We start from the raw sequence: 144,179 nt of genomic DNA, 5'->3' as shown, positions 1-144,179 counted from the left end.
AAAATGTTTGGAAAAATTATAATTTTTGGTTATAAACTATTTGGGTTATTTTTTTTTTTTACCAAAAAAATAACGGAGTAAATGTTGGCCAAGATTTATGATGAAATATTATTTATTTGCAAAATTTTAGAAGAAAAACACTTTTTTTCAAAATTTGTGGACTTTTTCATATACGTAGCAAAAAAAATAAAAATCCCAGCGGTGAATAAATACCACCAAAATAAAGCTTTATCTGTCTCAAAAAAATGCTAAAAAATTATATGGGTACAGTGTTGCATGACCGCGCAATTGTCATTCAAAGTGTGATAGCACTGGAAGCTGAAAATTGGCCTGGACAGGAAGGGGGTGAAAGTGTCCGGACTGGAAGTGGTTAACAACCCATTTCATTTGTATTCTGTCAGGTAGGTTCTCTATATCATTGGTGGTAGATCTGTAGAAGATTGTACAATTAGATTGCAAGGTGTATGGCCAGCTTAACCAATTGCCGCCCCTCCGGGTGGATGCCATATGCCGTCCTTTCCGGAATGCGCATTGTGCATGCCCGCAGGGCTGCACTGTTGCGAGATCTGTCACTGGCTGTGTACCTTAGAGACGGCCGATGACAGATCTGTGTAACGGCCCCATTGCTAGTACCATGTGACCTGCTGTGTCCAATCACAGCAGGTCACATGACAGTTGTATACAATGGATGGCTTCCTTTCATGCCATCCATTGTATACAAGTGTGTCTAGCTATGAATGGTCCCAGCGATCACATGCACAAGCTGGGCCAATCACAGCCCAGCTGTTTCATGTGATTAGCCGTGGCCAAATCACAGATAATCACGGAAAAAAACTCTGAATTAATCGATGTCATTCAGATAAATGCTTGCTTATAGCAAAGTAATTCTTTGCTATAAGAAAATTGTGTTTAAAAAAAAAAAATAAAATACTGATCACTTCCCCAAAGTAGTACAACGTTACTATGGTGACATTATACTACTTTGGTCATAGTGCAATATGAAAAAAAAAATCTGAAAAAAGAGAAAAAAGTAATAAAAAATAACAAAAAAATTTAAAAAAAATTATAATTTTTTTTTTTGCGTACTGTCACCAGTCAGTGTCCCTGATCACCACCATGCCAGTTATATGATGATGCTGTACTGCACTGGTGAAAGTATGTAAAAAAAAAATTAGTGAAAATAATTTGTTTTATTTCTTCATTTCCCGAAAAATTATGACAAAAAAAATAACAATTTAAAAAAACTCGCCATGCCTCTTATGAAATACGTCAGACTGTCTACTTTGCAAAAATGGGTCATTTGGGGATATCTGTACTATTCTGACATTTGGGGATATCTGTACTGTTTTGACATTTGGGGGATATCGGTACTGTTCTGACATTTGGGGATATCTGTACTGTTCTGACATTTGGGGATATCTGTACTGTTCTGACATTTGGGGGATATCTGTACTGTTCTGACATTTGGGGGATATCTGTACTGTTCTGACATTTGGGGATATCTGTACTGTTCTGACATTTGGAGGATATCTGTACTGTTCTGACATTTGGGGGATATCTGTACTGTTCTGACATTTGGGGGATATCTGTACTGCTCTGACATTTGGGGGATATCTGTACTGCTCTGACATTTGGGGATATCTGTACTGTTCTGACATTTGGGGATATCTGTACTGTTCTGACATTTGGGGGATATCTGTACTGTCCTGACATTTGGGGGATATCTGTACTGTTCTGACATTTGGGGATATCTGTCCCGTTCTGACATTTGGGGGATATCTGTCCCGTTCTGACATTTGGGGGATATCTGTACTGTTCTGACATTTGGGGATATCTGTACTGTTCTGACATTTGGGGATATCTGTCCCGTTCTGACATTTGGGGGATATCTGTACTGTTCTGACATTTGGGGGATATCTGTACTGTTCTGACATTTGGGGATATCTATCCCGTTCTGACATTTGGGGGATATCTGTCCTATCCTGACATTTGGGGGATATCTGTACTGTTCTGACATTTTTGGACCTCAAGAAATTAGATCGGCTGTCAGTACTTCAGGATTGATCAATTTTCAGATATATCCCAAAGTTTGTGAACTCTAGAACTTTCCTACAAACTAAATAATAAATACTGATTTGGGTTATTTTCACCAAAGAAATGTACATCTTAGCCTTTTTTTGTTAATTTAGCAAAAAATAAAAACTCCAGTAGTGATTAACAACCACCAAAAGAAAGCTCTAGTTGTGTGAAGAAAATGATAAAATTTTAGTTTTCATTGTCATTCAAAGTGTGACAGCGCTGAAACCTGGAAATTGGCCATACAATCAATGTATGATGCATACAGAAAACACAATGAATAACAAGGCTGCAGATGGCATTAAGTCCATGCTCACCAGCGATGCTGCCTGTAGGGGAATGTAAGTTCAGTCCATGACATGTGAATTATGGCTGGTTCCTTTCCCTCAGTTCTTAAGATGGAGTCTGAGCTCTGAGGATGCACCTCTTTCCTTTTCTTAGAATGGAGGATAATGGGAGCTTTTGTTACCTAGATAGATTCTGGTTTCTGCAAAACAGTACATTTATTCTTTGGCTCTATCTAGTGGCCAAACGTAATATTGCAGGCTGAATTTCCCTGCTGGAGGCAGAACAAAGGATCTTATAACCATGCCGTAGGCCTGCGTGTCCTCTTCTTTTGTTCTTATTCTTTACCTTCTCGCTGATAAATGGTCAAAGTGTATGTAAATGTCAGCACTGAACTTCTCTTATTTGCTCACTTTTGGTCTGTTTAAACATACAGTTGGAAGCATTATGTTATATCTGGTAATAATACCTGAAATTCAGAGCTGTCCCATGTCCTCTGCACACTTCCTGTGCACTCTTAAAGAGCCCTCCTAGTTCTTAAAGTGGTTGTAAAGGTAGACGGTACTTTACATTAATGCATTCTCTGCATTAAGATAAAAAAAAACTTCTGTGACCAGTTCCCCCCCAGCTCCCCTGTACACATATCTGAGCTCGATCTAGCGCTGTGCCCGAGAGCATCAGCACTGCTCTCTCTCTCCCTCCTCACAGGAATCAGATGCAGCAGCAGGAGCCATTGCCAATGAGGAGAGAGCAGGTAGCCGGGCCAAGCAACACTATGTGTGTCAATAGACACACACAGTAACAGCATGGCTCGGGATCAAGCTCGCACAAGTGCCCCCATAACAAGTAGCTTGTTATGGGGGCACTCGGAAGGCAGGAGCACCAGCGGGTGACCCCAGAAGAGGAAGATTGGGGCTGCTCTGTGCAAAACCATTGCACAGAGAAGGTAAGTATGACATGTTTGTTATTTTGAAAAAATATGATCATTTACAATCACTTTAAAGTGCTATTCAAGCCATTTTTTGGGGGTAAAATGAGACCTTTTTTATTATTATTATTATACAGGATTTATATAGCGCCAAAAGTTTGCCCAGCGCTTTACAATATAACGGGAGACAATACAGCAACAATACAGTTCAATACAAGAGGGATGGGAGGGCCCTGCTCCTTGGGGCTTACAATCTAGGAGATCTTGATAGATACTCCAGCAGGACTCTGTAGGTCCTGGCAGGCACACGGGAGCACCAACATACTTGAAGTCAGACAACGCAGCTTCCATATTATCTATTTTAGCGTATGATCTGAGGTCCCTAACTCACATTCATACATAAACAAAAAACATAATAGGGCCATTTTTGACAGGAGCCAATTAACCTATCAGCTACCAATCTGAAGTAATGATCAGGAGCCAGCGGGAGCAGCTCCTGATTATGTGAGTACTGTGACAGCCAATCACAGTGGTTACAAGATCGGGCAGACCTTCCCACTTCCAGGCATAAAACAGACACTGGGGCTCAGTGGGAAGGGTTTTAGCAGCAGTTCTTTGTAAGTCTAAGGGACCTGGTGGAGACAAGATGGCAGCGCTGGAGCACAGCAACAAAGGACATTGGGCTGGACTCCATGGCCTAGTAGGTACAGTTGTGTTCAAAATAATAGCAATGTGTTGAAAAAAGTGAATAAAGCTCAAAATCCTTCGAATAGCTTTTATTTCCATCCACACAAATGCATTGGGAACATGACACATTCTATTCCAAATCAAAACATGAAGAAAAATAGATCAAATTTGTGTTGTTCCAATAAAAAAATTGAAGAAAAGTGAATATTAGACGGTTCAAAAAAATAGCAGTGTTTGTATTCTTCTTTACAAACTCAAACATTCACTATATAAACTGAAAAATGTTTGAAGATTTTGCTTTCCTTTGAATCACTTAATGAATATTTGGTTGTAGTCGCACTGTTTCTGAGAACTGCTGTACATCTGTGTTGCATGGAGTCACCCAACTTCTGGCCCCTGTGATCAGGTATTCCAGCCCAGGATGATTTAACTACATTCCACAGTTCTTCTCTATTTCTTGGTTTTGCCTCAGAAACTGCATTTTTGATGCCACCCAAGTTTTCTATTGGATTAAGATCCGGGGATTGGGCTGGCCACTCCATAACGTCCATCTTGTTGGTCTGGAACCAAGATGTTGCACATTTACTGGTGTGTTTGGGGTCGTTGTCTTGTTGGAACACCCATTTCAAGGGCAGTTCCTCTTCAGCATAAGGCAGCATGACCTCTTCAAGTATTCTGATGTATTCAAACTGATCCATGATCCCTGGTATGCGATAAATAGACCCAACACCGTAGTATGAGAAACATCCCCATATCATGATGCTTGCACCACCATGCTTCACTGTCTTCACAGTGTCCTGTGGCTTGAATTCAGTGTTTGGGGGTCGTCTGACAAACTGTCTCCGGCCACTAGACCCAAAAAGAACAATCTTACTTTCATCAGTCCACAAAATGTTGCGCCATTTCTCTTTAGGCCAGTCAATGTGCTCTTTGGCAGATTGTAACCTCTTCAGCATGTCTTTTTTCAACAGTGGGACTTTGCGGGGGCTTCTTGCAGATAGCTTGGCTTCACATAGGCGTCTTCTAATTGTAACAGTCCTCACAGGGAACGTCACACCTTCTTTCATCTTCCTGGAGCTGATTGTTGGCTGAGTCCGCGCCATTTTGGCTATTCTTCTATCCATTCAAATGGTAGTTTTCCGCTTTCTTCCACGTCTTTCAGGTTTTGGTTGCCATTTTAAAGCATTTGCGATCATTTTAGCTGAGCAGCCTATCATTTTCTGCACTTCTTTATATGTTTTCCCCTCTCCAATCAACTTTTTAATCAAGGTACGCTGTTCTTCTAAACAATGTCTGGAACGACCCATTTTCCTCAGAATTTCAGAGAGAAGTGCACTGTAACCAGCATGTACAACATTTGCTGCCTTCCTTCCTTAAATAAGGGCAATAATTGCCACATGTTTTTCAAAGAATGAATGACCTCACTAATAGAACTCCACACTGCTATTATTTTGAACATGCCCCTTTCAATGAGTGATTCAATGACACAGAATCAGCAGCATGCATGTCATGACTGTTGGGTCTGTTGGATTTCTATTACTCTACTACACCTGCTAGGAAATTATTTGCCATGTAGAAATATCATTTCTACCAAAAACAGTGATTGATCCGGTTAGTGATGTCTGAGTGCTATTATTTTGAACACAACTGTATGTATTTCTTTTCATTTCAATACTGATAGAGCCAGACTCCAAAGAGTCTGAAACCATAGCAGTTTGTTCAAAATGTGACCATTGTTTCAGAGTATTATTCCATCTTCCTGTTTTGTTTTAGGATAGTTTACTTTAAAAAACTGGAACAATGTCCTCGGATGCACACGCATCGTTCTCCACACACATTACTATGCAGCTGAACTTTATTAATCAGTCTTTCATTAGCCACACCGCCGGTGACACAGATTTCTTTGTTTGGTATAATGTCAGGAGGCAGAAGATAACATCGTACAGACGCAGATAGTTGCCTCGCATCGCTCCTCATTGCCCTAACATTTTAATAACAAAGGCCTCGGCTGTCACCTCCAGGATCTGATCTATGATTCCCGAAGCCTCTTGTGGAGGCAGACATGTTGCACTGAATGCAAAGCAGTGTTCCTATTTTAAACTGGATTTATGAATAGATTTATCCAATTTGTTCCTTGTAGGTTAGTTCACTTAAAAGTTATATTTTATTTACTGGAAGTTTGGTAGGGGAGTTAGTCACTGGCCTCTTATATCTGTAAAGTAAATGAAACCCAAACCAAGAAAGCTAATGGGGTTCTTAAGGTACCAAACTATATATAACAAAATCTATACAAAAATAAGAAAAAAAGAGTTGAAGAAAAGTTTACGCCTTTTATTCGTTAAAAAACCCACCATATTGGTGGGGCATGACAATAGGACACATACAGTTGCAAGAAAAAGTATGTGAACCCCTTGGGATTACGTGGAGTTTTGCATGAATTGGGCATAAAATGTACTCTGAACGTCATCTAAGTCACAACAATAGAAGAACACAGTCTGCTGAACATAATACTACACAGACATTAGATGTTGCCATGGTTTAATTGCACATAACATGTAAACATTCACAGTGCAGGGAGGAAAAAGTATGTGAGGCCCTAGCTTAATGACTTCTACCAGAGCTAATTGGACAGACAGTACTACAAAATGTAGCCTTCTGACAATGAATCACAGATTGAAATAATGATACTCTTAAGATGATTCCTTGACATCTTTGGTGCTGATAAAATACTCTGGTAATTGCTCCAGCATTTAAGTACAAGTGGATACTTTGTTCGTTACTCCAACGCATTTCACGGGACAAAGCCCGCTTCTTCAGGGAGACAAAGTATACATTTCTAAAACAGAGCAAAAATAGCCCCAGAACACATTATGGATATATGACCATTATAGTATGTAGAATTAAAAAAGAAAACAATGAAATAGAAGTCTGACAGCATTTACCGGTTGGTGATATTGATGACCTCCCATAAGACCAGTGCATAACATATAGGGCATATGGTGCCTTTTGTGTACAGCTGCTGTAATCTGGGAATTGATAGACTGGAAGGCGCTCACTTACTTTATATGGTTTTAAGATTAGTAAATTACTACACGTGCTCCTCCACCTTCCAGCATACACGCTCACCTTACAGCGGTAGTAAACTGTTGTTTTTTTTTCATTTTACCTACAGGTAAGCTTGTAATAAAGCTTACTGTAGGTAAAATTAATATCTCCTAAACATTCACTGTTTAGGAGATATTCTCTCTTTTTTTTTTTTAAGCCTGAACATGCTCTCTGAAGGAACGGCATATCCGTGCCGTTCCTTCAGAGCTGTGTGCCGTGGCACCCCTAGACTGTCCATAATTTTAAAAGGGCACATTCTAAAATGTAAAAAATTATTCTAATAGTTTTATATAAACGCAGCAACATCCACACATGTAGGACACCCAACATTGGAGGTGATTTATTCTTCCAAAGCAAATACACTTTTGCACACTGGTACTGACTAGTATTCCAGTGTTTCTCTTCTCCCTCAGTTTTTTTCCATCACTGAGCTAATGTGACCCCAGCACTGAATGAAAGGGGCAGGGGAGGGTCAAACTAGGATCCTGTGCAAGCAATCGACATACTTCATATCAATTGATGTCATTGGTTGTCAGGACGCCGGCAGCTAGAAGACTGTAATGGTGCACAATGAAAATCTGTACCTTTGTGTAACTAAAAGGCAGGCTTGTTCCACCCGCTGGCTTTTATACAAGTTTTGGGCAATTTTTAGACATTTCGCCAAGGCACCCCTGAAGAAACCTCAATGCACCCCAGGGTGCCTGGGCACCCTGGTTGAGTAAGGCTGATCTGGATGGACTTTGCCTGTGACTAGTGGTCTTTATGTCTAAGGGTATCTTTGTACTATGTTGTACTGCTTAGTTGTATCCAAGTGGTTATAGATGTGGGGGGTATGAGATTATGCTTGGTCTTTTCTCCCTCTGCTATTGGTGATTCCCCCCTCTTTGCAGGAATAGTTTGTGGAATAGGGGTGTAGGCCAATTTTCAGCTTTCAGCGCTGTCACACTTTGAATCACAATTGCGCGGTCATGCAACACTCTACCCAGATGAATTTTTTTGAGACAGATAAAACTTTATTTTGGTGGTATTTATTCACCACTGGACTTTTAATTTGTTTTTGCTATATTAATGAAAAAGTCCAAAATTTTTGAAAAAAAGTGTTTTTCTTATAAAAATTTGCAAATAAATAATCTTTCTTCATAAATCTTGGCCAAAATTTATTCAGTTATCTTTTTAGTAAAAAAAAAAATAACCCAAATCAGTTTAAAACCAAAAATTATAATTAAAAAAAAATATTTTTTACATTTTTATTTTTTATTTTATATTATTATCTGTTTTTTTTTAACACACTGTCACCCTAGCGGTACAGTGACACTGTACTGCTTCTGGGGGGTGATGATTTTTTTTTTTTTACACTGATTGCTTTTACACCCATAAAGGCTGTAAAAGCAATCATTTCTCCTTCTCTCTGGCTGCATTCTTGCAGCCATTGAGAAATATTGTATGAGCTGTGATTGGTCACTGCTTGTCACATGGTACAAGGCTGTTGTGAATAGCCTTGTATCATGTGATCTCTGTGATCATTCACAGATTTCACATGTAGTAAGCAATGATGTCAGAAGTGACTTCTTGCTTACTACTATTCATGTGATCAATGTTTGGCCAATCAGTTATCACATGATCGGGACCTTGCACAGAGGTCCCAAACAGCGATCGGAGGACACAGCGGGCACCGGATCGCGATGCCGTGTGCAGGGGCGGACTGACAACTCAATGGGGCCCGTGTTCTCTCCCACACTCAAAAAAGCATATGAAAAGTGCCAGGGGCATCTCATGGGGCCCCCTACTGACCCCGGGCCCTTGGGCAGTGCCCGAGTGCCTAAATGGTCAGTTCGCCCCTGGCCGCACGCTCCCAGTCCAAAATGCCAGGAGCCGTTTATGAACTGCAACCTGCTCCTGCACTGCTCCCGTCCGGCCGTTTATATACATGGGCCGGACGGGAAGTGGTTAAATCACTTGTTCTCTGTGCTCCTGAGTTAGTGGGTCTCTATACCTGCTATGCCTATTATGAGGGACGTCCACCATCCCTGCTTATATTTATATTAAATGAAAGAGAGTGTAAAGGGAGTGGTAGAACACACAAAGGTGTTAGAGGATAACTAACATAGGAATAGCAAAAAAAATGATCAAGTGGTCACACCTCAATTATGAATGCCATCATTTCTGAATCTTTAAAAATACCTTTAATGTGTTTAGACGAGACTTTTCAGACATTCTGCTTATACACACACATGTAAATCTCATGTAAAATGTAATTTATTAGAAACATACTAAAATTATTTAGATAAAAACAAAAACATTAAATCAGGCCATGATAATGCTCAGAGCATGTTGGGTCCAATTCTCTTCACTCTCCGTGTGTTTCGAACAGATATGTATTCCTACCTGTATTGTAGGTAACATAGAAATAGTACAAGAACAGATTCAGGGAGATATTGGTGCCACAGTATCCAAGATATATAAAAAGTCAGGGGTTGGCCCAGGACACCAGGCTCTAACTGTAATATGAATATCAATTTTGAGGGGACTGATCCTTTAAAAAGTCTGGATTCCCTATGCCAGTGGTCGGCAAGCCGCGGCTCGCGAGCCACATGTGGCTCTTTACAAGCTTAAATGCGGCTCTTCTGTGTGCCGGGCGCCCGCTCCCCTCCCTCCTCTCCCTCCTCTCCCTCCTCTCCCTCCTCTCGGACGGGCGTGTGCCGGGCGGCCGCCCCCTCACCTCCCCTCACCTCCCCTCCCCTCCCCTCCCACCTCTCGGACGGCCGCCCGCTCCCCTCCCTCCTCTCGGGCGGCCGCCCCAAAAGTCAGGACTCTGCAGCTGTCAGGATGTAGGCGGGGCAGCCAGGATGTAGGCGGGGCAGCGTGACGAACTCCTCTCCTCTCACAGTCCGCCCTGAAGACCAGAACGGCGCGGGAAGCACGACGAGAGGAACGCGCGGAGCAAAGGTAAGTGAATTGACACAGGGGGGACTTACTATATGGGGGATGAATTACTATATGGGGGACTTACTATATGGAGGGGACTTACTATATAGGGGGGACTTACTATATGGGGGATGAATTACTATATGGGGGGGACTTACTATATGGGGGGGGGGGGCTTACTATATGGGGGATGAATTACTATATGGGGGATGAATTACTATATGGGAGATGAATTACTATATGGGGGATGAATTACTATAGGGGGGATGAATTACTATAGGGGGGATGAATTACTATATGGGGGATGAATTACTATGGGGGATGAATTACTATATGGGGGATGAATTACTATGGGGGATGAATTACTATGGGGGATGAATTACTATATGGGGGATGAATTACTATATGGGGGATGAATTACTATGGGGGATGAATTACTATATGGGGGATGAATTACTATATGGGGGATGAATTACTATGGGGGATGAATTACTATATGGGGGATGAATTACTATATGGGGGATGAATTACTATGGGGGATGAATTACTATATGGGGGATGAATTACTATGGGGGATGAATTACTATGGGGGGATGAATTACTATATGGGGGATGAATTACTATGGGGGATGAATTACTATGGGGGGATGAATTACTATGGGGGGATGAATTACTATGGGGGATGAATTACTATGGGGGATGAATTACTATATGGGGGATGAATTGCTATGGGGGATGAATTGCTATGGGGGATGAATTGCTATATGGGGGATGAATTGCTATATGGGGGATGAATTACTATGGGGGATGAATTACTATATGGGGGATGAATTACTCTATGGGGGATGAATTACTATATGGGGGATGAATTACTATGGGGGATGAATTACTATATGGGGGATGAATTACTATGGGGGATGAATTACTATATGGGGGATGAATTACTATATGGGGGATGAATTACTATGGGGGGGATGAATTACTATGGGGGGATGAATTACTATATGGGATGAATTACTATGGGGGGATGAATTACTATGGGGGGATGAATTACTATGGGGGGATGAATTACTATGGGGGGATGAATTACTATATGGGGGATGAATTGCTATGGGGGATGAATTGCTATATGGGGGATGAATTGCTATGGGGGATGAATTGCTATATGGGGGATGAATTGCTATATGGGGGATGAATTACAATGGGGGATGAATTACTATGGGGGATGAATTACTATATGGGGGATGAATTGCTATGGGGGATGAATTGCTATATGGGGGATGAATTGCTATATGGGGAATGAATTACTATGGGGGATGAATTACTATATGGGGGATGAATTACTATAGGGGGGATGAATTACTCTATGGGGGATGAATTACTATATGGGGGATGAATTACTATATGGGGGATGAATTACTATATGGGAGATGTATTTTCAGTTTTAAAAATGTGGCTCTCAAAATAAATTTCAATCGTGGTTTTGGCGAGATTTGGCTCAGTTGAAAAAAAAGGTTGCCCACCACTGCCTTATGCAATCATTAGCAATGGAATAAAGCAGCTGTTTGTAGCGGAAGGGATTGTTACGAGAAATAATTAGCTTGGAAGTCTCGGAGACCCATAAACATGATTAAACTTGGCTGTCAAATCACCCGCAGATAAAACATTCAGTTTCCTGTGAGTGGGAGAAAGCATAGAAAACAGAGAAGATCGCATTCCTTATCCCCTGCTTTCTGGAAGCTGCCATTCACTACAGTGTGGGACAATAGCACACTAGATAATGCTATCTACCATGTACCAGGGTCTGCGTTTATTGATTGACTTGGGTTTTTATTACAGTTTGTAACTAGGGATGTCTACTTTCAGGAGAAACAATTGGAAAAGCACACATTGGGAACGACATGCCAATTCCAACCAATCAGTGGAATACTGAAACACATATAGGGACAATGTAGATGTAGATTGGCATTGATTTCCGGCTTTCAGTGAGCCGAAGATATCTACCCTGGGTAGACTGTGTTGGATGGTCTCAAAGCTTACCTGGGTGAAAAACTTCACTTTCACTCTCCCACAGGGGCGGACTGACAACTCATGGGGCCCCCAGGCAATAGGGGATCATGGGGCCCCTGTGTCCTTGCCCAAACTCAAAAAAGCCTATGAAAAAGGTACCAGGGGCATCTCATGACCCCCTATTGACCCCGGGCCCTCGGGCAGTGCCCAAGTTTACAAATGGTCAGTCCGCCCCTGCTTTCCCACTGTCCCTCCTTTCTACGTGACAGTCTTCATGCCTGGCAGTTTCCAGCACAGGCTTGAGTAATGTCACATGGGGGGGTCGCATGCTTCCCCCAAACTCGGAAGCCCCGTTGTATTACAGAAAAGTAGCAAGCTCTGATGAAGTGGGGAACCTGCAAAGGAGTAGATGGGTGTAACGGAACCGACACAGACTGCGATTGGGTACTTCCGTTAGAATACCGCTTCCCTGTCCGAACACCGACCACAGACACCACATCCGACCAAACAAGACTAGACGACAACAGTCTGTCTGAACATGGAACTCTTTATTTGAAACTCAAACTGGCTTTTTATACACTCGGGACAGTCCCCCCTCCCTGCATAATGACACAGCGTGGGGCAATCTACACTTAGCAACAAGAGACACACAGGTATTCAAACTTCACAGCAGCAGACAGTCCCATCAGGAGGGAGGGCTGCTGGAGACACCACCTCACTAAGCTAATACAAATGAACGCATACATCCCATATTAGTTTGCTCCCAAGCAAGACACACAATAGAACAATGGGATGCAACCACATGGCATTAAACAATCAACAACCCCCCACCCCAATATTAGGACAGGTCACCCTGTACCCCTAACAGGCACAGGATGATTTACACATAAGTGGGATATGGAAGCTGAGACTGGGGTCTCCCCACTTCTCCAAAGTGAGCTGGGTTCCATGGGCCCCCCACCCAAAGTGACTCTCATCACAATGGGTGAGTATACATGGCTGGGAAGGGGGGGGTATTAGAAGACACTATCACTTTTCAGTGCAATTAAACTCTATTACTTTCATTAATAGAAACATTAACTCTGAACTCTAATGTCTTAATACAAGAGCCACATGTATTCTTACCTGGTGTGCCTTGTGCATTTGTTCAAGATACATGCAGTAGTCCAGTGTGAAACTTTACCTTCCCATATTATTAAGTCGCTGCTGCTCTCTCTCCTTGTGCAGTGTGACTGGTCTTCGGGCCTTCATTGACTAACAGTAAGACAATGTTGTCACCCTAGGAGCAAATGTTCACCAGAATCACCAGGTCCAAGAAGACGACAAAGAAGCAGGCTGTGAAAAAAGAAGACGCAGAAGAGGTAATGATAGGGCTTAAATTCACTGTAAGGCCTCATGCACACTGGACATTATAAAACCGCCAGAAGCGTTAGCTGTAGAATACTGCAATAAAAATTTAATTTTTTTTTTGTTTTTTTTGTCTTTTTTAGCTTTTTTGCATTTGCTTTTTTCAGATTTTTTTTTAGTGTTTTTCAGCATTTGTGTTTTTTAGTTATACTCTCACAAAATCTTCAGGCTCAAAAACACTCATAAAGCCACTTTTTTATCGTTTTTCAGCTTTTATCAGGATTAGAGCATTTTTATAGCAAAAAAACTCCTCTTGAAACCCACTAGTTTATTTATTTCAGGTACTTATATAGCTCCATCAATTTACGCAGCTCTTTACATATATTTTGTACATTCACATCAGTCCCTAACCCTCAAGGAGTGTACAATCTAAGGTCCCTAACTCACATTCATACATACACATACTAGGGACAATTTAGACAGGAGCCAATTCACCTACTAGCATGTCTTTGGAGTTCTGGGGGGTTTTTTCCAGCCAGGAAGCGTGTGCATGAACACATAGCATAACATGCTGGGGAGTTTACTGGCTGTAGAAAAAAATGCCAGAAGTCAAAAACAGCCGCTGTAAAAGATCCAGTGAGCATGAGGATGTTTTGATAACAGTGGTAATGTTAGCTGTGTAAAGTCGTGTTAAAAACTTGAGGTTTTTCAGCTTTTTTTAGCATTTTTGCATTAGCGTTTAGCGGCGTTTTTGTTTTTTAGCATTTTTTTTTTAATTTTTTTTTGCTCAAAGAAACATCAAAAGACGCCGGTTTGCGGTGTTTTACCACGTTTGTCAGCATTATAGCGGTTTTACAGCTAAAAAAACTCCTATAGAAACCCACTAGTTCTGGGTTCTTTCACAGCCAAAAAACATTGATTATAGTCTATGTGTGCATGGACATATAGGATAACATGCTGGGGGGTTTACTAGCTGTGGAAAAAAAACATCCGAAGCCAAAAACAGCCACTGTAAAAATGTCAAGTGTGCATGAGGACTTACAAGTAGTAAATGAGCTTTAAAACAAGCACTCACTGACCTCTGTAGCTGCAGGAACTTTGGAAAAATTCATCCTCATCATTAGTCTTGAAGTCATTGAAATCTCCCTGATGTGTTTACATTAGATTAGCCTTTGTAAAGGTTTTTTTTTTAATCTTAATGCATTATCCGCATTAAGGTAAAAATGCCACACAACCTATCCTATCTACCCCCATCCCTAAACACTTGCCAATCACTGCTACAGCACTGTCTCGGCTGTAGTACTGCTCTTCCACTTCACACAGGAGACACTGAGAGCAGCAGGAGCCTATGTCAGTCAAACTCCTGAAAGGAGGGAGTGGGGGCATGGTTTACTGACGCTGTGTCGCATTATATGACCTTTTTATACCCTTACCTCTCTTACACCCTGTTCACACTTCAGCTAGCAGGAATTAGCATTCCCGCTTGTGATTTTGTGAGGGGAATTTTTTACCCCATTTGAATGGGCTGCCCTATGCACGTTTGTTGCAACAAAGAAGCTCAAGGACCAAATTTTGGCCCTGAGCCAGGCGCGTTTTTATTTTTGCCACGATTCTCATGCGTTTTGTTGTATGACAACTGCGGCAACATCACACCAAGTGCAGATCACCACACAGAAATACAGACACTATAGGCCTTCAGTGTTGCGGCCTACCCCTGTTCATGCCTATTGATTTACTGCTCATAGGATATCTCCATTAACACTTCTCGGTTCTCTTCTCGGCCTTTTGGCTAAGATCAAGTGTAGTATCTGTTCTTATCAGTGTCCAGTAGGGGTGCTCCACAGTCATTCCTGCTTGCGGGGATGATTGGTTGTATAGTACCCCTGCAGGTAGGATGGGGGTCCTGATGGTTAATACAGGGCTGGAACAGAAACCGAGGCACCCACAGGCTGCTGGGGCCCGGGAGTAATTCCCCCTGGAAAACCGGAGGTGGCCCAGTTCCTCCTGATTTGAACGGATCTACCTTGTCTGGCCAGGGGCCGGGGAGGCAGAGAGTCCGCGAACCAGTGCCCCCTGAGAGTGGTCGCCTCAGGGGTGCTCTTAGTAACATTTGGGTGTGGGACCCCAACGTGTGAAAAGGCACATGGTCACTGTTTCAACACTTTTTCTGCACTGCGCCTTTTAGGGCTGGGCCTTTTGGCTAAGTCCTCGGCAATTTTTGCTACGGGCCTCAGGGCCTGGCCAGTGCACAATCTGCACGGCCACTTATTTATTTATTTATTTTATTTATTTTTTCTCCCACGTTTGTCACTTTTCACTCATGTGTGTGTTTTCTTTCTCACAGGATGGTAGGTTGTGGGTCCTCGGGCCTACCCTGAAGTCTAGGGGGAGGATGTGTGGCCTTTTGGTTCCTTCCTCCCCTGTCCCTAGGGGGTTTTCTCTTCGGGAGAGCCCCCTTACCAAGTACTTGGTGGCTGGCTTCAGCTGGCCACAAGGAACGGGGTCCGCCAGGCCTTTTGGCTAGGCGGACCACATGGGAACCTTGTCCCTATCAGGAGCTTCGTGCCCCGGGGGATCAGGGTAGAGGTCCATCCCCTTCAGGGGAAGGACAAAGCACACCCCTAAGTGCACTTTTTTGTGTGGTGTTTTGTACTTGCACGTTTTTTGTGAACACTTACGGGTTTTTCGTACGTTCGCGGACTTATAAAAAAAACTGTGTTACCGCTTTCTGTATCCCCAATAGGCTGAAATTCTGAATACATTCCACAACAAGCCTATTCTATCCCAAGAAGGAAAAAAAAGTTTTACAAATGTAGTTCTGCACTAAAGGGACATAATATTGGCAAATTCAGTTCCCTCACCTTCATCTGTTGTCATTAAAGTGACTGCACAAATTTGACACCATTTGTAACAAAGAAAAAAAAGGGGGGGGGGACTCTGCTTGCATTCCCACCACTTCTGGGGAAGTGCCACTTTCTATTCAAAGGGACCATACCTTTCATGTGTACCAACATAAGGAGCCCATCAAGCCAGCAGAAGAGTCATTCCCCTATCTTATGTTTAGTTTTCATGACATATTTCTCATCCTCTTCAGCAGAGAGTTAAAACCTGACTCTGGCTACTGGAAGCTCATCAGTGAGTTAGCTTAATGTTTCTTGCATTTCTTCTCTACTCACGTGGGAGAGAAACCTCTCAGTAAGAGAGCTAATGTCTAAGTCCTGCAGGACAGTTTGGGTCTACTTAAATATTGTATAGCGATGTATTGTTTATTCCTAATATATAGTTTGCCTTTGCGTACAACAGACATTTGCCTTTCTGTGATTATACTCTTGCTAATTTGATTCCAGTATGAACAAAATAATTGAATAGGCAAAGTGTGTGTATATTCGTTCAGGTGTGCATCTATTCACTGGTAATAGTCTACAGCCAGGATAAAGGTATTTTCCACTTGTGTCCTTATTTGTGTGTGTAGTGATTTCCATTCAGCCAGGTGTGTTAGATGGGCTGAGGTTGTTCTTGGAGTCGAGGAGCAGAACAGAGGACCCAAATCTTACTAAGCGGCTCACCTGTTCTACCAGCAAATCTCAAAGACAACGCCCTAGAAACCATGAAGATGGACCCTGCTGCTGCAATCTAGTGGCGTGGAGAGGAATAGAGCCGCCGAGGGTTTTATGTGGTAATCAACATTCCAAGGGAGGCCTGGATGGAGAGGCAAGTTGATCAGGCAGTGAAGACACTAGTTCCTGACCAAAAGAATAGTGTGATAGATGTCAAACCCAATCAAGTGAACTCCTGTGCTCACTCCCTGGCAGAGGGCCTATTTCCAAGGGACCACTTTACAGTTGACCAACGGTGTTGAAGCTCGGTTAATCCATTTCATTGTACCAGATGTGAGCCCAGAAAGTTCAAGCCAAGTAGCCTTGGCAGAAGAGACGACTGTACCAGCATCCTTAGCCATGATTGGGCTGAAATTCATTGCCACCTTGGAAGATTTTGTGGCGAAATGCCAGAAATACACCCCATCATACACTGGAACTGGGTATCTGTAACTGAGAGCTTTCCCAGGACAACAGCCAATACCTGCTGGAGAAGAAGAATATGAAACCTAGATGGAGCAAGCCATGAACGCTCTAGAAGAGTGTATACAAAAAAACCTTTTTGGTGATGCAATAAATCCCACATTGAATTCAAAATCCTACATATACCAAATGATCTAATATAATATAAATACACCAACTCAAAATAGTCCAATGTGAACTCCAAAATTATGCCCAAAAATTGTCCAAAAATTGTCCAAAATAAATCCAATATAGTGTCCTAATTCCAATCTTTTCCTTCCAATCTGTGAAAATTATTCCTCCAAACACGTACCTCGAGAAATAAAAATAAACAATCTAGTGCAATACAATTAATTAGAAAAAATCACCCCGTGAAACTCCACACTTCACTGCAAAAGTATATGTATTTGTGAAAAAATAAATAAATAAATAAATAAATAAATAAATAAATAAATTCAATTATACCAATCTTATTTTATAATAGTGCAAAAACCACATCAATCAAAAGTGTGCGCACTCTGTGATCACTGCTGCACAGTGAATTCCTTCAACCACCACACAATAGTACAAAATACTATTACCCTCTATGTGTGTAATTGAGGCTCTACCAACATTATGGATCAGTAATCTTCCAAAAATCTTCTTTTGGGATATTTCCAGGTCCTTCATGAAGCGACCACACAGGGTCAAACCGCTTTTTTCCCAATAAGCACAGCCAGCCACTCAATCCTCCACGTCAAATATCACAAACAGTTCATGATTTGTGATATTTGACGTGGAGGATTGAGTGGCTGGCTGTGCTTATTGGGAAAAAAGCGGTTTGACCCTGTGTGGTCGCTTCATGAAGGACCTGGAAATATCCCAAAAGAAGATTTTTGGAAGATTACTGATCCATAATGTTGGTAGAGCCTCAATTACACACATAGAGGGTAATAGTATTTTGTACTATTGTGTGGTGGTTGAAGGAATTCACTGTGCAGCAGTGATCACAGAGTGCGCACACTTTTGATTGATGTGGTTTTTGCACTATTATAAAATAAGATTGGTATAATTGAATTTATATATATATTTTTTTTTTTTCACAAATACATATACTTTTGCAGTGAAGTGTGGAGTTTCACGGGGTGATTTTTTCTAATTAATTGTATTGCACTAGATTGTTTATTTTTATTTCTCGAGGTACGTGTTTGGAGGAATAATTTTCACAGATTGGAAGGAAAAGATTGGAATTAGGACACTATATTGGATTTATTTTGGACAATTTTTGGGCATAATTTTGGAGTTCACATTGGACTATTTTGAGTTGGTGTATTTATATTATATTAGATCATTTGGTATATGTAGGATTTTGAATTCAATGTGGGATTTATTGCATCACCAAAAAGGTTTTTTTGTATATATTTAACACTTTCTAGGGTGGAAAGTATTGACTTTTTGAGGGTATAAGGAGGTCATATATGTAATTAGCTCTAGAAGAGTGGGATGTGCCAGAAGCCCAAAGGAAACAACGGATCAGTGAGACTTTGAGAGGAGCTGCTGTGGAAGTTATCAGAAATCTCAAATTAAGTCAATTGACCCGCACAGCCTATGATTACCTTGCTATGATACAGGAGGAGTTTGGAGGAACAAAGAAGGCCGCAGACTTGATTTATCAATTTGAGCACATTTTCCAACTTCAGGATGAGCACCTGTCTGAGTATATCCAGTGATTTAACAAAATTCTGAACCAGATTGTATTAAAGAATGGAATGGAAATTTCAACAATAGATCAAGCTAGAATGCAGCAGACTGAAATGTGCTCTACGCTTTGATCTATCCTGGATCCAGCTGAGAACTTCAACCGATGCCATGTCGCTAAAGTATTCTATACTCATTAAGGTAGTGAGGAAAGAAGAAGCCATATTTGAGAACAAGGAAACTGTAGCCAGGTCAGCATCAGCATTTCTAGCTGATGTTGGGTCAGTGGGTGTGGCACAGACCAATTCATAGATAGCCACCATGAAGTCACAGATGTCCCAAATGATGTAGATGAATCTGCTAGCAGACAGAATCGTCACCATATCTGGCAAAAGTATTCCAGGACCCAGTCAGTCAAACTTCAACCTCTACAGTTGCCCATACCAAGATGTCAGTGAGTCAAGTAGTCTGCTTTAACTGTGCAGAGGTGGGTCACTACTGGCGCAACTGCACGAGTCTGCCAAAAGATGAAAGTCAGCATTCGAAAGCTGGCGAAAAACCTCAGAGAACCCTGTCGCAAACGTGCGCACCAGAGACTGACGCAGTCTGCCATTTTGTAAGAGTAGCCATGTTATTCCCTCATTCTCCTTCCCCCTCCCTTTCTGAGAGGCACAGTGACAGATGTGTGTGTGTTAAAAGTGTCACAGGCCAGATCCCGGCAGGGAGCCACGTGGTGCCGCACTGTTCAAAGAACCTGTGTAATTTCACACCTCGTAAAAAGATAAGGGAGCCTTCCCAGTTGTTCAAGGCATTCCCAAGAAGCCCACATCAGATAACATTTTTAAAAGATCCGTTTTTCCCTTATGTCTCATATCTTGGAATATGAGAGACATACATAAAAGCCGGACATATCATTGGATGGACGATGAGCAGGTGAACAGTTTGATGGGTCACTCACCTTATCTCGGGCACACGAGAAAGCAGAGAAATAGATCTCGCAAACCGTGTAGCATACAACTTCATAATTCATATCTGGTCAATCCTCAGAATTGTCTGCATAATAATCTACCCTGGTGCAGATGGAAGGTTATGGACCAGAATATGAGTTATGAAAGATGTTGGCTCCAGTTTAGGGCTCCGCCTGACGATTCCTCCCTAAACAGGGGATTGGTCTTTTACTTCAGAACCACCCCCTGCTGTGAAACTTTAAAACAGGCGGCCAAGCCTAAGAGTAAGTTAAGTTGAAGAATTCTCCCATCTTTACCATCGTAACATAGGGAGATCAAAAAGCACCCTTCTGCTCAGAAACGTGATCTGCTTACACCCAAGGCTTAATGGCAAGTACCTTAACCCTTTAACCTCTCTCTGTTATCTCTTTGCTGTGCTGTTATGCTCTGTATATCTATCTATCTATCTATCTATCTATCTATCTATCTATCTATATATATATATATATATATATATATATATATATATATTTATCTTAGTTACATCTTCTCTATAAATATTTTTATTGCACCTGTTTGACCCTTTTAGTAATAAATCTTTTTTTCTGAAAGTGTTACTGTTTCTATAGCTCTTAATTGCAATTTACGAATCCCTGCCTTTAAAGAGACGCTACTGTTTGTTTTAACCCTCTGTATAACAGGCCTGTATTATGACCGGGTTATGCAGTCGATTATATCAACCATTATAGTGTTATAGCTGAAAGTCGAGTTTCCTCTTTCTCTGAATAAAAAGGAGGTGGTGGCAGTGTGAATGGTTAACCACTTGCCGCCCAGCCACTGTAGATATACGGCGGCAGGGCGGCACTTGCAGGCAAAACCACGTTTTAAAACGTGTGTTTTGTAAACAAATAGGGGGCGCGCGCGAGGCGCGCCGCCGCCCTATCTGTCCCGCCAATCACCGCCGCAGATGTGAGTCGCCGGGTCACAGCCGGCCCTTAGCGGCTGTTTCCCGGCGATCGGCGGCAAACAGTGACAGACAGCACAGCTGCAGTAGCTGTGCTGTCTGTCACTTCCCTGTCAGCTCGAGGATGAGCTGATCGAGAAAGAACAGTTTCTCTTTCTTGATCAGCCTTGTCCCGTCCAGTACACACCCCCGCCCCCTAGTAAAACACTCCCCTCACTCCTATAACCCTTCCCTGCAAAATAAAGTTAACCCGTTCCTCCCCATTGTCATTAGTACAGTGTCAGTGTTTTTTTTTTTGCACTGATCACTGTATTAGTGTTTTTGGGGATGTCAGTGACCCCAAGTCAGTACCCCCAATGTCAGAATGTCTGCCACAGTCCCCCAGTCCCGCCATAAGTCGCTGGTCGCTGCCATAAGTCCCTGATCGCCGCCATAATTCGCTGATCACCGCCATTATTAGTATAAAAAAAAAACTAAAAATCCCAGTATCTTTCCCGCCATTTGTAGATGCTATAACTTTCACGTAAACCAATTAATTTACACATATTGGGTTTTTTTTTTTAGCAAAGACATGTCGCAGAATGCATTTTGGCAGAAATTTATGACTAAATTTGATTTTTGCATTTTTTTTTTACTGGACATGTTTTATAGCAAAAAGTCCAAAATATTGGTTTTTTTTCCTTAAAATTGTCAGCCTTTTTTTTTATAGCGAAAAAAATAAAAACCGCACAGGCGATCAAATACCACCGAAAGAAAGCTCAATTTGTGGGGAAAAAAAGGATGTAAATTCATTTATGTACTGTATTGCATGACCGCGCAATTGTCTGTTAAACTAGCGCAGCGCTGTATAGCAGAAAAATGGCGTAAATTGCAATATTTATACCATAGTTTGTAGACGCTATAACTTCCACACAAAGCAATCAATATACACTTATTGGGATTTTTTTTACCAAAAATATGTAGCAGAATACATTTTGGCCTAAATTTATAACCAACTTTGAGTTTACTATATATTTTTTATAGCTGAATGTAAAAAATATTGTTTTTCTTCAAAATGTTTGTCCTTTTTTTGTTTATAGCATGAAAAATAAAAAGCGCACAGGTGATCAAATTACACCGAAAGAAAGCTCTATTTGTGTGAAAAAAAGGACAAATTTCGTTTGGGTGCAGCATTGCATGACCGCGCAATTATCAGTTGAATTAGTGCAGCGCCGAGTAGCAAAAAGAGTCCTGGTCATTAAGGGGGGTAAATCCTCTGGAGCTCAAGTGGTTAATTGCCTAATTAACCTGACCCAGTAACAATCGATCCAGGCTGCCAGCACGTCGGTCGGTATCCATTAGCTGGAAAATCGTTGTGCAGGGTGCAGCTGGGTGTGGCATTGTTACACACGTCACATTGCGGTTTTAGGTCGGCTAGCCCTTCGGTCATGAGTTTTGGTGAGAAGGTCTGGGATCTGACGCCGTGATCGTGACATAATAGACATCGCGATCGTGGGATCGTCGCATGTTGGTGGCGGCGATCTTGTGATCCGTGACAGACCCCAGTGAAGGCACAAACTGGGTGCCTATCTGCAAAAGTCAACTCCAAAATCAAAGATGCAAACGGGCCACTGTGGAAGCCCAAACCCTCACAGAGGGCCCACACTGCCATTTCAGAGTGACCAGACAACCCGCTCCCATCAACCTCAGGTGTCCTGCCTCAGAAAGTTAATGCACACCAGCCCTCCGGGGCCCAACTGAGACACAAATAAAACCAGAAGATCATCAAGAAAGGTTTATGAATAAAGAAGATGGGACGGACTAGCCCTACTACTCCATGCAAGTTCCCTGCCGAGCTAGTGGGACATTGTCCCATCGTGCCAATTTAGATGGAAGGCATCTACACAAAGCCTTGTCTGGATACAGAGGTGCAAGTGACCCTGCTATACTTTTAAGACAAGCAGCTAGACTTTTAAGACAAGCACCTCAAACACTTGCCCCTGCAGAAACTAGAGGAAATAGAATATATGTATGTAAAATGCAGCGCTATTAATATATCATAAGTGGTTGTGGTGGTATTAATAAATGAATAATAATAAATAATAATAAAACACAGTCCAGTAAAAGGTGCTCGTTGATTCCCAGTGCAGATGGTAGAAATGCGCACTAACCAGAAGCGTATAGGTAATACGCATGTGAGTAAATATCCAGAAGATTCCCCTCTCCTTTCTGGTCTGATCACGGGAAAAACTGGAAAGAATGAAGATCAAGCGCCCTCGTGTGGTGAAGATGTGGTCCAGCAGGTCAGAGAAATCTTTGCCAAGATGTAGTTCGCCCTCTCAGGAGCTGACACAGGAATCACTCAGGGCTGAAGTTAGACTTGCTTGTAGTCTTCTGTACTCTCCTTTTCTCATCAGCAGTTAGAGCAGTCTTGTGACTTCTATCAGTGTTCAGCATAGCACTGGTTACAGCTTGTAGGAGGAGTTTTCTTTCTGCTCTAGGAGGATATAGATCCCTGACCTCTGTCTGGACAGTGCAGATTGGGCCGTGCTGATCACATGCACTCGCTCTCACTGAGAGCGAGTACATGTGATCAGCGCAGCCCAATCTGCACTGTCCAGACAGAGGTCAGGGATCTATATAATCCTAGAGCAGAAAGAAAACTCCTCCTACAAGCTGTAACCAGTGCTATGCTGAACACTGATAGAAGTCACAAGACTGCTCTAACTGCTGATGAGAAAAGGAGAGTACAGAAGACTACAAGCAAGTCTAACTTCAGCCCTGAGTGATTCCTGTGTCAGCTCCTGGGAGGGGGGAACTACATCTTGGCAAAGATTTCTCTGACCTGCTGGACCACATCTTCACCACACGAGGGCGCTTGATCTTCATTCTTTCCAGTTTTTCCCGTGATCAGACCAGAAAGGAGAGGGGAATCTTCAGGATATTTACTCACATGCGTATTACCTATAAGCTTCTGGTTAGTGCACATTTCTACCATCTGCACCGGGAATCAACGAGCACCTTTTACTGGACTGTGTTTTATTATTATTTATTATTATTCATTTATTAATACCACCACAACCACTTATGATATATTAATAGCGCTGCATTTTACATATATATATTTCTTGGGACTTTTATGCGTTTTCCTTGAATGTTCAGCTGCTAATTATTGAGAGCGCTCACTGCAGTTTTATATTTTCCTTTAGAGGAATTAAAACTATGGGGCCTTTGAACCCAGAACTTCCCATATGATGGAAACTTACTGGTTACATTGACCTTTGACCCCCTCCGTGGTTGGGTATTCAGAGAAATTTGACACACTAGCCATTGTATGCCCTCAACCACCAGGAGGCAAAAAGAGTTCCCTAATAGTGGGGACCAACACTGACTTGTCAGGAGACTGCTCACTCCTCTTGTCTCGAAGCCTGACCAAGGGTATACACCCCATGCTGAGACAAGTATATCAGCACCTAGTTCAAGAACAGAAAGCTCCAGCTGAAGGAGTGGGGAAGATATGGCGATTAGACAGAAGTGAAAAGATACTGCAACCTGGAGGGGTGAGGTGTCTATGAGCCTCAGTCAAGCTCATTTGGGAGCAACTGGGCCCCTTTGTTTTTCTTGAAGCCAATTGTCGACAAGAGGACATGGGGGTAGAGGTGATCTCAGAAGTAATATCCACTAGGGCTTTGTAGTGAAACCATTAGAAGATTCCAGTCAAGGTCTGCAATGTTATGGCCGCACCAGTGAAATTGGAGGCCCTGAATACTACTAGGACAGGTGAATCCAGCCATCCCAGATCCACTATCTGATTTGAAGGGGGAAAGAAAGCACAGAATCCCTATAGAGAAGTTCTAGCCACAGAACTCCCCACTACCCCCTTAGTGGGAGGAAAGAGTCAAATCCCATCTCCTGAGATGGCAGGAGATGCTCTCGAAGAGTGAATTCGACGTGGGGTGTCCAAAGAGTGCCCAACGCTGGATTCGCATCCAGGAAGACAAGCCATTCATGGAGCGAGTTCAACTGATCCCTCTGGGTGACCTGGAAGATCTCCTTGAGTAACTAGTAGAGGTAAAGAGAGCATGCATTGTTTGCGAGTCATTGAAATTGTCTAGAAAAGTGTCAGTTTTATCAGCCTTCAGTGAATTGCCTTGGGCATGTTGTCTCCATTGAAGAAAAAGCTACTGACCCTCAGAAGCTGGAAAATATCACCTCCTGGCCAAGGCCTACCAACATAACTAAGCTTAGGTCATTCCTGGGGTTCACACTACAGAAGATATATTGAGGGATTCACTAAAAAAGCTCAGCCGCTTAATGATTTGTTGAAGAACGAGGATGATGATGATGGCAACCCAGGTCCACCAAAACAAGTCAAACAAACCGGAGGGCCCATGAAGCCCCGGGAGTCAATTGGGGACCATTGGACTGACCAGTGTGAGCAAGCTTTCCATCAGCTGAAGTGGAGCTTAATGACTGCTCCCTTTCTAGCCTATGCCAACCGAAACCAAACCGTATGAACTGCATGTTGATGCTATTCGATACTGGCTAGGTGGGGTATAGTATCGAGAGCACAATGGACACCTGCGGCCTGAAGCCTACGTGAACAGAAATCTTACACCCGCTCAGAATAACTACCCTACCCACAGGTTGAAGTTCTTGAGTGGCCAGTGGTAGACAAGCTGAAAGGCTACTTGTATGGTGGAGATTTTGTAGTCAAAACTGACAGCATATATAATTCTCAAAACCAAGCTAGATGTCACTATTTACATGTGGTTGGCAGCCATATCAAGATTTTATTTCAGCTGCCCTGTCGAGGAGATCCTAAGACTCAGGGCTTCCTCTGAAGAGTAGACCCAACTGACTTCAGAAGGGATACAAGCCTTGCGTCAAGGACCAGAATATTGGGCCAGAGGAACAACAGGGGCTGAAGCCATCGGAGTCTCAGTAGTAGGTGTTCCCAAATACTACTGTGACCTTTCCCAAGTCAAGGAGGAATGCCTACCACCTAAGCTTTTGAACAAAGGACCAGATAGAGGACCCCCTCTGTTTAACATTGAAAGCCTTGGAAGATCAATGTCCAGATTTACTGCTGACAGACTCTCCAAAAAAAGCATGCCTAGTACACAAAGAATGGGATTGTTTGTAGTTACCTGACAGGGGAAGCTATCTTCACCAATTGGTGTGTAATTGGTGTACACACCAATTGTTTGTTTTTATATATGTACTAACCTGCTTTGCCTCTACAGGTACTTTGAAAGCTATTACCAGGTAATGGACATTACACATTGATGGACTCCGTCCCTCCTTTGAGGACCAAATGTTCTTTGGTGGGGGGAGTGTGTAGCAGGTGTTAGCTGCCACCTCTGCCCCGCTGCTCTTTGCATCCTCCTCCCTGCACAGCAGAGCAGTGACAACGGGAGGAAAGAGCCACTTTAGAGGAAGAAATAGACTAGCACAGCTGCAGGCTTTTCAGTTCCCCCTCCTTTCCGCATGCTCACTGCCCACTCTGTTTCCCTCCCCACTGTCCACAGTGGAGGGATATTCAGAGGAGACTAGGACAACAGTGGGGTCACCAACATGGAAGGTTGGTGACTCCACTGGTGTCCACAAGGAGCAGACTACAGCCCCCAGCATGCCCTCTGCTCAGGGGGAAAGTACAGCCAGCAGCCCGGAAAAAGAGGCAGACAGTGATGCAAGGGAGAGAGAGGAGTGAGGGCTGTGCTGTGGGACACCATCCAAGGAAAATTCACGCAGCCTAGCACCATCCCAGAAAGAGAAAGAGAGAGAGAGACGGGTAGTGCAGATCCAGAAGGACCCAGGATGGGTCAGATCAAACCAGAGAGTAGAGCGGGAGAGTTCAGATCACTGAGCCCACTGAAGCTGCAGGGTAACCGGCCCTACAGGTCGGATTCACTCCAGTGACACAACTTCATTCGTGGGAGGACCAAGAGGCCGCTCAAGAATCTCACACTTCTCCCATACGACGGGGGAGGGGCGGAGCCCGAACATGGCGGCACAGGAGAGCGGAGTATAGGAACTCTCCGATAGCCTCCCCCACCTATCCTCCCTAATTTGTCCCGAGAGACTGACTAGCTGAGTCGGAGGGCGGCTGGAGACTGACCTGAGGAGAGGGGAGATCCCGGCGGCGATGCGGCTTTTGACCGGAGTGTAGAGAAGGAGCGTGTCCTTCCCCTATGAACTCTGCAAGCGGTGATCCTGGGGAGAGAGTGTGAGGTTGCCAGGAGACAAGGAGGAGTGGCGATACCACATGGGCTGCCGAGGTGTACAGCTGGGAGAGAAAGAGACCGGCCGGCGTCTTAGGAGGCAGGGGAAGAGCCGACATTCACAGCAGAGCTGTCTCCAGGGATATCTCGGGGTATATGCAGAGGAGGACAAAGAGACCCAAGGGAATTCCCTGGAGGACAAGGCAGCAGGAGAAAGGGCATCCCAGGACTGCAACTCGGAAGCTACTCCAGAAGGGTGAGTGAGAGCTGTGGGTCTCCCCCAAGTGTTAGTGTTAGTTTTTCAAGCTGTCCTACTGACCAACTGACATCCAACATAAAGAATAAGAAGGGAATTCCCAAAGAGGGTCTGAAGAAAGCAGTGACAGTTTTAAGTATATACCCCAGAATCTTGAAAAAGCTCTAATAATCTTATATGCGACATGAAAGGGAAAAATAGTAAAGGAAATATGCCTAAGAACTCCCAAACTGGAACAATAAAAAAATACACGTCTCAGGGAAAACTAACTCCAGTAAAAACCCAGGAAATAAGTGATAGAAGTGAACTGGAAATAAGCTTAGACAATAGCTTAAGATCTTCCCTGGGACCAGCTAACAATAGCCAACAAACACTGGAAAGTATGGAGTTGGGAGAAACTGAAAGAGAACTGCAAGTGCCAAATAAAAAGGAAATGGCGGAGATGTTTGGAAATTTAGAAAAATCTATAAAGCAAGAGATGGGGATAATTCGGAAAGAAATGGGACAGTTGCTATCTAGAGTGGAAGAAACGGAGGAAACAGTTAAATCCCATACCCAAATTATCCCAAAATTAGAAAAACTGATATTAGATACTCGGAAGGAACAAAAAAGACTGCTCTATATGATGGAGGATCAAGAAAATAGGGACAGGAGAAATAACATTAGAATAAGAGGAGTCCCAGAGCTGCAACAGGGGGAAGATCTAAAGGAGATCACAGGAAAAATTTTGAATGCCATAATGGACAGACCTGGTGCGGAAATGTATAAATTAGACGGTATATACAGGATAGGAAAGTTTCAACAAGAAAAAGGCCCAGAAAAATCAAGAGATATAATCGTTCGGTTCCATAATTATAGAGATAAGGATGAGATATGGAGGAAGATTAAAGGAAGAACGAATATCAATTATGGAGGGAAAAATATTCAAATTTTTGCAGACATAGCAGCCGAGACATTGAGAAGAAAGAGATCGTTGAAACCATTATTGGAACTGTTGAAGAATCAGAATGTGCAATATAGATGGGGTCGATCAGCATGCTTAATTGGATGGAAAGATGGAGTCACAGCTTTTTTGCGATCCTCTGAAGATATGAAGGACTTTTGTAATAAATTTGAACTGCAGAGAATAGAGATACCGGGATGGGAAGAGGAGGAGAGAGAGTTATTTATGTTGGGAAAAGAAGAATGGCAGCTAGTTAGAAGAGAAAACAGAGAACAAATAGATAGAGGGACAACGGGGAGGAGGGGGGGAAGGTGAGCGGCACATGGACGGAGCTGAGCCCCCAGATAGGAATCAAAAGTGGGACTCTTTCCACAGATGATTTATAGGCAAATAAAAAACCTATTAGGGGGGAGGGGGAAGGGGGGAGGGGTTCGTGGTGTTGGAGGGAAGGGGGGGAGAGGGAGGTGGGGGGGATGGAGGGGGGGGGAGAAGGGGAGGGAGAGAAGAGGGAGGGGATTGGGGATAGGGAGTTTCAAAACTGACATCTGGTACGAGAGAAGAGGTATAGGGAAGGGAAAGAGGAAAGGAAATGGTAAAATAGGAAGAAGGTAAATAAAATATGGAGGAAATACGCTTCGTGACCCATAATGTAAATGGATTAAACTGCCCAGGTAAAAGATTTCGACTATATAGAGAACTACAACATAGACAGGCCTCAGTTGTTTTTTTGCAGGAAACACATCTAGAGTTAAAAAAAAATATTAAGTTATACTCTAGACAACACCCGACATGGTATTATGCAGATTCCCCAGATAAGAGAACTAAGGGAGTAGCTATAGGATTTGCAAAAAACATCAGGTTTGAACTGGAAGAGAGAAAGACAGACCCGGAGGGGAGGTATTTGTTTTTGAAGGGTAAATTACATGACATAGAATGTACGCTTGTTAACATATATTGCCCTAATAAGAAGCCAGAGATGTTTTTGAAAGGGGTTATGAGAAGATTGATGGATTTTGGAAAGGGATATCTAATAGTGGCGGGTGACTTTAATATATGTATGGATCCACAAATAGATACAACATCTGGAGTACAGAGAGGGGGAAATAGGTCCATGGGACCATTGAAAAGGGTGATGAAAGAGTGCCAACTGGTGGATAGCTGGAGAATTGTCCACATGAGAGAGAGAGATTACACTTTCTTCTCTAATGTACATAGGACATACTCTAGATTGGACTATATTTTGCTGGACCATCGACTTGTTGAGGATTTGGTTAAAGCAGAAATAGAAGCAAAAACTATCTCGGACCATGCACCTGTAGTAATGGAATTAAAATGGGGAGGGAAAAGGTCAGGTGGCTTATCATGGAGGTTGAATGAGACACTCCTCACAGATCCAGATACTGACCGGAAGATCAGGGAGGAGATAGAGAGGTTCTTTGAGGAAAATGAAACAGAGGATGTATCACTAGCTACAGTGTGGGAGGCACATAAAGCATATGTAAGAGGAATCCTTATTGCGATTGGGGCAAAGAAAAAAAGGGAAAGACGCGAGAAGATCAGTGGGCTTTTGAAGGAAATAGCTGAGATGGAACTCCTACATAAAAATAACATAAGGGGAGAGATAGAGCAAAGAGTGATAAAAAAGAGAGAAGAACTAGAGAAAGTAATGGAGGAAGAAAAAATGAGAACTTTTAATAAGATCATTGGTGAAAGATATAGATGGGGAGACAGACCAGGAAAATATCTGATGAGAGCCTTGAGGAGAAAGAAGAATAGGAATTATATAGATAAAATAAAAAACTCCAAGGGAGAGTTAGTCCATTCAACTAAAGATATTGCAAAGGTATTTAAAAATTACTACAGTAAATTATATAATATTGCCCCTAAGGATGTTATAAATAAAGATAAAATGACAAATATTGATAAAAGAAGGGATTATTTAAGAAATGCAGGATTACCAAAATTGAGTGAAGAACTATTAAACTCCTTAGAATCCGAAATCACGCAGGAAGAACTAAAAATAGCATTAAAAAGCTTTAAGACGGGAAAAAGCCCAGGCCCAGATGGATATACTGTGAGGTATTATAAAAAATACAGTGATTTACTGCTACCTAAATTAAAGAGATATATAAAGGCGTTGGGGGGAGAGATGGAAATAAGAGAGGAATCCCTTCTGGCACAGGTGGTCCTAATACATAAGGAAGGTAAAGATATCACCCATTGTGCAAGTTATAGACCGATATCGCTATTGAACGTAGATACGAAGCTGTATGCAAAAGTATTGGCGAATAGGTTAAGGGATCTGATGCCAGATTGGATTCATGGAGACCAGGTAGGCTTTGTTAGAGGAAGAGAGGGTCGAGATAATGGGTTGAGGTCCCTGATGCTTATACAGAAGAGTAAAATGGAAAAAAATCCAGTAGTGCTGCTCTCGATAGATGCGGAGAAGGCGTTTGATAGGGTTAACTGGAGTTTTATGATGGATACACTGGAGGTCCTGGGACTGGGTAGTAGGATGAGAAAGTGGATTGGAAGATTGTATGAAGGACCGTCTGCGATGGTAATGGTAAACGGAGAGAGATCAGAGACCTTTCCAATGTCAAATGGAACCAGACAGGGATGCCCACTGTCCCCACTGTTGTTTGTTTTATCACTGGAACCCCTGTTATCAACAATTAGGAAAAATATAGATATAAAGGGAATAAATGTTGGAAAGATAGAACATAAGATAGCCGCATTTGCGGACGACTTATTATTCTATGTTGGAAACCCGAGGATAACACTTCCTAACTTAATGAAAACACTGAAGGAATATGGGGAAATGTCAAATTTAAAAATTAACCCGAGCAAAACAGAGATATTAAATATAAATCTTCCAAAAAGTGAAAAAGAAAATATACAGAGAGAATTTCCCTTTATATGGAAAAATAGAGAAATAAAGTACCTGGGAGTAAAACTCACTCCCTCACAGAAGAATCTCTATAAAGCTAATTATATCCCAATGTTAAATGAAATCAGAGAGGAATTGAGGAAAATGGGTGGAGGAAATCCCTCCTGGCTGGGCCGTATTAATCTGATAAAAATGGTAATTCTCCCTAAGATACTGTATAAATTCCAGATGATTCCCATTAATCTTCCAGGGGTGTATTTTAGGACAATCAAGCGAATGGTTACTAAATATATATGGAAAAATAAAAAACCTAGGATATCATATGAAGTGCTAAGCAGAAATAAAGAAAAAGGAGGGTTGGGAGTCCCGGATTTCAAAAGATACCACAGGGCAGCCATCCTAGCGAGAATTTTTGACTGGACACACAACTTAAAGAATAAACATTGGGTCACAATAGAAAATACACTTAGTAGAAAGGATTTGGGTAGGAGCGTATGGGTGCCACCACAATTTAGAGAATTAGAGGAGAGCACGAGTGTATACACGAGGATTGTAATAAGAGAATGGGATAAAATGCACAAACAGAGGAAATGGGATTTTAATTCATTATTAATGTCACTAAGAAATTCAGACTTTTTTCCCCCAGGTAAAGAGGAAATCTCAGGTAGATGGATTATGAAGGAAGACGCTCAGTTGAGAGATGTAATGGAGGGGGTAAACTTAAGAACACTGGAGGATCTGAAAAAGGAAGAGGGAAGGATTTTCACTGGGATAGATAAATGGAGATATAATCAATTAAAACAATTTGTGGAGAAATTAACGAAGCCCCTTAGAACTAGGAAAGAATGGAATGAACTCGAGAAATATTTAGAAGATAGAGGTGATGGGAAACACAGCACTGCCAAAGCATATAAAGCTCTCACGGATTTAGATAGTAAGTTTAAATTAAAGTATATAGAAAAATGGGAAAAGGATTTAGGAGTGGAGTGGGAAGAACACACACAGAGGAAAATATATAGAATGGTACATGAAAATATTAGTATGCGTGAAGTGGAAATGAATTTTAAATGTTTGACAAGGTGGTATGTCACACCGGTGATAGAGCACAAGATGAGTGAGGAGAAGCAACCCTGGTGTTGGCGAGGATGTGGAGGGTTGGGCACGATGTATCACATTTGGTGGGAATGTCCAAAAATACACACATACTGGGAAAAAGTTACAAACCAAATCAAAATTCTCACTGGAGTGGAGATAGGATTGGATCCTGAAATCTGTCTTTTCCATAACTCAATGATATCTGGAAATAAATATAAAGAACTGGGCATACTGGGCTACCTAAACACAGCAAAAAGTCTGATTCCTAGGTTTTGGCGTAAGGCTGAGGCACCAAGTGAAGAAGATTGGATGAATAGAGTAGATCAGATTGCTAGATTGGAGAAACTCTATTATCTACAGGAAGATAGGATGGTGATGTATCATGCGAAATGGGAGAAATGGGAGGAGTTCAAAGTAAAGGTAAAGAAAGGTACTGAGTAAGTAAGCATAAAGAAAAGGGAAAGAGAGGATAAGAAGAAACGAAGAGAAAAGAGGTGGGGAAAGGATTAGGAAAAGGGAGAGAATATAGTAATTAGCATCTCTTTCTCTCTTAGTCTTTCTCTTCGGTTCTCAAACCTAGGTTTCCAGAGAATATGAGATACAAGCCAATCAGTCAGATGTCAGGGGTATATAGTAGTGGGGTGGGAGGTGGGCGGGTAATGGGTTAAGGGAGCCAAGGGGAGAAAATGAAAATGATACGAAATGAAACCAATGATTTATGAGAAATTGTAATATTATATTTTCAATATATGGAAATGTGTATTGTTTTTTAAATGAAAAATGAATAAATATTTAAATTATAAAAAAAAAAAGAGGCCGCTCAACAGCAAGGTCATCGCTTCGCTCTCTAGGTCGGAAGCCATGTCTCCATGCTTTATTTTGTTGAGCAATTACTTTGAAAACCACTCCTCAGCATTTCTAGCTGTGGCCATCTTGAGTAAGGGCAGATTATTCATGTAGCATTTACTTCCTGGAATCCATTTTCCCTTCTGCAGGATGTCTGTGAAAATTCTCACTGATCCTGATTATGGCATATCTAGTAGTAGTTAGTAGTAGTTAGTCACATTCAACTGTACTTGTACTGGAATGTTGAAAATGCTTTGTAGCTTACCAAAGCACTTATTCAGTTCCTAGGGTGTCAGGAAAAGATCCCAGCATTTATTCACAACTTAGGACACCTTTATTCAATTAATGTAGAAATGCTGATTGTCCAAGAGGAGACAGGTGTACAGGGGCGGACTGACAACTCATGGGGCCCCCGGGCAATAGGGGACCATGGGGCCCCTGTGTCCTTGCCCAAACTCAAAAAATCCTATGAAAAAGGTACCAGGGCCATCTCATGGGGCCCCCTACTGACCCTGGGCCCACGGGCAGTGCCCGAGTTTCCAAATGGTCAGTCCACCCCTGCAGGTGTAACATCTATGCAAGCTTTCTGACCTTCCTGACACCAACAATTGGGTTATGTAACTAGGACAAGATGGAACCACAATTTTCTCACCTTCCATCCTGCTCTTGGGCAATCAACATTAACACATTCAATGGTGATTGGATTGTTGCAGTCATCCTCAATCTTTTTAATATGAAAGAACCCTTGAAATTACTTTTCAGTCCCTGGGAAACCCTGCCAAATATTACAATATGGTGTTGGACCACCTTTGGTATCCAAGACAGCCTGGTTTTTCCTGGGAATTGACAAATATAAGTCTTGGAAGGTGGATAATTGAATCTGATACCACTCTTAATGGAAAAATCTCACAGGTGGAAAAAGAGCAGAAAATCGGTTTCCAAAAATGACCATAGTGGCTTTATATTGAGGTCCAGTGACTGTGAGACTTTGTCTGCATGTTCGTCAAACCACGATTTGATAACACTAGCTGTGTAAATCGGAGCATAATCATCTTGGTAAATGGTGCTGTCTTCGGGAAACAATGTCTGCTCCATGGGGTGCACATGGTCGGTCAAAATTTGTACATAATTGCTGGATGTGACTCTACCTTTCAAGGTGATGATGGGACCTGCAGCATACCAAAATATGGCTGTCCAAACCATGATTTTGCCACCACCATGCTGTACCGTTGGCACCAGACAGTCCTGTCGTAAGCTTGGGACAGTGTTTGCCACACGTAAACATGTCTGGTGGTTGGGAATAGCGTGAAGCTCAATTTATCAGACCATAATACAGACTTCCATTGATCAATAGTCCATGATTTATGGGTGTTGCACCACTCTCTCCTCTTCTGAGGATTAAAATTGATCCCACATGACTCTGTATTACTAGCAGCACAGGCATAGAACGACGAAAGTGAGGCTTCCAACCACTCTCTCCTCTTCTGAGCATTAATATCATTCACGCATGACTCTGTATTACTAGCAGTGCACATAGTGAATTACTAAAGTGAGGCTTGCCACCCATTAGCTAGGTGTCTCATCACTCAGCGGAAACAAAAGAATGTGAGTTTCAAGCCCACCATTAATTGATTTTAATTGGCGTTTTTATGATATTTCAAAGAAGGTCAGCTGATTGGGAATGTTCTGGAAGTTCAGGGGGGTCCTCTAGGATAGGTTATTTAGGGTCACCCGACCCCCCAGAACATTCCAGAAATTCCCAGGACCCCTATTTAAGCAGGAGGCTGTGGGATATTATAGCCACTGATTTTGGCTGTTTTACAGTTTTTAAGTATTTATTGATTAAAAGAGTTATGGCGAATTGTTAATTGTTTATATTTGTGAAAACCAATAAACAAGGCTGTGGCCATTATTAATCCAGTTTGGTGTGTCTAGTGTTCTTTGTATATTTGGAGTTTATGCCCCCTACTGTCCCATGCTACATCACTTCCGCTTTCAACAAGAGACACACCTTCACTTTCACACCTGCTAACCATGTAATTTCATATTTTTGTCCAAGCCCTGTATTTCTGTTGGATTTATTTTTCATTCATAGGCACTTTAACCATTTCTTATTCTATCATATATATATATATATATATATATATATATATATATATATACATACATACACACACTATATGTCAAAAGTATTGGGACGCCTGCCTTTACACGCACATGAACATTAATGGCATCCCAGTCTTAGTCCATAGGGTTCAATATTGAGTTGGCCCCGCCCTTTGCAGCTATAACAGATTCAACTCTTCTGGGAAGGCCGTCCACAAGGTTTAGGAGGGTGTCTATGGGAAGGTTGGACCATTCTTCCAGAAGCACATTTGTGAGTTCAGGCACTGATGTCGGGGGAGAAGGCCTGGCTCACAGTATCCAATTCAGCCCAAACATGCTCTATCAGGTTAAGGTCAAGGCTCTGTGCAGGCCAGTCAAGTTCAAATACCCCAGACTCACTCATCCAAGTCTTTATGGACCTTGCTTTGTGCACTGGTGCTCAGTCATGTTGGAACAGGAAGAGGCCATCCCCAAACTCTTCCCACAAAAGTTGGGAGCATGAAATTGTCCAAAATGTCTTGGTATGCTGACGCCTTAAGAGTTCCCTTCACTGGAACTAGGGGGCCAAGCCCAACCACTCACCATAATCCCCCCTCCACCAAACTTTACACTTGGCACAATGCAGTCAGGCAAGTACCGTTCTCCTGGCAACCTCCAAACCCAGACACGTCCATCGGATTGCCAGACAGAGAAGTGTGATTTTTCACTCCAGAGAACACTTCTCTACTGCTCCAGAGTCCAGTGGCAGCATGCTTTACACCACAGCATCCAACGCTTTGCATTGCACTTGGTGATGTAAGGCTTGAATGCAGCTGTTCGATGATGATGAAGAAGAAGAGGAAGAAGAAGAGGAAGAAGAAGAGGATGAAGAAGAAGAGGAATTCCAGTCCGGCAAAAAGTGTCCCTGCAGAGAGCTCCGCTATTTCTTTGACAGTTCCTTGACATTTATAGCGGTTGCAACAATGTATCTATTTGTTTCCGAATAAAAACATCTGTATACTAAATGGATACAAATAGATACAATGTTGCAACCGCAATAAATGTCAAAGAACTGTCAAAGAAATAGCGGAGCTCTCTGCAGGGACACTTTTTGCCGGCTGTAGACAGGATGAAAATCGGCCGATTTTTTTTACCGTTCCTGGTAATGTCGGCCGCTTGAATGACCGATTTTTCGTTTTTTTAAAGAAAAATTGGCCGGTTTTCTCCCCATCTATGGCGTGCATAAATCTTGGACAAATGTATCTGCCATCCTGGATGCAACCAGGTGATTTTACATGCCTACCTTCAATATATATATATAAATTTGTTTTAGATATACTTCAAAGGTTCTTCATGTTTTAGAACCAAATACTCATCCAACAGCTAGGCTGCTAAAGGCAATAAATTACCAATTTAGGCTTTGTGGTATGATAGCTATGCATGTATCTCATGGCCAGCTGTCCACAGCCAACAATATGAGGTTGATTTACCACATGTACTCTGCCATCTGCCATGTACCTTCCAGCAAAGGAAACGGTTATGGTTTACTTGACAGGAAGAATGTTCAGCATGAAGACAGTTACAAACCACCATTCTACCACAGACTGTCACATCTATCGTCATTGCCTGCACAGTGGGGTACAAAAATAGAGCAAAAATGAGGCTCTTGCAAATTAAAAATAAAGTTAAAAAGATTTACTCATCGGGGTTGTGGCCATCGTGGAGATGTACTGCATATCTGGTGGTCATGCCCGAGACTGTTTCGTTTTTGGTCTCGTGTGTTTGGCCTCCTTTTCACCTTGTTCCATTTCTCCATACTCCGGGATGCTCGGTATGCTTTGCTTCATTGTCCCATACCGGGCCTCTTGGCTCACCAGCAGAAGTTGGCTTCCTATCTGTTTTTATTGGCCACTAGAACAATTGTTCAGGCCTGGAAGAGTCCGTTTGTCCCTCTTCAGGGGGTGCGGGATCGTATGACCACACAGATGTCGAGTATCCGCAACGACTCCCAATGTAAATTTTTGAAAATATGGGAACCGTGGTTGCAATATGCCTTTCCCTCACTTCCCCCGGCTAGTCTGGGGATGTAATGACGTTCGGTATTGGCGCTCTTGGACCCCTGCTCTTTGCCCCCTTTTTTTTTTCCTCTTTCTTCCTTTTTCTCTCTGTCTCTGTTTTTGGTGTGACTGGACAGCTGCATTTAGTTGTTATAGTCAGTTACATTAATGTTTTGTAACTTATGTGCCATTGATAGCCCCTGCGTGGGCTTACCTTTTGCCCTGTTGGCATTAGAGCACTGTTTTTCCTTTTTTCTATTTTGCATTTATTTTATCTGTGCAATTGATAGCCCCTGCGTGGGCGTGTTTTATCACCTCTGTTTTATACGGTTTAAAAAATTAATAAAAACCATTGAAATAGAAAAAGATTTACTCAGTTAGGTAATCCCTTCTTTTTTATTCGCTGATTTCCATGTGAATTGGCAAATTACATACCTGAATTCATGAACCCCAATACTTAATATGCAATAAACAGGTGAACAATATCCCCTTAAAATCAATAATAAATAACTAAGTCAAATAAAACATTGTTACATTATATTACAATATGTGTTATGTTTTATTTGACTTAGTTATTTATTGATTTTAAGGGGATATTGTTCACCTATTTATTGAATATTAAGTATTGGGGTTCACCTATAGTTTATTAGCGCAGCACCACAATTTACAATTTGGGTTGACCAATTTTTTTGGCATATGGTTAGGTGTTAGCAGCTTTAGTCACAGGTTCACCTAAGTGCAAGAGGACTTTGAATATTATACCTGAATTCATACTTTTGATTTGCCTAATCCGCGGCCGCTGAGATGGATATATAATAGTAGATTACCAATGTATTGTGATGTTAGCAACTTTTTCTGTTTCATTCTGATGGTGGTAACTCAGAAAACAGGAATTACACAAATGGTCACATGAGTAGGAATGACAGTTTACACTTTCGGGATCCATTGTTGTAACATCTGGATTGTCAAAAGTCATGTACTTTCACAAAGCCTGTGTCTACTGTTCAATCTAGGTATAACAATCTGTGCGATCACAAATAGTGAGTGATATAAAGTGCCAAAAAAATGATGAATCTAAAAGGATGCTCTGCTAAACACTAAAGGATTTTCAACAACACATAAATATATAACAAATAGACAAAATAGTGTAGTGCAACCATATGAAACAGGAATAAACATGAGAATAAATTGTCCTTCCGTTCTCCAAGTGATAAACAAATGTCCTGAAAATTCCAATCATGTGAATAAAGCTCTTCTACATCTTCGTGTGAACACACCATTAGTGCTTCAACCACCGACACACAAATTGGCCGCTCACCTCAGTTTAATGACTACTGCGCTAACAGTGAGTCATAAAAACTTTCCCTTTAAGGGCGAGGCATTGATCCATTAAATGTTTTCATCCACTCATGGCTTCTCCTATGATTTCTTGTGTAATACTCATGCAAAAATACAAGACAGACAGCCAGTAGTGTATACCGCAAATAAACTTCTTTACTGCTGAAAATGGGTAAAACATACAGGATATAGTACTCAGTAGTTTATACTGCAAATAAACTTCTTTACTGCTGAAAATAATTAAAATTTACAAGATATAGAACTCAGCATAGCACCTCAGTACTGAGGAAGTCCCGCCCAGGATGTAATCTGTGTGGGGGAGGAGCTACGCACATGACGTCATCCCGCAGCCATCTTTGAAAGCTGTGGTATACCTGTACATGTTCTTATCATGCACTTTTGGAGTGCTATATCTTGGAAGTGTTAACCATTTTTGGCAGTAAAGAAGTTTATTTGCAGTATACACCAGGGGCGGACTGACCATTTGGAAACTCGGGCACTGCCCGAGGGCCCGGGGTCAGTAGAGGGCCCCATGAGATGCCCCTGGTACCTTTTTCATAGGCTTTTTTGAGTTTGGGCAAGGACACAGGGGCCCCATGAGTTGTCAGTCCACCCCTGGTATACACTACTGGCTGTCTGTCTTGTATTTTTGCATGAGTATTACACAAGACATCATAGGAAAAGCCATGAGTGGATGAAAACATTTAATGGATCAATGTCTCGCCCCTAAAGGGAAAGTTTTTATGACTCACTGTTAGCGCAGTAGTCATTAAACTGAGGTGAGCGGTCAATTGTCTCACCCTTAACCACTTCCTGTCCGGACACTTTCACCCCCTTCCTGTCCAGGCCAATTTTCAGCTTTCAGCGCTGTCACACTTTGAATGACAATTGTGCGGTCATGCAACACTGTACCCATATCAATGTTTTAGCATTTTTTTGAGACAGATAAAACTTTATTTTGGTGGCATCTATTCACCGCTGGGATTTTTATTTTTTTGCTATATAAATGAAAAAGTCCAAACATTTTGAAAAAAAAAGTGTTTTTTCTTATAAAATTTTGCAAATAAATAATCTTTATTCCTAAATCTTGGCCAAAATGTATTCATCTATCTTTTTAGTTAAAAAAAATAATCCAATTAGATTATAACCAAAAATTATAATTTTTCAAAAATAATTTTACATTTTTTTAAAAATATTATTATTTATGTTTGGGGTTTTTTTTACCGTCACCCTAGCAGTACAGTGTCACCATAGTGACACTATACTACTTGTGGGGGGTGATGAAGATTTTATTTCTTTTTTTACACTGATTGCTTTTACACCCATAAAGGCTGTAAAATCAATAATTTCTCCTTCTCTCTGGCTGCATTCTTGCAGCCATTGAGAAATACTGTGAGAGCTGTGATTGGGCCAAAAAAAATTTTAAAAAGTGTTTTTCTTCTAAAATTTTGCAAATAAAAAATCTTTCTTCATAATCTTGGCCAAAATGTATTCAGTTATCTTTATATTTTAAACTTTATTAGTTTATAAACAAAAATTATAATTTTTCAAAAAACATTTTTTACATTTTTATTTTATTTTTTTATATTATTATTAATGTTTTTTTAACATACTGTCACCCTAGCAGTACAGTGTCACCATAGTGACACTGTACTACTTGCGGGGGGGGGGGGGTGATGAAGATTTTTTTTTCTTAACACTGATTGCTTTTACACCCATAAAGGCTGTACATGCAATCATTTCTCCTTCTCTCTGGCTGCATTTTTGCAGCCATTGAGAAATACTGTGTGAGCTGTGATTGGTCACAGCTTGTCACATGGTACAAGGCTGTTGTGAATAGCCTTGTACTATGTGATCTCTGTGATCATTCACAGATATCACACGTAGTAAGCGATGATGTCAGAAGTGACATCTTGCTTACTACTCTGCATGTGATCACCGATTGGCCAATCAGTGATCACATGATCGGGACATCACACAGAGGTCCCGTACAGCAATCGGTGTTCTGGAGGACACAGCGGGCACCGGATCGCAGTGCCCCGCGCTCCCAGGGAGCGTGCACAATCCAAAATGGCAGGTGCTGTTTATGAACGTTAACCCGCCCCTGGACTGCCACCGTCCGGCCATTTCTATACAGCGGCCGGACGGGAAGAGGTTAAAGTGAAAGCGTTCATAACTCACTGTTAGCGCAGTAGTCATTAAACTGAGGTGAGCGGCCAATTTGTGTTGTGGTGGTTGAAGCACTAATGGTGTGTTCACACGAAGGTGTAGAAGAGCTTTTTTCACATGATTTGAATTTTTGGGACATTTGGTAATCACTTGAAGAATGGAAGGACAATTTATTATCATGTTTATTCGTGTTTCATATGGTTGTGTCAGGGCTCCGGGAATAACCAGAGGTGTGTGGACCGACACAGGGAAACACAGACTTCAGGTATAGCGCGTAAACAAGATAATTTATTAAGGACAACACAAACATAAACACAGTGCAACAAACCAAACCCAAAACTAACACAAATACATACAACAATGTGAAACAAACCCAAACCTAAGCTGATATATATATATGGAGCACAACGTAGTCAGGCGGGCCAGGCCGGTAGCTAACGGGCAAACAGGGTACCAGGAGCGAGCAGAAGAGTGGTCAGGAATAGCCGAGGTCAGGACAGGCGGAGTTCATTCAGAGTCAGGTTCAGAATCAGGATCAAAGCAGGATCAGGCAGGAAGCAGACAGGATGCAGGTACAGGGGCTCATGGGAAACATACACCAAGGCATTGATCACAGGCCTGGTCCTGCTTAAATACACCTCCTGCAATCAGCCTCAGGTGATGGCCTGATTGCAGGAGTGAGATTCTGGCTGCTGAGAGCACCTGCTGGCCAGCCTTGGTACTGAAGCCCACAAGGCAGGTGAGTCCCATCACCATTGGCAAGTCCATTCCTGACAGGTTGCGCTACACTATTTTGTCTATCTGTGTCTACTGTTCTCTCAGCAACAGGATTTGGTAGATACCATATAAAATTTTTGGACTTGAATGAAAACATTCACAAGCTTTGAGGTCTATAATGAGGTGAATGCCTCGTTTGGGCCTGAGAATGGTGAACAGGTTGGAGTAAAATCCCTAGAACTGTGGCAACGATACCTTGATCCAAAAGAACCCAAAGGGCTTGATGGAGTTGCGCTAATCTGTGCATTGACACAGGAGGACTGGAAGTACAAAAAGTCTAGGAGGGGATAGGGATCTGAGAAGCAAGCTGTCAAGCATATGAAAAGGTTACCAAATGTCCCCTCATTCTGAAAAGTGGGACACACCTTCATACACTAGACGAAAAATTGTTTGAAAATCTGTCATTTGGACCGTTTGTTAGTTTTTCGTCATGTTAATGGGCACAAAACGAATATAGGTAGTGATGTCTTTGAGCCAGAAAAATTGAGGTAAAAGTTTGGAAAACGTCTGCTGAATGGATGTTGAAATGAAAGGTTAATGTGTATCTCACCTTATAAATATCGAACTGTTGGTACTGCGCATATGGGTTTGACAGACTGAGTGTCAGGACTCGTAGGAGGTCAGGGGTGCCAAGGTTGGGGGGGTCCTGTTGTGGAGGTTTAGAGAGTGTAAAAGCAAAAATAAATTTTCTTAACAAAGAGAAGACTTTGAAGTTAGCTTCTTAGGTTTCATCTACTTCTTAGGTAGCATCGCTGATGTTGTCAAGTGCTGGTCTGAACAGATGATGTCCCTCGGAGGCAATGCAGATTGATCGCTTTTTACACAAGGGTTCTGAAGTCCAGTACTTTACCCAAAGTGCCCTTTGCATATGTTCTGACCAGGGGCAGACTGACCATTCAGGCTCTCGGGCACTGCCTGAGGGCCTGGGGTCAGTAGAGGGCCCCATGAAATGCCCCTGGTAACTTTTATAGGCTTTTTTGGGTGTGCTTTGAGTGTGGGCAAGGACACAGGGGCCCCATGATTCCCTATTGCCCAGGGGCCCCATGAGTTGTCAGTCCGCCCCTGGTTCTGACACAACACACATGTGAGAGATGAGATGGGAACTTACATGCAAGCAATCATAGCTGAAATTTAATGTAAAAAGCAGGGGCGGACTGACAACTCATGGGGCCCCCGGGCAATAGGGGATCATGGGGCCCCTGTGTCCTTGCCCAAACTAAAAAAAGCCTATGAAAAAGGTACCAGGGGCATCTCATTGGGCCCCCTACTGACCCCGGCCCTCAATAGGGGATCATGGGGCCCCTGTGCCCTTGCCCAAACTTAAAAAAGCCTTTGAAAAAGGTACCAGGGGCATCTCATGGGGCCCCCTACTGACCCCGGGCCCTCGGGCAGTGCCTGAGTATCCAAATGGTCAGTCCGCCCCTGGTTAAAAGCATCTGCTCCATGTGCTTTATAAGCGAGGGATCAACCTCAGCAGAGGTAGGGTCTCTTTTAGGAGATTCTCACCAGTCAGACATGGTTTGACAAAGTAAGGTCACATCTAGGATCGGATAAAGGGCAGCGCTTGCCAGCAAGAACAAAGCTTTAGAAAATGCTTTTTGGTTTGGTTCCTTAACCACTTCCAGTCCGGACACTTTCACCCCCTTCCTGCCCAGGCCAATTATCGGCATTAAGTGCTATCACACTTTGAATGACAATTGTGCGGTCATGCAACACTGTACCCATATGAATTTGTTAGCATTTTGTTGAGACAGATAAAACTTTATTTTGTTGGTATTTATTCACCGCTGGGATTTTAATTTTTTTGCTATATACATGAAAAAGTCCAAACATTTTGAAAACAAAAGTGTTTTTTCTTATAAAATTTTGCAAATAAATAATCTTTATTCCTAAATCTTGGCCAAAATGTATTCATCTATCTTTTTATTAAAAAAAAAAAATCTATTAGTTTATAACCAAAAATTATAATTTTTCAAAAAATGTTTTACTTTTTTTAAAAAAATATTATTATTTGTTTGTTTGTTGTTTTTTTTTTACCATCACCCTAGCGGTACAGTGTCACCATAGTGACACTGTACTACTTGTGGGGGGTGATGAAGATTTTTTTCTTTTTTTTACACTGATTGCATTTACACCCATAAAGGCTGTAAAATCAATAATTTCTCCTTCTCTCTGGCTGCATTCTTGCAGCCATTGAGAAATACTGTGAGAGCTGTAATTGGTCACAGCTTGTCACATGGTACAGTGCTGTTGTGAATAGCCTTGTACCATGTGATCTCTGTGATCATTCACAGATTTCACACGTACTAAGCAAGGATGTCAGGAAGTGACATCTTGTTTACTACTGTTCCTGTGATCACTGATTGGCCAATCAGTGATCACATGAATTGGGACCTCGCACGGAGGTCCCGTACAGTGATCGCAGTTCCTCCGGACAGAGCGGACACCGGATTGCGGTGTCACGCGCTCCCAGGGAGTGTGCACAGGCAGTGAATGCCTAGGACGTTTATAAACGGCCTCCCATCCAACCGTTTATGTACATGGGCTTGACGGGAAGTGGTTAAGACAGGCCAATCCTCTACTGAATAGTAAGTGCCCTGTTAAGGCAACACACTGCTGCATCCATGGTGGGAATAGACCACTTGTGCACAAAATCCTAATCAAATACAAGGCTAATACGTATTTGGGGGGAGCAAACAGCTTATCAGGAAACTTCCAAAGTTCATAGAGAAATAGTTGAAAAATGGGTTCAAAGGGAAAGTATTTGCGGATTTAAGAGTTTTAAGTAGGGATGCACTAATACTGTTTTGTTTTTTTAAGGTGAGTATGAATACCGGTACTTTTTATTTGTATTCGCTGATACCAATTACCGATACCTGCCAGCAACTGTCTTGTTTACACTTCAACTGTCAGCAGGGGAACCCCGCTGACAGCTGAATTAGTGTTCGGTTAAGGGCGCGGCAGCCCCACTCCTTAACCAGTTCGGCTCTCACACCTGTTCACCCCCTACGGACCAGAAACATTTTTACATTTCTGCTATGGGCCTGTTTATTCGGCGATAACTTTGTCATTACTTAAGATAACAACATAATACATATATTGATTTTTTTAAGGAAAAACAAGGCTTTCTTTTCGTGATTTTTGTCTTGCAAGAAATTTTTTTTCACAATGCTTAGAAATTAAATATAACAAAACTAAAAAAAAATTCAGCAGTGTTATTTTGAAAATAAATAGCGTTACTGCACATAAAAAGTGTGCATTTTATTCTGTAATTTGTCCTACAATTATGATTCTAGTACAAAGCATTGAAAAGTTATTTACAAATTAAATGCATTTATTTTTTTCAATTTTGCACTTTTTTTCAAAGTGAAATGTGTAAATAACTGTTCAAGGTGTAAACATATTAAAGAACAAAGCAAACAAAAAAAAGTTTTAATTATGAATAGTTTAAATAGTTTCTAAAATAGAAATGAACAAAAAATTAAAATCAGTAGGAAAATAATAATTAAATGGAGAAGGGGAATAAGGAGTTACTTAGGGCCGATTAGAGTAAATTAAGGGTTAGTAAGGGGTTAAACCAGCAATGGGCAAACTACGGCCCGGCGGACCTTTTTTATCTGGCCCGCGGAGCGTGATACATTGGCTGTCAGGATGTTTGTAGGCGGGGCAGCGTGATGAACGTGAGGGGAGCTAGGCTCCTCTCACAGTCCGCCCTGAAGACCGGAACGGCGCGGGAACACGGCGAGAGGAACGCGCGGAGCAAAGGTAAGTGAATTGACACAGGGGGGACTTGGCTTACTACTTGGGGGGGAATAGTACTGTGGGGGATGAAATACTATATGAGGGATGAATTAATATGTGGGATGAATTACTATGGGGGATGAATTAATATGTGGGATGAATTACTATGGGGGATGAATTACTATAGGGGGGATGAATTACTATGGGGGATGAATTACTATATGGGGGATGAATTAATATATGGGGGATGAATTACTATAGGGGGGATGAATTACTATGGGGGATGAATTACTATATGGGGGATGAATTAATATATGGGGGATGAATTACTATATGGGGGATGAATTACTATAGGGGGGATGAATTACTATGGGGGATGAATTACTATAGGGGGGATGAATTACTATATGGGGGATGAATTACTATAGGGGGGATGAATTACTATATGGGGGATGAATTACTATATGGGCGATGAATTACTATGGGGGATGAATTACTATATGGGGATTAATTACTATGCTTACTATGGGGGAATATTACTATACTTACTATGGATGACACATACACATCATTCATCTACTCTTGGTCCGGCCCCCGGGTCCAATATATGAACCCATTGCGGCCCTCAAGTCAAAAAGTTTGCCCACCCCTGGGTTAAACAGAGGATCATTAAAAAATAAAATCTTTTTTATTACTTGACAGGTAGCTTTCAACTGACTTCATCCCTTTGATCTGTAGATGAATAAACAGAAAGATACAAAACGATAAAATGTTTCTTTTTGTCTTTCTGATTTAACCACTTCCTGTCCGGACACTTTTACCCCCTTCCTGTCCCGGCCAATTTTCAGCTTTCAGCGCTATCACACTTTGAATGAGAAAAGCGCGGTCATGCAACACTGTACCCATATGAATTTTTTACCATTTTTTTGAGACAGATAAAGCTTTATTTTGGTGGTATTTATTCACCGCTGGTATTTTTTTTTTTTTGCTATGTAAATGAAAACGTCCAAAAACTTTGAAAAAAAGTGTTTTTCTTATAAAGTTTTGCAAATAAATAATCTTTCATCATAAATCTTGGCCAAAATGTATTCCGTTATCTTTTTAGTAAGAAAAAAAAATAAGCCAAATTAGTTTATAACCAAAAACTATAATTTTTAAACATTTTTTTTACAATATAATTTTATTTTTTTAAATTATTATTTATGTTTTTTTTTACATACTGTCACCCTAGCAGTACAGTGTCACCATAGTGACACTGTACTACTTGTGGGGGGTGTTCTGTTTTTTTTACAGTGATTGCTTTTACACCCATATAGGATGTAAAAGCAATCATTTCTCTTTCTCTCTGTCTGCATTCTTGCAGCCATTGAGAACTATTGAGTGAGCTGTGATTGGTCACAGCTTGTCACATGGTACAAGGCTGTTGTGAATAGCCTTGTACCATGTGACCTCTGTGATCATTCACAGATTTCACACATAGCAAGCAATGATGTCACATGTGTCGTCTTGCTTACTACTTTGCATGTGATCACTGATTGGCCTGTCAGTTATCACATGATCGGGACCTCGTACAGAGGTCCCGTCCGATGTTCGGTGTTTCACTGTGTCCGGAGGACACAGCGGGCACCGGATCGCGGTGCTGCGCGCTCCCAGGGAACGCGCACAGCTAGAAATGGCGGGTGCCGTTTATGAACGGCAACCCGCCCCTGGAGTGCCACCGTCCTGCCGTTTATAAACAGCAGGTGGACGGCAAGAGGTTAAGGCTCGGTTCACACTGTCGCGATTTGGGATCTGACTTGTGAAATCCAATGTTAGCTAATGAGAGCTGCCTTAGTTAGTACTACTGATATCACTCCAACATTAAAGGGGTCCCCGTAGCGAAATATAGAAAGAGAAGAATAGCGCAGGGCAGACATGACTAGGTGAAGAGGGAGAAAAGACAGGAAATGGTTAAGTTAAAGGGGAAGGGTTAAAAAAGATAGTAAGGTTACCTGATTGGTGTTCGTAAGTTTGGGTGGGATCATCCTGAATCTTGGGGGGGTGCTGGTTAGCAGCTGAGTAGAGAAGTTCCCGCCCGCCCTCTCCTGGGGTGCTTGTTTAGTTTGGTGGCAGTTGTTGGTCTTGGTAGGTTGTTAATGGTTTGTGATGATAAGTGCATGGTTGGGACCAGGGGCGGACTGACCATTTGGAAACTCGGGCACTGCTCGAGAGCCTGGGGTTAGTAGGGGGCCCCATGAGATGCCCCTGGTACCTTTTTCATAGGCTTTTTTGAGTTTGGGCAAGCACACAGGGGCCCCATGATCCCCTATTGCCCGGGGGCCCCATGAGTTGTCAGTCCGCCTCTGGTTGGGACCTATCTGTGGAATGGTGTGCCCGGGTAAATTCCAGTTAACCGAGGTTTAACTGGAAGGTGGAGGTCTACCTGCGGAAGGTGTGTCCTTGTCTCCGAGTCGGTGCGTTGCGGCTGGAGGCCTAGTAGGAACATTAAGGTGAAGGTTCCGCAGGGGGAGATCAATATTGTTTGGGTGCCTGCCTAGACCAACAACTTATTTGTATTGTTACTGTGCTGTCTCGTGTATTGTCTCCCATTGTAATGTACAGCGCTCAGCAAACTGTTGGCGCTATATAAATACTGTATAATAATAATAATTCCGTAAGTTTATGGAGGTTTCTGTTTTAAGGAATGTTTTCTGTATATTTAAGTTAAATTGTTAATAAAAGGCCGTGAAGGCCATTTTACTCCAACAAAGTGTGGTCTCCTTTTATTGGTGGCGGGAGTGTTAGGAAATTGGGGGGTTTTCGGAAGTTGGGTAAGTTTTTGGGGGTGTTAGTATTTGACAACACATCTCTTCTACACTAGTCAAGGTTCCTGTCCTACTTCAATCCAACTTGTGCCCATAGACTTTAATGGAAGCTGCCACCAAGTCAGGTCCTCATCTATATTGCTGTGATTTGGATCCAACATTACAGGAAGATTACCTGCAGATGATGTTCTCATTGACCACAGGCATAGTTGCATGGCATAAAAGTTGCCTCAAAGTCGTACTGAAGTCGCCAGCAAATCGCCAGGAAGTTGCCTGGCAAAGTCACACCGTAAATCGCGCAACTTACACATTGCAATAGTGTGAACCAAGCCTTCGTCACTGAGCAATGTTGTTTATAAACATTGTCAGGCTGCTTTTTTTTTTTTGATAGTTCTAATTTCCAATTGCCAGGACTTGTTTACACTTCAGCTGGAACTGAGAAGAAGTTTGACCCCCCTCCTTTGCCTTGTAGTCTTCTGGGACACTTCACGGGTCCCAGAAGACTGCGGGACCAATCACAAGGCGCGACTTGCACATGTGCAGCAGGAAACTGGCTGTGAAGCTGCAAGGTTTCACTTCCGGTTTCCCTTACTTGCAATGATGACATCGGGAACCCGGAGGCTAGTGAAAAACTGGACTCGGGTGATTACGGCACTGGACAGGTAAGTGTGCCTATATTAAGAGGCAGCAGCTACAATATTTGTAACTGCTGACGTTTAATTTTTTTTTGGGGGGGGGAAGCCTGGAACATCTCTTTAGAGCCCATTCACACTTGTGCAACTTGCCATGCGTCCAAAGTCACATGACAAGTCACCCCCCCCACATGTTTCCAGTGGGTACCATTCATATCTGTGCGACTTCAAGTCACAGCGACTTCAAAGTAGTTCATGCACTACTTTGGTACAACTTTCATGCAACTTGAGTGCCATAGCGGTTGATTTACTAAAGGCAAAAAAGCTGTGCACGGCATGCGCAGTTGTTCTAGATCTGAGGGGAACATGCAAGGAAAATAAAAAAAAACAAAAAAAAACAGCATTTTTGCTTGCACATGGTTGGATGAAAGAAATCAGCAGAGCTTCCCCTCGGATATAAAGCAACTACACTTGAAATGCAGACCTTTTTGCTTTTAGTAAATCAACCCCATAGACTACAATGAAAACCCTCAAAAGCTGTATGAAAGTTGCACCTGAGTGTTATATATGCAACCAAGGGCGGACTGACCATTTGGAAACTTGGGCACTGCCCGAGGGCCCAGGGTCAGTAGGGGGCCCCATGAGATGCCCCTGGTACCTTTTTCATAGAATTTTTTGAGTTTGGGCAAGGACACAGGGGCCCCATGATCCCCTATTGCCCGGGGGCCCCATGAGTTGTCAGTCCACCCCTGTATGCAACAGTTGTCCATTATCAATAATGAAAGCCAAAGTCGTATCCAGGTCGCACCCATTCAAAGTTGCATCAAAGTTGCACTCCAAAGACGTGCAACTTTGTAGTCGTAAAAGTGTGAACGGAGCCGTAAGGATGCGGCTGCCCCGCTCCTTAACAACTTGTAATTGCCGTTTTTTTTAAATTTACGTTTCAGCTGTCAGCGGGGGAATTCCACTGAAAGAACCGAGCCTGAAAGTATCAGTTTTCATGGATCAGAGCATTTGGATGGGTACCAGTGTGTGTGAAAATGCTTAACCACTTGTCCTCCAGAGGATTTACCCCCCTTCCTGACCAAGCCATTTTTTGCAGTACAGCACTGCATTAATTCAGCGGACAATTGCGAGGTCATGCAATGCTGCACCCAAATTAAATGTATGTCCTTTTTTCCTATGAATTGAGCTTTCTTTTGGTGGTATTTGATCTCCTGTGCGGGTTGTATTTTTTGTGCTATAAAAAAGAAAAAAAAGCATCAATTTTGAGGAAAAAAAACTATATTTTTGACTTTTTGCTATTAAACATGTCCAGTAAAAAAATTAAAAAAAATCAAATTTAGTCATAAATTTAAGCCAAAATGTATTCTGTGCCATGTCTTTGCTAAAAAAAAAATAATCCCAATACGTGTACATTAATTGGTTTACGTGAAAGTTGTAGCGTTTACAAATGGCGGTATAGATGCTGGGATTTTTTTTTATTACTAGTACTGGCGGCAATCAGCAACTTATAGCGGGACTGCAGAGGGCATTCTGACACTGGGGGGAACTGACTTGGTGTCACTCACATCTCCAGTGACACCAATACAGTTATCAGTCCAGAGCAGTGTGCCCGAGCCAACAGGGAGGATTGTTAGTAAACACCACCGGAAATCCTTGGTATCACCGGCCGGGACCTGGTGATTGACAGCTGCGGCCATGAATGGTGGCACAGGTAGGGCACGCGAGTGCGCCCCCTACCCGATAATACAAAATAACCTACAGGTGAAACTTGAAAAATTAGAATATCGTGCAAAAGTTCATTTATTTCAGTAATGCAACTTAAAAGGTGAAACTAAAATATGAGATAGACTCATTACATGCAAAGCAAGATAGTTCAAGCCGTGATTTGTCATCATTGTGATGATTATGGCTTACAGCTCATGAAAACCCCAAATCCACAATCTCAGAAAATGAGAATATTGTGAAAAGGTGCAATATTCTCGGCTCCAAGTGTCCCACTCTAATCAGCTAATTAAGCCATAACACCTGCAAAGGGTTCCTGAACCTTTAAATGGTCTCTCAGTCTGGTTCAGTAGGAATCACAATCATGGGAAAGACTGCTGACCTGACAGTTGTGCAGAAAACCATCATTGACACCCTCCATAAGGAGGGAAAGCCTCAAAAGGTAATTGCAAAAGAAGTTGGATGTTCCCAAAGTGCTGTATCAAAGCCATTAATAGAAAGTTACGTGGAAGGGAAAAGTGTGGAAGAAAAAGGTGCACAAGCAGCAGGGATGACCGCAGCCTGGAGAGGATTGTCAGGAAAAGGCCATTCAAAAGTGTTGGGGACTTTCACAAGGAGTGGACTGAGGCTGGAGTCAGTGCATCAAGAGCCACCACACAGACGGATCCTGGACATGGGCTTCAAATGACGTATTCCTCTTGTCAAGCTGCTCTTGAACAACAAACAACGTCAGAAGCGTCTTACCTTGGCTAAAGAAAAACAGACCTGGTCTGTTGCTCAGTGGTCCAAAGACCTCTTTTCTGATGAGAGCAACTTTTGCATCTCATTTGGAAACCAAGGAACCAGAGTATGGAGGAAGAATAGAGAGGCACACACTGCAAGATGCTTGAAGTCCAATGTGAAGTTTCCACAGTCTGTGTTGATTTGGGAGCCATGTCATCTGCTGGTCCACTGTGCTTCATTAAGTCCAGGGTCAACGCAGCCATCTACCAGGAGATTTTGGAGCACTTCATGCTTCCTTCCGCAGACGAGCTTTATGGGGATGCTGACTTCATTTTCCAGCAGGACTTGGCACCTGCCCACACTGCCAAAAGCACCAAAACCTGGTTCAATGACCGTGGGATTACTGTGCTTGATTGACCAGCAAACTCACCTGACCCCCATAGAGAATCTATGGGGCATTGCCAAGAGAAAGATGAGAGACATGAGACTGAACAATGCAGAAGAGCTGAAGGCCGCTATTGAAGCATCCTGGTCTTCCATAACACCTCAGCAGTGCCACAGGCTGATAGCTTCCATGCCACGCCGCACTGAGGCAGTAATTGCTGCAAAAGGGGCCCAAACCAAGTACTGAGTACATATGCATGCTTATACTTTTCAGAGGTCCGATATTGTTCTATGTACAATCCGTGTTTTATTGATTGCATGTAATATTCTCATTTTCTGAGATTGTGGATTTGGGGTTTTCATGAGCTGTAAGCCATAATCATCACAATTATGACAAATCACGGGTTGAACTATCTTGCTTTGCATGTAATGAGTCTCTCATATATTAGTTTCACCTTTTAAGTTGCATTATTGAAATAAATGAACTTTTGCACGATATTCTAATTTTTTGAGTTTCACCTGTATATATAGGTGATTTTGCACACCCCTGACACCCTGTAGCAGTATTTCTGCTATTGGGCATCGGGGAAGTGGTTAATACAGTCATGGCCGAAATTGTTGGCACCCTTGATATTTTTCCTGAAAATCAAGTATTTCACACAAAAAAGGTATTGCATTAACACATGTTTTGCTATACACATGTTTATTCCCTTTGTATGTATTGGAACAAATATAAAACAGAGGCAGAAAAGCAAATATGACATAATGTCACACAAAACCCCAAAAATGGGCTGGACAAAAGTATTGGCACCCTTAACTTAATATTTGGTTGCACACCCTTTGGAAAACATAACTGAAATCAGTCGCTTCCTATAACCATCAATAAGCTTCTGACACCTCTCACCCGGAATTTTGGACCACTCTTCCTTTGCAAACAGCTCCAGGTCTCTCTTATTGGAAGGACACCTTTTCCCAACAGCAATTTTAAGATCTCTCCACAGGTGTTCAATGGGATTTAGATCTGGGCTCATTGCTGGCCACTTCAGAACTCTCCAGCGCTTCTTTGCCATCCATTTCTGAGTGCTTTTTGACGTATGTTTGGGGTCATTGTCCTGCTGGAAGACCCAGGATCTTGGACGCAAACCCAGCTTTCTGACACTGGGCCCTACAGTGCGACCCAAAATCCTTTGGTAATCCTCAGATTTCATGATGCCTTGCACACAGTCAAGGCACCCAGTGCCAGAGGCAGCAAAACAACCCCAAAACATCATTGAACCTCCACCATATTTTACCGTAGGTACTGTGTTTTGTTCTTTGTAGGCCTCATTCCGTTTTCGGTAAACAGTAGAATGATGTGCTTTACCGAAAAGCTCTATCTTGGTCTCATCTGTCCACAAGACGTTTTCCCAGAAGGCTTTTGGCTTACTCAAGTACATTTTGGCAAACTGTAGTCTTGCTTTTTTATGTCTCTGTGTCAGCAGTGGGGTCCTCCTGGGTCTCCTGCCATAGCGTTTCATTTCATTTAAATGTCGACGGATAGTTCGCGCTGACACTGATGCTCCCTGAGCCTGCAGGACAGCTTGAATGTCTTTGGAACATGTTTGGGGCTGCTTATCCACCATCCGGACTATTCTGCGTTGCAATCTTTCATCAATTTTCCTCATCCGTCCACGACCAGGGAGATTAGCTACAGTGCCATGGGTTGCAAACTTCTTGATAATGTTGCGCACTGTGGACAAAGGCAAATCTAGTTCTCTGGAGATGGACTTGTAACCTTGAGATTGTTGATATTTTGCCACAATTTTGGTTCTCAGGTCCTCAGACAGTTCTCGTCTCCTCTTTCTGTTGTCCATGCTTAGTGTGGCACAGACAGACACACAATGCAAAGGTTAAGTGAACGTCTCTCCTTTTTATCTGCTTTCAGGTGTGATTTCTATATTGCCCACACCTGTTACTTGCCCCAGGTGAGTTTACAGGAGCATCACATGCTTGTAACATTCTTATTTATCCGCAGTTGTGAAAGGGTGCCAATACTTTTGTCCAGCCCATTTTTGGAGGTTTGTGTGACATTATGTCGAATTTGCTTTCTTTCCTCCCTTTTTTTGTTTTGTCCCAATACACACAAAGGGAATAAACATGTGTATAGCAAAACATGTGTTAATGCAATACGTTTCGTGAGAAATACATGATTTCCTGGAGAAATATCAAGGGTGCCAACAATTTCGGCCATGACTGTATCGGCACTGATACTTATAACGGTACTGGTGCAACCCTAGTTTTAAGTGACCCAAGACTGGAAGCAATGCTCGTAGAAACATAGGCTGATCCTCTAATTTCAGACTGGTGCACAATAAGAGCCAAAACAGTCTCCTTTAACTTGGGAGTTTTAGCAGTAGACTGCAATACCTAATGGGTAAGCATATCATTCAAGGACTGGAGAGACTCAAAATCAAACAGAATATTTGCAGACACAGTCTTGGTATTCACGAAGAAAAATAGGATAAAGAACTTGCACGGAAGTGTGCTTCTGGCCTCTGCAATCACTGTCAGCAAATACCAGTAATTTGGGTCATAAAGTCTTTCATGACTATAGTAAAAAACCTGAAGGGAGAGGGGCCCAGCCACACCCAGTGGAGCCAACCAAGACTTCAAGGAGGGAACCGACTTTAGGGGCACAGGGTAATCTGGGGGCACCCAGTACAACAGGATTGCCCCCTCATGTCTAAAATCAGACATGTTGCGACCATGTGGCAGTAAGGCATTGTATACACTCAAGGTAAGAGGCAAGGACTCAACCCACAAACTCCAAACCGCTCATAGCAGGTAAGGGTCCAACGGCCAGAGGTGACCAAAGTCCCTGTAGGTGGGCAGCAGAGACATATCAAAGATCTAAGTTCCACGTGGCTCTTTGCATGCAGGAACAGCAGCGGGGAGATACCTCTTCTATGCTGTATGGCGGGAAAAAGAGCGCACAAGCATGACAGTCCACCTAGCAGATGCCGTCAATGCTCAGTCCCACAGTGTTCTTTCTTTGACAAGATCTGCGGACCGGCCATAAAGGTGTACCGAGACCAGCAGTTCATGGTGTTCAGTCCAACAGGCCTACTCACCAAATCTTCTGAGATCTCTGGGGAACCTGCAAATTGTAACACCTCGTAAGAGATAAGGCAAGCTTTCCCAGGAGTTGAAAGAGATTCCTACCTAATAAACCTAACTCAGCGTAGGTGACAGAATCAGATAAACACTTTTCAAAATCCATTTCTCCCCTATGTCTCATATCTTGGAATATGAGTGACTCACATAAAAACCGGACCTATCGTCAGATTGGCCACAAAAAAGCGAACAGTTTGATAGTTTGATAGGTCACTCGCATTGTCTCAGATACACAGGAAAACAGAAAAGTAGATCTCGTGAACCGTACAGTGTATAATTTCATAATTCATATCTAATCAATCCTCAGACGTGTCTGCATAGTAATCTACCCGCGGGTGGAATGTCACTTGTGCAGCTGGAAAGTTATGGGCCAAAATATGAGTTACGGGAGATTTTGGCTCTTGTTGAGGTATCCACCCATACCTACACGCGCTAAACGAGGTATTGGTCCTTGACTTCAGAGACACCCCCTGTTGGGGACTACAAAATAGGCTGTCAGGCCTAAGAGTGTGAGTTGAAGACGTCTCCCATTTTAACATCAGTACCACCTGGGGGGAACCGTGCCCTTTTGCTCTGAAACTTGCATCTGCTAACCCAGGACTTTGGCAAGTACCTTAACCCTTTCACCTCTCTCTGATATCTCTTTGCTGTGCTGTTGGTCCCTGTATGATATATATATATATATATATATATATATATATATATATATCTTAGTTACATCTTTTTCTGTAAATATATTTATTGCACCCATTTGACCTTTTAGTAAAAAATCATTCCTTCTGAAAGTGTTGAACAGTTTCTATAGCTCTGTATTGCAATTTACGAATTCCTTCCTCTACAGAGAATGCTACTGTGTTTGTTTAACTCTCTGCATAATCGGCCTGCGGTGACCGTGTTATGCAGACGATTATCTCAACCATTGTAGTGTTTTAGCTGATATTGCCAAGTTTCCTCTTTCTCTGTAGAAAAAGGAGGCGATGGCAGTGTGAAGGGTTAATTGTGTAGTTAACCTGACCCAGTAACAATCGCTCAGGCTGCCGATACATGGATTGTGGTCCAATTAGCTGGAAAATCGTGGTGCTGGGTGTGGCATTGTTATGCACATGACATCGCAGTTTTAGATCGGCTAGTCCTTTGGTCACGAGTTTGGTGAAAAGGGCTGGGGTCTGACACAGCGATCGTGACAGGTGTGGAGAGACGGCTAAATCACTCCTGTACTGAAATCAAACAGAAACTGGAATGACATTGCGATTTCAGGCTAAAGTGGCTGCTTGCCCACAGCAGGGCTAAATGTAAAATAAAGCCACCTGCCCGAAGCCTGGAACTGCACGTCCCAGGTATCAGGTGATATAACTCGTGCATCTCTGAAAAAATTAAAATTAAGTTCCATCCAAAAACATAAAATCTTCCAAATTGTTTTAAGCGCCCCCCCCCCCCCCTAACAAATGTAAATCAAGGGGCGCCTATGTCAGGGGTTACCTATCGAAAATATAGGGTACCGAAGTTTGTTGCCGTTTCAGGGGCACATGCAATGTTAACTCTTGACATATTAGGTATCCGTTTAGTCGGTGCAACTATCTGCTTTTATATTTTACCCAACATTAGGTACTATATTGCGATTTTATGCCCTAAAATAAATTTGAGTGTATTTTTTACTTCTATTTTCGTTACCTAATATATGTTACATAAAAAATTGGAACTACCACTATTTTATTCTCCAGGGTGTCTGCTTTCAGAACATGTATAACGTTTTGGGGGAGATTACATAAATCTTCAGGCGTAAAAATTATTTTTTTTTTTTAAACGTGTGCAAAATATTCAGATATCTGACAGGGAAGGGGTTGAAGGGAAAAAAAAGTTTCCTATTATTGATATTAATAATTGAAAAAAAGAAATGATACCAATGGTACAACTTCTATGGTGAGGAATAGGAGAGCCTGAAGCAGCCCTCGTTCTTCCTCCAGACACATGGATGTACAGGGACTACAAACTTCACACAGACTACATGGACAGTACGAACTACAACTCCCAGAGGCCCCCTATCTCTTACGCCTGCGCACTGCGCTCAGGGCTAGGCCGCTGTTCTCGCCCAGTCACATAGTGACAGGAATCCAGCACAGGCCTATCAACAACTCGCAGGGTGGCAACCGTTGCTATGCAGACACTAGGAACCGGGCCTACGCTACATCCACCCAATCATTTAAGGCCTTTGGCTAACTGACAGGCGCTACACCAATCATAGCACGCCTAGCCGAAGTGCTCTACGCCCACTAAGTGACGTTCGCTTTTCCTAATCACCGCCCCGAACTCTTTGATTGACGCGGGCCTCAGCCAATCCAGCGACTCAGTCGCCTTGCCTGCGTTGACGACAAGGAAGAAGGGGGAGGGACGTTAGCAACAGTTGCCCGGGTGAGGGACGGAGCGGCCATAGCCACGGTAGTCGTGGCGACAAGAACCCCGGCAACAGGAATCAACAACAACAACCCCCGGCGCCACCGGGCCCGGTCCCCCGCCGCACCGGGCGGCGGTTTTCATCGCCGGCAGGGCGGGGCCGGTGTCTCCCCACCTCGGGCACACGCAGCGGTCCAGCCTTGGAGTGAAGCCCCAACCTCGCGCTGACTGACCAGACACGGCGCCGCCACAGGGGGAAGCGCTGCTAGGTAAGGGCTCCGAACCGCGCCGACTACATGGGGGAACCGGGCGGCATTCGGTCGTTATGACGACGTCAAAACGGTGCTGTCACCCCTCCCCTTTTTTAAAATGGCGGCGCCTGCTGAGAGCGGGAGAGGTGCAGGGCCGCGCGTCGCCATGGAAACCTGAGAAGGGCTGGGCGTAGTTACGGCTTGTTCCACCTGTGGATTGGCTGAGGCCTCTAGGGCAGGCGGGTCTTACCAAACAGGAGCCGAAAGTAGGGGGATTGGGCGAAACCATCAGAGTATGAAGTGTGACTGCAAAGGAAATGACTTCTAGCTGGAACTCATGACTGGTCTGGAGTTATGTAAGAATGTGCAGCGATAGCCAATGAGAGCGGACGTCAGGACACTCCCCTCAGACACAGGCTGAGCATAGGCACGTGACAGAAACCTGACCAGTGACCTTACTAACTATAGCCTGGCCTGTGCTGTGGGGAGGGGTCAGAGGCCACGTGATAAACACACACCTTCCAGCCTGACATCCCCACGTCTGCATCATCGGTTCTCACGTCAGGGCAAAGGCAGCAAACAGATCGCATTGGGGAGCCCTGATTGGATGCCTCCCTTCATGACTGATTGCTGATCTTTACAATCGGAAATCATTTCCATTCCACAAAATGTTTTCTGTATCAACTGAATTCTGTCCGTCTGTAGAAGTATGACAGCGGAACTACACCCTCCTGACCTCTGCAGCCAAGGAAGCTGCCATCTTATGCCGGCCATAGACGGGTCGAAAACCTTCGGACAATTTTTGCACCGTTAGTGGGTTAATTGGTCGGCCGATTTTGGGGATTTTGGCACTTTTTTAATCGGTAAAGTTGGAAAAAAATCGTCTGATTTTCGCGGCAATGATGGGCAAATTGGCCGATTTTTTTACCGATAAAAAGTCTGCGCATGAGCCGTGACCTGCAAGAAGAAGAAAAAGAATAAGAATTCCAGTCCGCTATTATATTTGACATGAAAAAGTCTTGCGGTTGCAACAATGTATCTATTTGTATCCGAATAAAACATCTGTATCTGTAATGGATACAAATGGATACATTGTTGCAACCGCAAGACTTTTTCATGTCAAATATAATAGCGGAGCTCTCTGCAGGGACAGAAGTCATTAAATGCCGGCCGTAGATGGGACGAAAATCGGACAATTTTTCTTTTTTTTTACCATTGGTGGTAACGTCGGCTTATTGACCGATTTTTTTTTTTTTTTTTTTTTTTTTTTTAAACGGCCGGTTTTCGACCCGTCTATGGCCTGCATTAGTCTCTGACTGATTTACAACTGCCATGGTGCTGCACATGTGATCAGTCATGACTCCAGACATGTGACAGTTGGGGAAATAAGCAAATGTGACAGCAGTCCCTGCCTGCCAGGAATGTAACTGATTTTCAAAACCATTAAGGCTTGGTTAACATCTGTGCGGGTGGTGCCGCTGCGGGACCCACACAAATACAGCCGCACCACCCACACAGAGGAATGCGGGATCCGCACCAATACCTGCAGCCACACCACCTACACAGAGGAATGCGGGACCCGCACCAATACCTGCAGCTGCACCACCCACACAGAGGAATGCGGGATCCGCACCAATACCTGCAGCTGCACCACCCACACAGAGGAATGCGGGATCCGCACCAATACCTGCAGCTGCACCACCCACACAGAGGAATGCGGGATCCGCACCAATACCTGCAGCTGCACCACCCACACAGAGGAATGCAGGACCCGCACCAATACCTGCAGCCGCACCACCGACATAGAGGAATGGGGGATCCGCACAAATACAGCCGCACCACCCACACAGAGGAATGCAGGGCCCGCACCAATACCTGCAGCCGCACCACCTACACAGAGCAATGCGGGACCCGCACCAATACCTGCAGCTCCACCACCCACACAGAGGAATGCAGGGCCCGCACCAATACCTGCAGCTCCACCACCCACACAGAGGAATGCGGGATCCGCACCAATACCTGCAGCTGCACCACCCACACAGAGGAATGCGGGACCCGCACCAATACCTGCAGCTGCACCACCCACACAGAGGAATGCAGGACCCGCACCAATACCTGCAGCCGCACCACCGACATAGAGGAATGGGGGATCCGCACAAATACAGCCGCACCACCCACACAGAGGAATGCAGGGCCCGCACCAATACCTGCAGCCGCACCACCTACACAGAGCAATGCGGGACCCGCACCAATACCTGCAGCTCCACCACCCACACAGAGGAATGCAGGGCCCGCACCAATACCTGCAGCTCCACCACCCACACAGAGGAATGCAGGGCCCGCACCGATACCTGCAGCTCCACCACCCACACAGAGGAATGCGGGACCCGCACCAATACCTGCAGCTGCACCACCCACACAGAGGAATGCAGGACCCGCACCAATACCTGCAGCCGCACCACCGACATAGAGGAATGGGGGATCCGCACAAATACAGCCGCACCACCCACACAGAGGAATGCAGGGCCCGCACCAATACCTGCAGCCGCACCACCTACACAGAGCAATGCGGGACCCGCACCAATACCTGCAGCTCCACCACCCACACAGAGGAATGCAGGGCCCGCACCAATACCTGCAGCTCCACCACCCACACAGAGGAATGCAGGGCCCGCACCGATACCTGCAGCTCCACCACCCACACAGAGGAATGCGGGACCCGCACCGATACCTGCAGCCGCACTACCCACACAGAGGAATGCAAGACCCGCACCGATACGTGCAGCCGCACCACCCACACAGAGGAATGCGGGACTCGCACCGATACCTGCAGCCGCACCACCTACACAGAGGAATGCGGGACCCGCACCGATACCTGCAGCCTCACCACCGACACAGAGGAATGCGGGACCCGCACCGATACCTTCAGCTGCACCACCCACACAGAGGAATGCAAGACCCGCACCGATACCTGCAGCCGCACCACCCACACAGAGGAATGCGGGACCCGCACAGATACCTGCAGCCGCACCACCCACACAGAGGAATGCGGGACCCGCACAGATACCTGCAGCTGCACCACCCACACAGAGGAATGCGGGACCCGCACAGATACCTGCAGCCGCACCACCCACACAGAGGAATGCGGGACCCGCACCGATACCTGCAGCCGCACCACCCACACAGAGGAATGCGGGACCCGCACCGATACCTGCAGCCGCACCACCCACACAGAGGAATGGGGGACCCGCACCGATACCTGCAACCGCACCACCCACACAGAGGAATGGATGGATGGAGCCAAATACAGGGCAATCTTAGAAAAAAACCTGTTAGAGTCTGCAGAAGACTTGAGACCGGGGCGGAGGTTCACCTTCCAGCAGGACAACGACCCGAAACATCCAGCCAGAGCTACAATGGAATGGTTTAGATCAAAGCATATTCATGTGTTAGAATGGCCCAGTCACAGTCCAGACCTAAATCCAATGGAGAATCTGTGGCAAGACTTGAAATTTGCTGTTCACAGATGCTCTCCATCCAATCTGACAGAGCTTGAGCTATTCTGCAAAGAAGAATGAGCAGAAATGTCCCTCTCTAGATGTGCAAAGCTGGGAGAGACATCCCCAAAAAGACTTGCAGCTGGAATTGCAGCAAAAGGGGGTCCTACAAAGTATTGACTCCGGGGGGCTGAATACAAATGTACGCCACACTTTTCACAGATTTATTTGTAAACAAATCTTGAAAACCATTTATCATTTCCCTTCCACTTCACAATTATGTGCCACTTTGTGTTGGTCTATCACATAAAATCCAAATAAAATACATTTACATTTTTGGTTGTAACATGACAAAATTTTAAGGAGTATGAATACTTTTTCAAGGCACTGTAGACAGTCCAAAATCCAGACTATCCTATGGGCATAGTTCCCACCATTGCAGCACAGTGCAACACAGTGCGGAAAAGTACAGCATGCTGCATTTTTCCACACCGCATACATGCATGAAAACGCACTGCAAATGTACTGCAGCACATCACACTGCACATAGAAGCCCAAATAAAGAAGGAAGTGACCTCACAGGACAAATGCAGATGTAAAAATGCATGTCAACTGCATGTGAAACGCGCATCAAATGCATGCATAGGTACAAGGAAAAATGTGCAGTTACTTCAAGTTCCTGGTGTGACTGGGCCCCACAATTCCAATATGCAGAGCGTCCTATACTACATGGATATTGGACCTGTCCCTGCCAGGCACACTACACTGCTGGAGGGCTCCTCTGTACAAAGGGCCTTTAAGTGGTTCTAAAGGCAGGTTTTTTACCTTAATGCATTAAATTGGCCCCAGTATATGTATGCATGTGAGTGCGATGCGTCCCAATATTTTTGGCAATATAGTGTATATATACATACATTATATTGCCAAAAGTATTCGGGTGCCTGCCTTTACACGCACATGAACTTTAATGGTGTCTTAGTCCGTAGGGTTCAATATTGAATTGGCCCCGCCCTTTGCAGCTATAACAGCTTCAACTCTTCTGGGAAGGCCGTCCACAAGGTTTAGGAGGGTGTCTATGGGAAGGTTGGACCATTCTTCCAGAAGCACATTTGTGAGGTCAGGCACTGATGTCGGGGGAGGAGACCTGGCTCACAGTCTCAGCTCTAATTCATCCCAAAGGTGCTCTATGGGGTTGAGGTCAGGACTCTGTGCAGGCCAGTCAAGTTCCTCCACCCCAAACTCTCTCATCCGTGTCTTTATGGACCTTGCTTTGTGCACTGGTGCGCAGTCATGTTGGAACAGGAAGGGGCCATCCCCAAACTCTTCACACAAAGTTGGGAGCCTGAAATTGTCCAAAATGTCTTGGTATGCTGACGCCTTAAGAGTTTCCTTCACTGGAACTAGGGGGCCAAGCCCAACCCCTGAAAAACAACCCCACACTATAATCCCCCCTCCACCAAACTTTACACTTGGCACAGTTCTGTCAGGCAAGTACCGTTCTCTTGGCAGCTGCCAAACCCAGACACGTCCATCAGATTGCCAGACAGAGAAGCATGATTGGTCACTCCAGAGATCACGTCTCCACTGCTCTAGAGTCCAGTGGCAGTGTGCTTTACACCACGGCATCCGACGCTTTGCATTGCACTTGGTGATGGAAGACTTGGCTGCTCGGCCATGGAAACCCATTCCATGAAGCTCTCTACGCACTGCTGTGCTAATCTGAAGGTCACATGAAGTTTGGAGGTCTTTAGCTATTGTCAATGCAGATAGTTGGCAACTTCTGCGCACTGTGCCCTTCAGCATGAGCTGACCCTGCTCTGTAATTTCATGTGGCCTACCACTTGGTGGCTGAGTTGCTGTTGAAATTTCATGGATGGACCTATTGCACAGGTGGCAACCTATCACGGTAGCATGCTTGAATTCACTGAGCTCCTGAGAGCGACCCATTTTTTCACAAATATTTATAGAAGCAGTCTGCTACTAAAGGTGCTGTTGACATGAAATTTCTCCACATGTTCGTAACAACCCATGCAATCCATGCATACAAAGAAACCAAAACAAATACGTTCAGAAATTAAGTTATGTGTAATAAAATGGAACGCCATAGGGAAAAAGTATTGAACACATGAAGAAAGGGAAGTGCAAAAAGCAATGGAAAGCCAGGACACCAGCTGAAATCTATCAGTAATTAGAAAGCAACCCTGCCCCTTGTCAGTGCAAATTAATATTCGCTGGTTCAGTCTCAACTGATGGCCTATAAAAAAGTGTTTCATTACAAGAAATATCTTACGATGGATAAAAGCAAAGTGCTCTCTCAACCTTATTATTGCAAAACATACTGATGGCATTGGTTACAAAAGTATTTCTAAACTTCTAAATTTCCCACTGAATACTGTTGGGGCCATAACCCGGAAGTGGAAAGAACATCATTTCACCATAAACTGGCCATGACTAGGTGCTCCTTACAAGATTTCTGATAGGGGGGTGAATAGAATTATCAGAAGAGTTGTCCAAGAGCCAAGGACCACTTGTGGAGAGCTTCAGAAAGACCTGGAATTAGCAGGTTCAATTGTTTCAGAAAAACAATAAGTAATGCACTCAACTGCCATGGCCTGTATGCACGCTCACCACGCAAGACTCCATTGCTGAAGAAAAAGCATGTTGAAGCTCGTTTAAAGTTTGCTGCACAACATTTAGACAAGTCTGTGAAATACTGGGAGAATATAGTCTGGTCAGATGAGACCAAAATTGAACTCTTTGAATGGCATAACACACCAGGTTTGGAGGTGAAATGGCGCTGCACATCACCCCAAAAATACCATTCCAACAGTGAACTTTGGAGGTGGGAACATCATGGTGTGGGGCTGTTTTTCAGCATACGGTACTGGCAAACTTCGTATCATTGAAGGAAGGTTGAATGGAAAAATGTACCAAGACGTTCTTGATAAAAATCTGCTGCCATCTACCAGGATGATGAAGATGAAACGAGGGTGGGACATTTCAGCAAGACAATGATCTCAAACACAAAGCCAAGGAAACTTAATTGGTTTCAAAGATGGAAAATAAAGCTGTTAGAATGGCCCAGCCAATCACCTGACTTGAATCCAACAAAAAAATTATGGAAAAAACAAAATCAGAGTTCATAGTAGAGGCCTACAGAACCGTCAAGATTTGAAGACTGTTTTGTGTAGAACAATGGGCCAAAATCACACCTGAGCAATGCATGCCACTAGTTTCTCCATACAGGAGGCGCCTTGAAGCTGTCATTACCAACAAAGGATTTTGTATGAAGTATTAAATAAATTTCAGTTAGCGTGTTCAATACTTTTTCCCCTTGTCATTTTATTTTAATACAAATAACTTAATTTCTGAACTGATTTGTTTTGTTTTCTTTGTATGTATGGATTGCATGGGTTATTACCGACATGCGGTGAAAATTTCATGTCAATAGCACCTTTAGGAAATATATATATTTATAAAATGGTGTGTGTGTGTGTGTGTGTGTGTGTGTGTGTGTGTGTGTATTTATAAAATGGTGTGTGTGTGTGTGTGTGTGTGTCAAAAAATTTAAGGCACACGTTTTAATCAGAGTATAGCATCAAGTTATTTGAACTCCTGGGATATTGATCTGGTCAGTTAAGTAGCAGAGGGGGTTAATCAGTTTCAGCTGCTTTGGTGTTAACGAAATTAACAACAGGTGCACTTGATGGGCAACAGTGAGATGATCCCAAAACAGGAATGGTTTTACAGGTGGAGGCCACTGTTATTTTTTTCCCTACTCATCTTTTCTGACTGTTTTTCACTAGTTTTGCATTTGCCTAGGGTCAGTGTCACTACTGGTAGCATGAGGTGATACCTGGACCCTACAGAGGTTGCACAGGCAGTCCAATTCCTCCAGGGTGGTATAAAAATGCGTGCCATTGCCAGAAGGTTTGCTATGTCTCCCAGCACAGTCTCAAGAGCATGGAGGAGATTCCAGGAGACAGGCAGGAGAGCTGGACAGGGCCGTAGAAGGTCCTTAACCCATCAGCAGGACCAGTATCTGCTCCTTTGTGCAAGGAGGAACAATATGAGCACTGTCAGAGCCCTACAAAATGACCTCTAGTAGGCCACTGGTGTGAATGTCTGACCAAACAATCAGAAACAGACTTTATGAGGGTGGCCTGAGGGCCTGACGTCCTCTAGTGCTCCATAGAGCTTGATTGGCATTTGCCATTGAACACCAGAATTGGCAGGTCCACCACTGGCACCCTGTGCTTTTCACAGATGAGAGCAGGTTCACCTTGAGCACATGTGACAGATGTGAAAGGGTCTGGAGAAGCCGTGGAAAATCTTATGCTGCCTGTAACATCGTTCATCATGACCAATTGTCAGTGATGGTCTGGGGAAGCGAAGGGAGCCTGGTCCAGATCTGGGAGGAAATCCCCCAGGACACCATCCGTCGTCTCATTAGGAGCATCCCCCCCGACGTTGTCAGGCATGCATACAAGCAGGTGGGGGCCATACAAACTACAGAATACCATTCTGAGTTGCCACAATGAAATCTTAGCAAAATGGACTAGCCTGCTGCATAATTTTTTCACTATGATTTTCGGGGTGTCTTTGAATTCAGTCCTCTGTAGGTTGTTCATGTCCTATTTATATATATATATACGCACACACATTGTATATCATTATAACATGGAAGTGCAGCAGACCAGTAACAACTCCTGATCTCCTTAGTGTCCTGTAGGGTTGCAGACCTGTTCACCAACAAGGATGGCGACTCAGACTTACGTGGCAGAACTCCAGGCGACTCCACCTGCTTCAGGCCAGGCCACACCTCAGCAGTATGTGGCAGAACTACAAGTGGCTCCACCCACACCTACCACCCAGACAACAGGACCGCAGACTCCAGCCCCCCAGCAGTACATTGTGGTCACTGTATCTGGTGAGTGATGGCTCTGAATTAATATGAAGGGATGGATTGAAAAATCCCAACATTTGTTAACCTTCCCATGACCAGTGTACAGTGGATTACTACCATTAGGATGTAAGAGGTTAGGTATGATCTTAACTTCCTAAATGAAACACTAGGGCTGCCATTGCTGTCCTTTCCTGATAATGGGGTTTGCCTGGCTGGTATACTGACTCTCTAGATATGTACATAAAGTCATTTCTGACCTTTACCATCTCTTTATAGCAAATAAAGCTGGCTACTCGGTATACTCTTCACGATGATTCTTTATTGGCTACATGTAATATGACACAGCGTACAGAGTGCTAACACGTTTCGGCAGTGCAGCCTTCCTCATAGTGAGGAAGGCTGTACTGGCCAAAACGCATTAGTGCTTTGTATGCTGTGTCATTTTACATGTAGCCAATAAAGAATCATCGTGAAAAATATACAGAGTAGCCAGTGTTATTTGCTTTATATTGTCTATACATTCACTCCCTTATTATATCACGACTTGACTACTGTAACTCCCTCCTCATCGGGTTACCTCACCGCAGGCTATCCCCGCTTCAGTCTATCTTGAATGCTCCAGCCAGACTCATCCACCTTACTAACCGCTCCGTATCCGCCACCCCTCTCTGCCAATCCCACCACTGGCTCCCGATTGCCCAAAATTCAAAATGCTAACATTGACTTATAAAGCTGTTCATAATACTGCCCCAAACTACATCACCGATCTGGTATCCAAATACCACCCAAAACGTACTCTCCGCTCCTCACAAGACCTCCTACTCTCTAGTTCCCTGGTCTCCTCCTCCCATGCTCGTCACCAGGACTTCTCCAGGGCTTCCCCCATCTTCTGGAACTCCCTACCCCAATCCCTCAGACTATCACCTACTCTGCTCACCTTTAGGCACACTCTGAAAACCCAACTCTTCAGGGAAGCCTACCCCGCCCTCAGCTAATTACCGATCTCCTCCACTCTTCCTACCACTCCATCCCCCACAGCTATTTCCTCCTGTACTTCTATCTCCTCCCTCCTAGATTGTAAGCTCCAAGGAGCAGGGCCCTCTAACCCCTCTTGTATTGAATCATAGTGTTACTGTACTGTCTCCCATTATAATGTAAAGCGCTGAGCAAACTGTTGGCGCTATATAAATCCTGTATAATAATAATAATATTGGGGCCTGAACATCCCAGCCAGAGCATCGGTTTCCAGCCGATGAATTTGAAATATAGCAGTTGAGCTAGGGTAAGGTCTTGCCTTCATTCCTCACCATCTCTTTCCTTGTTCTGTATTTGTGATTTAAGTAAAAAGTATTGCAGCCACCAGTCAGGATAGCAACCAGGCAACTAGCATTTTCAGAAGGCAGTCAGCAATGGCAGCCCCTGTATCTCTCTTTCAACAAATGTATGTTAACTAGGCATATCTGTGATTTCATTGGTCCCCTCCCAACCCCCCCAACCGACTCATTTAAACTGTTGAGTTTTAACACGCTAAGCCGCATGTTTCTAACCCATCATAAAAATAGTGGCTATTCCCATCTCGGCAATGCAGTGTAATGTGTTTTGAAAATAAATGTCTGTTTTCTTTCTGGTTTTAATGTCATGGCAAGCCCATAGGAGGCAATGCATCAAAACACATATAACATGCATTTTGGTTTGAAAACAAAGTCAATGCATGTCAATAACACGTCAATGCATAAAAGAAACACACTAATGCATGACAGCACATTTACCTAAGACTATAAAAAATACACCTCTAGGCATATACAGTGGATCTAAAAAGTCTACACACCCCTGTTAAAATGTCAGGTTTCTGTGGTGTAAAAAAATTAGACAAAGATAAATAATTTCAGAACTTTTTCCACCTTTAATGTGACCTATACACTGTGCAAATCAATTGGAAAACAAACTGAAATCATTTAAGGGGGGAAGTAAACATAAAAAAACTAAAATAATGCGGTTTGCATAAGTGTGCACACCCTCTTATAACTGGGGATGTAGCTGTGTTCAGAATTAAGCAATCACGTTCAAAATCATGTTAAATAGGAGTCACTACACACCTGCCATCATTTAAAGTGCCTCTGATTAACCCCAAATAAAGTTCAGTTGTTCTAGTAGATTTTTCCTGACATTTTCTTAGTCGCATCCTACAGCAAAAGCCATGGTCCGCAGAGAGCCTCCAAAGTATCAGAGGGATCTCATTGTTAGAAGGTATCAGTCAGGAGAAGGGTACAAAAGAATTTCCAAGGCATTATATACCATGGAACACAGTGAAGACAGTCACCATCAAGTGGAGAAAATATGGCGCAGCAGTGACATTACCAAGAACTGGATGTCCCTCCAAAATTGGTGAAAAGACGAGAAGAAAATTGGTCTGGGAGGCGGCCAAGAGGCCTACAGCAACATTAAAGGAGCTGCAGGAATATCTGGCAAGTATTGGCTGTGTGGTACATGTGACAACAATGTCCCGTATTCTTTATGTGTCTGGGCTACGGGGTAGAGTGGCAAGACAGAAACCTTTTTTTTATTAAAAAAAACATCCAAGCCTGGCTAAATTTAGCAAAAACACATCTGAAGTCTCCCAAAAGCTTGTGGGAAAATGTGTTATAGCCTGATGAAACCAAGGTTGAACTTTTTGGCCATAATTCCAAAAGTTGTTTGGTGCAAAAACAACACTGCACATTACCAAAGGAACACCATACCCACCGTGAAGCATGGTGGTGGCAGCATCATGCTTTGAGGCTGTTTTTCTTCAGCTGGAACTGGGGCCTTAGTCAAGGTAGAGGGAATTATGAACAGTTCCAAATACCAGTCAATATTGGCACAAAACCTTCAGGCTTCTGCTAGAAAGCGGAACATGAAGAGGAACTTCATCTTTCATTATGACAACCACCCAAAGCATACATCCAAATCAACAAAGGAATGGCTTCACCAGAAGAAGATGAAAGTTTTGGAATGGCCCAACCAGAGCCCAGACCTGAATCCGATCGAACATCTGTGGGGTGATCTGAAGAGGGCTGTGCACAGGAGATGCCCTCACAATCTGACAGATTTGGAGAGTTTTTGCAAGGAAGAGCGGGCAAATATTGCCAAGTCAAGAGGTGCCATGCTGATAGACTCATCCCCAAAAAGACTGAGTGCTGAAATCACATCAAAAGGTGCTTCAACAAAGTATTAGTTTAAGGGTGTGAACACTTATGCAACCAGATTATTTTAGTTTTTTATTTTTACTTCCCTCCACCTAAAAGATTTCAGTTTGTTGTTCAATTGAGTTGTACAGTTTATAGGTTATATTAAAGGTGGAAAAAGTTCTGAAATGATTTATCTTTTGTCTCATTTATTTATTTATTTTATTATTTCAGGTACTTGTATAGCGCCGTCAATTTACGCAGCACTTTACATATATATTGTACATTCACATCAGTCCCTAACCCTCAAGGGGTGTACAATCGACGGTTACATTCATACATACATGTCTAACTTACATTCATACATGCACATACTAGGGCCAATTTAGACAGGAGGCAATTAACCTACCAGCATGTCTTTTTAGAGTGTGGGAGGAAACCAGAGTACCCTGAGGAAACCCACGCAGGCACAGGGAGAACATGCAAACTCCAGGCAGGTGGTGCCATTTTTTTTACATCACAGAAACCTGACATTTTAACAGGGATGTATAGACTTTTTATATCCACTGTACATAGATTTAAATGGGCCCTTAGCTAATGCTTGAGGTTTACCATTCTGCTGTATTGGAAATGTACCCCAGAGATATTCTCCTCACACAGACTGTTTTCTCTGCCACAGAAGGAGCCATGAGAGCCAGTGATGGAGAGCTGAGTCCTGGAGGATCCTCTACTCCGCAGACCGCTGTGCCAACACAGGTGGTGCAGCAAGTACAAGCTGCTCAGCAGGTATGGCGCTAGGCTTGTGATTAAGGAAGCTGCACAGTGCCAAGCATCTCGGTAGTCAGCTGGGTTGCTCTCTTTTGGCAGCTGATGAAGTGGAACTCTGCAGGATTCACAAAACAAAGTCTCTATTAGCAAGTTGATTGAATAGACAGTGTGGAGAAGGACACAAAGGCCATTCCTCTGTGGAACACACAACCTCCTAAAAGTCACTGTTGCTTCCAGCAATGCCTATAAAACAGCACAGTTACCTGTCCTGCCACCCAATCCTGTGATTTTTTATTTTTTTTTTATTTAATCAGTTTTGTTTATGGAAGTTTTTAAAATTTTTTCACAGCAAAGAAAAAAAACCACAGAGGTAAATGCATCATATCCAGAATTTGGTGGACATCAGGGCAACATGTAAAAAAGGATCATACAAAAACAGCATTAAACATCTGGTAAATAGCTACACAGGTATCCTTATACTGTAATATTTACAGGCTGCAGAACCATCCTTGCCTAAACTCTGCGATCCATACTAACATCCTTTTTGTAAATAAAGAAAATCAAATGTACAAATGAGAACCCCTGTACAAATCATTAGTAATACCTCATCTGGAATATGCAGTTCAGTTTTGGGCACCAATTCACAAAAAGAACATTGGGGAACTGGAGGAAGTACAGAGAAGGGCAACTAAACTGATAAGAGGCTCGGAGGAGATCAGCTATGAGGAAAGATTAGAGGAACTGAATTTATTCTCTCTTGAGAAGAGGAGATTAAGGGGGGATATGATCTCCATGTATAATACATAAGGGGGGATATGATCTCCATGTATAATACATAAGGGGGGGATATGATCTCCATGTATAATACATAAGGGGGGATATGATCTCCATGTATAATACATAAGGGGGGATATGATCTCCATGTATAATACATAAGGGGGATATGATCTCCATGTATAATACATAAGGGGGGATATGATCTCCATGTATAATACATAAGGGGGGATATGATCTCCATGTATAATACATAAGGGGGGATATGATCTCCATGTATAATACATAAGGGGGGATACGATCTCCATGTATAATACATAAGGGGGGATACGATCGCCATGTATAATACATAAGGGGGGATATGATCGCCATGTATAATACATAAGGGGGGATACGATCTCCATGTATAATACATAAGGGGGATATGATCATCATGTATAATACATAAGGGGGGATATGATCTCCATGTATAATACATAAGGGGGGATATGATCTCCATGTATAATACATAAGGGGGGATATGATCTCCATGTATAATACATAAGGGGGGATACGATCTCCATGTATAATACATAAGGGGGAATATGATCTCCATGTATAATACATAAGGGGGGATACGATCTCCATGTATAATACATAAGGGGGGGGGGGATATGATCACCATGTATAATACATAAGGGGGGATATGATCTCCATGTATAATACATAAGGGGGGATATGATCTCCATGTATAATACATAAGGGGGGATACGATCTCCATGTATAATACATAAGGGGGGATACGATCTCCATGTATAATACATAAGGGGGGGGGATATGATCACCATGTATAATACATAAGGGGGGGATATGATCTCCATGTATAATACATAAGGGGGGGATATGATCACCATGTATAATACATAAGGGGGGATATGATAACCATGTATAATACATAACATAAGGGGGGGGGATATGATCTCCATTTATAATACATAAGGGGGGATATGATCACCATGTATAATACATAAGGGGGGATATGATCTCCATGTATAATACATAAGGGGGGATATGATCACCATGTATAATACATAAGGGGGGATATGATCTCCATGTATAATACATAAGGGGGGATATGATCTCCATGTATAATACATAAGGGGGGATATGATCTCCATGTATAATACATAAGGGGGGATATGATCTCCATGTATAATACATAAGGGGGGATATGATCTCCATGTATAATACATAAGGGGGGGATATGATCTCCATGTATAATACATAACGGTGATATGATCTCCATGTATAATACATAAGGGGGGATATGATCTCCATGTATAATACATAAGGGGGGATATGATCTCCATGTATAATACATAAGGGGGGATATGATCTCCATGTATAATACATAAGGGGGATACGATCTCCATGTATAATACATAAGGGGGGGATACGATCTCCATGTATAATACATAAGGGGGATACGATCTCCATGTATAATACATAAGGGGGATATGATCTCCATGTATAATACATAAGGGGGGGATATGATCACCATGTATAATACATAAGGGGGGATATGATCTCCATGTATAATACATAAGGGGGGATATGATCTCCATGTATAATACATAAGGGGGGGGATATGATCTCCATGTATAATACATAAGGGGGATATGATCTCCAGGTATAAATACATCAGTGGTTCATATAGTGAACTCGGTGTAGAGCTATTCACCCTGAGGTCATCACAGAGGACAAGGGGCCACTCTTTACATCTGGAGGAATATATCTATTATAATAATAATAATATAATATAATAATAACTGGATATAATATTTATAGGTAAAGTTGATCCAGGGAATATCCGATTGCCTCTCGGGGGATCAGGAAGAAGTTTATTCCCCTGCAGGAGCAAATTGGATCGTGCTTTGCTGGGCTGCGGCTCTTTTTCACCTTTCCTGCGGCTCCGGAGCACACTGCCCACCAGGTGACAGGCAATAGGGTCGGCAAGCCGCGGCTCTTTTAATGCAGCTCTTCTGTGTGCCGGGCGCCCGCTGGCAAACATTGGCTGTCAGGATGTAGGCGGGGCAGCGTGACGAACTCCTCTCCTCTCACAGTCCGCCCTGAAGACCAGAACGGCGCGGGAACACAGCGAGAGGAACGCGCGGAGCAAAGGTAAGTGAATTGACACTATAGGGGGGATGAATTACTATATGGGGGATGAATTACTATATGGGGGATGAATTACTATATGGGGGATGAATTACTATGGGGGATGAATTACTATAGGGGGGATGAATTACTATATGGGGGATGAATTACTATATGGGGGATGAATTACTATGGGGGATGAATTACTATATGGGGGATGAATTACTATATGGGGGATGAATTACTATGGGGGATGAATTACTATATGGGGGATGAATTACTATATGGGGGATGAATTACTATATGGGGGATGAATTACTATGGGGGATGAATTACTATATGGGGGATGAATTACTATGGGGGATGAATTACTATATGGGGGATGTATTTTCAGTTTTAAAAATGTTTCTCTCAAAATAAATTTCAATCGTGGTTTTGGTGAGATTTGGCTCAGTTGAAAATAAAGGTTGCCCACCACTGACCTTAGGCTATGATTGTGATTATGATGATACACTGTGGCCCTGAATAACCCTTTGCTTACTGGGCCCTTAAACCCCCTTCATGACCAGAGCGCTTTTTGCAATATATGCAGTGTCGGATTTGTTTTAAATGTTGCAATGGTTTTGCGGCTCCCAGTCTTTTTTTCCCTCTCGGAAACGGGTCCAAGTGGCTCTTTATGTCTTAAAGGTTGCAGACCCCTGGTGTAGGATTATAACTTTTTTTATTTATTTTTCTTTTTTGGTTGAATTGGATGGACTTTTGTCTTTTTTCAGCCAGACTAACTATGGAACTATGTAAACAGTAGATACCAACTTGCAGATTACTCTTTTATTTTCCGACACCTATCATTTCTGAATTATTAAAAAGGAGATAGCTAGGTAGGGACAACCAATGGGGAAGGGCTGGCTCAGAAGTTATAGCCATTGGGGAAAGGATACCTTAGCAGGGACAGCCAGTGGGGAAAAGCTAGCTCAGTAGTTATAGCGATTGGGGAAAGGCTAGCTAGGTAGGGACAGCCATGGGGGAAAGGATAGCTACAGAGGATATAAAAAGTCTACACACCCCTGTTAAAATGTCAGGTTTCTGTGACGTAAAAAAATGAGACACAGATGAATCATTTCTGAACTTTTTCCACCTTTAACCACTTGCCCTCCTGAGGATTTACCCCCCCCCCCCCCCCTCCTGACCAGGCCATTTTTTGCATTACGGTGCTGCGTTACTTTAACTGAAAATTGCACGGTCATGCAACGCTGCACCCAAATGAAATTTACATCCTTCTTTTCCCACGAATTGAGCTTTCTCTTGATAGTATTTGATTGCCTGTGCATTTTTTACTTTTCACACTATAAAAAAAAAAAAAGCCCGACAATTTTTAGCGTTTACAAATAGCAGCATAAATACTGTTTTTTTTTTTCTTTTCTTTTTCTTACTAGTAATGGAGGCGATCAGAGACTTATAACAGGACTTCAGGACTGAGCGGACATTCTGACACTGGGGGGGGGGACTGGCTTGTTTTCACTGACATCCCCAGTGACACCAATACAGTGACCAGTGCTAAAAAAAAAAAGCACTGACACTGTACTAATAATGGCACTGGGCAGGAAGAGGTCAACATGAGGGGCGATCAAAGGGTTAACTGTGTGCAGGGAGTGTTTTACTAGGGGGCGGTGTGTTGGTGCTTCACTGTAATCACACTGCTCTGGATGGTTGTGCTGTGCACAGCCATCCAGAGCAGTGTGCCTGAGCTGACAGGGACGAGGACTGTTACTAAACAAAACAGTCCTCCTCCCCGTCGAAGATCTTCGGAAATCACTGGGTGCTGGCGAGTAATTACCGGTCGGGACCCGGTGATTGACAGCCATGGCTACAAATGGCGGCGCGGGTAGGGCTCGCACGTGCCCCCTACCCGGAAATGCAAAATCACATATATATACGTGATTTTGCACACCCCTGCCTCCCTGTAGCAGTATTTCTGTTATAGGGCAGACGGAAGCGGTCAATGTAACCTATAGACTGTACAACTCAGTTGAACAACAATCTGAAATCTTTTAGGTGGAGGGAAGTACAAATAAAAAACTTAAAAAATATGGTTGCATAAGTGTGCACACCCTTAAACCCTGTCCCTGCTGAAGAAAAGCATCCCCACTACGTGATGCTGCCACCACCATGTCTCACGGTGGAGATGGTGTGTTCAGGGTGATGTGCAGTGTTAGTTTTCTGCCACACATAGCATTTTGCTTTTAGTCCAAAAACTTACATTTTGGTCTCATGTGACCAGAGCACCTTCTTCCACATGTTTGCTGTGTCCTCCGCATGGCTTCTCACAAACTACAAATGGGACCTCTTATGGCTTTCTTGCAACAATGGCTATCTTCTTGCCACTCTTCCATAAAGGCCAGATTTGTGGAGTGCACGACTAATAGTTGTCCTGTGGACAGATTCTCCCACCTGAGCTGTGGATCTCTGCAGCTCCTCCAGAGTTCCCATGGGCCTCTTGGCTGCTTCTCTGATTAATGCTCTCCTTGCCCGGCCTGTCAGTTTAGGTGGACAGCCATGTCTTGGTAGGTTTGCAGTTGTGCCATACTCTTTGCATTTTCGGATGGTGGATTGAACAGTGCTCCACAAGATGTTCAAAGCTTGGGATATTTTTTTTCCCCTAATCCTGCTTTAAACTTCTCCACAACTTTATCCCTGACCTGTCTGGTGTGTTCCTTGGCCTTCATGATGCTGTTTGTTCACTAATGTTCTCTAACAAACCTCTGCGAGCTTCACAGAACATCTGTATTGATACTAAGATTAAATTACACACAGGTGGCCTCTTTTTACTAACTAGGTGACTTCTGAAGGCAATTGGTTCCACCAGATTTAAGTTAGGGGTATCAGAGTAAAGGGGGCTGAATACAAATGCACGTCACACTTTTCATATATTTATTTGTAAAAAATTGTGCAAACCATTTATCGTTTTCCTTCCACTTCACAATTATGTACAATTTTGTGTTGGTCTATCACAGCGCTCCCTTCTGGACCTCCAGCCCACCATAACAGATTGGCTGCTGAGCAGGGCAGTCGTCACAGCAGCGTGACATCACATGTGCGCCCCTTGCAGCTCACTGTCTCTCCGGCTCCCGCTCCCTGCCTGTGCACAAGCATCCTTCAGCAAGGATCCCGGCACAGCTCCTGTCTGCCCTCAAAGTAAGGTGTAGTCTTACAGGGACTCTGATGGGCACATTTAATGTTAAGGTGCACTCTGATGGGCACAACATAGAATGTGCCCATCAGAGTGTCCCTTAACATAAAATGTGCCCGTCAGAGTGCCCCTTAATATAAATGTGCCCGTCAGAGTGCCCCTTAATATAAATGTGCCCGTCAGAGTGCCCCTTAATATAAATGTGCCCGTCAGAGTGCCCCTTAATATAAATGTGCCCGTCAGAGTGCCCCTTAATATAAATGTGCCAGTCAGAGTGCCCCTTTTTATATATGTGCCCGTCAGAGTGCCCCTTAATATAAATGTACCAGTCAGAGTGCCCCTAAACATAAAATGTGCCCATCAGCAAGCCCCTTATTTTATGTTCAGGGGAACTTTGACGGGCACATTTATATTAAGGGGCACTCTGACGGGCACATACTGTGGAAAGGGACAGTCTGATTGGCATATGTGATTGAAAGGGGCAGTCTGATTGGCATATGTGATTGAAAGGGGCAGTCTGATTGGCATATGTGATGGAAAGGGGCACTCTGATGGGCACATGTGATGGAAAGGGGCACTCTCATGGGGAAATATGTTGGAAAGGGGTACTTTGAGTGTAAGGGGACACTCTGCCGGGAATACCTGATGTAAGGTGGCTTTGTGCTGGGGATACCTGATGTAAAGGGGCACTCTGATGGGCACACCTGATGTGATGGCATTACATGATGTAATGTTGCACTCTGATGGCAACACCTAATGTAAGGGGGCACACTGATTGGCACACCCTATTCAGGACCTCAGCCAGAAGAAAATTTTAGTGACCAGACCTCCTTGAATTTTAATTCAATACCCCTGGTGTATCACATAAAATCCCAATAAAATACATTTATGTTTCTGATTGTAACATAACAAAATATGGTAAATTTCAAGGGGTATGAATACATTTTCAAGGCAATGTACATACATACACATGTACTGTGTATACACACACACATACATATATATATACATATATGTGTGTATATGTATGTATGCATATATGTATATATATATATATATATAATGTGTGTGTGTGTGTATATATATATATATATATATATATATATATATATATATATACATATATATGCATACACACACACACATATTATAATGTGTCTAAATCAGGATGAAAAACGAAGGGCCAGCACTGTGATCTGCATTCTACATGGTTTTAAATTTAACATGTTTCAGGCACCGGGGGCTGTAACATTTAAAGCTGAACTCCCGTCAAATTTGTATTTTCCCATGCAGTGAGTCTGTGTCCGCACTGCATGGGTTAACTGCTCGTTCAGTCCAGGGGCTCAGGGAAAAGCTATACTTACCCCGTCCTTCGATTCTCCAAAAAACCACACTCCCCCACGTCCTTCGATTATCCAGAAAACCACGCTCCCCCACATCCAGCGGTGGACTGTTCCTACAGCCCTCATGTCCAGAGCCAGTCTATGGGCGTGATGACGGCAGGAACAGCCCATTCACAAGACTGCTAGCGTGGAGGGGGGGACAGGAGTGGCAGGGACTGGTCTTGCACTCGGAGCATCAGCGGATTAGATAAGTATATCTCTGCTTTCTGAAACCCTAGACATAGGCACAGCCCCACAGCATGGGAAAATGTAATGTTTGCTTGGAATTCTTCGTTTAAGGCCAGGTGAGGTTTACTGTAATTAAGCTCACAAAATTAAATCTACTGTCTAGGTTCAGTTTAATTTGTGTTACATGTCTTCCTTTGGACTTTTTCTTACATGCTGTTTTCCTTTCTCCAACGCCGGCTCTGCCTTTACACTACAGAGACTGCTGGTACAAGCCAGGGTCCAGCCTAAAGTAACTGCCGTGTCCCCTCTGCAGCTAGCTCAGCAAGTATGTCACCATGCTGACACTAGTCTCCGTTATCTGTGTCTGTAGGCCCCATTGTCATAATGTCCTCCAAGCTTATTAAATAAGTTACAGCAACCAATCAGGATTCATTTTCCACATGCCAGCAAACTGAAATCTAATTGGCTGCTACAGTTTACTGCTCCATCTTTCCTCTTTGCTCTACCTTAAAAAAAATCAGCCTGTTTATTATCTCGGTCCGTCTTGGTCATCATGGTTCATTTGTCATTGTGTGTGTTATGCTGCAACAGGATGGGAGACTTTTCCTGATCCAGATTTGTGGCCTTATTGGGAACATATAGATTGACATAGTACCCAGCATGCATTGTTGTAGTGACATCTCATCTAGTAGAGTCATACATAGATTTTCCATTACATTGTTCTCCTATTCCTATATGTCTGTAGATGTAGGAAATGTAATTGATTTGGATCTCATACTGTTTTTTTTTCCTTTCTGTGTTAGCGTCTGGTGGTGCAGAGCACTCCGCAGGGCACCAAGGCAGCACAAGTCTCTCTCGCAGTTCACACGGTGCAGCAGACAGCACACTCCCCAACTGAGGTAAGTACTGCCCACCCTATGTTATAGGAAATCTTTAGAAGGAGAAAACATAGATCTGCCAATGCTGATCTACTGAAGCTGATAGTCGACTGGATGTCTCTGACCTTAAGAGCCTTCCCATTCTAGTTATACCCCATGGACTCCGCTCAAATCAGCGGGTGACTTGGTCCAGAAGTGGCAGCCTATGTCAGGCCAAACAGCACTCTTGGAGCTAGTGGGCACACATGGCACTGCACATATATGACCTATTCTCCAAAATCCTGTATAGAAAAGTTGTCAACCTGCAGGCTTAAAAGAAGACAGCTTTCCCTTGATGTGTATGGACAAAAGCTCTTCATGCGTACAACTGCACAGCCCTACTGGCTGATAAGAGGACTGGAGCTCTGAGTGGCATCGGAATAGGGAGGGAGAGAATTACCGTGCCCCATATGACGCACCTGACCATAAGACGCACCTAGGGTTTAGAGGAGGAAAACAAGAAAAAAAATATTCTGAACCAATGGACTGCGGACACAGTACAGGAAATGACCAGAGACTGCGGACATAGTGCAGGAGATACCCAGAGACTGCGGACACAGTACAGGAGATGCCCAGAGACTGCGGACACGGTACAGGAGATGCCCAGAGACTGCGGACACAGTACAGGAGATGCCCAGAGACTGCAGACACAGTACAGGAGATGCCCAGAGACTGCGGACACAGTACAGGAGATGACCAGAGACTGCGGACACAGTACAGGAGATGCCCAGAGACTGCAGACACAGTACAGGAGATGCCCAGAGACTGCAGACACAGTACAGGAGATGCCCAGAGACTGCGGACACAGTACAGGAGATGCCCAGAGACTGCAGACACAGTACAGGAGATGCCCAGAGACTGCGGACACAGTACAGGAAGTGACCAGAGACTGCGGACATACTGCAGGAGATGCCTAGAGACTGCGGACACAGTGCAGGAGATGACCAAAGACTGCGGACATAGTACAGAACATGAACAGAGACTGCGGACACAGTACAGGGGATGACCAGAGACTGCGGACACGATACAAGAGATGCCCAGAGACTGCGGACATAGTACAGGAGATGACCAGAGACTGCGGACACAGTACAGGAGATGACCGACCAGAGACTGCAGACACAGTACAGGAGAAGACCAGAGACTGCGGACACAGTACAGGAGATGACCAGAGACTGCGGACACAGTACAGGAGATGACCAGAGACTGCGGACACAGTACAGGAGATGACCAGAGACTGCGGACACAGTACAGGAGATGACCAGAGACTGCGGACATAGTACAGGAGATGACCAGAGACTGCGGACACAGTGCAGGAGATGACCAGAGACTGAGGACACGGTACAGAAGTTGACCAGAGACTGCGGACACGGTACAGGGGATGACCAGAGACTGCGGACACGGTACAGGGGATGACCAGAGACTGCGGACACGGTACAGGAGATGCCCAGAGACTGCGGACACAGTACAGGAGATGCCCAGAGACTGTGGACATAGTGCAGGAGATGCCCAGAGACTGCGGACATAGTACAGGAGATGCCCAGAGACTGCGGACACAGTACAGGAGATGACCAGAGACTGCCGACACAGTGCAGGAGATGACCAAAGACTGCGGACATAGTACAGAACATGAACAGAGACTGCGGACACGGTACAGGGGATGACCAGAGACTGCGGACATAGTACAGGAGATGCCCAGAGACTGCGGACACAGTACAGGAGATGACCAAAGACTGCGGACATAGTACAGAACATGAACAGAGACTGCGGACACGGTACAGGGGATGACCAGAGACTGCGGACACAGTACAAGAGATGCCCAGAGACTGCGGACATAGTACAGGAGATGACCAGAGACTGTGGACACAGTACAGGAGATGACCGACCAGAGACTGTGGACATAGTACAGGAGAAGACCAGAGACTGCGGACACAGTACAGGAGATGACCAGAGACTGCGGACACAGTACAGGAGATGACCAGAGACTGCGGACACAGTACAGGAGATGCCCAGAGACTGCAGACCTTTGGGGAGCAGGGGGGGGGGAGCGGGTACCTGAATTTGACAGATACCCGCTCCCACTTCCGTGAAGTTGTCCTCCCTCTCCATGTTTTGGGACACGTGACATGCCTCTCGCGCATGCACAGTGGGCACCCGGCTGTGAAGCTGTAAGCTGTCATAGCCAGGTGCCCATACTAAATATTCCGGCGCCCGGGAGAGAAGACGGCGAGGACACCGTAGGACCGAGGTGCATGTTCTGCTGCACAGATGAGCCAATCGGCCGGCCCAGTATTCTAACAGCAGCGGCGGGAATACTGGGCCGGCTGCTCCATATGACACAGACATTTCCCCCCATTCTTTTGGGGGGAAAAAAGTGCGTCTTATGGAGTGAAAAATACGGTATTTAGGATTAGTTTCTTTATAGGGCCATTTTAATGCTTTTTTAACGCTTGCGTATTACCACACAGTAGTGAATGCACACGTTAGTCAGCGTTTTACATAGTGTTGGTTCACGTCAATGCAACATACTTTGGCTGAAAAATTTCATGTCCATTTTTTGGATGTGTCAAGATGAATTCCAGGCATGGTATATTTTTGCATAGTTGTAATTGTTCAGCTATGTGTATCCCATTACTGGCTGGTGCCCCTGGAAGCTGGACATTGCTACTTCAGTGATCTCCACTTGTTTCAGGGTCCCTCTTTGAGTGGCTGACCTGATAAATTGTTATGCGGAATGCGGGCACCATTCACCTTGTCCAATCAGAGAAAGCCTTGAATTCATTCAGAAAGTGCAAAGCATTGCACCTCCTGTGTTCACAATGCATCAGCAGCACGACACCCGGACGCTAACGGAGATCATTGGAGTAGTGGTGTCCACTTCAGTGATTTCGACCTTCCAGGGACATCAGCCAGATATGGTATATACACTGACCAGCCACTTTATTGGGTACACCTTGCTAGTGCTAAGAAAATATTCCCCATACCATTACACCACCATCCTGAACCACTGAAACAAGGCAGGATGGATCCATGTTGTTTACACCAAATTCTGACCCTACCATCTGAATGTCACAGCATCCAGTCTGCCCATTCTCCTCTGACATCAACCAGGCACAACTGACCTCTGACACAACTGCCACTCACTAGATAATTGCTCTTTTTTCGGACCATTCTCTGTAAACCCCGGAGATGGTTGTGCATGAAAATCCCAGTAGATAAGCAGTTCATGAAATACTCAGACCCAACCGTTTGGCACCAACAACCATGCCACATTCAAAGTCACTTAAATCCTCTTTCTGATGTTTAGTTTGAACTTCAGCAAGTCGTCTTCACCACGTCTAGATGCCTAAATGCACCAAGTTGCTTTCATGCCATTGGCTGATTAGCAATTTGCGTTACCAAGCAATTGAACAGGCGTACCTAATAAAGTGGCCAGTGAGTGTACATAGTTACATTGGTCCAGCTTGGAACAATGTAACTATTGAAAAATATACCATGCCTTGAATTCTGGCAGCAAATGACAACATAAGTTACAAATCTGTTGATGACGCATATAAAACTGCATTAGGTTTGAATGAGAATCCCGCCTATGTATACTTTCAGATAATTCACCAGAAGTTTCTATTTAAACCTCAAGTTTCAGTTCTTGTTTACCGGCTCCTTGCCTTTTTAGATTTAAGTCCTATTACTGCTGTCTGAAGATGTTATGAATTGAGATTTCACTATGAATTTGAAATGAAGACTAAGAACTCTTGTTAGGTACAGGGGGTTATTTTTGCAGTATTACATGGATATTGTCTTGTGTTGCAGAGTGACAGCTCTCCACTAAAGACAAGTCAGAGTCAGGCACTGCCAGTACATGGAACTCCACAAGAGGTAGGTAGATGTGGTATATATTCCACATTCCTAAAGCTTGTCTAAGAATATAGCTTCGTGAAGGACAGGGCGGTAGACACTGTACTTTGTTCTTCCTTTAAAAAAAGTTTCTGTGTTTTTTGACAGCGTCATGTTTAAGGCCTCACTATGCTGTCGCTCCTACACGTGAGTTTTGGAGCTTTTGGTGTCTATTTGCCAAAACCCCTGAACTCAACTCGGTAAAAGCCTCTGTGTTCATGTACACACGGGGGGATTTACTAAAACTGGTGCACTCAGAATCTGGTGCAGATGTGCATGGAAGCCAATCCTGCTTTACCTTCAGCGGAGTTCCAGCCTTTTTTTTTTCTCCCCTGATAGACAATGGTCTCTCTTTTCACAGTCCATTTTGGCAATGTATATATATATGTATATTTTTTTCCTAAATACCTTTAATTGATCATTTCTGTCTCCACTTCCTGTCCCGGCCGCCTAGGTGATTACATCATCAGGCATTCCCAAAGGCTTCTGTGATATCGGCGTCATCTATCCCAGCAGTCCTAGGGAATGCCTAATACCAAAATCTTGTGTTATTATGAGACTGGAAGTGACGCGACAGCGGGGATTTCTTCACACTGCGCAGGTGCAAGATTGCTCCTTGTTCACACTGTGCAGGCGCTAGAAAGTGCCGCGCCTTCTTCACACTGCGCAGGCGCTAGAAAGAACTGCGCCTTCTTCACACTGCGCAGGCACTAGAAAGAACTGCACCTTCCTCACACTGCGCAGGCGTGAGAAAGTGCCGAGCCTTCTTCACACTGTTAAGGCACAAGAAAGTGCCGAGCCTTCTTCACACTGCGCAGGTGCTAGAAAGTGCCGAGCCTTCTTCACACTGCGCAGGCGCTAGAAAGTGCCGAGCCTTCTTCACACTGCGCAGGCGCTAGAAAGAACCACGCCTTCTTCACACTGCGCAGGCGCTAGAAAGAACAGCGTCTTCTTCACACTGCGCAGGCACTAGAAAGAACCGCACCTTCCTCACACTGCGCAGGCGCTAGAAAGAACCGCACCTTCCTCACACTGCGCAGGCGCTAGAAAGAACCGCACCTTCCTCACACTGCGCAGGCGCTAGAAAGAACAGCGTCTTCTTCACACTGCGCAGGCACTAGAAAGAACCGCACCTTCCTCACACTGCGCAGGCGCTAGAAAGAACTGCACCTTCTTCACACTGCGCTGGTGCTAGAAAGAACCGCACCTTCCTCACACTGCGCAGGCACTAGAAAGAACTGCACCTTCCTCACACTGCGCAGGCACTAGAAAGTGCCGTTCCTTCTGCACACTGCGCAGGCGCTAGAAATAACTGCGCCTTCCTCACACTGCGCAGGCGCTAGAAAGAACCGCACCTTCCTCACACTGCGCAGGCGCTAGAAAGAACAGCGTCTTCTTCACACTGCGCAGCCACTAGAAAGAACTGCACCTTCCTCACACTGCGCAGGCACTAGAAAGTGCCGTGCCTTCTGCACACTGCGCAGGCGCTAGAAATAACTGCACCTTTCTCACACTGCGCAGGCGCTAGAAAGAACAGCGTCTTCTTCACACTGCGCAGCCACTAGAAAGAACCGCACCTTCCTCACACTGCGCAGGCACTAGAAAGAACTGCACCTTCCTCACACTGCGCAGGCACTAGAAAGTGCCGTGCCTTCTGCACACTGCGCAGGCGCTAGAAAGAACCACACCTTCTTCATACTGCGCAGGCGCTAGAAAGACTGCGCCTTATTCACACTGCGCAGGCACTAGAAAGAACCGCGCCTTCCTCACTATGTGCAGGTGCTAGAAAGTGCCGCGCCTTCTTCACACTGCGCAGGCACGAGAAAGTGCCGCACCTTCTTCACACTGCGCAGGCGCTAGAAGGAACCGCGCCTTCTTCACACTGCGCAGGCTCTAGAAAGTGCCGCACCTTCTTCACACTGCGCAGGCGCTAGAAAGTGCCGCACCTTCTTCACACTGCGCAGGCGCTAGAAAGTGCCGCACCTTCTTCACACTGCGCAGGCGCTAGAAAGTGCCGCACCTTCTTCACACTGCGCAGGCGCTAGAAAGTGCCGCACCTTCTTCACACTGCGCAGGCGCTAGAAAGTGCCGCACCTTCTTCACACTGCGCAGGCGCTAGAAATGCCGCACCTTCTTCACACTGCGCAGGCGCTAGAAATGCCGCACCTTCTTCACACTGCGCAGGCGCTAGAAATGCCGCACCTTCTTCACACGGCGCAGGCGCTAGAAAGTGCAGTGCCTTCTTCACACGGCGCAGGCACGAGAAAGTGCCGCTCCTTCTTCACACTGCGCAGGAGCGAGAACGGGAAGTGCATGCTGGGTAGCCAGCAGCACAATTTCCCGGAAGAAAGTCTGAGCAGGCTTCAGGTGCCCACACTTAAGATGACAGCGTTCACAATATGAGGGTGCAGTAAGTAATTTTATTTTTTATAAGGAAAGCAAAGGATTACAAGTATAGGTGATCTCAACTTGCATTGCCTAAGCTGCCACTCTCATGTGAGTGTCTTTTTAGAAAATAATTAATTAAATGGCTGGAACTCCGCTTTAAGCTTTGACAAAAAGCTGGAAGCTGATTGGTTTCTATACAGAGCTGCACCAGATTTTGCACCCTCCAGTTTAATAAATCTCCCCCATAGGCTTTTACCGGAGTTAAGGAGCAGCAGAGTTTAGGGGCAGTTAAACGTTCTTCGCTGAAAGCAGAAGAATCATATTCAGGAGAGGAACGTTTTGGCCAAAAACCGCTAAACGCAGTAAAAACACATGTAAACTGGTCTAAACGCTAGCTGCGTTTATCACTTGGAATTTTTACTCGCGTTTTTGCCACGTTTAGCGTTTTTCTGCTGCCAGGAGAACTTAACATCCAGAGGAGTTCATGTGTACATGAGGCCTAAAGCAAACCTTTTATGACTTTTATCTCTTTCGCTGCCAGGCCCTGTGCTCCATTTTGAAAGCTGTAATGGAAAAATAAAAAAGCAATGGAAAATTTACAAAAATGGTCTGTCCACCAGTTTAAAGGTGGGAATACACGATTAGAAAATTGACCGATTGGTCATCCGACGACCGAGAGGCGTTCGGTCATTGGTCGAAATCGTGCCCCACATTAACCAATGTAAAAAAATTGTTGGTCGGGCAATACGTAGTGTTGACGTCTTCCATACAAGTGGAAGTGATGCGGTGTGCATGTGACCTTGTAGCCACGCCCTTCCGGCCAGAACGAGCGATATACACAACAATTCCCAGCAATGAGTATAATATTGTCTATTACATGACCTGTATACATAAATAGTGATACATAAAATATAATCTGCAGAATTCTGGTTTCATTATCTCATTAGGCCAATCTACTTTTAACATTTGGATTTTTTGTTTGTGTTTACGAAGATTCCTTGGACATGCACATCCGGGTCATCTTCTGTTTCTGCTCATGCGTGATAGCGCTTGATAGATTATTTTCGTACGACCGTAGTACCACCGCATAGAAAATCGGTCTTTCGTATGCGAAACGACAACATTTTTCACTGTTGTGCAACTGGATTTTTTCGTTCACAATATCGTTATTGGTTAAAACATCCTGCTCATCAACGAAGAGAAAATCGTTCGATCAGTGGTTCCGCAAATTTTTTCGTACGATTTTCTTATCGTGTTTACGGGGCATGGAGTTTGTAAAAGACCCCCCAAACCATATATTTTCTGAAAGCACATGACCAGTACAATAAAAAGAAGGTACTAATGATTTTCAGGGCCCCGTGATATTTGCGCAAATGTTTATCAAAACAACATTTTCTTTAAAAATACACTAAAATCATTATTAGCCGATACCAACCCAGCAAATTTTACAAAATTCCTGTTAATTCCTACTAAATATAAAAGCTTAATCTGTATTGATTTAATAAATATTAATTATTTGTAAATTTTTAATTGCACTTTTTTGTGACATGGTGAAAATTGAATGTATGCAGGACTTTAAATAACCAAATTTCTCAAAAAATCTGGAGGTTTTTATTTTTCATGCACACCTTTCAGAGTTTGTAAAAGACCGCCCCACCAAACCATATATTTTCTGAAAGCACATGAACCATGGAATAAAAAAAAGGTGCTACTGATTTTTTAGGCCCCACGATATTTGTGCAACTGTTTATCAAAACAATATTTTCGCTAAAAAAAAAAACTAAAATCATTATTAGCACACATAAACGCAACATTCCTGCTAAATTTCTACTAGAGCAGCAATGGGCAAACTACAGCCCGGCGGACCTTTTAATCCGGCCCGCGGAGCGTGATACATTGGCTGTCAGGATGTGTGTAGGCGGGGCAGCGTGATGAACGTGAGGGGAGCTAAGCTCCTCTCACAGTCCGCCCTGAAGACCGGAACGGCGCGGGATACATTGGCTGTCAGGATGTGTGTAGGTGGGGCAGCGTGACGAACGTGAGGGGAGCTAGGCTCCTCTCACAGTCCGCCCTGAAGACCGGAACGGCGCAGGAACACGGCGAGAGGAACGTGCGGAGCAAAGGTAAGTGAATTGACACAGGGGGGACTTGGCTTACTACTTGGGGGGGAATAGTACTATGGGGGATGAATTAATATGGGGAATGAATTACTATATGGGGGATGAATTACTATGGGGGATGAATTACTATAGGGGGGATGGATTACTATATGGGGGATGAATTACTATGGGGGATGAATTACTATATGGGGGATGAATTACTATATGGGGGATGAATTACTATGGGGGATGAATTACTATATGGGGGATGAATTACTATGGGGGATGAATTACTATATGGGGGATTAATTACTATGCTTACTATGGGGGAATATTACTATACTTACTATGGATGACACATACACATCATTTATCTACTCTTGGTCCGGCCCCCGGGTCCAATATATGAACCCATTGCGGCCCTCAAGTCAAAAAGTTTGCCCACCCCTGTACTAGAGCCTCATTCACATGGGGAGTGCTAAAGCGTATGCACATGAAGGGCTATATGGAGGGCTGTGTTTACCGCACTCGGATGCGCAGGTGTTTCGTGCATTTCTGTTCAGGCAGTCCATTCATGTCAATTGGGATGCAGCGGCTGCAAGGACAGATCTGAGATCCGTACAGGTGTAAGTGTATGGCCCTAAACACAGACAGTGTTGGTTCAGGGGCATACATCCACATGGATGTCAAGTTGGGAGCGATGGCTTTGTCCATGCAGTTGCTGAACAGGAAGGCTCAATCACCCGTGCATCCCTGTACAGTTAAACATAAGCTCAGTGTACCTGTGTGAACAAGGCCTTAGGCCTTGTTTAGGCTTGCGGTTGGGGGGGCAGCAAAAATGTGCTGTTGAGCAGTAATTCTACCGCCTGCCTGGGGGTGTTTACATGCTGCAGGATTGATGCTTCGCTTTGTGCCTGCAGTAAAGTTGACCCGAACTGTAGTGAAGCCACCCTCCGAACGCTACGCATTCAAGTCACCAGGGAAGCGCCACAAATGCAGACCAACACAGAAATTTGTGAAAAGAGATTCACAAGAAAGCGGCTACATTATGGACAGAATGCGATACTCGGAAAAATTTCCAAAACATTATGCTTTATTACACATTAATGATTGACACTCGGGCAATCACCCTGGTTTACCATCACCTCAGTATGAGACAATACACACAGACCTAAAACCATTTAAAATCACGCCAAGACCGGTCTGGATATATATGTGCTGCAGAGGCAGTGACAAACTATGTCTAGAGCATTTGCAGCACCGCACATAGGTTACACTCCCTGTAGGAGGTTTTTCAAAAAATTGTACCATAGGTACAGTGGGGATCAAAAGTTTGGGCACCCCAGCTAAAAATTTGTATTAATGTGCACAAAGAAGCCAAGGAAAGATGGAAAAAATCTCCAAAAGGCATCAAATTACAGATTAGACATTCTTATAATATGTCAACAAAAGTTAGATTTTATTTCCATCATTTACACTTTCAAAATAACAGAAAACAAAAAAATGGCGTCTGCAAAAGTTTGGGCACCCTGCAGAATTTATAGCATGCACTGCCCCCTTTGCCAAGCTGAGACCTGCCAGTGTCATGGATTGTTCTCAATCATCGTCTGGGAAGACCAGGTGATGTCAATCTCAAAGGTTTTAAATGCCCAGACTCATCTGACCTTGCCCCAACAATCAGCACCATGGGTTCTTCTACGCAGTTGTCTAGAAAACTGAAACTGAAAATAGTTGACGCTCACAAAGCTGGAGAAGGCTATAAGAAGATAGCAAAGCGTTTTCAGATGTCAATATCCTCTGTTCAGAATGTAATTAAGAAATGGCAGTCACCAGGAACAGTGGAAGTTAAAGCAAGATCTGGAAGACCAAGAAAAATATCAGACAGAACAGATCACAGGGTTGTGAGAAAAACAATTCAAAACCCACGTTTGACTGCACGATCCCTCCAGAAAGATCTGGCAGACACTGGAGTTGTGGTACACTATTCCACTATAAAGAGATACTTGTACAAATATGGTCTTCATGGAAGAGTCATCAGAAGAAAACCTCTTCTACGTCCTCACCACAAAAATCATCGTTTGAACTTTGCAAATGAACATATAGACAAGCCTGATGCATTTTGGAAACAGGTTCTGTGGACCGATGAGGTTAAAATTGAACTTTTTGGCCGGAATGAGCAAAGGTACGTTTGGAGAAGAAGGGGCACAGAATTTAATGAAAAGAACCTCTGTCCAACTGTTAAGCATGGGGTTGGATCAATCACGCTTTGGGGTTGTGTTGCAGCCAGTGGCACAGGGAACATCTCACGAGTAGAAGGAAAAATGGATTCAATAAAATTTCAGCAAATTTTGGATGGTAACTTGATGCCATCTGTGAAAAAGCTGAAGTTAAAGAGAGGATGGCTTCTACAAATGGATAATGATCCTAAACACACCTTGAAATCCACGGGGGATTACATCAAGAGGCATAAACTGAAAGTTTTGCCATGGCCTTCACAATCTCCTGACCTCAACATAATTGAAAATCTATGGATAGACCTTAAAAGAGCCGTGCGTGACAGACAGCCCAGAAATCTCAAAGAACTGGAAGACTTTTGTAAGGAAGAATGGGCAAAGATACCTCAAACAAGAATTGAAAGACTCTTGGCTGGCTACAAAAAGCGTTTACAAGCTGTGATACTTGCCAAAGGGGGCAGTACAAGATATTAACTCTGCAGGGTGCCCAAACTTTTGCAGACGCCATTTTTTTGTTTTCTGTTATTTTGAAAGTGTAAATGATGGAAATAAAATCTAACTTTTGTTGACATATTATAAGAATGTCTAATCTGTAATTTGATGCCTTTTGGAGATTTTTCCATCTTTCCTTGCCTTCTTTATGCACATTAATACAAATTTTTAGCTGGGGTGCCCAAACGTTCGATCCCCACTGTATATATAATATAATTATCACATGCTATGCATAATAGCTAATAAAGTTACCATGTAGAGAGAAACATAACCCTTGGCCTATTCAAGGCAATATGGGTAAAAAATTGCATAAGAAGGGGGGATATAACCCAATATTAAGAATATAGATTCATGCAGTACAGCCCAATAAAGGCACATGTGGTTGCGACCCATCTACCCTTGGTAGATTCCAATAGTTGCAAAAATTCTTATAGATGAAAGAGTCCCTGTTGATGTCTTGATGGAATAGTAAATGTAGATAGCAGAGCCCTGCTTTGTATGGTTTCTTCACCACAGCATGTGGACTATAAACCACTTTAATATACGTGACACAAATGCCCCGCAACCCTGTGTAATCCGTCTGCAAAAATGTCTGCATTTGTCTGCAAAAATGAGGTTAAAACATCGCTTCCCCACCGATTGTCAGTAACCTCTGGATCATGATCCGAACTTGGATTGGGCTTCACAGGCAAGGGAGATTTAGAGGCATGTCTAAGTCTACCCTTTCTATGTTTTTTTTTTTTTATTTTACATTTTTTTTACAATTTTATAATGTTTTTTTATCAGGTACAGTTTTATTTTTTAGTATTTTTTTATGTCTAAACAGACCCCAATGCCTCTTTTGAGACAGAGCGAGCGACTGAAGACAGTAAATTTCTCTGCAGGTTCATGTGCACTGTAGATGATTGAATAGGGATCTGTAAAACAAACTGAAACATAGTCAACGCTGAAAAAAGTGCCGGACAAGAATTGTACGGAATTGTATGAATTGTACGGCCAAATTGGCGGATTTTTTTCGGCACAGTGAGAGACCAAACTATCACAAGAGCAGAGAAAGGGTTAAAACATAGCTAAATACATTTTCTTCGTAAGATTTGGATAGATTGGTGTGGGACTAGAACCGCTATCAGGTTTTTATCGCTGTCTGTACCCACGTTAGGAAGATTCAGTGTCTTTCTTTGATCACCAATGTCACCAGGAATGAAAGTGAGGCTAAAGTCAAAATTCTGAGTTGTTACCAGAACAGGAATAGAGGGGAAGTCCTCCAATAGGGACACTTGTTCTTGTGACAGATAAGAGATTTCCTCCACATTGGAAAGAAAACCTGTCACTTCCTGTTGTGTTTCCAAGGAAGTAAAGGGAAATCTCCCCAGTGAGACACAGATGGCAAAAAAACAATGGTTATTGCAAGGTGGACTGAGGTATTTATTTATTACAGGCATTTATATAGCGCCAATAGGTTATGCCGTGCTTTACATACTGTACATTCTCATCAGTCTCTGCCTTTGAGGAGCTTACATTCTATTCACAAAAGTTTTATTGAGGTTCGAATGAAAATACAGCAACCGTTGGCATAGTACATGGGTATGGGCATAGTACATTGAGCAGATATCGCCCAAATCGCTCATTCCGCTCCTCCCAAGACATCTTCCTCTCTAGCTCCCTCATCACCTCCTCCCACGCTCGCCTCCAGGACTTCTCCAGAGCCTCTTCCATCCTCTGGAACTGTATTTTATATAGGGTGCGCTTGCTGGAACCAAACCTCTGTAGCTGTAGGATAAAGGTGCCAGATGGATATCAGGGATGGATGGGAGCAGTAACACTTAGGCAGCTCTTCTTAGAGTGGAAGCAAGGCTCTAATGCAGTAACAAGAAAAAGAGAGGAAGGCGCCTCTAAGTGCAGTGTGTGCAAAATTAAGCTAGGAGAGCAGATTCGGATGCAGGAGGTGAAGGGGGCGGTAATGCATTTCAGAGCATGCTCAATAGGCTCCTTCTTCAGAGTCTACATCCGACTCTGCTCTCCTAGCTTCATTTTGATGCACAGGCACATCCTGGACTCTACTTCCTGATCCTATAGACAGAGTTTGCTGCTGGACGGCTGGATGTCCCACCTGGATCTAATTACCACACAATGAGTCTTTTTAACTATTTATCTTGTAAGTGCAATATACAGTGGGGCAAAAAAGTATTTAGTCAGCCACCAATTGTGCAAGTTCTCCCACTTAAAAAGATGAGAGAGGCCTGTAATTGGCATCATAGGTAGACCTCAACTATGAGAGACAAAATGAGAAAAATAATCCAGACAATCACATCGGCTGATTTGGAAAGAATTTATTTGCAAATTATGGTGGAAACTAAGTATTTGGTCACCTACAAACAAGCAAGATTTCTGGCTCTCACAGACCTGTACCTTCTTCTTTAAGAGGCTCCTCTGTCCTGCACTCATTACCTGTATCAATGGCACCTGTTTGAGGTTGTTATCAGTATAAAAGACACCTGTCCACAACCTCAAACAGTCACACTCCAAACTCCACTATGGTGAAGACCAAAGAGCTGTTGAAGGACACCAGAAACAAAATTGTAGGCCTGCACCAGGCTGGGAAGACTGAATCTGCAATAGGCAAGCAGCTTGATGTGAACAAATCAACTGTGGGAGCAATAATTAGAAAATGGAAGACATACAAGACCACTGATAATCTCCCTCGATCTGGGGCTCCACGCAAGATCTCACCCCGTGGGGTCAAAATGATCAACGTAACATCAGTAACACACTACGCCGCCAGGGACTCCGATCCTGCAGTGCCAGACGTGCCCCCCTGCTTAAGCAAGCACATGTCCGGGCCCGTCTGAAGTTTGCTAGAGAGCATTTGGATGATCCAGAAGAGGATTGGGAGAATGTCATATGGTCAGGTGAAACCAAAATAGAACTGTTTGGTAGAAACACAACTTGTCGTGTTTGGAGGAGAGAGAATGCTGAGTTACATCCAAAGAACACCATACCTACTGTGAAGCATGGGGGTGGCAACATCATGCTTTGGGGCTGTTTCTCCGCAAAGGGACCAGGACGACTGATCCATGTACAGGACAGAATGAATGGGGCCATGTATCGTGAGATTTTGAGTGCAAACCTTCCATCAGCAAGGGCACTGAAGATGAAACTTGGCTGGGTCTTCCAACATGACAATGATCCCAAACATACCGCCCGGGCAACGAAGGAGTGGCTTCGTAAGAAGCATTTCAAGGTCCTGGAGTGGCCTAGCCAGTCTCCAGATCTCAACCCCATAGAAAACCTTTGGAGGGAGTTGAAAGTCTGTGTTGCCCAGCGACAGCCCCAAAACATCACTGCTCTAGAGGAGATCTGCATGGAGGAATGGGCCAACATACCAGCAACAGTGTGTACCAACCTTGTGAAGACTTACAGGAAACGTTTGACCTCTGTCATTGCCAACAAAGGATATATAACAAAGTATTGAGATGAACTTTTCATATTGACCAAATACTTATTTTCCACCATAATTTGCAAATAAATTCTTTCCAAATCAGCCAATGTGATTGTGTGGATTTGTTTTCTCATTTTGTCTCTCATAGTTGAGGTCTACCTATGATGCCAATTACAGGCCTCTCTCATCTTTTTAAGTGGGAGAACTTGCACAATTGGTGGCTGACTAAATACTTTTTTGCCCCACTGTATGCATTGTTTACCAAATAAATTGTCAATACTGCACTTAGAGGCGCCTTCCTCTCTTTTTCTTCATCCTCTGGAACTCCCTACCACAGTATGGACATCCCCCACCCTGTCTGCCTTTAGGCGATCTTTGAAAACTCACTTATTCAGGGAAGCCTACCCCACCTCCACCTAAGAACTGTGCTTGAATCACCTCCACCAGATCTTCCCCCGAAGCTATCTCACCTTTTGTATCACCTCCCCCTTCCTTTTAGATTGTAAGCTCCACGAGCTGGACCCTCCTATTCCTTCTGTACTGAAATGTATTGTAATTGTATTGTCTCCATTATATTGTAAAGAGCTGCGCACACTGTTGGTGCTATATAAATCCTGTATAATAATAATAATAATATACAAATGTGTCAAACAAATAACAGCGTGGGAAATACACAATGCCAATACAGTAGTAAAGAGGCAAATGGAATCACATTTCCAGAGGATATTTGGTGGTTCATTAAAGATCCAATGGATGTAAAATCCTTCGGGGATTGAGGAGCTTACATTCTAAGGTCACTGCCCAATGCATATAAACGTTGTACATCCAAACTAGACCCAGTTAACCTATATACAAGTTTTTAGAGCACAGGAGGATATCACAGTACACACTTGCAAGCACAGGGAGAACATGCAGATTCCATGCAGACAGTGTCCTGGATGGGATTCCAAACAAGTATTCCCAGTGCTGCAAGGCAGAAGTGATAACCACTAAGCTACTGTGCTGCTCCAGTGGTGGGCCTCGGCTTCAACTCACAGCCAAACCCATTGCTTTCACTCAGGGTTTGGCGTCTCTTCTGCCATAGGCAATAGCAGTTAGGCACATCTTTTGTTAACCTGGATGAAGGTGGGGCCCTTCCTTATACAGAAAATTGTTGTCACCTTAGGTTTCCCACATCCCAATCTTCATGCACAGTGTTTGTCTTCTCTTTCCTTTTGACACTTCCAGACCGAACACTTTTATTCCCTTCCAGTCCAGGCCAATTTTCAGCTTTCAGCACTATCACACTTTGAATGACAATTGCGTGGTCATGCGACACTGTACCCATATGAAAGTTTTAGCATTTTTTTGAGACAGATAAAACTTTATTTTGGTGGTATTTATTCACCGTTGGGATTTTTATTTTTTTTGCTATATAAATGAAAATGTCCAAAAAGTTTGAAAAAAAGTGTTTTTCTTATGAAATTTTGCAAATAAATAATTTTTCTTCATAAATCTTGGCCAAAATTTATTCAGTTATCTTTTAGTAAAAAAAATGATCCAAATTAGTTTATAACCAAAAATTATAATTTTTCAAAAAACATTTTTTACATTTTTATTTTTTATATTATTATTTGTTTTCTTTTTTACATACTGACACCCTAGCAGTACAGTGTCACCATGGTGACACTGTACTACTTGTGGGGGGTGATGAAGATTTTTTATTTATTTTTTTTTTTTACACTGATTGCTTTTACAGACTTTATGGGTGTAAAAGCAATAATTTCTCCTTCTCTCTGGCTGCATTCTTGCAGCCATTGAAAATACTGTATGAGCTGTGATTGGTCACAGCTTGTCACATGGTATAAGGCTGTTGTGAATAGCCTTGTACCATGTGACCTCTGTGATCATTCACAGATTTCACACGTAGTAAGCAATGTCAGAGGTGACATCTTGCTTACTACTATTCATGTGATCACTGATTGGCCAATCAGTGATCACATGATCGGGACCTCACACAGAGGTCCTGTATAACAATCAATGTTCCACTGTGTCCGGAGGACACAGCAGGTACCAGATTGCGGTCCTGCGCTCTCCCACGGAGTGCGCACAAGCGGGGAGGGCGTTTATAAACGGCCACCCGCCCCTGCACTGCTCCCGTCCGGCCGTTTATATACATGGCCTGGATGGGAAGTGGTTGAAACAGCTGTGTGACCAAGTTGAATAAAAAGATGGGGTGCCCTCAGGTGAGGGTCACTCCCAATATATACACTAGTGCCACGTCCTAATTTTGACTAGTCAGAAGAAACAGGAATGCTACAAATGGACTTTATAGGCACAAAGACTAGGTACGCGTATAAATAAATGTATTTATATGCGTACCTAGTCTTTGTGCCTATAAAGTCCATTTGTAGCATTCCTGTTTCTTCTGACTAGCTGTGTGAGCAAACCCTTTTTCTTGTTTTCAATACAATATGAAAGGGTTAACAACCTTGTCAGTTTTTTCTAACTTGCTGTGTCCCATCAGGGAGATTTTCCTTCACTTCCTTTCCCAAAGACACAACAGGAAGTAAGTGGTAATCTCTCCAAGCAAAGGGGAACCCCCCCTTTTTTTTTTTTCACTGGAACAGTTGTCCACATTGGAAGACGTACCATTGCTTGGACTTACCATTACTTTCTGGACTAGTGATAATGGTCATCAGCACAAACAGAGAGGGTGAATCCCCTCAACATGAACAAAGACAACAATACAAACTTGACAGAAGTTTTAACATTCCTATACCCTATCCAATACATAAGAAAAAGGTTTTTCATTTATGTAGACTTTAATATAAATAATATTTACTAAAGCTATGTGTCCTGACTGTTCTCTCTTCTCCCTCTGCCAGCGCTCCGTTGTACAGACGACACCCCAACCACAGAAGTCTTCTCCAGTGCACCAGCTCAATGTCCAGGGCCTGCAGCATGTCCAGGGCACATCGGAGGTATAGCTGTGTTGTCATAGGACTGGGGTTTCATTGTCTACTGAAACAGAAACACGCTGGACATGGTTTTATGTTCTTCCAATGTACAGTTTGGGTATAAATTCAGGAACCTGTGACTCTTTCTCATGTTTACACATTTAAAAGGTACCTGATGAGATAGATGTATAGAAGCCACACTGGTTCATGTTCCAGGGTTGTCATCCTTATCCTTTCACAACTTGATGTCACTTCATGAAACAAGCATGTATATATCAGGTGTTAATGATCTCCTTGAAACATGCATGCTCCAAAACAAGTCAGCAAAAGGAACTCCCAATATTGTGTTCTGACTGCTTCACTTTAAAAGCTTTAGTGATTTGGGGTCATGCCTATTATGCCTAAAAGTATCAAGTCCAGGTGTTTCCAGAAAACGGGGCTCTTCCAACCTTGTGGCGACAGTTTGGTGAAGGTCCTTTTCTGTTCTAGCATGATCATGCCCTGTGCCAGCCAGCCAGCCAGCCAACTCTATAAACACATGGTGGGATGAGTTTGGTGGGAGGAGTGGTGGGATGAGTTTGGTGTGGAGGAGTGGTGGGATGAGTTTGGTGTGGAGGAGTGGTGGGATGAGTTTGGTGTGGAGGAGTGGTGGGAAGAGTTTGGTGTGGAGGAGTGGTGGGATGAGTTTGGTGTGGAGGAATGGTGGGATGAGTTTGGTGTGGAGGAGTGGTGGGAAGAGTTTGGTGTGAAGGCGTGGTGGGATGAGTTTGGTGTGGAGGAGTGGTGGGATGAGTTTGGTGTGCAGGAGTGGTGGGATGAGTTTGGTGTGCAGGAGTGGTGGGATGAGTTTGGTGTGGAGGAGTGGTGGGATGAGTTTGGTGTGGAGGAGTGGTGGGATGAGTTTGGTGTGGAGGAGTGGTGGGATGAGTTTGGTGTGAAGGCGTGGTGGGATGAGTTTGGTGTGAAGGCGTGGTGGGATGAGTTTGGTGTGAAGGCGTGGTGGGATGAGTTTGGTGTGGAGGAGTGGTGGGATGAGTTTGGTGTGGAGGCGTGGTGGGATGAGTTTGGTGTGGAGGCGTGGTGGGATGAGTTTGGTGTGGAGGCGTGGTGGGATGAGTTTGGTGTGGAGGCGTGGTGGGATGAGTTTGGTGTGGAGGAGTGGTGGGATGAGTTTGGTGTGGAGGAGTGGTGGGATGAGTTTGGTGTGGAGGAGTGGTGGGATGAGTTTGGTGTGCAGGAGGGACGTGATTGGCCTACACAGACCCTGACCTCAGTTCTACTGATCATCTTTGGGACGAATTGGAACTCTGAATGAGAGCCAGCTCTTCTCATCCAACATCAGTACCTGACCACACAATCAGTCATTGGGCTGAACTGGCAGAGGTTCCACAGACACACTCCAGAATCTTGTGGAAAGCCTTCCTAGAACAGTAGACGCTCCCATAGCTACAAAGAGGATCATCTCCATGTCTATGCCCATGGTTTTGAAATTTAATGTCCAATAAGCTCATACAGTTTCCTGGTCAGGTGCTGAGAGACTTCTGGCCTTATAGTGTTTCATCCACACACTCCTTTTAGCCCGGGTTCACACTGATGCGGTGCGGAATTTGCAGCGTTTTCAGTGCGAATTCCGCACCGCATCAGAATCGCTCCTCGTTAATGCGAACCGCTGCAGGTGTGTATGTTAAGTTAACAACGCCCTGAAAGCGGTCCGCAAAACATGGTACAATGTGCAGAATCAAATCGCAAAGGTGTGAATACCCGTGCCATCCAATTCCAGTGCGGACCAAAAAAAGGGTCCTGCACCTTTTTGGTGCGGGTACAGTGCGACTAGAGCCATACAAAATGTACGGCTCCAATCGCACCACACACAAATCGCATGTGATTTACACAGGAATGCGGTGCAGTTCCTGTGAGAATCACATGCGATATACCGCACCGCATATATGTGAACCCGGGCTTATAGTTTTTGTCAAGCATTTCATAAAGAAACGAGAGACAAGAGATACCTTAAAGTAAATTTAAATGCGACTTTAACATTTTCACAAGCTTGCTCTTACATATCTTTGTTATTTTCTTATTTGATCCTTTTGTTAAATATACCATTGAAAGCATTTTGTTATATCTGTTTGATAAGTAAAAATAAAATATATATATATATATATATATATATATATATATATATATATATATACACACACACCCGTTGATCCTGCCAGAAATCAAGTAACCTGATAACTTCCTGTGCACTCTGCAGTGCTATCAGTCCTGCACAGTTTCCCTCTGTGAGCTACAGGACAAATCCCCCCTATGTTGTGTTGTGGAGATGGGCAGACGAGGAATTGTAAAGTCCTCTTCTGAGGTGACAACACTAGAACAACTCTGTGTCAGAAATAAGTCCTGCTGTAATAAATCTAGATGAATTACCTCTGGTTCTAAAGTGTTTTATAAGTGGATACCTATTTGTGAGCATTATGTTAACCCCTTAGAATATGTACTTGATGTCCTTTGCTCACTATATACCTGTGTCTTTATTTCTCAGAGCTCAGGCAAACCGACCTCCTGTAGTACAGCTGAGGAGGAGACTAATCAGCAGTCTGTAGACATCGGTTACATCTTCCTGCTCAGTTCAGATCAGGACTTCTACTGCATGCAGCCTATGGTTTCGGGGTCCAAAGAGGAATGGCTGGAGGTGCTGTCTGCCATGCCTTGGCCTCTGCCCCACTCTTCCGTATTCATAGACAGCCCTCAGAGAGTCAAGGTGCAAAAGGTCCCTCAAGTACCCTTGTGTGACACAGCTCCAAAAGTAGGTGACAGGGAGACAAGGATGTGACTAGGGTCAGGACTTTGTGACTGGATACTGTGGAGGAGGAGTGGAGACTGCTCGATGCTTACCCAGACCTCTGTATTGTAGCATTGTCTGACTTGTATCTCTCACTGGCAGGTTCAGCAGATGCAGCAAGTCCCTGTACAGCACGTGTATCCCGGGCAAGTCCAGTATGTGGAAGGAGGAGATGCCAACTACACTGCAAGCACCATGTAAGACCAGAGTGTTGCCGTTTGTATAAAGAGGACCTGTGGCTGACATAATGATGCAAAATAGTTTGGCAGGAAGGGTGGACAGAGTAGGCATGACTGTAAAATCTCCAAAAGTAATACAGCTCTGGGCTACACTCTTTTATAAAGTTGCAAGGGTAGTGGTGTGCAAAACCACATCACCAGAACTACATTGTAGATGAATAATCAACATGGATCACTTGGGTCAAACAATTCCAGTGTTTCTGGGCTGTGCAGGGTCCCACCCGCCCCTGTGTCACTTTGAGGAGGAGGACCTTCTCATCCTTGATACGTTGGCTTTGTTTGAGACAAGTGATGTGATAAATATATATAATATTATCATGGCGCCTAGTGTCTCTGTGTGAAACAATAATGATGTGCCCGCAGTGCGCTGGCAATGTGAAGTGTGAAATGTGCATTTATTATTCTTTCTACAGGAGCTTGGAAAGCAATGCGTGATCAGTGGATCAGGGGTACAATGGTCAGGTTTCATGAGGCACGCCCTGCAGACTTCTGTCCGTACTTTTCTATGGGCTGTCCATTGAAAGCTGCAGGGCTTGTGAATGAACTATGAGAGCGCTCATCAGCGCCCTTGCAGTTCATTCAGTAGTACAACCCATCAGCTGTGGTGGCTGTTGGTACTTGTAGTTCATTCATTCACAAGAAACTGTGAGTGATTGGCGCTGCTGTGTGAGCAGAGCCCCACGCGGCTGCCCTCTTTTTCAAAAAGTGGCAGTGGGTGTGCGGAGAATATCCCTCATCCTCTGTCACACTGTGGGGATGATAGGGGGAACTGGCAGCAGGAGCCAGAACATGAAAACACAGCAAACTCTGTACTCCTGTGTTTGGGGATGGACTTGGCTAGGGTTACATCTCAGATGTCCTGGAGAAAGTTTTCTTTGTATCCAGGAGCCAGAACATGTGACATGTTCCACCCTAAATATGGGTGGAATGCGTGACATGTTCCAAAAGGAGAACTTAGCCTTTAAATGTGTCATGAGTGCCAATTTTTACCACTTACGTGAATGTGTCTTTCAAAATCTACTGGGACAGAGAAGACCTACCTCTATGTCCCACACCTGATATTTATCTTGTAGAGTGAAGGCGAGAATTTTTTTTTGTTTTTGCAGTATTTTCTTCTGGTAGTTGAAACTTAATTCAGTCCCTTTTGTCTCTCAACCACTTTAAACTAAAAGATTATATGGTTACCTCCCACACCCGACTGCAGAACTTCTCCAGGACTTCCCCCATCCTCTGGAACTCACTATCCCAATCCATCAGACTGTCACCTACCCTCCTCACCTTTAGGCACACTCTGAAAACCAATGTCTTCAGGGAAGCCTACCCCGCCCTCACCTAACAGCCGATCTCCTCCACTCCTCCCACCACTCCATCCCCCACAGCCACTTCCTCCTGTACCACTATCCCCTCCCTCCTAGATTGTAAGCTCGAAAGAGCAGGGCCCTCGAACCCGTCGAGTATTGCATTGTCTCATGTACTGTCCACAACTATAATGTACAGCGCTGAGCAAACCTTTTAGCGATATATAAATACTGTATAATAATAATAATATGGTAAGGCCTACAAATCTTCTCACTTCATTTGCGTATTTTATCTGTGTCTCTACAGCCGCTCTGGTTCCTACACCTACACTGAAACCCCACTTTACAGCCAAGCCACAGGATCTACTTATTTCGAGTCTCAGAGTGCCACAGGGCAGGGAAGTTCTCCAACGTCCTCACCAACTGTGGCCAGTAGCCCCATGTATGTGTCTGGAGGACAGATCCTTGCCAGTGCCACCCCTCCAGGGTCTTCTGGAGGAGCTGCTGCAGGAGCAAGTGGAGGATCAGGATCTGGGACCTATGTCATACAGGGTGGATTTATAATGGGCAACTCTACGCAGCCCTACTCTCACACCACACGTGCCTCTCCTGCCACAGTAAGTAGGCCAGTTTTTGTTTTTGAAACCCTTCCAAGAGCCATTTCTCATGAACTTATTGCACTGGGCCCGGGGTCATCTAACCATTACTACATTCAGTATTCCTGAGTGTCCTGTGTAAAATACATCTGCTGTAGAGGCATAGTAGATGTTTATGTGGGCTGAAGCTTTCAATTCTAAACATTTTCCAGAGTGCTGGATGACCCTGGGCTCTGCACATAGAAGTGTGTATTTAAAGGGCAGCCAACACTGGCATCTGTATATGGCAGAGTAATATTGTATGGTTGATACTTGTACACATTGTACCTGTAAGTATTTATACAGCCCAATGGTGAAGTGATGAGTACAATTGCATTGTTTTCTTATGGATCCTCTTTCTTTTTCTTTCTGTATGACTTTTGGTTCTTCCGTGCCAGGTGCAGTGGCTACTGGACAATTATGAGACAGCAGAGGGGGTGAGCCTCCCACGCAGCACCCTTTACTGCCACTATTTGCTGCACTGTCAGGAGCAGAAGCTGGAGCCAGTCAATGCTGCCTCCTTTGGAAAGCTCATCCGCTCAGTCTTCATGGGATTGCGCACTCGACGGTTGGGAACCAGGTACAGGCTAAAAACGATGTCTCCAAAATGAATGTCACGTGAATAGGGAGCGGACTGTCCTGCACAATGATGTGCAGGGCTGCTTTTAGAAACCACAGGGCCCCTTATAGTCTACCTGAAAGGGCCCCCCAAACAGCCAACGCAACATTCCCCCCCATCCCCACAAAAAAACACAGTTTATTTATGCTTCAGTTATGAATGAACACAGTGAGTTATCGGTACTGATCACTCATTGGGTTCATTCAGGAAAGGAAAAGGCTGGTAAATTACTGGAACAGATCCCCTGTATGTCTCTCTCTGCAGCAGCTGAAAGCCAGGGGGAGGGAGAGGAGAAGAAGCCAACTTTCAGCTGCTGCAGGGAGAGCCATACAGGGGATTGGTTCAAGTAACAGCCCCCTACCCCCCGCCATGCCAATAACCCTCCCTGCCCACATCCGATTTAATAAACGGCCCTGTACAGGACTAGAGGTATCCCCTTATCCACAGCCCTGGTGATGTGCATAAGGAGCGCACAGTCCTGCACTGCAGTGTACATAGGGAGTGCACAGTCCTGCATTATGCATAAGGAGTGCCCAGTTCTGCATTGTTATGTATATTGGGAGTGCACTGTCCTCACTGTGATATATATATAAGGAACACACAGTCCTGCAGTATGGTGTGTATAGGGGAGCGCACTGTCATGCAATATGCATAAGGAGAGCTCAGTCCTGCATTGTGATGTATATTGGGAGTGCACAGTCCTCACTGTGATATACAGGTGAAACTCAAAAAATTAGAATATCGTGCAAAAGTTCATTTATTTCAGTAATGCAACTTAAAAGGTGAAACTAATATATGAGATAGACTCATTACATGCAAAGCAAGATAGTTCAAGCCGTGATTTGTCATCATTGTGATAATTATGGCTTGCAGCTTATGAAATCCCCAAATCCACAATCTCAGAAAATGAGAATATTACATGCAATCAATAAAACAAGGATTGTACATAGAACAATATCGGACCTCTGAAAAGTATAAGCATGCATATGTACTCAGTACTTGGTGTGGGCCCCTTTGGCAGCAATTACTGCCTCAATGCGGCATGGCATGGAAGCTATCAGGCTGTGGCACTGCTGAGGTGTTATGGAAGACCAGGATGCTTCAATAGTGGCCTTCAGCTCTTCTGCATTGTTCGTTCTCATGTCTCTCATCTTTCTCTTGGCAATGCCCCATAGATTATCTATGGGGTTCAGGTCAGGCGAGTTTGCTGGCCAATCAAGCACAGTAATCCCACAGTCATTGAACCAGGTTTTGGTACTTTTGACAGTGTGGGCAGGTGCCAAGTCCTGCTGGAAAATGAAGTCAGCATCTCCATAAAGCTCGTCTGCGGAAGGAAGCATGAAGTGCTCCAAAATCTCCTGGTAGGCGGCTGCGTGAACCCTGGACTTAATGAAGCACAGTGGGCCAACACCAGCAGATGACATGGCTCCCCAAATCAACACAGACTGTGGAAACTTCACACAGGGCTTCAAGCATCTTGCAGTGTGTGCCTCTCCATTCTTCCTCCATACTCTGGGTCCTTGGGGCTCTCCATTCTTCCTCCATACTCGGGGTCCTTGGGCCTCTCTATTCTTCCTCCATACTCGGGGTCCTTGGGCCTCTCCATTCTTCCTCCATACTCGGGGTCCTTGTGCTTCTCCATTCTTCCTCCATACTCGGGGTCCTTGTGCCTCTCCATTCTTCCTCCATACTCGGGGTCCTTGGGGCTCTCCATTCTTCCTCCATACTCGGGGTCCTTGGGCCTCTCTATTCTTCCTCCATACTCGGGGTCCTTGGGCCTCTCCATTCTTCCTCCATACTCGGGGTCCTTGGGGCTCTCCATTCTTCCTCCATACTCGGGGTCCTTGGGCCTCTCCATTCTTCCTCCATACTCGGGGTCCTTGTGCTTCTCCATTCTTCCTCCATACTCGGGGTCCTTGGGCCTCTCTATTCTTCCTCCATACTCGGGGTCCTTGGGCCTCTCCATTCTTCCTCCATACTCGGGGTCCTTGTGCTTCTCCATTCTTCCTCCATACTCGGGGTCCTTGGTTTCCAAATGAGATGCAAAAGTTGCTCTCATCAGAAAAGAGGACTTTGGACCACTGAGCAACAGACCAGGTCTGTTTTTCTTTAGCCCAGATAAGACGCTTCTGACGTTGTTTGTTGTTCAGGAGCGGCTTGACAAGAGGAATACGACATTTGAAGCCCATGTCCAGGATCTGTCTATGTGTGGTGGCTCTTGATGCACTGACTCCAGCCTCAGTCCACTCCTTGTGAAAGTCCACAACACTTTTGAATGGCCTTTTCCTGACAATCCTCTCCAGGCTGCGGTCATCCCTGCTGCTTGTGCACCTTTTTCTTCCACACTTTTCCCTTCCACATAACTTTCTATTAATGTGCTTTGATACAGCACTTTGGGAACATCCAACTTCTTTTGCAATTACCTTTTGAGGCTTTCCCTCCTTATGGAGGGTGTCAATGATGGTTTCCTGCACAACTGTCAGGTCGGCAGTCTTTTCCATGATTGTGATTCCTACTGAACCAGACTGAGAGACCATTTAAAGGCTCAGGAACCCTTTGCAGGTGTTATGGCTTAATTAGCTGATTAGAGTGGGACACTTTGAGCCGAGAATATTGCACCTTTTCACAATATTCTCATTTTCTGAGATTGTGGATTTGGGGTTTTCATGAGCTGTAAGCCATAATCATCACAATGATGACAAATCACGGCTTGAACTATCTTGCTTTGCATGTAATGAGTCTATCTCATATATTAGTTTCACCTTTTAAGTTGCATTACTGAAATAAATGAACTTTTGCACGATATTAAAATTTTTCGAGTTTCACCTGTAGGTATATATGGAGCACGCAGTCCTGCAGTGTGGTGTACGTAGGGAGTGCACTCTTCATGTATCTTAAGACTAACATTCTTATTTCTTTTTACTAGAGGAAACTCCAAATACCACTACTACGGCCTCCGTATAAAAGCCAGCTCCCCCCTCTTGCGCCTCATGGAGGATCAGCAGCATCTTGCTATGCGGCAACAGCCATTCTCCCAGAAACAGAGGTAATCTTCTACAGTCATATACAAAAAATAGTGAAGCGCTTGATAAATGAACATATATAAATATATATATTAAAGTGCCATCAGTGAATATAGGTGCTAGGTGTTAATAATTCCTTGTAAACCTCTGGAACATTAAACCCAATAATATATTTAAAATAATACTAAAAAACCAAACTGAATTCATAATATATATAAAACGGTGATAATAACTAAATAAATAAACCAAAATGAATAATCACACCAGTGACAAATAATCTTAAATCTCCAAGAGGTTCCTTATTCTCCTTCACTATTTAAATTGAAAGTGCTCATCAATAATTAAAGTGAACATGTGTATAAAAAAGCTTAATTTAAGTGCATATACAGAACATATATATATGTATAAATCATATATCATATATATATAAATAAAGTCCATGCAAGTGTAGCTTGTGATAGAACAGTGGTCTTCACTTCTAGTGCTCAAACACAAAATCCTCAAATGGCAGCAGTGCCTGCTCACCTCCCCGCACTGACCCTCAAGGGGCCAAAAGGCTACTGATCTCCTCTATGGCCAAACTTTTTTCCTCCTCCTCTCGGTAGCTCAGCAGGTGATCACAGGGTCTCCACTTCTCCTCCACTCATATGTCATATAGGACACAAAACAGAGCTTCCCATAGTATAATATTGTTTAATGTAAGCCACTTCTATTACATATCGGTTGTACTCACATTTGATTTCCTGGTTACAAAAGCCTTCCACCTCATGCCATAGGTGTATCTCATGAACACAGGGGTAAACCAATATGGCCGCTCCGTTCGGACATGCGTCCCACGTGACCGGAAGTGACGTAGTTCTAAACCGGATATGGCGTACCGACGCGTTGCGTCACGTGCGTCGTGACTTCATCAGGGAACCCTGATGAAGTCACGACGCACGTGACGCAACGCGTCGGTACGCCATATCCGGTTTAGAACTACGTCACTTCCGGTCACGTGGGACGCATGTCCGAACGGAGCGGTCATATTGGTTTACCCCTGTGTTCATGAGATACACCTATGGCATGAGGTGGAAGGCTTTTGTAACCAGGAAATCAAATGTGAGTACAACCGATATGTAATAGAAGTGGCTTACATTAAACAATATTATACTATGGGAAGCTCTGTTTTGTGTCCTATATGACATATGAGTGGAGGAGAAGTGGAGACCCTGTGATCACCTGCTGAGCTACCGAGAGGAGGAGGAAAAAAGTTTGGCCATAGAGGAGATCAGTAGCCTTTTGGCCCCTTGAGGGTCAGTGCGGGGAGGTGAGCAGGCACTGCTGCCATTTGAGGATTTTGTGTTTGAGCACTAGAAGTGAAGACCACTGTTCTATCACAAGCTACACTTGCATGGACTTTATTTATATATATATGATATATGATTTATACATATATATATGTTCTGTATATGCACTTAAATTAAGCTTTTTTATACACATGTTCACTTTAATTATTGATGAGCACTTTCAATTTAAATAGTGAAGGAGAATAAGGAACCTCTTGGAGATTTAAGATTATTTGTCACTGGTGTGATTATTCATTTTGGTTTATTTATTTAGTTATTATCACCGTTTTATATATATTATGAATTCAGTTTGGTTTTTTAGTATTATTTTAAATATATTATTGGGTTTAATGTTCCAGCGGTTTACAAGGAATTATTAACACCTAGCACCTATATTCACTGATGGCACTTTAATATATATATTTATATATGTTCATTTATCAAGCACTTCACTATTTTTTGTATATATTTGGTTACTTAATGGTTAAGGTAGAGTGACAGCAGCTGTTGAGATAGGGACCTTGCCTGTATTGAGCGCAGGAGGATACCTGTAATATTGTAATCTTCTACAGTCTCCTCCCTCTGTGGTATTCCTACCAATCACAGATCAGTCATTGATGATTCCCTCTCCTCTTCTGTGTGTGTTGTCTTTTGAAGCTGGTTTAATCTGCTTATATTTTGCCTTCCCTGGTTCCTTATTTCCCCCCATTTCAACATGCTAATGGCATTTTTAAAGAGAACCTTTCTATTGCCATTACATATCTTATTTTAGACCCAGTGACAGCATCACTGGATCCCTTTGCTTCTCTATGCAATGCAGGCAGATCATGGGTGGTGAGAAAGTCCAGCAGGGTACTATACGTAGGTTCTTGAAAACATCACAGTACTGTGCTTCTGGACTTCTCTCGAGCTCTCAGCCCTGATGCAATCAGTGGGTGGGCTTTTGGGAGGAGTTGTGCAAATAGCAAAAAAGCCTTGACGGGTGGATGTCTGTTTGGAGAAGTGGGCTGAATTAGCCTGCAGACCACCCTAGGTAACATCCACATGTATTGCTGAGCCTTCATCATTGGAAAAATTGACCAAAGCAGGCCAGGGACAGGAAGGCTAGGGAAGAAAGGGCGTAGGTGATGCTGGATGTTCTCCAGCCCAGATATGAGGCAAGCTCTACTTGCAGCTTCTAATACACACTTTAGTCTGCAGTGACATTATTATTATATTATTATACAGTATTTATAAAGCGCCAATAGTTCTCTCAGCGCTGTACATTACAAAGGGGAACAGAACACGTGACAGAACAATACCAATACAATGCAAAACATGAGGGGATTGAGGGCCCTGCTCCTTGGAGCTTACAATCTAGGAGGGAGGGGATGGTGGCACAGGAGGAGATAGCTGTGGGGGATGGAGTGGTAGGAAGAGTGGAGGAGGTCGGCAAGTTAGCAGGGGGTGGGGTAGGCTTCCCTGAAGAGATGGGTTTTCAGGGTGCACCTAAAGGAGAGGAGAGTAGGTGATAATCTGATGGGTTGGGGTAGGGAGTTCCAGAGGATGGGTGACACCCTGGAGAAGTCCTGGAGGTGGGCATGGGAGGAGGAGACCAGGGAAGTAGAGAGAAGGAGGTCTTGTGAGGAGCGGAGTGTGGGTGTTGGGCGGTACTTGGATATTAGGTCAGTGATGTAGTTCGGGGCAGTATGGTGGACGGCTTTGTACGTCAGTGTTAGGATTTTGAATTTGATCCGTTGGGCAATCGGAAGCCAGCGGAGGGATTGGCAGAGGGGGGTGGCGGAGATGGAGCGGTTGGAAAGGTGAATGAGTCTGGCAGCCGTATTCAGGATCGACTGAAGCGGGGATAGACATTGGTCAATCAGTGATCACAGGAACAATAGTAAACAAGATGTCACTTCCTGAAATCATTGCTTACCACGTGTGAAATCTGTGAATGATCACAGAGGTCACATGGTACAAGGCTATTCACAACAGCCTTGTACCATGTGACAAGCTGTGACCAATCACAGCTCACACAGTATTTCTCAATGGCTGCAAGAATGCAGCCAGAGAGAAGGAGAAATGATTGCTTTTATATTCTTTATAGGTGTAAAAGCAATCAGTGTAAAAAAAGAGAAAAAAAAAAATCTTCGTCACCCCCCCCCCCCCCACAAGTAGTATAGTGTCACTATGGTGACACTGTACCGCTAGGGTGACAGTATGTTAAAACAAAAAACATAAATAATAATATAAAAAAAAATAAAAATGTGTGAAAAATTATAATTCTTGGTTATAAACTAATTTGGGTTATTTTTTTTTACTAAAAAGATAGATGAATACATTTTGGCCAAGATTTATGAAGAAAGATTATTTATTTGCAAAATTTTGTAAGAAAAACACTTTTTTAAAAAATGTTAATTTAAAAAGAAAAACGCTTTTTTTTTTTTTCAAAATGTTCGGGATTTTTCATTTACAGTATATAGCAAAAAAATAAAAATCCCAGTGATGAATAAATACCACCAAAATAAAATGGTAACTGTCTCAAAAAATCCTAAAAAATTCATATGGGTACAGTGTTGCATGACCGTGCAATTGTCATTCAAAGTGTGACAGCGATGAAAGCTGAAAATTGCCCTGGGCAGGAAGGGGGTGAAAGTGTCCGGACAGGAAGTGGTTAAATGAACTGTGGTAACATTGTGAATATTGTTGCAATCCCTGTAGTCAACCGCAAAATGTGGTTCAAGAGAATCTGTCAAGTTTCTCGGTAAAGTAACAGATTCTCTAGATAGGGGTACTCTCATCCAATTTTACCAACTTTCCCTGCTCTTTGCTGCTTCTATTAGGGCCCTTGAAATAACCTTTGCTCCCAGGATGTAGTGCTCTGACCTAAGAAACCAATTGTCTCACCCAAACACTGTGATGGAGGAGAGGAGAGTCATTGACCCTGTGTATGTACCAGGGGCGGACTGACCATTTGGAAACTCGGGCACTGCCCGAGGGCCCGGGGTCAGTAGGGGGCCCCATGAGATGCCCCTGGTACCTTTTGGCTATAGGCTATTTTGAGTTTGGGCAAGAACACAGGGGCCCCATGATCCCCTATTGCCCGGGGGCCCCATGAGTTGTCAGTCCGCCCCTGCTACGTACCCACATTGACTGCTGCGGTCAGGGGCGGACTGACAACTCATGGGGCCCCCGGACAATAGGGAATCATGGGGCCCCTGTGTCCTTATCCACACTCAAACCACACCCAAAAAAGCCTATGAAAGGTACTAGGGGCATCTCATGGGGCCCCCTACTGACCCTGGGCCCTCAGGCAGTGCCCGAATAGTCAGTCCGCCCCTGGCTGCGGTGCTTAAACAGGGTTTAGAGTCATGGCTGAGAAATACTAGGGGTGGGGGGAGCTGAATAGGCCATTTGATAGATTTTGTTTTTTATTTTCGGTTAACATTCCCTGTTAATTTGTGCCATGCTTACCAACTGCCACTTTGTGCATCTGACAACTTTCATTTCTCCAAGGATGAAGCCCATTCAGAAAATGGAAGGAATGAGTAATGGGGTAGGAGGAACCCAGCAGCCACCCTCTGGCCTTTCAGATATCAGCTCCCAGGTTCAGCAGTACCAGCAGTTCCTTGGTAGGTGATGAGTGATGAGTTTCTTCCCATGTCCATACATCACCAGTCCTTTATAATCCTCCATGTCTTCTGTGCAGATGCCTCCCGGACTTTGCCTGAGTTTTCAGACATAGACCTGCAGGAAAAACCACTACCTGAGGGAGTCGCTTCGGCTGAAATCAAGGCCTTCCAGCTGCTTTATCGAGAGCACTGTGAGGTAAGTGATTGCAGCTTGTCCTCTTATTTTATAAGAATTCTGCTACTTTGTAAAAACTGCAGGCATCCCATGAGTTAAGTCTGATGAGGTGCCCTCCTAGACATATCTATATTATTCAAGTCTGACATGTTTATTGTGCTGAAGGAAGATAATTTCCAGAGCTCTGATGCTGCTCACCATGTTCTTTCAAGAGCAGAGTCGATGGAACTGTTATACCGGCCCCTCCCCTCCTTCACATTCACGGAAGCCTTTCTATTATATGAACTTATCAAAGAAATAGTGCAGAGCTTAAATCAATAGTCCTCAGTTATTCCCGATCAGTGGATGTTCCTCAATACGGAATGTCACTCAATGTAAGAAATGCCCACTCACCGGAACCACACTTGATACAGTGCAGTGTATGAATATTATTCCCTGGTGTCACTGGAAGTGTACATCTGGTTCAGCCCTTGGAAGAGTATCCCTCTTTAGATCAGACAGGTCCAGGGTCACAGCAAATAAGGCTCCGACACAGAGTTCCCCTTAACTGATGTTTGGGTGTTACTTTTGCAGCCAATAGAAACCTCCCACTCTGGATGGAATCGGAGTAACACAGCTTCTGAAAAAAAGGGGGTTCTCCCCATGCGGGGTTACTCCGATTCCATCCAGAGTGGGAGGTTTCTATTGGCTGCAAAAGTAACACCCACACATCCCTTAAGGGGAACTCTGTGTCGGAGCCTTATTTGCTTTGACCCTGGACCTGTCTGATCTAAAGAGGGATACTCTTCCAAGGGCTGAACCAGATGTACACTTCCAGTGACACCAGGGAATAACTATTATACACTGCACTGTATCAAGTGTGGTTCTGGTGAGTGGGCATTTCTTACATTCCGTATTGAGGAACATCCACTGATCGGGAATAACTGAGGACTATTGATTTACGCGCTGCACTATTTCTTTGATATTATTTATTGAGGTTTTACTGGTTGCCTTGAGTGTACAGCTGCTGAACTGATTAGCGCTCACTTTTTTACTTTGTTTACCTATTTTATTATATGAACTTGTTCACAAAATGCAAAGGCTTCTGTGAATGGGCAGCAGAGGGGAGGGATGGACATAGCTGCTCTGCGTGCGTCTCACCTCTGTCAAAGCCTCCAGTGTCCGTGTATCCTCCCAGGAGTGCAATGAACCTGTCACATATACAAAAGTTATTTGAGACACGTCCTGATGGTGACATGCAGCTACTTGGACTTAAAGTGTTACTCAACCCAGGACCCTGCATGTATTATATCTGGTCTCCCACATTACACAGAACATGGAAATGCAAGTATTTGAATAACTATAAACTTTCACAGGAGCTTACAAGCTTTACACAGTGGGAAAAAAAAAGGAAGACATTACTCTTGGGTAAATGGAAGAGGATGTGCAGAGGGTACATATTTATATGAAGATCACCAACATTTTGTAAACAAATGACCTTCTGTTTCGCTGTGTACTTACCTCTCCCATGACAGCGATGGGGGTCTCTCCCCGGGCCTGGGCTACCCTATGCTCTATCAGATAATACATGTACTCATCATACAGCAGGCGGATAAGATGGAAGGAGCCAAAGCTAGCTGCACTGCGCAGAGTCAGGTCTCGAATCACCATTGAGCTGGAAATGAAAACAGAAGTCTGTGTCATGTGGCTGGTTCTGTGTCCAATCATATCTCTTCTTCATACTTCACAACAGAAAATGAAAGAAAATCTCAGGAACAAAAACCTTTTTTTTTCAGTATGTCTGGAAATTGGCAGGTTTTTACTGCTGTGTCACCGGTGAAGAGATTTCCCCTCTCTTCCTGTCTTAGTGACTGCCGGATCACATACAGTGGATATAAAAAGTCTATACACCCCTGTTAAAATATCAGGTTTCTGTGATGTAGAAAAATGAGACAAAGATAAATCATTTCAGAACTTTTTAGCCATGTGTTCAGTAACGTCATGGAGAAGCATTTCTGAGTGATTTTCGTATGCGCAGCTAAATTGACGCACTTCAAAAACACCTATGTGGGGTGTTTAATATTTATTCATAGGCCTGGTTAACACACAGAACACTGTAAATTGTGAGGACACGGAGCTGCTTTGAACATCTAGTTTTCTATTTGTAGCAGAGCTCTATAAAAGAAGGATCGGAGGAATAGGAGAGATGAATGTGCTTTGTGAAATACGCTTACCTCCATTCCCCTGGTCCACCAGTCAGTCATATGAATATCTCTGTATGGTTGACTTCTGGGGCGATGCCGCTGGTGCTTCCAAAACAACATAATATTCCCCACTGCAGTTTTTTGTTTTTTTTTTTACAAACGATTTTATTGAGTATAAGTAGATAATAAAATAACAGCACATTTTCAAATATTAACAGCAAAAACAAGGCACTTTGGAAAAGTACAATTCAGAAAAAGATATCATAATAATGAAGAGAAGAAACAGAAGAAAAGTAGATTGCAAGTACATGAAATACGTTAATGATAAGAGAAATTGAATAATACGTCTGTCAACAGCATCTGTCAGTCATTGTTCACTGAAAACGTTATCAGTCATGCAATAAATGTCTATAATCCCTCCATGACTCCCATTTTTTATCAAATAAGTGCATCTTATCCAGCAAAGTATAATGAATGCGTTCCATGAGCATTACAGCATCAATTCTGTGCAGGATGGAGGCCAAAGGTACAGCATTGGATCTCCAGTGTAAGGCAATAGACCATAAAGTGGCAATACAAATAGTATGTATCAATCTCATAATGGCATCAGGGACCCCTGGGATATGAGCCCCCAATAGGCAAGTCTGAATAGATAAGCATACTGGGGTACCCGCCAGTGAGGTGGCCACCTCGGATATCCTGCGCCAAATCAAAGATATGGACGGGCAATCCCAAAATATATGCACCAAAGTGCCTGTAAAACCACAGCCTCGAAAACATAGAGGGGACGTTTGTGGGTACAATCTATGTAGTCTTGATGGGGTATAATACCATCTAGTTAAAACCTTAAGGGCCGTTTCAAGAACCGAAAGAGAGATCGAGAGCTTTTACAGATATTGTCCACCATGGAATCCCAATCCTCATCCGAAAAAGTGGTACCACTATCCTCCTCCCACCTCTGTCGGTACAACGGAGGCGTATGAAAAAGACAAAGTAAAGATTGGTGATAAAAATTGGAAATAAGACCCCTACCCCTGGGAGAGTCACGGCTGGTACGTTCAAAAAAGGAAACCGGAGAAGACGGTGTAAGGCCAGAATGTGATTCAAAAAAGTGTCTAATCTGTCGGTAACGATGGTACTCGCGAAGGGGAATATCAAAAACACTGCAGTTTTTTTGAGAGTGGAGAGACCTGGGCTTCTGTGATCTAGAATCCACTTGTAGTAAGACTATAGTCCAGACTTAGTGTTGTACTTATTAAAGCGGAGTTCCACCTGAAGAAAAAAAAAAATGTCAGCAGCTACAAAAACTGTAGCTGCTGACTTTTAAAATACAGACACTTACCTATCCAGAGGTGTCCTCACCACCGCTGGTTTCACCGGCCGTCTTCTCTCCCTTGCGTCGGCATCTTCAGCTTGCGGCTTCACAGCCAGGTGCCCACTGCACATGTGCGAGAAGCGCTGCGCTTTGTGAATGGCCCAGTAGTCTTCTGGGACCTGCCACGTGTCACTATGGGGAGGACAACTTCGCTTCCAATCGCCTAGGCGATTGCAGCAGAAGTGGGAGCAGATACCTGTCAAATTTGGGTACCCGCCCCCCCTCCCGCTCCCCAAAGGTGCCAATCTTTAATGGGGAGCGGGGGAAGAAGGCTTAAAGCGGAACTTCCCCTTTTGGGTGGAGCTCCGCTTTAAAGTAGGAGTAAAGAAGAATGAGAACACAATTGGATTTGTTGCCCAGAATGACCAATCAGGTTTCATCTGGTATTGCCTGTGAAAAGGAAACACGCTTCTGATTGGTCACTGTGGGCAACCACTTTACTTTTTTGTTTAGTAAATGTATTTCGGTGCTGTGCTCCCTGCTTTATATTGCACTGGTTATGTCTGATGATGTCTGGTTAGCAGAACTGCCTTGTCTTACTCTTGACTTCTTGTGTCACAGGCTATAGTGGACGTGGTGGTGAATCTTCAGTTCACCTTGGTGGAGACCCTGTGGAAAAAGTTTTGGAGGTTCAACCAGACTCAGCACAGCGACAGCACTGTGTGCGTATCAGTACAACCACCGGACACCTTTGTACCTCAATACTTCTCTTCCACAGTTCCCTGCTTCCCCATGGTTTCTCCATACCTATGTCACTGTGCCTTTACAATGACCCCTTTCTCTCCTTTCTTTCACCCTACAGAGATGATGAAGCAGAGAAACGTTTGCCAAAGGACAGTTTGGTTCTTTTGTCAAAGTATGAGCCTTTGCTGAAATGGAGCCGGGACTGTGACCACTTGCTATACCAGGGCCTTGTAGAGACCCTCATCCCGGATGTGCTGCGCCCAATTCCCAGTGAGTGTTTTCTTGTAGCCAGAAAAAAAGTAATAGTAATCTAGGCACAGCAAAACTGAGCACAAGGTTCCTTAACCTCCCTGGCGGTATGATTCTTTCCGATTTTTGGTGCTGAAAGCGGTACCATTATTTTGCATGGAAATATGTAGTTTTTTATTGTAGGCTGTAATTTTTAGGAATAACTCACTGAAATCTGTCCGAACAAGAGTCTAGTAAACATCCCGGGTATGATAAAATTTGAAACACGAAATCATAAATTATAATTTAATAAATAATCATAAAAAATAATAATATAATAATAATAAATTTAATTCAATAATATAATCAAACCAAAAACACTGAAATTTGAAATACAGAGGGAAATTTGCACATCACTGAGCAAAGTCACAAAATCGTTTTCAGTGTCTGATGACGAATTTCCCCCACGAATCATTATCACTCAATTCTGCAAGTGGTTCTGATTTACTATCGCTGTTCTCTAGCCGGTCTAAAACCGCTTTTGACCTAAAGGGACACTTTTTGGACATCATGGACTTTTCTAAGTTTCCAGGCAGAAAGAACAGTCAAAATGCAGGCAGGGCACCGGACAAAGCATTAGGGACAAAATATATGTGAAATGCATTGAAACAGCAATGACAGCAAAAATGACATTTTTAAAAATTTCAAATTTCCCGCCGGTTCCGGCGCCCGTACGTCCCAACGTCACAGGGACCGGAACACAGAAGCCGGATGCCGGCATCGGCCGGAGGAGATGGCCGGGGACGCTGGAGGGGACACATCGCGAGAGCGAAGGACAAGGTAAGTGCTGCAGGGACCCCCAGAGCAACGCCGCATGGTAAGCCCGAGTGTAGCTCGGGGTTACCGCTTTTGGTATAGAAATTTTACCCCGAGCTACACTCGGCAAAACCACTAAGGAGGTTAAAAAAACAACTAATCTTGCAACAATTAATTTTACGTGTGAATGAGATTAGGAGTATTTAAATTAAATCTATCATAGGAGAAATCTGCGTCTGCCATGGCTGATCTGCTTTTGAAAATTCTTACTTGGCTGCTTTGCGTCACTGACCTGAAATACGTATGCAGATTATAAAAGTCTGAAGTCCTTATCTGCAAGAGGACAAGGGGGCACTCTTTACGTCTGGAGGAAAAGAAATGTAATCTCCAAACACGGAAAGGTTTCTTCACAGTGAGAGCTGTGAAAATGTGGAATAGACTCCCTCAAGAGTTGGTTCTGGCTAGCTCAGTGGATTACTTTAAAAAAGTCCTGGATTCTTTCTTGGATACACAGAATATAACTGGATATAACATTTATAGGTAAAGTTGATTCAGAGAATATCCGATTGCCTCTCGGGGGATCAGGAAGGAATTTTTTCCCCTGCAGGAGTAAATTGCTGGTTTGTTTGCCTTCCTCTGGATCAACTGTGTGTGTAGGATTATAACTTTTTTTTTATTTTTTAATGGTTGAACTGGATGGACTTTTGTCTATCAGCCAGGCTAATTATGTAACTATTGCATATTTATTTGGATTGATGAAGCCAACGGGTCAGCAGGACAGGTAGCAACTATTTAAAGTGTTTCTAAAGGCAGAAGGTTTTTTTTTTTTTTTTTACCTTTAATGTATTCTTTGCGTTAAGGTAAAAAACCTTCTGTGATTAGGATCCCCCTCAGCCCCCCATACTTAGCTGAGCCTGATTTCAATCCAGCACTATACCTGAGAGCAGTGGCTCTCCCTGCTCTCTCTCCACTCACTGGACATGGAGGCAGCAGTGGGAGACTTTGGCTCATGCAGCTGTCAGTCACAGCCTATGATAAGGGAGCGGGGGCAGGGCCGAGCCACGCTCTGTGTGTCAATGGACATACAGAGCCTGGCTCAGAATTTAGCCCACTTGCTATATGAGTGACCTCTTGCTATGGGGGCACTTGTGAGGAAGGGGCCCAAGAAGAGGAGGTTCGAAGCTGCTCTGTGCAAAACCATTGCACAGAGCAAATAAGTATAACTTGTTTTTTATTTTAAAACTTAAAAGAAAATGTTTTCCTTTACAATCACTTTAAGGAAAAAAAGGGTGAGAGTGTCAGCTCAATGTTTCTCACCTGACAGATTTGGGTGTTTTCTGTATGTGCTGTGATTTCTAGCATGACTTGCCAGTAGCAATTTCCCAAACTTTGTTCCCTCAGGTGCCCTGACACAAGCCATCCGAAACTTTGCCAAGAGTCTAGAGAGTTGGTTAACAAGTGCTATGATGAATATTCCAGAGGAGATGGTCAGAGTGAAGGTAAGATGAACAGGAATCCTTCCCTATGCTCAGTGGTGCTACCAGTGGTTAATAGTGGAACTGCAACTCAGAAGATAATTAAAGCGGAGCTCCACCCAAAAGCGGAAGTTCCGATTTAAGGACTGCTCCCCCGCTCCCCATTTAAGGATTGGCGCCTTTAGGGGGTAGGGTTGGAGAGGTTACTTGAGTTTGACAGGTACCCGCTCCCACCTCCGGTCCGATCACCTAGGTGTCCTCCCTCCTTCCCTATAGTCTTTTGGGACACGTGACAGGTCCCAGAAGACTACTGGACCATTCATGAAGCGCAGCGCTACTCGCGCATGCGCAGTGGGTACCCGGCTGTGAAGCCGCAAGCTGTCACAGCCTGGTGCCCACACTGAAGATGCCAGCACCTGGAAGACAGGATGGCCGGTGAAACGAGCTGCGGGGGACACACCGCGGGACCTAGGGACAGGTAAGTGGCTGTTTTTTAAAAGTCAGCAGCTACAGTTTTTGTAGCTGCTGACTTTTATTTTTTGACAGGGTGAGTGGAACTCCGCTTTAAGATGATTGCAACCGTCACACTCAGAGTGGATAATTGTTGGTCACATAAAATCCTTTTAACGTCGCAAATGATCTTCTGCACAAATCTAACACATTCTACTCTCTTCAAGAGGTGGCTCATGTGACTAGTTTTTTGACGTTGGTCACATACAGTTGTCAGGATTACTGTTCAGGCAGGGCTGCAGATTGGAGAGCTGTACGTAAACGTCAGTCTTCTAAAGCGGAACTAAACCCTTCTATCCTTTTCAGCCGAAGAAGCTGCTATCCTAGCCTCTGTTGGATCTGTAACTGTCATGGTGCTGCACATGTGATCAGTTATTAATCCAGACATTTGATGGTTTGACAGTTTGGTTGAAAACACAAGCAAATGTGACAGTTGGAATATCCGGGAATATAACTGTTCTTTTTTTTGTTTTAAACAGTAAATTGATGGATTTAGTTCCGCTTTACACTAGGTTCACATCTGGGCGGGTGGTGCCGCTGCGGATCCACACGAAAATCTGTGCAGCCGCACCACCCACACAGAGGTTCTAATGGCACACCACCCGCACTGGGAACTGAGGTTCCTGTGTGGGCTCCGTTTTCCAAAGAAGTGCAGCGACTTCTTCCCTGTGTGGCATGGGAGTCCATTCAAATGAATGGGCTCTCGTGCCCGTGCAAAATGCGGCCCGCACGGCCGCATGGATGTGAACCGGGGGGGGTTATACAGAGAACATTGGTCACGTGAGCCATTGGCAGGGTCTTATGTTAGAGATAATGAAGGTATTGCCATTTGGCAACAGCTCAGCTTATGTAGATAAGTTACAGTCCAGCCAAACGTTTTCTTTGTTTTGGATAGGGTGAAGGATTGGAACCCCTGTTGGGTTTTTAATGCCACTTGGGGCTTCATTGAAAATATTTTCCCTCACTTAACCCCGGTTCACACTGGATCCAACTTTGAAATGGTAAGACTTCATTTGAAGTTGCACGATTTCAAAGTCGGATGGCAGTGCGACTTCAGGTGAAACTTGATAGACATCTGTGTGACTTCATGCACAGATGTCTATGCATGTCGCACCCCAAATCGGCAAAAGTAGTGCAGGAACTACTTTTATAATCAGTGCAACTCCGACAAAGTCAGAGTCCCACCGATTAGAACAGTTCTATTGCATTGGATGAGTTTTGTCATGCAATTTGAACGGTGAAATTGCATGACAATTCGCATCAGGGTGAACCAGGTTTTACTAATACCAGTTTATCAGACAGAAAGTAAAGACAAATCTGCAACAGGGTCATAGACACCAAATGAAAGTTGAGAGGGGTTCTAGTCCTCCTACACTACTAAAAAAAAAAAAAACACTTTAATATCTGGATGATCTGAAGTTTTATACAGTATATGGCATTACACTAAATGTACATGATGTTTCATTTTATATCTCTTTTATCTTTTTTTTCTAATCCTATTTTCTACAGTGCCACAGGAAATGTTGGCACTAAAGACATCAGAAAAAATAACATGCTGAAGCATTTTCTTTTTCATCTGTCCTATGACCCAGGTTGGTGCTGCAAGTGCCTTTGCCCAGACGTTGCGGCGCTATACATCGCTAAATCACTTGGCCCAGGCCGCCCGCGCTGTGCTGCAGAATACAGCTCAGATCAACCAGATGCTAAGTGACCTGAACCGTGTAGATTTCACCAATGTGCAGGTAGCCACATATCTGTCTTCTGCATGTTTCACCTCTTGCTTCTATCATGTGGTTCTCCGGCACTGAGGCATACTGGGCTTTATTTACTAAGGCTGGAGAGTGCAAAATCAGGTGCACTTCTGCACAGAAACCAATGAGCTTCCAGGTTTTATTACCAAAGCTTAATTGAACAAGCTGAGGTTAGAAGTGGATTGGCTCCCATGCATAACTGCACCAGATTCTGAGAGCTCCAGTTTTAGTAAATCTCTCCCAGAGTTTCCTCTGTCTGCCTTGTGTATACCTCTGTACAAGCCATTACTCTGGGGTTGTCCTCCAGCACTGAAGATACCTGTCCACGCTCTCCTCCACTGCATCTCTTGTGTCTCTGGTATTTGTCCTCCAGCAATGAAGTCCACTGTCTGCTCTCTTTGCCACTTGGGTGTCTCTGGTGTTGTCGTCCAACACTGAAGCACGGTCTCCTCTTATCTCCTTCTGTGTGTCTTTGTTCAAGCCATGTCTCTTGTGTTGTCCTCTAGCACATACGTACATTGTCTCCTCTCTCCTCCTCTTGTACACCTGTATGCAAGCCATATTTCTAGTATTAGTGTTGTCCTCCAGTACAGAAGAGCTCTTCCTCCTTTCTTTCCAACTCTCGTCCATGTACAAGCCATGTCTCTGGGGTTGTTCTCCAGCACTGAAGTGACGTCTCCTGTCTCTGCCTGTTGTGTGTCTCTGTTGTTCTCCATCACTGAAGTGATGTCTCTAGTCTTTGCCTGTTGTGTGTCTCTGTTGTTCTCCAGCACTGAAGTGACGTCTCCCGTCTCTGCCTGTTGTGTGTCTCTGTTGTTCTCCAGCACTGAAGTGATGTCTCCTGTCTCTGCCTGTTGTGTGTCTCTGTTGTTCTCCATCACTGAAGTGATGTCTCCCGTCTCTGCCTGTTGTGTGTCTCTGTTCTCCAGCACTGAAGTGACGTCTCCCGTCTCTGCCTGTTGTGTGTCTCTGTTGTTCTCTAGCACTGAAGTGACGTCTCCCGTCTCTGCCTGTTGTGTGTCTCTGTTCTCCAGCACTGAAGTGACGTGTCCCGTCTCTGCCTGTTGTGTGTCTCTGTTGTTCTCTAGCACTGAAGTGACGTCTCCTGTCTCTGCCTGTTGTGTGTCTCTGTTGTTCTCCAGCACTGAAGTGACGTCTCCTGTCTCTGCCTGTTGTGTGTCTCTGTTGTTCTCCAGCACTGAAGTGACGTCTCCTGTCTCTGGCTGTTGTGTGTCTCTGTTCTCCAGCACTGAAGTGACGTCTCCTGTCTCTGTCTGTTGTGTGTCTCTGTTGTTCTCTAGCACTGAAGTGACGTCTCCTGTCTCTGCCTGTTGTGTGTCTCTGTTGTTCTCTAGCACTGAAGTGATGTCTCGTGTCTCTGCCTGTTGTGTGTCTCTGTTGTTCTCTAGCACTGAAGTGATGTCTCATGTCTCTGCCTGTTGTGTGTCTCTGTTGTTCTCCAGCATTGAAGTGATGTCTCCCGTCTCTGCCTGTTGTGTGTCTCTGTTCTCCAGCACTGAAGTGACGTCTCCTGTCTCTGCCTGTTGTGTGTCTCTGTTGTTCTCCAGCACTGAAGTGACGTCTCCTGTCTCTGCCTGTTGTGTGTCTCTGTTGTTCTCCAGTACTGAAGTGACGTCTCCTGTCTCTGGCTGTTGTGTGTCTCTGTTCTCCAGCACTGAAGTGACGTCTCCTGTCTCTGTCTGTTGTGTGTCTCTGTTGTTCTCTAGCACTGAAGTGACGTCTCCTGTCTCTGCCTGTTGTGTGTCTCTGTTGTTCTCTAGCACTGAAGTGGTGTCTCGTGTCTCTGCCTGTTGTGTGTCTCTGTTGTTCTCTAGCACTGAAGTGATGTCTCATGTCTCTGCCTGTTGTGTGTCTCTGTTGTTCTCCAGCATTGAAGTGATGTCTCCCGTCTCTGCCTGTTGTGTGTCTCTGTTCTCCAGCACTGAAGTGACGTCTCCTGTCTCTGCCTGTTGTGTGTCTCTGTTGTTCTCCAGCACTGAAGTGACGTCTCCTGTCTCTGCCTGTTGTGTGTCTCTGTTGTTCTCCAGTACTGAAGTGATGTCTCCTGTCTCTGGCTGTTGTGTGTCTCTGTTCTCCAGCACTGAAGTGACATCTCCTGTCTCTGTCTGTTGTGTGTCTCTGTTGTTCTCTAGCACTGAAGTGACGTCTCCTGTCTCTGCCTGTTGTGTGTCTCTGTTGTTCTCTAGCACTGAAGTGATGTCTCGTGTCTCTGCCTGTTGTGTGTCTCTGTTGTTCTCTAGCACTGAAGTGATGTCTCATGTCTCTGCCTGTTGTGTGTCTCTGTTGTTCTCCAGCATTGAAGTGATGTCTCTGCCTGTTGTGTGTCTCTGTTCTCCAGCACTGAAGTGACGTCTCCTGTCTCTGCCTGTTGTGTGTCTCTGTTGTTCTCCAGCACTGAAGTGACGTCTCCTGTCTCTGCCTGTTGTGTGTCTCTGTTGTTCTCCAGTACTGAAGTGACGTCTCCTGTCTCTGGCTGTTGTGTGTCTCTGTTCTCCAGCACTGAAGTGACGTCTCCTGTCTCTGTCTGTTGTGTGTCTCTGTTGTTCTCTAGCACTGAAGTGACGTCTCCTGTCTCTGCCTGTTGTGTGTCTCTGTTGTTCTCTAGCACTGAAGTGATGTCTCGTGTCTCTGCCTGTTGTGTGTCTCTGTTGTTCTCTAGCACTGAAGTGATGTCTCATGTCTCTGCCTGTTGTGTGTCTCTGTTGTTCTCTAGCACTGAAGTGATGTCTCATGTCTCTGCCTGTTGTGTGTCTCTGTTGTTCTCCAGCATTGAAGTGACGTCTCCCGTCTCTGCCTGTTGTGTGTCTCTGTTCTCCAGCACTGAAGTTACGTCTCCCGTCTCTGCCTGTTGTGTGTCTCTGTTGTTCTCCAGCACTGAAGTGACGTGTCCCGTCTCTGCCTGTTGTGTGTCTCTGTTGTTCTCCAGCACTGAAGTGACGTCTCCTGTCTCTGCCTGTTGTGTGTCTCTGTTGTTCTCCAGCACTGAAGTGACGTCTCCTGTCTCTGCCTGTTGTGTGTCTCTGTTCTCCAGCACTGAAGTGACGTCTCCCGTCTCTGCCTGTTGTGTGTCTCTGTTGTTCTCCAGCACTGAAGTGACGTCTCCTGTCTCTGCCTGTTGTGTGTCTCTGTTGTTCTCCATCACTGAAGTGACGTCTCCTGTCTCTGCCTGTTGTGTGTCTCTGTTCTCTAGCACTGAAGTGATGTCTCCTGTCTCTGCCTGTTGTGTGTCTCTGTTCTCCAGCACTGAAGTGACGTCTCCTGTCTCTGCCTGTTGTGTATCTCTGTCCTGCCTCCTCTGCGTCACTGTACAACCCCTGTCTCTGGGGTTAACCAGCATAGATACATGCTGTCTCCTCTCTCGGCCTCTCGTATACCACTTTGTCATGTCTCTGGGATTGTCCTGTAGCAGACATGCATTGTCTACTCTCTCATCTGTTTTCTACCTGTTGTGTATTTCTGGTGTTTGTCCATCAGCTCTAAAGTGCACTGTCTCCTCTCTGTTCTAGCTGTGTCTCTGGTTTTGCCCTCAAGCACTGTCTCCTCTATTCTTCCTATACAAGCCGTATCTCTGGTGTGATCCTCCAGCACTGTCTCCTCTATTCTTCCTATACAAGCCGTATCTCTGGTGTGATCCTCCAGCACTGTCTCCTCTATTCTTCCTATACAAGCCGTATCTCTGGTGTGATCCTCCAGCACTGTCTCCTCTATTCTTCCTATACAAGCCGTATCTCTGGTGTGGTCCTCCAGCACTGTCTCCTCTATTCTTCCATTACAAGCCGTATCTCTGGTGTGATCCTCCAGCACTGTCTCCTCTATTCTTCCTATACAAGCCGTATCTCTGGTGTGATCCTCCAGCACTGTCTCCTCTATTCTTCCTATACAAGCCGTATCTCTGGTGTGGTCCTCTAGCACTGTCTCCTCTATTCTTCCTATACAAGCCGTATCTCTGGTGTGATCCTCCAGCACTGTCTCCTCTATTCTTCCTATACAAGCCGTATCTCTGGTGTGATCCTCCAGCACTGTCTCCTCTATTCTTCCTATACAAGCCGTATCTCTGGTGTGGTCCTCCAGCACTGTCTCCTCTATTCTTCCTATACAAGCCGTATCTCTGGTGTGGTCCTCCAGCACTGTCTCCTCTATTCTTCCTATACAAGCCGTATCTCTGGTGTGGTCCTCCAGCACTGTCTCCTCTCTATTCTTCCTATACAAGCCGTATCTCTGGTGTGGTCCTCCAGCACTGTCTCCTCTATTCTTCCTATACAAGCCGTATCTCTGGTGTGGCCCTCCAGCACTGTTTCCTCTATTCTTCCTATACAAGCCGTATCTCTGGTGTGGTCCTCCAGCACTGCAGTGCACTTTCTCCTCTCCCCCACTTTCTTCCTCTTGTGTTTCTGTTCAAGCCATGTCTCTGAGGTTGTCCTCAAGCACTGAAACCCACTGTCCCCTCTCTCTCCTCAGGAGCAGGCATCCTGGGTGTGTCGCTGTGCAGATCGCGTTGTCCATCGGCTGGAGCAGGACTTTAAGCTGACTTTACAGCAGCAGAGCTCACTGGAGCAGTGGGCCGAGTGGCTGGATAGTGTCGTCTCCCAGGTGCTGAAGCCACATCAAGGAACACCCGGTTTTTCTAAGGCTGCCAAACTTTTCCTCCTCAAGTGGTCTTTCTACAGGTAGGAGATGATGGTTTTAAAGTAAAATGTCATTAGTTTCGGACAGAGGGTGGAAAGATTGTGAAGATTTATTGCTGTCTGGGTCCTTGTTGGGCAGATTCATCCGCTTTTCCTAACCTGGTGGCACCAGTTAGAGCTGATTCACACATCTGTGTGGATTGAAGCTCAGGCTAACTGACACAGTAGTTGTTCAGGGGTTCATGTCAGGTTTACATCAGGTTCAGGACAGGATTAGCTCAGGAATTTATCCTGTTCACACATGTGGTTTAGAAACAGTTCCCATAGAAGTCAATAGCCTGTAATCCGCACCTGAACCTGACCGCACTGCTCAGAAATCGTATATGAATCCACACCGCCAGTACACCAGACATATGTGACCAGGCACCATAGGAAGCAATGTTATTTCACATGTCATGCGGTTCAAACCGCATACAGTGGATATAAAAAGTCTACACACCCCTGTTAAAATGTCAGGTTTTCTGTGATGTAAAAAAATGGGACAAAGATAAATCATTTCAGAACTTTTTCCACCTTTAATGTAACCTATAAACTGTGATAGAAAAACTCAGTGAGCGCTCGCAATATATTCATAAAAGCAGCTAAGCACAGTAAAGGAAACCATAAACCTTTCAAGAGACATATATAGAAAAAGTGCAGCGCTAAAAATATTCGGACAGATTTTTGGTAGCAATGTTCATAAATGGGTAATGAGTCCACAATATAAGAGCTCGAGGTGATATATTAATCCCACGGTCGTGGTTCGAATAAAACTCGGTGAGGGGCAGGGTATGTATAAAATGCGTACTCACCGGAAGTGCAAAGAAAATGCGCAATGTATCAGCAAAATGGAGGTTTGCCAGGGGGTCCTTTTCAGGATGCAACTGGAGCCAGCCTAGGGTGGATGGGCATCGTCTAGGTAGATGTTCTCAAAAACGGAGGTCCACTTTAAGGACACGGGTGCAGCCTCTTCAGTACCGTGGAATAGTCACCAGGGGGAGCTCTGGGGGATTAAATGCTCAAAGCAGAGCAACAAATGGAAATACCCATAGTGTAGTATTGTCAGAAAAACTTCCTTCATTAAATTTTTCTGACAATACTACACTATGGGTATTTCCATTTGTTGCTCTGCTTTGAGCATTTAATCCCCCAGAGCGCCCCCTGGTGACTATTCCACGGTACTGAAGAGGCTGCACCCGTGTCCTTAAAGTGGACCTCCGTTTTTGAGAACATCTACCTAGACGATGCCCATCCACCCTAGGCTGGCTCCAGTTGCATCCTGAAAAGGACCCCCTGGCAGACCTCCATTTTGCTGATACATTGAGCATTTTCTTTGCGCTTCCGGTGAGTGCGCATTTTATACATACCCTGCCCCTCACCGAGTTTTATTCGAACCACGACCGTGGGATTAATATATCACCTCGAGCTCTTATATTGTGGACTCATTACCCATTTATGAACATTGCTACCAAAAATCTGTCCGAATATTTTTAGCGCTGCACTTTTTCTATATACAAACCTATAAACTGTACAATTGAAAAACAAACTGAAATCTTGAGGGGGGGAGTAAACATAAAAACTAAAATAATGTGGTTGCATAAGTGTGCACACCCTCTTATAACTGGGGATGTAGCTGTGTTCAGAATTAAGCAATCACATTCAAAATCATGTGAACTAGGAGTCAGTACACACCTGCCATCATTTAAAGTGCATCTGATTAACCCCAAATAAAGTTTAGCTGTTCTAGTAGGTCTTTCCTGACATTTTCTTAGTCGCATCCTACAGCAAAAGCCATGGTCCGCAGAGAGCTTCCAAAGCATCAGAGGGATCTCATTGTTAAAAGGTATCAGTCAGGAGAAGGGTAAAAAGAATTAACAAGGCATTAGATATACCATGGGACATAGTGAAGACAGTCATCATCAAGTGGAGAAAATATGGCACAACAGTGACATCACCAAGAACTGGACGTCTCTCCAAAATTGATGAAAAGATGAGAAGACACCTGGTATGGGAGACTGCCAAGAGGCCTACAGCAACATTAAAGGAGCTGCAGGAATATCTGGCAAGGACTGGCTGTGTAGTCCATGTGACAACAATCTCCCATATTCTTCATATGTCTGGACTATGGGGTAGAGTGGCAAGACGGAAGCCTTTTCTTACGAAGAAAAACATCCAAGTCCGGCTAAATTTTGCAAAAACACATCTGAAGTCTCCCAAAATCATGTGGGAAAATGTGTTATGGTCTGATGAAACCAAGGTGGAACTTTCTGGCCATAATTCCAAAAGATATGTTTGGCACAAAAACAACACTGCACATCACCAAAAGAACACCATACCCACCGTGAAGCATGGTGGTGGCAGCATCTGGGACCTTAGTCAAGGTAGAGGGAATTATGAACAGTTCCAAATACCAGTCAATATTGGCACAAAACCTTCAGGCTTCTGCTAGAAAGCTGAACATGAAGAGGAACTTCATCTTTCAGCATGACAACGACCCAAAGCTTACATCCAAATCAACAAAGGAATGGCTTCACCGGAAGTAGATTCAAGTTTTGGAATGGCCCAACCAGAGCCCAGACGTGAATCCGAACAAACATCTGTGGGGTGATCTGAACAGGGCTGTGCAAAGGAGATGCCTTCGCAATCAGAGGCTATCACAGCAATCATGTGACCTGGAATCGGGAGTCCCGGGTCCCAATCATTAGAACTTGGACCTGGGGCTCTCCGTGACACCCCAGTCTTTGTGCTGGAAGTGCACTGTGCGGCTCGCTCCCAGCACAAAGACAGGTACACAAATATGCGGCCCCATGAAAAAAAGCCCAGTTCTGTGAGGCCGCATATGTGTTCCGTCGGCGGGAAGGGGTTATGGTTTTGGAATGGCCCAGCCAGAGCCCAGACCTGAATCTGATCGAACATCTATGGGGTGATCTGAAGAGGGCTGTGCACAGGAGATGTCCTCACAATCTGACAGATTTGGAGTGTTTTTGCAAGGAAGAGCAGACAAATATTGCCAAGTCAAGATGTGCCATGCTGATAGACTCACCCCCAACAAGACTGAGTGCTGGAATCACATCAAAAGGTGCTTCATCAAAGTATTATTTTAAGGGTGTGCACACTTATGCAACCAGATTAGTTTTTACTTTTACTTCCCTCCACCTAAAAGATTTCAGTTTGTTGTTCAACTGAGTTGTACAGTTTATAGGTCACATTAAAGGTGGAAAAAGTTCTGAAATGATTTATCTTTGTCTCATTTTTTTTACATCACAGAAACCTAACATTGTAACAGGGGTGTGTAGACTTTTTATATCCACTGTGTATGTGAACCGGCACTCACTAAGACAGGAAAAGAGGGGAAATCTCTTCATTGGTGACACAGCAGTAAAAACCTGCCAATTTCCAGACATACTGAATAAAAAAAAAAGGTTTTTGTTCCTGAGATTTTCTTTTATTTTCTGTTGTGAAGTATGAAGAAGAGATATGATTGGACACAGAACCAGTCACATGACACAGACTTCTGTTTTCATTTCCAGCTCAATGGTGATTCGAGACCTGACTCTGCGCAGTGCAGCTAGCTTTGGCTCCTTCCATCTGATCCGCCTGCTGTATGATGAGTACATGTATTATCTGATAGAGCATAGGGTAGCCCAGGCCCGGGGAGAGACCCCCATCGCTGTCATGGGAGAGGTAAGTACACAGCGAAACAGAAGGTCATTTGTTTACAAAATGTTGGTGATCTTCATATAAATATGTACCCTCTGCACATCCTCTTCCATTTACCCAAGAGTAATGTCTTCTTTTTTTTTTTTTTCCTTCTTAGTTTACCAACGCGAGCAACTCCTCACAACCCATGGATCAGGACAAGGGTAAGTGTGGAACTACGAACAGGAGGAATGAATGACAGTTTCTACATGAGCCCGGTATATGTCATGTTGACTCACTGTTCTGATCACGAGGTGACGATTTAGGAAAATGCAACGGAAATTTACACCAGTATTAAAACCAAATGCAAACATTTATTATACTGCAGCTTACCAATTCTCAGATGTAGTGCCAGCATTCGTTTTTATTTTTATGTTTCCTTTCTTTTATTTTCACCTGGTGATCCTACCAGTAAGTCTGTGTTTTCACCAGAACAAGCTGTCCTGCAGACAAACCATTTACCACGGACAGCAGTGCTTACAATGGTTAGCTTTTATTTGTTTATATAAAACCTTTATCCCAAAAGGAAAAAAGAACTTTTGCTGTAACGGATTAAAAAGTGTGAGCTGGAGTCTGGCTTCAATTTGTTACTACATCCAGGGGCGGACTGACAACTCATGGGGCCCCCGGGCAATAGAGGATCATGGGGCCCCTGTGTCCTTGCCAAAACTCAAAAAAGCCTATGAAAAAGGTACCGGGGGAATCTCATGGGGCCCCCTACTGACCCGGGGCCCTCGGGCAGTGCCCGAGTTTCCAAATGGTCAGTCCGTCCCTGACTACATCTAAATCTGCTAGTACAGCTAACACTCGCCTCTCTCCAGACTGACTACACTGCTGTTCAGAGGTGGCCCTGTTGCGACTTCATCCAGAGAGGAGGCACTCATACAGGAGGCGTGTTACTGGCAGGTATTCAATAAATCACTCGGCAACTAATAACCTATAAATTATTCTAATAGTGGATCCCAAATATGCAGCCCAAGAAAAAGTCACACTTTCACCCTTGAAAGTAAAATATTAGTAATGAAGCCTTTTCCTTCACCTCAAAAAACAAACAAGCCAAAAATTATACAAATTAAAGTAAATAAAAGTCCAAAAATTAATGTCCAAAAATTAGTGACACTAATTTTTGGACATTAATTTTTGGACTTTTATTTACTTTAACCATTTGCCGCCCGGCCTATAGCCGTTTGGCGGCTGCAAAAATGCATTACCTCTCCGGGGTGTACGCCATTTGGTGTCCTCCCACACATGCGCGGTTGCAGAGCCGCGCAGCGGCGCGTTCTGTCACCGGCCGTATACCTCGGACATGGCCGATGACAGATCTGAGTACCAGCCCCTGTTGCCGGTACCATGTGACCTGCTGTGACCAATCACAGCAGGTCACATGACAGTTGTATACAATGGATGGCTTCATTCATGCCATCCATTGTATACTAGTGCCTAGCTGTGAATGGTCACAGCTAATCACATGCACATGTCATGTGATTAGCTGTGGCCAAATCACAGCTAAGCACAAAAAAAAACCAAAAAAAAAAAACCTGAATGAATCGATGTCATTCAGGTAAATGCTTGCTTATAGCAAAGTAATTCTTTGCTATAAACAAATTGTGTAAAAAAAAAAATAAAATACTGATCACTTCCCCAAAGTAGTACAATGTTACTATGGTAACATTGTACTACTTTGGTCATAGTAAAATATGAAAAAAAAATCTTAAAAAAAAAAAAAAATGTAATAAAAAATATATATATATATATTTTTTTTTTCATACTGTCACCAGTCAGTGTCCCTGTTCACCGCCATGCCAGTTATATGATGACGCTGTACTGCACTGGTGACAGTGTGTAAAAAAACTAATAGTGAAAATAATTTTTTTAATTTTTTAATTTTCCGAAAAATTATGACAAAAAAAATATAACTTCAAAGAACTCGCCATGCCTCTTATGAAGTACGTGGGACTGTCTACTCTGCAAAAAGGGGTCATTTGGGGGATATCTGTACTGTTCTGACATTTGGGGGATATCTGTACTGTCCTGACATTTGGGGGATATCTGTACTGTCCTGACATTTGGGGGATATCTGTACTGTTCTGACATTTGGGGGATATCTGTACTGTTCTGACATTTGGAGGATATCTGTACTGTTCTGACATTTGGGGATATCTGTACTGTTCTGACATTTTTGGACCTCAAGAAATTAGATTGGCTGTCAGTACTTCAGGATTGATCAATATTCAGATCTATACCATAGTTTGTGAACTCTATAATTTTCCTACAAACTAAATAATACATCCTAATTTGGGTTATTTTCACCAAAGACATGTAGCAGAATACATCTCGGCCTAAATTTATGAAGAACAATTATTTATTTGTAAACTTTTAAACCAGAAACAAAGAAAAACGTGTTTTTTTTTCAAAATTTTTTGCCTTTTTTTGTTAATTTAGCAAAAAATAAAAACCCCAGCGGTGATTAAATACCACCAAAAGAAAGCTCTAGTTGTGTGAAGAAAATGATAAAATTTTAGTTTGGGTACAATGTTGTATGACCGCGCAATTGTCATTCAAAGTGTGAGAGCGCTGAAACCTGAAAAATGGCCTGGGCAGGAAGGGGGTAAAAGTGCCCGGTATTGAAATGGTTAATGTGTATAATTTTTGGTGTGTTTTGTTTTTTTGAGTTGAGCTGAAGGAAAAGGCTTCATTACTAGTGTCACTGGCAGGATCACCAGGTGAAGATGGAAGGGAAAAGCCTTTAAAAAAAAAAAAACAATGCAACCTCCACATCAAAGGATTAGTAAGCTGCAGTATATTAGTCATGAAGAGACCTGAAGCTTTGCTCTAAGCTGAGGTTTAAATGTCTCCCTGCCGGTGTTTAGAAGATGGGAGCAGGCGTCGGGTTCACTTCTCCAGGGATGTCAAACTTGTTTAGTATGAGACGCCGCTCAGACCAACCAAGTGCTGATTGGATCTGTGGCCTCAGCCATGCGGCTGGAGCAGCACTGCCTGAGGCCACACATCCAATCAGCACTGTGTTGGTCTGAGCGGCGTCTCATGCTAAACAAGTCTGACATTCCCGCAATATATTGAGTTTTTGGTTTAACATTGCCGTGATGGAAGAGGAGGGGTATCGGGTCATAGAGATCTTGGTGTATTTAAGAAATGTTGCCTCATGTAGCTTCACTAGGTCAGCTGTAGGCAGTGCCTGACTGCACATATAGTATCTAGACTTGGAGGACACTGTGCGGGGGATTTACTAAACCTGGTGCTCACAGAATCTGGTGCAGCTGTTCACAGTAACCAGTCAGCTTCAAACTTCAGATTGTTCCATTAAGTTTTGACAATAAAACCTGGAAGCTGATTGGTTACTATGCAGAGCTGCACCAGATTTTGTGTGCAACAGTTTTAGTAAATCTTCCCCTGTTCTATCTGTCTAACAGGACGCTGTATGTATAATAAAGGGCATACACATTCATGCATCTGCCCCAGTGCTTTGGACATCTACCTCTTTCATAAAAACTACCCTAAGGGCTCGTTCACACATGACTTATTTCTAACTCTTGCCAAACACCCCTATAGCGTTTGACAGACCTATGTGCGGTTTTGAGGTTTTTGCCAAGCGTTAAAACCACAAACACCTATAATGAAGTTAAATGGTGTTAACGCCCCACAAATGCCCCGCAAACGCCTGCCAGGTGTTTAAGGAGCGGCACTATAGACTTGAATGGGAGGCTTCAACTAATCCTGATTAGACATGAGGTGTCAGTTTTTCCGTGACGCTAACGCTTCAATGTGAACAGCACTGTGTGCTGCCATGTGCAGAATTTTCATAGGCATTTGGGAAGAGTTAAAAACACTTCCCAAACGCCTGTCTGACGCCTGCTGACAAAGCTAGTGTGAACGTAGCCTAAGACAATGCTTGTAGAAGCAACAGGCTGATCTTCTAGCTTCAAAGAGCCAAAACAGTCTCCTTTAAACGGGAAGTATGGGTTAAAAACAAAAATAAAAAAAATTGACTCGCCTAGGTGGATGCAGCGTTGATCCGATACTGCATCTATTCCCTGCCGGCTCTAAAACTGACAACTACATAGTCTGGATGAAAAAAATAAGCTCATCCAACAGGGATTTATGTGACTCTGAATCAGACAAAATCTCATCAGCCGCTGGCTCGGAACCTGCATCTCTGAAATGCTGAAATTAAGTGCACCCCCCCCCCCCCGATCTAAAATAAAACCATGGCCAAAAAAAGCTTTAGTCATACTTTTTCTTTGAAAAGGTTTCCTTCTGTGCATGTCTTTCCTCTGAGCCATACAGCTGGGTTTTTTTTTGTTGTTTTTTTTTTTTAATTCAGAAAATATGAAATACTGAATTTGAATATTTCATATTTACTATTTGCAACCAGAGTCTGGAGAACTCCAGGCAGGCATTCTCTACAAGCTCTCTTTCTGGACCTGTAGTTCTAAAAAAAAATAACTACAGGTCCATAAAAAAGAGCTTGTAGAGAACGAAAAAGTAATAAAAAAAAGTACATTTTTTAAAAATTACTGCACACTAATTAACCACTTCCTGTGCTGCCGATGCGGGTGGACGTTTTTAAATGTCCCCCCGCATCCATTGCCTGTGCACACTCCCTGGGAGCACGGGGCGCCGTGATCGCTGTACAGGACCTCTGTGCGAGGTCCCGATTCATGTGATCACTGATTGGCCAATCAGTGATCACATGAATAATAGTAATCAAGATGTCACTTCTGACATCATTGCTTACTACGTGTGAAATTTGTGAATGATCACAGAGGTCACATGTTACAAGGCTATTCACAGCAGCCTTGTACCATGTGACAAGCTGTGCCCAATCACAGCTCACACAGTATTTCTCAATGGCGGAAAGAATGCAGCCAGAGAGGAGAAATGATTGCTTTTATAGCCTTTATAGGTGTAAAAGCAGTGTAAAAAAATAAATTTTCATCAACCCCCCCAAGTAGTACAGTGTCACTAGGGTGACAGTATGTTAAAAAAAAAAATAATAATAATATAAAAAAAAACAAATATAAAAAATAAAAATGTAAAAACATTTTTTGAAAAATTTTAATTTTTGGTTGTAAACTAATTTTGGTTATTTTGTTTACTAAAAAGATAGATGAATACATTTTGGCCAAGATTTCTGAAGAAAGATTATTTATTTGCAAAATTTTATAAGAAAAACACTTTTTAAAAATGTTTTGACTTTTTAATTCATATAACAAAAACTTAAAAATCCCAGCGGTGAATAAATACCACCAAAATAAAGCTTTATCTGTCTCAAAAAAATGCTGAAAATTCATATGGGTACAGTATGGCATGACCGCGCAATTGTCATTCAAAGTGTGATAGTGCTGAAAATTGGCCTGAACAGGAAGGGGGTAAAAGTGTCTGGACTTGAAGTGGTTAAAAGGTACTGTCTCTATAAAAAACATATTAATTTTTGTCTATTTCTTTGGCCAGATGAGGAAGAAGAAGAAGAGGATGAGAGTGATGAGGAAGTAACACATGAGCTTTCACTAAATATCGATTCCTCCAACACCCTGGAATCCAGCTCCCTCGAGCCACCCAGCAAGCTAGCACGTACGGACACCCAGGGGATATTTGTGCAGGTGCCGTCCACAACCTAATCAGCACCTGATTGGCCAACGCTACACCAGAGCCTTCTGGGAGCGTGCGGATTGGACGGAGGAGGGGGATATTACCTCCGTACCAACAAAATCCCCACAATGCACTAGCTATGAGATCATTACAACTCCAAGGATAAGGGCTCTTGTGCCAGTAAGACCTGGCTGTGTCCTCTATACCAGTCACAGATGACCACTCTATGTGTGTGTATATAATCAAATATATATACATACAACCCCCCCCCCCCCCACAAGCACAGACTGCAAGGAAATCCAATTGTATATATCTAGTATACGGTCCATCGTGCTGCTGTGCGTTCAACAATATGTACATAGCTCGGCGAGCTTACAGCAGACCTTTTCTTGTGCGTGTCTATATGTATATTCATATTCTATATATAGAGTAAGTGTATTTTAAATTGCAGAAGTCCTGCCCTTATGAAATCCTGCAAAATTTGGAAAAACCTAAGTCCATGACGGACTTAGACGAGCGCCCGTATCGTGCCAGCCGGGTAAATTCTCTGTGCCATGACAGCATACGGGGAGGTCGTGATTAAACCATCAGTGTGCTGTACAAGATCTGACAGAAGGATCCCTCTGAAAGCTTTGAGGGAAAATCCCATGGTTTTAAAAAAACAAAAAACGGTTTGAAAGCTTGATGTTTTGTACAGCTTTTATGTCTATTTTTATAATATTGATTACAGACTACATGGATGACAGTTTGCATATCATGCTGGGGTGTCTAACAGCCCAGCATTGCCAACATGTTGGCAGAACTGTAAACCGTCTAATGGACAAAACAAAAACAGACAAAGGTTCCGGGAGAAGCTGAGCCTTGGGCTGCTTTCTTGTTGGAAGACAACTTGAGCAAAGTCAGGGGCCTGGGGCCAATGTGCAACTCAGGCTTTAAGAGACAGGCAGCATGCATCTAAAGCTTCTCATACAGGAATATTGCTGCATTTATTAGCAAGTTAAATAGAATGGAGGGAAGAAGTGGATTGTTTAGGTTATAAGTTAAAGCGGAGCTCCACCCAAAAGGGGAAGTTCCACTTTAGGGACTACTCCCTATTAAGGATTGGGACCTTTTGGGGGGGGTGGGTACCTGAATTTGGCAGGTACCCGCTCCCACTTCTGGTCCGATCGCCTAGGCCAGGGGTAGGCAACCTGTGGCTCTCTAGCTGTTGTGGAACTACATTTCCCATGAGGCATTGCAAAGATTACAAAACTGACAGTTACAGCTGTGACTTGCAGAGGCATGATGGAACTTGTAGTCCTGCAGCTCTCAGGTTGCCTAGGCGATCGGAAGTGGAAGGTGTCCTCCCTTCCTGTAGTCTTTTGGGACACGTGACAGGTCCCAGAAGACTACAGGACCATTCATGAAGTGCAGCTCTACTCGTGCATGTGCAGTGGGTACCCGGCTGTGAAGCCGCAAGCTATCACAGCCGGGTGCCCACACTGAAGTTTCCGGACTCCTGGAATACAGGACGGCCGGTGAAACGGGCTGCGGGGGACACACCGAGGGACAGGTAAGTGGCTGTTTTTTTAAAAGTCAGCAGCTACAGTTTTTGTAGCTGCCGACTTAATTTTTGACAGGTGAGTGGAACTCCGCTTTAAGAACAGCTCTTACCGGCACACCATGGATTCATAGTCCAAACGTGTATAAAAGGACCTGTTTCTCAGGCATGAGGTTATGCATGATGACTGTCATGTCACACTGGGATTCTGCCACTAGTGAGCTGTCACCAGTGAACAGAAAGAATCCCGAATCCCTTGGTCACTGTAATGGAGGGACATCTGGGTGGTTTGACCACTAAGAGAACCAACCCAAAGAAGAAAGATTTGGCCTTTTGTTAGGTGGCCAGCTAGTCCCACATGAGAGTATTGTGCCATTTGTTGTGTGTCAGTTCCAGGAAGTAGGTGGCAATTGGCCAATCCAGTGTGAAAGTCCACTCGGTTCCTGAAAAAAAAAAAAGGTGCGTTTTTGGTAGACAATCCCCTTACAAAAAGGTTAAAGACGAGCAGAACCTTTTGCAAAAAAAAAAAAAAATACAAAAATAAATAAATACACCCATATTTGCAGCAAAAAAAGTTGTCTGCAAAGCATTGCAACTGTGATCAGTGGATCGTGGGTACAGTGCACAGGCTCCTGCAGATTTTTGCTCCCTTCACAATCAATGGCCAGTTCACCAGATAAGCAGTTACATGTGATTTAAGGACTGATCAACCCTGGGATGTCCAGCTTACAGTCATGGCCGGTCTTGGCTGCATACAACTTGGCCAGAGTGAACCGTCCTGCTTGTATGCAGCCATAGCACACAATGCAGCCGTGTCCAGCTTTGGTGTTATGCAGCAGCCTATCTGCTCTCTTTCACCCATCTGAATGAGTTCCTGAATTCTGAACTGGTTGGGTTGTTCCCTCATCTACTCCCTTTCTCCAAGCTTTGTCTGGAATCCGCATTATATTTGACATTCACTGTTGGGCAGTTTATTGGTGCCTTGGCTCCACCATGTTAGCAGCTTTGCTCAACAACTGCAGGATAGTGATACCTGGTCAGAAAGTTCCCCTCGAAGAACCACAGCAGCCTAGAGAAGCAGTAGGGGGTGTGCACACCCAAAGGGTTCCTACCCCATGAGAGACAGCAAAAAGGGAATCTAAACCCAATAATAAAAATGTAATATATTGCCGCTCATCAATCATTTGATTTGTTAACTTCATTCCTCTTTATGTTCACTTGGTGATCATGCCAGCGATGCCCATTATGGCACTCCAAGAGAGGCATGAGAAATACATCGGGCTGGCTTCCCACACTTTTCTCAACCTAAAACATCAAACGGAGATGACCTGTCTCCCATGATGAGCTCTGTCTTCCTAATGTCCATTCTCTTTGGGACAGGGCTTATACCGCCCCGCCCAGCAATCATTATCCAGCATCCATAACATTACTAAATAATATCCCCATTTTCTGAGCTAGCTAAGGGAGGACAGACACAGATGGATAGAGGAAACCACGGCACAGATCAGAGGAACTTCCATGAAAGCCATGTAGAGGTACACGTGGTAGTAAACCATATCCGGTAAATACAACAGGCAGAGTTTTTATAACAGAGGAGACCCTAGAGGTCTCTTGTGTAATAAATGACCCCCGTGCCTGTCAGCAGGTAATGCGATCTGAGCTGCGCAAGTGCAGCTCCAACCGCATTTACGGCCCGCTGTGTGCTGTGGCGAGGTGCCTCCCAATGTGCATGCACAGGAGTGATGGTTTTGCAGCCCGGCCAATCAAGCGGCCGAAAAAGACCAAGTTAACGTGGAAGCGCTGAGGAGCAGAGAGAGCCGTGACAGCCCAGCGCTGGACCGCTCACTCTGGAGGAAAGTCTTTCATATTGTACTAGTATGCGGTGCGTAGTAATACATTAGGACTTAGACCTGCACGGGGACTGGTTATTTTTTTTTAATCCCTAGAGCAGTGGTTCTCAACCTTCCTAATGCCGCGACCCTTTAATACAGTTCCTCATGTTGTGGTGACCCCCAACCATAAAATTATTTACCCAGTAATTATAATTCATGAAGTGTCGTTTTACCTCCAATACTGCTGCTTTCAACACAGTAGCTGCTTTTAACAGAGTAGCTGCTTTCAACACAGTAGCTGCTCTTTACACATCGGAAATATGTGTTTTCTGATGGTCTTAGGGGACCCCTGTGAAAGGGTCGTTCGACCCCCAAAGGGGTCGCAACCCACAGGTTGAGAACCACTGCCCTAGAGCTTACTACCACTTTAAGACACCCCCCATAGACGGCTTTTGGCCTATTCCTGATGCAGCAGCTGAAATTGGAGCCGTCGGTGGTCTTGCAAGCAGCACCCATCTTGACAAAAGTCAACATTATAAATCAACTGAGCTGGGTGGAAAATGAATGGCTAAACAGGAACTGCATCCTATCAAATGTAGTCACATTTGGCAGCACCACTGGATTTAGGCTGGCCATAGATGGAGCAAATTTCTTTCCTGCAACCTGTGGTTGCAGGAAAGAATTTTGCTCGATTCTCCAACACAGACAGTGCTGACAGGGGAATCCCTTCCATGGAGCCAAGCTGTCCCCGCCAGGAGTACACAGTTATTCTTGCTAGCAGCTATAACAGCCGCTCACAATAATTGCATGTAAAACCCGGCAGGCTGGTTGTACCCCGGTTGATCGATCACTTGGGTACATTCAGCCTGCCCATACATGGATGAACCAGCCAACATTCAGATGGTCAATGTCTGGCTTTAGACAGCCACAGCAGCGACCTGAATACGATAGCTGGTACTGGAGATTCTTCTATCCACAGGGTTAGTGTGGATGGGGGAATCATTTGATTCCCTCTTGTTCAGCCCATAGCCATGTTTGGTGCCTTGGAAAAGCAGACTGTTGTAAAGTATTAGCGCCCCTTTGGCGTCGTCTCTTAGGCCTGAGTAACAGACATGATGATTAAGTGAATCAAATACTTTTGAATAGGAGCCAATCATAAAGGACGATGCCAGGTGTCCACATCCAGAACTAGCATTTCTCTACGGACTGGAAGAACAGGCACAGATTTAGATTTTTTTATATCAGTTTAGCTTTAAAAAGGAAGGTGATGTAGTCAGTACATGCATGCTGTGCCCTATAGTTGGGGATATGAAGTACAAGTGTTTGGGTCCTCATGCCATAATGTCACCAACACGTTCTAGAGCAAACACAAGGCCCGTGGGCCAAATCCGTTCCTCCAGGCCTTTTCATGGGGTCCTGGCAGCCAGGGCTTTTTTTCAACTGGAACATGGCTTCATCCCTCCACCTCCAGACCTCACCTTCCGCTCACCATTATTTGTAAGTACAGAAGGCTTCTGTGTTTACAAGGACAGCTTTCCACTCCATGGCTTGCGGCTGTCACAGATCCCTACCTGCCCTCACAGTGGGGAGAGACGCCGACCAATGATCTCCCTGCAAGTAAGAGAGAGGCAGAGCCACCTACACTGCTGGGAGGTACTAGAGCTGGGCTGGGTAGGTGAGATGCAAAGGCATTTTTGGGGGTGGGGGCAAGGGCTGTAGAGGGAGATAGGTGCAGAGGTGGGGAATGGGGGAGAGTGGTGCAAAAGTCAGAACTGAGGAGAAGGGGTGGAAAAAGAGATGTGGACAGCCTGTGAAAGAGCTGAACTCCACACTCTGGATGTGGCACACTCCTCAACTCCAACCTCTGGATGTGGCACACTCCTCAACTCTGCACTCTGGACGTAGCACACTCCTCAGATCTGCACTCTGGACGTAGCACACTCCTCAACTCTGCACTCTGGACGTAGCACACTCCTCAACTCTGCACTCTGGACGTAGCACACTCCTCAGATCTGCACTCTGGACGTAGCACACTCCTCAACTCTGCACTCTGGACGTAGCACACTCCTCAACTCTGCACTCTGGACGTAGCACACTCAACTCTGCACTCTGGACGTAGCATACTACTCAACTCTGCAATCTGCATGCATAGTCTTACAGATACAATAGGCCCTTTGAGGGCAGCCATAATGCTGATGTGGCCCTCCATGAAATGGAGTTTGACACCTCTGTTCTAGTGCAGTGGTCTCTAAACTGCGTCCCTTGGGGCAGTATTCCTCCAACAGATATGAGGCACCATTTCTCCCACTGACACCAACAGTGGGGCATAATTCCTTCCACTGACACCCATGACGGGGCACTATTCCTCCTCCTACTGACCATAGGTGCTATGTAACTGACCACCAACCCTGAGGCAATGTTTATTTTCACAGATGCTAGGCCTGGGACGTTTTCTACCCCCACTGGCCACCCAGTCTGGAGGCCAGTAAACTGGCCCTTTGAAAAATTTGGAGACCCCTCTTCTAGAGGGATAATCCACCTTTTGCTCTCATAATGAAGCCATGCATCTATTCATACTATGATCCTTCTGTTAGATCTTAATCTGCAACACCCTGAAGGCCATCAATTTAGTTACGACTGACCAGTATATTTGTACACACAGAGCACATGTTGTTCCTGTGGCCAAATTTCCCCTCCAGTAAGTGTGATCAAAACTGGAGCTGAGCCCCCCCACTTCCTGCTGAACTACAAATCAGTGCTTGCTGGATATGTAGTTCCTCAGGGCCTGGAGGTCCAGCAACGGCCTACCTCTAATTTAAAGCTACAGTCTAATGCCTTAAACTGCCCCAGCAACAGCAGAGCGACCCCCCCCCCCCCCCCGCCCAGCTCTGACTGTTTCTTCTTTGCTTCTATCTGTGCTAAACCTGACTAATTGTTCATCTGTTGGATATTGTGATGTCGCAGTGGGAAGCCTCTGTGCTCTGCCCCACCTTATGGCCTTACCCGTCACTTATTTGTCAGACCTGTGATGATGATTAGTCTGTATAAGAGGGAATACGTTGTATTTTGTATACATGAAATCTCTTTAAACCTTCATTTTGTCTGGATGTTGCGTGAAGGGCGAGATGAGCAAGCAGAGGGGGAAACAGCGAGCAAAACAATTTTCTAACTTTTTGTAGTATTTCTTAAATGCACAATAAATTTTTGCGGTGTTCTGTATGTTACTTAACAAGCTAGTTCATTATCAGGATTTATGAATGTTTTTAATGACTGAATGTAACTGGTTAATGGAAAAGAACCAACTTTTAACACTCAAATCCTTCATTCAAAAAAAAAAAAAAAAAGAATTGCTTGGGAGACACGCCCCAAGATATGTAGTTACTTTATTTATGGAGGTTGATTTCAAATCAGAACTAAACCTACAATTTAAAAAATTGCAACAAAGCAATTTTTTTTTTCTTCATTACGGAAGAGACATGCCATCTGCCTGCTTGCAGTCTTCTCATGAATGGACCATCAGCTCAAAGAGTGCATTTCTGGAACCTTGTGGCTGTTCCAGAATGCCTGACTCTCATGCTCACACGCAGGATCACCTCATCCCCCACGGGCTAACCAAAAGGCCGAAAAACCAGCCCCTGACAGCAACCTGGAAAAAAGATGACAGCGGCCAACGAGGGATGTAACAACCAACGCATCACGGGAAGGTTGTGTTGAGTATCTTGTGGAGTTCACTTCCAAGTTCGACCATTCATAAGCCTGAACAATTCAAACTGAGCGCATAATGAAAGAGCATAGGCAAAGGATTGTCTTTAGGGAAAAATTCATTCCGAAATGGTGAGAAGTGTAACTTGTCAGAGAACCAGCTTTGAAGACAAATGCAGGCCACACCTGGGTCGAATTCCAGACTAATTTCTTTAGAAAAATTGGAAATTTCATGCGTTTTGTAATCTGATGGTGCCACCATTGATTTTGAAATTCAACCAAGCCTTCAATTTCTCATGTTGCTACAGAAAAGAGATTTCTTTTTTTTTCCAGGTCACCGCTCAGGCTCATTTCTTTTTCGTTTATATTTCCCACACGATTCTCCCATCATTGATTCAAAATTCATTAATTTTTCAACAAATTTCCAACATGCCCGATCACTCAAATTCAATGTGGTCGCTCAAAAATCATCCATTTCTATGAGCCCCTAATGGTGCAAAATTTAAATGCAAATTTAGAAAAGATTTTCAAAAGACTTTTGGAATTCGACCCATGTATGGCCAGCTTTAGGCATGCCTACTCTAGGAGCAGGAGGGGAGGGGAGGGAAGAAAGGCGAAAAAAAAAAAAAAAAAAGGACAACTTAGGTGACCTTCCACTGCTCTTCTTTTGCCGAGGCATGTAGGTTCCCTGGCCTCCAGTGATATCCTTGAAAGACAATATCATATGGGTAGGTCCAAAAGAAAAACCATCCCTTGAAGGCCAGCTTTGAAGACAAATGCAGGCCACACATGGGTCGAATTCCGGACTAATTTTCTTTAGAAAATTGGAAATTTCGTGCGTTTTGCAATCCGATGGTGCCACCACTGATTTCAAAATTCAACCACCAAGCCTTCAATTTCTCATGCTGCTACAGAAAAGATATTTCTTTTTTTTTTTCCAGGTCACCGCTCAGGCTCATTTCTTTTTCGTTTATATTTCCTGCACGATTCTCCCATCATTGATTCAAAATTCATTAATTTTCCAAAAAATTTCCAACATGCCCGATCACTCAAATTTGATGGTCGCTCAAAAAGCAGCCGTTTCTACGAGCCACTAATGGTGCAAAATTCAAATGAAAATTTTAGAAATGATTTTCAAAAGAAACTTCTTTCGGAATTCGACCCGTGTATGGCCAAGCTTTAAGTATGCCTACTCCAGAGCAGGAGGAAAGGGGGGGGGGGTAAAAGAAGGAAGACTTAGCTGACCTTCCTCTACTCTTCCTTTGCCGGAGCAGGTAGGTTCCCAGGTCTCCAGTGATATCCTTGAAAGACAATATCATATTGGTGGGTCCAAAAGAAAAAAAAAACATCCCTTGAAGGCCAAGCAGGTGAGGGGCTCCTTGAATGTAGTGACTGCATTCCTGCCCTTTACTTTTTTCTATTTTGTTATGTTGCAGCCTGAAACTAGTAGTTTAAGTTGTGACATGAAAACGGGAAAAAACAAAATATCACATTCAGACCCTTTGCAACAACGCTTGAAATTTAGCTCAGGCACCTCCCATTTCTCTCGATCATTGCAGAGATGTTTCTACACCTTGATTGGAGTCCACTTGTGGTAAATGATATTGATTGCACATGATTTGGAATCGCACACACCTCACTATGGCCTTATGCACACTAGTTTATGGTAAACACTGTTTCTCCTGACGGGAGGAAATCAGCATTAAAAACTCACCTAAACTGCATTTTTTCACACCAGTTTAGGTGCATTTAGCAGAGTTTAGCAGCATTTGTTGTTTGGGAGTTGATTTATTTCATTGGCCAGAATTTGACATTTATTTTGGGCATTGAAATAAATACTGAAGTGCGAAATGCGCCTAGCGTTTAGGTGCTTTTTGGCACGTTTGACATTTTAAATTTAAAATCTTGTCCTGAAGGCGGTTTTTGTGCCTTCAGAGAAATGCCAGTAAACCCCTCTAAACGACTATGTGTACATGGACACTTAAGATACCATAGGGGAGAGTTCAGGAGCTTCAGGGGAAAAAAAAAAAACCCAAAAAAACATTCAACTGCTCCTAAACGTCAGTTTAGCAGCTGCAGTGTACAGGAGACCTATAAAACGGCTCATAGCTGACAATGCATACTGTATCAGAGCAAAAGCCATGAGGTCAAAAGGAATTGCCTGCAGAGCTCAGAGACAGGATTATTGGAAGTCACAAATCTGTGGAAGGCTACCAAAAATAAAAAATTATGCTGCACTGAAGGTTCCCAAGAGCAATGTCCTCCATAATTCTAATATACATATATATATATATATATATACACACACACACACGCAGTGGATATAAAAAGTCTACACACCTGTCAAAATGTCAGGTTTCTGTGATGTAAAAAAAATGAGACAAAGATAAATAATTTCAGAACTTTTCCACCTTTAAACTGACCAAATCACTTGAAAAACTGAAATCGTTTGGGGGAGGGGGTTGGGGGGAGTAAATATAAAAAACTAAAATGATGTGGTTGCATAAGTGTGCACACCCTCTTATAACTGGGGATGTAGCTGTGTTCAGAATTAAGCAATCACATTCAAAATCATGTGAAATAGGAGTCACTACACACCTGCCATCATTTAAAGTGCCTCTGATTAACCCTAAATAAAGTTCAGCTGTTCTAGTAGGTCTTTCCTGACATTTTCTTAGTCGCATCCTACAGCAAAGACCATGGTCCGCAGAGAGCTTCCAAAGCATCAGAGGGATCTCATTGTTAAAAGGTATCAGTCAGAAGAAGGGTAAAAAGAATTTCCAAGGCATTAGATATACCATGGGACACAGTGAAGACAGTCATCATCAAGTGGAGAAAATATGGCATAACAGTGACATTACCAAGAACTGGACGTCCCTCCAAAATTGGTGAAAAGACGAGAAGAAAACTGGTCTGGGAGGTGGACAAGAGGCCTACAGCAACATTAAAGGAGCTGCAGGAATATCTGGCAAGTACTGGCTGTGTGGTACATGTGACAACAATCTCCCACATTCTTCATATGTCTGGGCTATGGGGTAGAGCGGCTTGGATGTTTTTCTTCTTATGAAGAAAAACATCCAAGCCTGGCTAAATTTTTCAAACACATCTGAAGTCTCCCAAAAGCATGTGGGGAAATGTGTTATGGTCTGATGAAACCAAGGATGAACTTTTTGGTCATAATTCCAAAAGATATGTTTGGCTCAAAAACAACACTGCACATCACCAAAACAACACCATACCCACAGTGAAGCATGGTGGTGGCAGCATCATGATTTGGGGCTGTTTTTCTTCACCTGGAACTGGGGCCTTAGTCAAGGTAGAGGGAATTATGAACAGTTCCAAATACCAGTCAATATTGGCACAAAACCTTCAGGCTTCTGCTAGAAAGCTGAACATGAAGAGGAACTTCATCTTTCAGCATGACAACCACCCAAAGCTTACATCCAAATCAACAAAGGAATGGCTTCACCAGAAGAAGATGAAAGTTTTGGAATGGCCCAGCCAGAGCCCAGACCTGAATCCAATGGAAGATCTGTGGGGTGATCTGAAGAGGGCTGTGCACAGGAGATGCCCTCACAATCTGACAGATTTAGAGTGTTTTTGCAAGGAAGAGCGGGCAAATATTACAAAGTCAAGATGTGCCATGCTGATAGACTCATCCCCAAAAAGACTGAGTGCTGGAAACACATCAAAAGGGGCTTCAACAAAGTATTAGTTTAAGGGTGTGCACACTTATGCAACCAGATTATTTTTAGTGTTTTTTTTTTACTTCCCTCCACCTAAAAGATTTCAGTTTGTTGTTCCACTGAGTTGTACAGTTTATAGGTCACATTAAAGGTGAAAACAGTTTGGAAATGATTCGTTTTTGTCTCATTTTCATACATCACAGAAACCTGATATTTTAAAAGGGGTGTGTAGACGTTTTATATCCACTGTATGTGATCCGGCACTCACCAAGACAGGAAGAGAGGGGAAATCTCTTCACTGGTGACAGCAGTAAAAACCTGCCAATTTCCAGACATACTGGAAAAAAAAAAAAAAAAAAAAGGTTTTTGTTCCTGAGATTTTCTTTAATTTTGTATCAAGTATGAAGAAGAGATATGATTGGACACAGAACCAGTCACATGACACAGACTTCTGTTTTCATTTCCAGATATATATATAACACACACACACTTGAAAGTATTCTTCCCCCTTGAAATTTTCCACATTTTTTCATGTTAATACCAAAAACATAAATGTATTTTATTGAGATTTTATGTGATAGACCAACACAAAGTGGCACATAATTGTAAAGTGGAAGAAAAATGATTAATGGTTTTCAAAATTATTTACAAAACATCCGTGTGGGGTACATTTGTATTCATTATGGGGTACTGAGTGTAGATTCAGGAGAGCGAAAATGAATTTAAAGCAACTGTAGTATCAGGCTATAACCT

General features: G+C 43.8%; 1 protein-coding gene and 1 pseudogene across 5 annotated transcripts; both read left to right on the top strand.

Annotated features, from left to right (window-relative positions):
- Nucleotides 1-15,132: 15,132 nt before the first annotated feature.
- Nucleotides 15,133-15,249, top strand: LOC149447399 (U2 spliceosomal RNA; annotated as a pseudogene).
- A 41,969-nt stretch (nucleotides 15,250-57,218) lies between these two features.
- RFX1 (regulatory factor X1) lies at nucleotides 57,219-139,262 on the top strand. Of its 5 annotated transcripts, XM_089652647.1 has the most exons (22): nucleotides 57,219-57,493; nucleotides 65,695-65,902; nucleotides 69,722-69,828; nucleotides 77,735-77,803; nucleotides 78,282-78,377; nucleotides 82,203-82,268; nucleotides 95,806-95,901; nucleotides 98,420-98,683; nucleotides 98,822-98,916; nucleotides 100,564-100,873; nucleotides 101,290-101,471; nucleotides 104,437-104,556; nucleotides 109,360-109,475; nucleotides 109,553-109,671; nucleotides 113,770-113,870; nucleotides 114,011-114,162; nucleotides 116,338-116,435; nucleotides 118,514-118,663; nucleotides 123,152-123,360; nucleotides 126,888-127,041; nucleotides 127,175-127,220; nucleotides 132,529-139,262. In XM_089652647.1, the coding sequence occupies exons 2-22, from the start codon at nucleotides 65,731-65,733 to the stop codon at nucleotides 132,693-132,695; spliced, it is 2,889 nt and encodes a 962-aa protein (XP_089508773.1). In that variant the 5' UTR covers nucleotides 57,219-57,493; nucleotides 65,695-65,730; the 3' UTR covers nucleotides 132,696-139,262. The 5 variants fall into 5 exon arrangements, with proteins under 5 accessions (XP_089508773.1, XP_089508769.1, XP_089508771.1 ...); XM_089652643.1 differs by lacking the exon at nucleotides 98,420-98,683; XM_089652645.1 differs by lacking the exons at nucleotides 77,735-77,803; nucleotides 98,420-98,683.
- Nucleotides 139,263-144,179: the final 4,917 nt, after the last annotated feature.

Source organism: Staurois parvus, unplaced genomic scaffold (genome assembly GCF_062004578.1).
Source record: "Staurois parvus isolate SC_StPar_1 unplaced genomic scaffold, SC_StPar_1.0 ptg000689l, whole genome shotgun sequence".
In the NCBI taxonomy this organism is placed as follows: Eukaryota; Metazoa; Chordata; class Amphibia; order Anura; family Ranidae; genus Staurois; species Staurois parvus.
The sequence above is the reverse complement of the archived record's forward strand: the minus strand, read 5'-3'. Positions and strand labels throughout refer to the sequence as shown.

Coding starts and splice junctions, on each gene's coding strand:
- RFX1 (XM_089652647.1), top strand. CDS start 65,731: ATGGCGACTCAGACTTACGTGGCAGAACTCCAGGCGACTCCACCTGCT. Junction 65,903..69,721: donor CATTGTGGTCACTGTATCTG/GTGAGTGATGGC, acceptor TCTCTGCCACAG/AAGGAGCCATGAGAGCCAGT. Junction 116,436..118,513: donor AGGAGATGGTCAGAGTGAAG/GTAAGATGAACA, acceptor CCTATGACCCAG/GTTGGTGCTGCAAGTGCCTT.